Source organism: Microtus oregoni, unplaced genomic scaffold (assembly GCF_018167655.1).
Source record: "Microtus oregoni isolate MIOR12 unplaced genomic scaffold, Mior012 000017F_ref0000208, whole genome shotgun sequence".
NCBI classification, from domain to species: domain Eukaryota; kingdom Metazoa; phylum Chordata; class Mammalia; order Rodentia; family Cricetidae; genus Microtus; species Microtus oregoni.
Window position 1 is genome coordinate 37,903,223 of NW_024543076.1, and position 121,896 is coordinate 38,025,118.

At 37.8% G+C, this 121,896-nt stretch overlaps 1 protein-coding gene across 2 annotated transcripts; it reads left to right on the forward strand.

Annotated features, from left to right (window-relative positions):
* The first annotated feature begins 33,852 nt into the window (after positions 1-33,852).
* On the forward strand, positions 33,853-120,727 carry Pkia (cAMP-dependent protein kinase inhibitor alpha). Of its 2 annotated transcripts, XM_041667585.1 has the most exons (4): positions 33,853-34,003; positions 81,515-81,627; positions 113,649-113,826; positions 116,962-120,727. In XM_041667585.1, exons 3-4 carry the CDS (start codon positions 113,676-113,678, stop codon positions 117,039-117,041), a joined length of 231 nt encoding a protein of 76 aa, XP_041523519.1. In that variant the 5' UTR covers positions 33,853-34,003; positions 81,515-81,627; positions 113,649-113,675; the 3' UTR covers positions 117,042-120,727. The 2 variants fall into 2 exon arrangements, with proteins under 2 accessions (XP_041523519.1, XP_041523520.1); XM_041667586.1 differs by lacking the exon at positions 81,515-81,627 and having other exon boundaries at positions 33,854-34,003.
* The last annotated feature ends 1,169 nt before the right edge of the window (positions 120,728-121,896 follow it).

Genomic DNA, 121,896 nt, shown 5'->3' on the forward strand with positions numbered 1-121,896 from the left:
GCATTCTGAAAAGGCAGATGGACAATTAAAATCCATTAAGGAATAAGGAAACACCTTAATTTACAGAAGACAAAACTCCTTAAAAATCTATAAAAATAAATTACAATAGAGTCAGATGGGCACATCTGGAGCAGATAAGTTGCTAACGGCTAACATTAGTTCACAGTTGTGCTCACTCACATCAGTTAATGTCCTATGGTGTCACGTGTGTGATTCAGTGAGCATCCACTTGGTCATTTCACATTAAACAAAACAATAAATATGTAAGATTGATGGTCATAATGTTCTCCTTATCTCAGTATGGTTAATAATAGCATCTCTACATGAACTCAACACAGAAAAGATAGAGTTGAAATTTTACCATGTCAAGACTTCAAAATTCAAAGAGCATTTTAAAATGATTTTGTAAAGATTTTATATTATTTAGAACACAAATCCTGTCCACTATTTCCATTTTCCTGATCTTTCTATTTCTTCAATAAATTTCAAAGAAAATTTTAATGTGTCAATTTTCATTTGATATTGACCAAAAAATTTCAGATTTTTAAAATGACATCTCAGCAGCAACTAGTTCTAAAAGCACTTTAGTTTGCACAAGCCTGTGATTCCAGGACAATGAGTTCTACCTAGACTTGCAGACTATCCTCTGTAGTGATGAGGCAAGCAGGCCACTTCCTGCCACCCAGCTAGCTTTACTAAAAATAATTACACAGAAACTGTATTCATTTAAAACACTGCCTGGCCCATTATCTTTAGCCTCTTCTTGGCTAACTCTCTCATCTTAATTAACCCCTTTCTAATAAATCGGTGTATCACCACATAACTGTGGCTTACTGGCGAGATTCTAGCCCACCTTTATCTCAGGCCGGAAAGCCATGGCGTCTGTCACACTGCCTTCTACCCAGCATTCTGTTCTGTCTACTCTGCCTACCTAATTTTCTGTCCTATCAAAAGGCCAAGGCAGTTTCTTTATTTAACCAATGAAATCAACACAAAACAGAAGACCCTCCTACATCACTTTTCCTTTTTCTGTTTAAACAAAAAAGAAAGGCTTTCATTTTAAGATAGTAAATTTACATATAATAAAACAGATATCAAGCAAGAATTACAGTTACAATATTTTTATCTATTTTATCTTTATCATGACAATGGAAACAGCAGTCCAGGCAAGAGCAGTTTCTTGCCCAAGTGGCTAACCAACTCCATAAGGAGCCTCTTCGATGCCCATCTTCCTCTTAAAGTAGCTGGTGCTGCCAGGAGCAGATGTGTCATGAAAAGCCCTAAGTTATTAAAACATTTAAAATGTCATATTCTGTAGTCTTTGAAAGATATGAAGAATGTCTGTATAACTGAAATATATCTATAAAATCTAACTAACTTGACTACAAGCTTGACTATTATTGATGATTATCCATTAACAACCTATATTTCGTAATTATACATTACATTTTTAAATGAGCTACACAATCACAATACCTTAATATCAGAAATACATATACATATAACAAGATTCACCTTAAATTTATATCAATAAACCAAGATTTATACCAATGCAAATTATTCATATCTATGTCATCTCCCCTTTTAAATGTAAAAGAACATTTATAAACAATATTTGGGAATATAGGTGCAGTTTTCTCTCTCCAAACTGCTTTCTGCTGTATGAGGGCACTGTTATTTAGGTCTTTCATGGTATAACCTGTGTGCTAGATTCATCTCAGTTGGCAGTTGAATGAAGTAATTTTCTGAAGGTGTTCATAATGACCTTTCAGGAGGTTTATGCAACTGGACTGTTGCATAAACTGAACACAAAGAACCCACAGAGAGAGGACTGCTGAACTTGCCTAAAGGTGAGATGGTCTTTCGGGGTTCCTGACTCATGAAAAAGTCTGCAAGACATTTTGCAGGACACAGCAGATAGTGACTGAACTGTCTTTGAAATTTCCTGCTTCATGGAAAAGTCTCCTGGATACTGTGGGCCTAAAGGCTGAAGATTGATGCCCCAACGGTACAAAAGAACTTTGGGTGACTGTCCAAGCAGCGAGATATCTCTGTCATTTCTAGAGTTTTAGAAGTTGCTTATTTCTTGTTTGCTTAGGTAATATTATATCCTTCTGGAGTCTTTGATGAAGTTGAAGAATGGATAGTTATAGTTTTACTTAGTTATGATAAAAGATAAAATAGATATAAAAATTGTAACTCTAATTCTTGCTTGATAACTGTTTTGTTATATATTAAAGTTAAAGCCTTTCTTTTTTGTTTAAACAGAAAAATGGGAAATGATGGAGGAGGGTCATCTGTCTATGTGTTACTTTCATTGGTTAATAAAGAAACTGCCTTGGCCCTTTGATAGGACAGAAAATTAGGTAGGCAGAGTAAACAGAACAAAATGCTGGGAGGAAAGAAGGTAGTGAGGCAGACACGATGGAGCCAGCCACCAGGTCAGACATGCTGAATCTTTCCCGGTAAACCACCACCTTGTGGTGCTACACAAATTATTAGAAATGGATTAATCAAGATATGAGAATTAGCCAAGAAGAGGCTAGAAACCAGGCAGTGTTTAAAAGAATAAAATTTGTGTGTTGTTATTTCCGGTGTAAAGCTAGCCATGCGGGAGCTGGGATGAAAAGCAGGCCTGCTCACCTCATCACTACAGATATTTGTTCTTATTGTATATAATTTTGTAGTAGATTTAGAACTCTTTTATGTAAACAAAAGGGGGAGGTGCTATGGGAGCTCCTTCAGTCAATAGCTGCTGAGATACCAGCCCACTGGGTCGTGGTCTCTTTCTCTTTAAAAAGCAGCGGCAGCCCTCCACTCATGCTCTTGCTCCAGTGACTAGACTCCTTTCTTGGCTGTTGTGTAGGATGGTGTTGGTAAGTTTTTCCCTCAAATAAATAACCCTTTGAATCCAAACTGGTGTGGGATTGTTTTGCGCATTAATCCTCAGCAGGCTCACAATGGTTCCCTGTTCTCTGCTCACAGGTGCTCTAGTGTGAGGTTTATATGTATGTGTGTGAGTGTGTGTGTGTGTGTGTGTGTGTGTGTGTGTGTGTATGATGCCCTGCAATAAGCCATGGCTAGAAGACTTGGTCCATATCCTGTGTTGTTATTAAAAGATGGACTATCATTAGGAATGTAGGGCCCATGGCAAGGAATTGAGATCACTGGAAAATGATCAGAAACTGAAATAGGACTCACAGTCATTTCTCTCTGTTGCTCTCCAACTGAGGTGAGCGGCTGCCTCTGCCACACATCCAACCTTGGTGCATTGCTTCCTCACAAACCCTGATGCACTAAGGCCAGCAGAAAGTCAACATAAATCTACAAAATATAGAGCCAAAAAAAATCTCCTCTTTTGGAGCTGATTATGCTCAAGTGATATTTTACAATGGTGGAAAGCTAATATGGAAACATTTTCTTTAAAAGTCCCTAATTTGTAACATTCTGGGATTTAATGTAGGCTGGTGGAAGTGACTTTTGGTCAAAACAGCATCATTTCTTTTTACAAATAACAATGTCTTCAAGTTCTGGAGTGGGGAGCCCTTGCCTCTCCCAAACTGAGTAATCTTGTCTCATATATTTGAGACCATTTTTGACAGAACCTTGAATTTGTAGTGGAAGACATTTTTGAAGAAGTGCATTCAACCATCTTTCTAACTTTCTAGTCTCGTGGTAAAGCCCTGGAACAATTTTCAGCATCCTGAGCACGACTGCTCAATGAAATGAGCAGTGCTGCAAGTGCTGGCACAGTGTCCTCTGCTTGAGCGATTAAAATTGGGAATGAACTAAACTCAGTCATCCGTGGAATGTGAGAAGGGCTATATTCTTGCTTCCATTTGCTTTAAACTACTTCACAATTATCTGCTTTTTAACCTTGCTAAAAAATTAATTTTAGGGTTTTTTTTTGTTTTTATTTATTATTATAAATTTATTTATTTTACATCCAAACTGCAGCTTTTTCTCCCTCTATTTCTACCAAAGAAGAAATTGGCACTTTGTCCTTTTGACAGTGTCCTTTGCCTTACAGAAGCTTTTCAGTTTCATGAGGTCCCATTTCTTAATTGTCGATCTTAGTGTCTGTGCTACTGGTGTTCTATTCAGGAAGTTGTCTCCTGTGCCAGTACATTCAAGGCTGCTTCCCACTTTCTTTTCTATTGGGTTCAGTGTAAATGATTTATGTTGAGGTTTTTATCCACATGCACTTGAGTTTTGTGCGGGTTTGTAAATAGGGATCTATTTGCATTCTTCTACATGCCACCCTCCAGTTAGACCAGCACCATTTGTTGAAGATGCTTTCTTTTTACCATTATATAATTTTGGCATCTTTTTCAAATGTCAGGTGTCCCTGGGTATATGGATTAATATGTGTGTCTTCGATTCTAATCCAATCTGCTTGTCTGTTTTATGCCAATATCATGTGGTCTTTTAGTACTATAGTTCTGTAGTTGAGCTTGAATTAAGGAATGATAATATATCTTGAGGTTCTTTTATTATACAAGATTGTTTTGTTTATTTGTTTTTCCATATGAAGTTGGGGATTGTTCTTTGAAGGTTTGTGAAGAACTGTGTTGGGATTTTAATGGAGATTGTATTGAATCTGTAACTTGCTTTTGGTAAAATGGCCATTTTGACTATGTTAATCCTACAGATCCATGAGCATGGGAGAGCTTTCCAATTTCTGATATCTTCTTCAGTTTCTTTCTTCAAAGACTTGAAGTTTCTGTTATACAGATCTTTAACTTGCCTGGTAAGAGTTACCCCAAGATATTTTATATCATTTTTGACTATTGTATAGGATGTTGTTTCACTGATTTCTTTCTCAGCTATTTATCATGTGCATATATCAGGGCTACTGATTTTTTTTTAATTTATTTATTTATTAAAGATTTCTGTCTCTTCCCCGCCACCGCCTCCCATTTCCCTACCCCTCCCCCAATCAAGACCCCTCCCTCGTCAGCCCAAAGAGCAATCAGGGTTCCCTGCCCTGTGGGAAGTCCAAGGACCACCCACATCCATCCAGGTCTAGTAAGGTGGGCATCCAAACTGCCTAGGCTCCCACAAAGCCAGTACGTGCAGTAGGATCAAAAACCCATTGCCATTGATCTTGAGTTCTCAAGGGCTACTGATTTTTTTAAGTTAATCGTGTACTTAGTCACTTCACTAAAGGTGTTAATTAGCTGTAGGACTTCATTGGTAGAATTCTTGGGGTCACTTAAGTATATATCATATCATCTGCAAATAATGATATTTTAACTTCTTCTTTTCTAATTTGTATCCCCTTAATATCGTTTAGTCTTCTTATTGTTCTAGCTAGAATCTCAAGAACTGTCTTGAATAGATAAGGAAAGAGTGGACAGTCTTGTCTTGTGCCTGATTTTAGTGGAATTTCTTTGAATTTCTCTCTGTTAAATTTGATGTTGACTGTTGGCTTGCTGTATATTACTTTTATTATGTTTAGGTTGTTCCTTGAATCCTTGATCTGTCCGAGACTTTTATCATGAAAAGGTGCTGGTTTTGTCAAAGATCTTTTCAACATATAATGAGATGATATTATGTTTTTACTTTCAATTTGTTTATATGGTGGATCACATTGACAGATTTTTATATGTTGAACTTTGGCTGGATCTCCCCAATGAAACCTACTTGATCATGGTAGATAATGATCTTTTTGAAGTGTTCTTTTTTTATTATTTTTTTTGTATTCATTTTGCCAGTATTTTATTGAGTAATTGTGCATCAATGTTCATGAGGAAAATTGTTCGGTAGCTGTTCTAGAATATTCCTTTTCATTGTGTGAAGATGTGTCACTGTGGTTGGTTTAATAAAAAGCTAAATGACCAATATCTAGGCAGGAAATGTAGCATGGACTTCTACACAGAGAAAGCTCTGAGAAGAAGGAAGGAGGATTCTCCAGCCTAGTGGGGAAGCCGGATGGACAATACAGAGTAAAAGCAACCAAGCCATGTAAAAGAATGTAGATTAAAAGATACGGTTTAATTTAAGTTATAGTAATTACCTAAAAACAAGCTTAAGTTAATGCTTAGCTTTCATAATTAATAATAATTTTCCATGTCCTTTTTTTGTAAGCCAGTAGCTCAAAGAAAAATCCATCTACAAGTAGTTCTCTTTCTTTGTTGAGTCTTTTTGTGGTTTGGATATCAGGGTGACTGTGACCTCATAAAAAGAATTTGCAAATTTTCTTTTTGTTTCACTTTTACGGAATGCTTTGTGAAGTATCAGTGTTAGCTCTTTTCTGAAAGTCTGGTAGAATTCTGCCTAAAACCATCTGACCCTGAACTTCTTTTTGGTAGAAGACTTTTAAGAACTCCTTCTGTTTCCTTGGGGGTTGTAGGTCTAATTAAGTTGTTTATCTGATCTTCATTTAATTTTTATAAGTAGCATCTATCAAGAAATTTTTTCATTTCTTTAATATCTTTGAGTTTTGTGGATACAAGTTTTGAAATATGACCTAATGATTCTCAGTATTTCCTCAGAGTCTGTTGTTATGTACCCCTTTCATTTCTAATTTTGTTAATTTGGATGTTCTCTTCCTATCTTTTAGTAGTTTGGAGTTTGTCCATCTTGTTGATTTCTTAAAGAACTAACTCTTTGTTTCATTGATTGTTTTGTTCTCTCTGTTTCTGTTTTATTGATTTCAGCATTTGGTTTGATAATTTCTTTCTATCGGTTGGTGAGCAGTGCACCAGAGCAATTGAATTTCACATGAGTTGGTACTGGTGCTAAAATGGGAGGGGAAGAGCCATGAAACATGCCATGGACATCAGGGTATAAAGAGTGGGGCAACTTGGCTGAGAGGCAAGTCACTCAATTGATCTTCTGTCTGGTGTTCACTATCCTCAGACCAATGGAGTCTACTGGAGTTGTGGGGAAGGACTGGCCACTAGAAAGATGATGGTATGGGGGTGGATGGGGAGTAGAGTGGGTCCAGGGGACCTTGATCTAGTATGACAAAGCAGTCCAGCTGGCAGGTGGGTCACTCACCTGTTCATCAACTGGTCTCACACATATAATTCCCATATATATTGCAGTCAATAGTTGCCATTGTAGTATACTAATCTTTAAACTGTCACTAATAGCAATAGATAAACCTTGGTGGCCTTCCAGAACCCTAAGGTAAGCACCTATTGCCATAGATACTATACACTTCAGACACAGGATTCAGAGAAATAGAACCAGTACTGACCTGGAAGCCTCTTTCCTGAGAACTAGATTTTTCAGTATCATAAGACATTATTCAAGCTCAAGAGTAAAAAGCAATCCATAGTCCTACCTATTTGTATAGCTGTGAACCACAATGCCCAGTATGGCCAAATATACCCAAGGATGCCATAGTGGCACTTATATTTGGGAGGTAACCAACAGCTGTCTAATTGAACCTATAACCTATTCAACAGGAAGGAATTCATGCATGGTACTATAAACCTAAGCAATTACCAGGGCTTGTAAGATCATGAACCCTAAAAGTCAACATGGTACTCTAACTTAAGCATTCTAGATATCTATCCTTATACCCACAGAAAAGTAAAGCTCTTACCATCACCAAAAATGCTTCTTTTTTTTTTTTTTTCAGCAGGCAGATAACATTAAAGAAAGCTGCAGTTGGGCTACCTGACTCCAGTTGAAACATCTACAAGCATAACCCCTACATATAAGGCTCAGGAACATTGTAGAAGAGGGGAGTGAAAGATTGTAAGAGCCAGAAAATCAGGATGGCTGATGTAAGGTACAGACTTCTATATAGAACAGACTGCTACCATGAAGTCTTGACAATATGGCTGCTAAACAAGACCTGAGCAAAGTGAATGTAAACTGGCATTCATATGTGAATAGGGAAAAATCTCACGAGGCCCCACCTCTAGATGAATACTTAAAAGTAACTAATGGCTGCAAAGAAAACAAAAACAGTCTTCTCAAAGGACAAGGCCCTAGATAACCCCAAGTGGTCAGTCATAAATATCTTACATGTACATATACACATATGCATATAAACAATACTGAACAACCTTGGCAGATTGGGGGTGTGTGTGTGTGTGTGTGTGTGTGTGTGTGTGTAAGAGTAGTGATTAATGAAGAATAGGATAAAATGTTATGTGAACCAGGCTTTTTCCTTTGGTCCACCTACCAGCTCCCAAATCATGACATGGAGACTTATTATTAGTTTTGAAAGCTCGGTCTTTCTTAGGCTCATTTCTGCCTAGCTCTTTTAACTTAAACTAACCTATTTCTCCTTATCTACCTTTTGCCAAGGGGCTTTTGACCTGTTCTTTCTGTATATCTTACTTTCTATCTGTCTCTATGGCTGGCTGGCTGGCAGCTGCTTCTAATGCTGCATTAGGTGAGTCACTTGGAAACTGACTCTCAGGATGTCTACTTGATGACACTCTACTCTGCAGCCTTCAGGTTGGGGTGTGTTTAGCATTAGCCGCTGCACTGCCTTGAACATGTTAAATTATATCCCCCACACACTAACTCAGAATGTCTGAGGGTGAGACCAGATAGGGATGCTTTTCAGAGCATTTGAGTTATTTTAGCATAGCTAAAGTGACATAAACCTATTTATAGGAAAACATTGCCTTAGGACAATGAACATGAGGGAAACCAAGATAGAAAGGAACTACACATAAACACAGCATTCCCAGAAAGCTGTGTCATTCTGCAAGTTTCAAGCTTAAAGAAATCAGCTTCCATTTCCTCACCAGCCAAAGTTAACCTATACTTCCTGCCCTTCCTACACACCTTATCTGATCAGGTAGCCTGTAGGTAAGCAGAGCTGATGGCCTGTACATTACTCCATTATGTATAAAAGAATCAAGTCTGACTTCTGCCACTTTTCACAATGTGTTCATCTTCCTCATTTGAATACTTTATTTTACATTTGAAGGATTTTAGAATATTGCCAAATCACACAATAGGGCGCCTTTCAGTCACAATAAACACTAACCTCTCTGTGCTTAAAACACCGGACCAGAATCAATCTCCTGCTGATTCCCACAGGCGCAGGTACCAGGGAGTGTGAGAGGACTCAGCTCCCACCTGCGTATTTCATCCAGAACCATAAGAAAAGTCATCGCTTCTTAAGTCTCAGCTTCTCCTGCTGAAACTTCTTTTTAATGTGTGCGTTCAAACACTTGCAGAGACTGTGAAAAGAGGACAGCAAATCCACTTTAATCTTTATATATTTTTTACTAAAAAGCATGAAATACTGAGGAACCAAGATGGCAGCAGAGTCTCTATTGTTTGTGTCATGGTTCATGAATTTTCCTTCATTTCTTCTCTTTCCCTTGAACCAGTCAAGCAGAAATTCCCTGCCTTGAAATGACTCTCCACTGGGAGTTCCCAGGTAATCATTCCCACACCCCGCTCTTTTCTCCCACTTTCTAGGTACACATTTGAAGAAATGTGACTTTTTATGCTTTAAAACCATCCAGATAAAAAAAAATAAAATAAAAATAAAACCATCCAGATATTTTAGCTTCAATTTTTTGAAATTCACATTCACTCATAACATCTCTCTCACTACAAATTCTGCACCTTAGTCAATAAACAAGTTGACACCCAGGTTTCTTTCAGTCCTGGGTTGCTAATATATTCATAGCTTGATTTCAAAGCACAAAAGTAAATAATATGTGCTCACTTTGGTTTGGGTACCATTGTGCTATTATCCTCCCTCCCCTCCATCTCCAGGGTAGCCCTGCTACAAGGGACTGTGCACTTTTAAAAGACAGACTTCAGAAGCCATCTTTGGGCTGTGTTGCTGAGAATGACTGTAGAGATGGATCTGTTCTTTTCATTTCCTGGCTCCTGATGTATGCACTCTGCCACCCACTCCCACTGTTCTGTGTCAGTCTCCCCAGATCCCACAACAAGACAGACAGCTCATTTTGACTAGAACCTCCAAATACATTAAACTGGATAAATACTTTCTCTTTATAAGTGAATTTTCTTGGGTGTTTAGTTATAGTGTGCAAAACTGATTAATATAGTCACAATTAAGGATCAATCATCTCAATACTATGCTAGCTAGCATTAGTATCCCATGGCTGTTTGTGAGCCTGATTGATGGTATTTACCATTCTGTATCTGCTTTTTCCCACATTTGGGCTTTGTAAATGAAAAACAAATCCAAGTTTGGTCCATCTGGTATCTGGACAGAACCAACTCAAATACTAGTCAAACCCAAGTTGACTTGAACTGTTAATTCAAATAGAATCACTGTCCAAGCTATGGATGTAAGATCATAATGAATGCAGGAATTTTCCTATATTATAAGTGGACAAATTTTTTTAAAAAATTACTTAGAGTTATATAAATAAAATGTTTTTCTAGTGAACATATGGTTTTATTTACAATTATTCTTTCATTCCTGAGTAATTGTACTCAATATTCATTTTGAAGTTGGTATGAAGCCATGACAAAGAGGCCTAAGTACTTGGCAGCACAAAACCACACAATTTATCAATATTTGGTAAAGCACTTATAAAGACCAGATGGTCTTTGCAACATAAAATTTCAAGTAATGGATATCATTTGTGTATGAATTATAGAGCGAGAAATTGGAGTATAATCAACTTTTAGAATATAGCAAGAAAGAAACGTTTTTCTAAATCATCCTTTTGGTCCTGAAGTATAAGACTCGGGTAATTTTTATTTGCCGTTATGTAAATGTGCAACAAAATATACCAGAACAGTTACTATAAAACACAGATAATAGAGTATTAAAAAACATTAAAATATTTGAGCTTCCACTTTTATAGGCTATGAACTTGAAGTTGAGAAAGTTTACATGATTGAATTGCACAGCTACAGGTCTATTGGCCCCAAGACCATGAACTTCTACCTTAAAAAGAATATTAGCTCACATTATCACAATCTCTGTGAGCTCATGTGTTAATAAGTCCTGTTGTGTCTGGAAGACACCATTTCTTTGGTTTCATGAATCACCTCTGACTCTTAAAATCTTTCTGCTTCCACTTTCGCATAGTTCCTTGAGCCCCAAGGAAAAGGTTTGATGAGGACATTACATTTAGAACTGAGTGCTCCAAAGTTTTTCACTCTCTGCATGTTGTCCAGTTGTTTGTATTTTTTCTCATATACTGCAGGAAGAAGCTTCTCTAATAATGGCTGAATAAGACACTGATCTGTGAGTATAGCAGAATGTCATGAGGAATCATTTTGATGCTGTGTTCCTTTGGGAGAACAGTGGTATTTGGTTTTCCCAAAGGTCCTTGCATATCTAGTCTCAGAGTATTAGCCACTTCAGTAATGTTGGTTATGGCTGCAATATCAGAGAGTGGGCCTTGAGTCTAACCAAAACGTGTTTTGTTACTTCCATTACATTTGTGCCACAATTGCATCAGTGGACATATTTTGTAGGCAGGTCACTGTTGTTACTCACAGTTTGCAGCTGGGTGATACTGGTGATTATTTTTCTCTTCTGGTAGCATGCTGATGTGGGATCCCCTCTGTATACTGTGAATAGCATTGGTTAACAAAGAATCTGTCTTGGATTTGGCAGGGCAGAATAGATGTGGCTGGGGAAAACTAAACTGGATGCTGGGAGAAAGACAGCAGAGTCAGGGAGCTAACAGAGGGGAAAGACATGAGTTGCCAGCTGGAACCTTGCCGGTAGGCCATGAGCCTCATGGTAAAATATAAAATAATGGAAATGGGTAGATTCTAGATGTAAGAGCTAGCTATCAATATGCTTAAGCTATTGGCCAAACAGTATTGCAAATAATATAGTTTCTGTGTGATATTTTGGAAGTCTGGGTGGCTAAGAAATAAATAGGTGGCGCCCAGCAAAAGCATGGCAGAGTACCTTCTAGCGTGGTAAATACTACTCAGTAGGGGTAAAGCTTCAAGTTGAGCACCAGCTTAATTTCCTCATGTTTAATGACATTAGCACAAGCTGGCAAGAATTTTGGGAAGGGGAAATACTTATTCTTTGTTGGTAGAGGTATAAACTGGTGCACTCACTATAGAAATATAGAAATCCTCAAAATACTGAAAATTGATACAGCTCAAAATTCATCTATGCTACTCTTATGTGTGGACCCAAAGAACTCCATATCCTACTGAAGAAATACTTGTTCTTGCTCATCCATGTTCATCAATGTTCTATTCACAACAGGCAAAACTAGGAAAATATTTAGATATTTATCAGCTTTTGAATGGATAATTAAATATTGTATATTTATATAATAAAATATTTTTTCAGATATTTAAAGAATGAAATTATAAGCTTTTCAGGTAAATGAATGGAATTGGGAACAATCATCCTAAGTAAGGTAACCTAAACTCTAAATGGTAAATATTACACATTTTTTTTCTTACATGTAGATGTTAGTTTCTAGGCTTTTGATATGTGTGTTTCAATCTTAATAATCACAGATGTTAGGGACCTAGTAAGGGAATCTTCCATGAGAAAGGGAAATAGAATATATTGTTATAAAGGGACAAGGGAAACCGGAAGAGAAAAACTGCATGCAAAGAGGATAGGAGCGCTGGGTAAAGAAAGAAATGCGGGGAATCCATATGGAAACCTAATACTGTAGAAGATTTATAAAATATATAAGTAATTTAAATGGAGTCACCATAAAATGAAGGAGGCAGTGCCTGTACTGAGAATCTTAGGCCAACTCTTATGCCAAGAATCGGTTTCATCTTGCTGAGTCACTTCCCAAAGGGGTTCACAGGACTCCTGCAGACGCCAGCTATTGCCAAGGCTACTGATTCCAACAGCCTGATGGCAAAGCCCTATTGCTAAACACAGTCAAACTTCACAGTATAATGTTTTAAATTTTATGCCATACTTGTATATTGATCTGTATGCTGGAATTATACTGGAAAAATTGTTGTTCAGTTTTCTCTGTGAATTAGCATTGAAATATAGAGATGCTGACACATGGTAATATGCCAACATCCAGGGTGATTACAATGTGTGTTGTAACAATGAATGTCCTGTCTTACAATACACACATTGTCAGAGATTGAGACAAGGTATTGAGCTTCCAAAGCCAATTGTTAACAAGATAAACACGGAGACATATTTTCGCACAATTGTTGAAAATAAAATGGAGCGAACCAGAAGAAGACTGAATGCAGCAGCTGTGTTTCCAAGCTGTGTAGTTATAAACAGCTATTAATAAAATTAACAGAGCCACTGTGTACTTAATAGATCCTTAGTTCTCAATCCCACATAAGGAACAGAGGACCCAGCCTGTTTAAAACAGAAACTCACGTATTGTTTTCAAGAAAAATCTCTTTGCCCATTAAAATCCAGTTCCTGAATATGTAATGGGAGAGGAAATGCACATAAACAATAGCAGCATCTCAGAATGCTTTAAGTAATGCTATCAACAGACATCAGATAAGAGAGATTATTGGAGACAAAAAAGCAAAAAGACAGAGACCTTCACATTGATGTGTAGGATTGCTAGGTTGGAGAAATGAGCTATTTCAAAGGTTCCAGTGTATTTAGGCTGCAGAAAATGCTCACCCAGAGTAATGGGCATAGTCCCTTGATGGACTTTTATTTTATTTGTTCACAGGGTGAAATCTCTGGGAACAGAAAAAAATCATTCTCCAAACACCTCTTTGAAAGAAAACACTTAATCCTCCTCATAGACCTATATCACAGGTTTACAAGATAAACTAAATTAAAATGACTGGCACAAGTGCATTTGTAAGAAGGCCTGGTTTATTAGTAAGTTTAAAGTACATGGAAAAGCAACATGAACATGATTAGGTTTAGCTCTTACACATACTTCTAACACTGGGCCAGATCCAAATATGGCCTTTTTCTGGAAGATTCTCCTTTCAGTTATATCAAACAGTCCCTCTATGTGGCTGTCATTAACTAGCTCAGTAGCTCCATTTTCTAGGCTCTCTTTAATGAAAATATAATCCTGGAACGGTTTTAGATGCAGGTCCCCTCTGGCCAGGCTCTGCTTGTTAAACACAAGTCACCTCCACTCCAGTTGAGATTTGGAGTCATTTCTTCTGACTCATTTCTCTAAAGGAGATATTAGAAGGCATCTAATTCACTTAAAACAATTTCTCAATGAACTCTAACCAAAACACCATTCCTTTGTTATTAAGGTACACACCACTCTCCAGATTGACTTTTAGCCTGGGAAACCATTTCACTGTGTTCCATTGTTACTTCAGTTTCTCTCTTCCAGGACTCAGCTCAACTCTTACCTCTTACGTCATCTTTTAACCTAACATTACTAACTCTGAGATATACCTTCATTCAATGACTTTTAGAGATCTTGTTCTTCCTGATATTACTCTCTACAAACATATTCATTAGAGGAAAGGAAGGCATTCAAGATTCCTATATTCCCCTATGACATAGAGAAGTGACTCAAGCCGGGCGGTGGTGGCGCACGCCTTTAGTCCCAGCACTCGGGAGGCAGAGACAGGCGGAACTCTGTGAGTTCGAGACCAGCCTAGTCTAGAGAGCTAGTTCCAGGACAGGCTCCAAAGCCACAGAGAAACCCTGTCTCGAAAAACCAAAAAAAAAAAAGAAGAAGAAGAAGAAGTAACTCAAGCACATCATTGGAATGTACTCATTCAATCAAGATAAGCATAGTAAAGCATGGTGGTGAAGGCAAAAAGATGGCAATATTGAGATCAAATTGATCTACATGGCAAGACTCTGTCTCAGAAAGGAGAGTGGGCCATGTAAATACATGTTCATAAAGGTGTTATTGCTGTTCCTTTTTCAAAAGCAACTAGATAATCTCATATATGCTGAGATTATTATTATTATTCCATAATTCTAAACACATTTCCTCTGAAACTCCAAACACCATCTTCTGTGGCAGTCCTTTCTGTATCCTTTAGGATTTCAGTGATTTGTTTTAAAACCCATGCATTCTTTGGGTTGCCCCTCGCCTCCAGAGCTAAGTGACTAAGCTACAATCTTCTTTCCTGATGACGAGTGTTGTAGTCATGGAAGGTGCTTTGTAGGTTTGGAGAAGATGTTGTCTTATGCAACTGTATCAACCTGCAAGGCATAATGCATCCACTTGTGCATTAGATGTACTAATGGCAGGTAAGAAAACAACCACTCTCTGAATGAATTTGAGATTTGCTCCATAGGAGGAAATAAAGGAATTTCTAAAATATATGGCATTGAGGACCTTGGCCCTGGTAGAAGGAAACTACTGAGTACTTTCATTTAGCTAAATTGGCCTAGTGTCAAGCCATTTACTAAGTATTTATGCTTATACTCATAAACAACATTCTGGAAATTTTCACTATTGTGTAGTAAATATGTTCATACCTATACTTTGTTTCAATTTTTTTTTATAAAACCAAGATTTTAAAAAGCTTATTTAAATCAAGCTTGTCATGCTTACATGAAGTCTTATTCATTATAATTCTATGTTCATATTAATCTCTCTTTTCAACTGCTTTTAGTTCATTCTAAGTTGAGTGGATAATCATCTCTTTAGGAGGCTTTCCAAATTGTAAAACAACTAACCAGTGCAGTGCCCTGGAGTAAATCTTCCTAGATATTCTGCAGCCTTCCTACTCCCAAAGAAAGGCCCTGCATGGAAGAGTGTCAAGGAGCACCTGGGCCTGAACCCAGTAAATATGACTTTTATTGCAGTATATCAGGCCAGGATCCTTCTACTTCCCACATAGTGAATGCCAAGAGTAGTGAATCAAATAGATTCATAAAATTGAAAACTTCAACCACTTTAAACATCACTGAATTCAACCTTTCCATGCCACAAATAACTGAAGAGGTGCCAAAAAGTTAAGTGATGGAAGGATCCAAATGGACAGCAATTGTAGTATTAGAATTAGACTCTAGACTAGCAACCAGTTCCCATGCAACATACTTTCTACCTTTGGATCCCACTTTTATTATTATATTTATTTGTACTTAAATGTACTTTTTTATAAATTGACAAGAAAGTCATCTTTGGATATCTTTATGGAATTTTCTTTTTAAATTCCTTCTAAATAATTTCCCTAAAATTGTTTGAGAATCATTTTAGTTATTCAGATGTGCCTCCAACCATTCTTGCTTCTAAATTTGATGTTACTGAGGGTCTTCTCTCCACAATTGGTACTCAATGTTCAAAATTAAATATCCATAGAAAATGCATGTACCCCTATGTCTTATATAAATCCCCTCCCCAGTATGACAGAGACAAGAAGATGAGACAATCCCAGGTAAGACCCTGGTTTCAGAAGGACTAGAGAGACTTTATATTTTGCAATTACACAAGACTTCTGACTGGAGGTGAAGCATAGAATTGATGAAAGATGTTCATATTATTTCACAAAGCTGAAGCCAAAATAATGATGGACACTGGAAACTGTTGCCTATAGTAAATTATTATGATCAGAATACTATAGAGACTGTCTACTGTATATCACAGGAAAGTGAGAGTAGCCCAGCAAAAATTTACCAATCAGTGAAACATATCTATTGTGGAATATTATTTTAATTTATAGTACATTAATTTATGCTGAGTAACATTTATTTTAATGATGCAACAATGTTTTGCATTCTTTTATTTTGTATTTGTTTAACTCTGTGAAGCTATAACACTTTGCCTTTCTGAAACACCTGATTGGCATAATAAGGAGCTGAACAACCAAAAATAGCAAGGTAGAAGATAGGATAGGTGGGGCTGGTAGGCAGAGGAATAAAAGAAGAGAAGAAATCTGAAACCAGGAGTAATCAAGGAGCAATTGAAAGGAAGGGGCAAGTCACCCAGTCACAGATCTGGTTGTGGTATAAGAGGGAAAGGACGATTACAGAGGCAAGAAAAGGAAAAAAGCCAGAGGGAAAGGTAGATAGGATAATTTAAGTTAAAGAAAGCTGCTAGAAATAAGCCAAGCTATGACCAGGTATTTATAAGTAATAATAAATCTGATGTGTATTTATTTTGGAGCTGGGTGTCAGCCCACACCCCCAGAGCCAAAAAGCAAAAGAGTTAAAAAATAAAATAAAATAGCTGCGCATACCACATTATCAGAAAGAACAAATACGTGGTTATCTCAAAAGATAAAAAAAAAATCAAAGGCATTGGCAAAGTTTGAAAATATAAAGTCTCATGTTTAAAAATATAAAGATAGCTCAACACTATACAAAAGATAGAGAATCAAGTTCAACATGATAAACTACATTTACATAAAATACGGAGTTACTTCATGGCAAAAGACTGAGAGCATCCACCCTGAGATCAAAACATCAACAAAAATGCTTACATTCACTGTTGCTCTTCAACATACTCCGGACATTCCAATTAAACTACCAACACTATACCCCATGAAAATCAACCCCTAATTGATCAGCAACCTAATATAAGTGCCAAAACTTTTGAAGCATAAACAGAGGCAGTTGCTCTGAATGTTGCTAGAGCAACAGATTCTTAGACCATCAAACACAAAAGCAAGAAAAGAAAAAGCTAAGAATCAACCTAAAGTTCATCAAATTAGAAACTTTTGTTCAGCTGAGGATATTACTAAGAGGATGAAGGAATAACCTGGTAGAAAAGGAGAAAATATTTGCATACCAATATAGTACAAATGTGTAAAATTTTCAAGAACTTAAAATATTAAATAAAAGAATAAAATTGTATTAAAGTTATTATAATACTTCAGTCCTTAAAAAGAAGAGAGAAATTTGCAGCTTCTAGGCTCCTGATCAAACAATTGTGGACAGGATTGCCTGCTGAAACCATATAAATATATATATATATATATATATATATATATATATATATATCCATGTATTACTTTTATGAAATCACAGACATAAAACTGAACACTGAACATGACCTTAAATGAGTGTGTGCTAAACAGCTCAAAGAGCTGCAAATAACCCATGTGGTCCATGTTTCTTCTTATATGATACACAGACTAGTTTTTCCAAGGGGTTTTAATTCATTAGATATGAAGTAGTCATTATAATTGGCTTCACTTAATTCACAAAAAGTGTTTGTTCACAGATTCTTTTTCCCTCTCCATTTTTTCCAGGTAGCAAATAATCTTTATTTGTAAATGGAAGGTATACCCTAGATATTTAATTGTACAGCGTGACTACTTTCTGTCTCCAGGAATCTAAGCATCTTCAGTCTCCCTATGGGATTCTCTGTGTCATGCACCCTTTGGAAGAGGAGCCAATCCTGCTTTCTCTATTCTCTCTCTTCCTCCTCTCATCAACATGGAGCTTCTTTGTCTGTTTTGAATTCAAGGGATAGTTTGTCTCACTTTAGGGACTCTGACTTTGCACTTTAGGAAGTAAACCATTAAAATTAATTTTAACAATGAAAAATAGAGCAACCATACTGAGGTATAAAATGCCAATGCCACACTACATCAGACAGTTTCCCAGGACTTAGATTTCAATGGTTATGTTTCAATAAAAGGCAACACGTAAACACTTTCTCCTGCTGCTGCCATCCTTACTAAAACTTTTAGTTCATAATGGTGAATAAGAAGTGTGGAATGCTTTTCAACACTTCAAGTTAAACCTCATTCAGAAATACTATATTTCTAGATAATATTCAGAAATACTATAACTTATTGGTAGATAAGAAAACAATGCATCTAAAATATAAAGTGGACTTTCATCTTATTTCAATAGAATACCCAAGAACTACGTCTGAAGTAAGGAACCAGTAACGTGAATTCTTCAGCCTATTAATGCTATAGGCTCTGATGGAAAGAAAGGCATTCCTGGACACTTTTCCACAGAGGCAGATGCCTAAAGATCTCTGATGTCATAACCTAGCGGAGAGTAAATTCCAAAGTGGTTTCTGAGCGATGAGAATCACAGAGATGACTGTTTGCTTTGGTAATCCTCCAACTCCTGGTCCTCCTGTCTCAGCCTCCCAAGTATTGCAGTTACATGCATGAGCCATGGCACACAACAGTGCTATAGCATGGAGAGTCTGATCGGTCTTGGCTATTTAGTAAAGATCGGCAGGAGCAGTTCTATGTGGTGAACAAGCATCTGGATCAACAGCTGGTGGACACATCAATCTGAAGTGCAAAGTCACTCGTCTATACCTATGATGTCGTTCGAAGGCAACACTTTTGTCTAGTGTCTGCAAAGCTTTGTGTTAGATCCCAGCACCAGAAGGAATCAAGGAGCAGTGACAGAAGTGATATAATCAGAGTCCGTGCTTTGTCACCCTGTGGTGAACAGAGATTAAGTGTATTAATAAATTAACGAAAATATCTAGCCTCTGAAATAGGATAATTTCTACAGAGTGCTAAAGGTAACATGTGAAGGAGTGTGCACCTTCTCTGTTGCATAATAAAGAGGAGGATATAGCAAAATGCATATGTGTCTGATCGTTTGTACAGAGGACATGCAGAAAGGATAAACCAAAGAGTTGTGAGAATAATTAGCTGCAGAAAGAGATGGAAATGAGTAAACAAAAAAATGATGTTTACATAACAGACTAAAAAAGGAAAACAGAACAGGATTCTAACAAATACAAAATGATTCTTACATAGCAGAATAAAGAAATAGAACAGGATTCTAACATATACAAAATGCATTGCAAACTTTAGCCAGTGAGCTCACCTTTGCTGCAAATAAATCTTAGGATTACACTGAAAGAGGTTGGAAGAAACTGATGAATGACTTTGAGCAGCAACCACAAGAAAGTGATCAATAAACTAAACAGAACCCAAAAATTAAATAATTATCCAACCTTCACACAGAGAGAATAAAATAATTAAATAATAGTGATGAGGCTCGAGAGTTAAATGATAATGAGCAGCTGTGGGAGGCGTGGCAGGGATAATAATGGAGACCTGGGATGAGACACAGCAGCTCCTTGAGGTAGACACTATTGACAGAGCTAAAATTGGTGTGGAGAAAGTGAAGTCAGAAATGGATTACTTGAGCAATCTGAAATTACAAAGTCCTAAAATTCTTACTGCGTGTGAAGATGAATAGTTATTTTGAGCTATCAGAGTTTACATTACTAAATAGAAGGACAGATCTCTCCACTCCCTCACAAAGTGCACAATGAAGAATAAGAGACCACAGTGCTGTTTAACTAATGAATGACGTCAGCTCACAGCGAGAATTCAAAAGCCTGAACCTGAAGGGCTAGCTACACACCCACAAGTTCAATGTCATAAAAGTTGATAAGGGATCCTACACAAGGAAGCATAAAGTGACAATAAAGTTCACTAGAGTAAGTGACCTGGATGTGAGTCAGGAGGCAATTCACAGGGTATGAGCATGATCATAAATAGTCACCTGTAGAAATAGGGGCGGCGGGGCTGCATCCCCAACACCCCAGCCGCCTGCCCGGCTAGCCTATGCCCCGAAATAATTACACGGACACTGTATTCTTTTAAACACTGCTTGGCCCATTCTCTTCTAGGCTAATTCTCACATATTAATTTAGCCCATTTCTAATCATCTGTGTGTAGCACTTCAAGGTGCGCTTACCTGGAAGATTCTAGCCTATGTCCATCCTGGGTCGGACCTTCATGGCGTCTCTGCTGAGGCGTCTGCTCCGGAGAGCAGAGCTGTGGAGTCTCTGAGCTCACTTCCTCTTCCTCCCAGCGTCCTGTTCTGTTTACTCCTCCCACCTATCCTCTAACCAATAAAATGGGCCAAGGCAGTTCCTTTATTAGCCAATGACCTTCCTCCATCAGTCACCAATGCTATGCCGATGTGAATCCTTTGCTGCACGCATTAAACACATTAAAGAGTCTTCAGTTTCCCACATTCCTCATGCTTCTCACATGAAGTACCGAAATGTAGTCAGCTTGAACGCACTGATGACAGACTTAGAGTTCCTGACAGCACATGGGTGTCCCATTAAAACATAAACCAAATCATTTCCCCTTGGTGTCATTTAACCGAGAGCAATGTCAAATAGTTTTGTGTATTTCTCTGTCCTTTGTCCTCTGTTGCATGAATCCATGCCTTCCTAGAGGCTTTACTGTGAATCTTTCCCTGTATATAAGTATATACTAGAGAATCTGTCCCTCTGTATGTGTCTGTGTGTCTGTCTCTAACGAAGGGCTTTTCTCTGTATTTATCAAACAGCACAGAAAGGATTGTAAGCAGGTGGGATTGAGTGATAGTTTTTAGAAATCTTTAACAGAATTTCACAGGGGATTAAGTCCCTGACTCCAACTGACCACAACTGGCCCAGATAACAAACACTATTACAAACATCATTGTTTATCAAGCAGTACACAAATGTTGTGTACAGGGTTTATGGTGAACACTCATTTCTTTTTTTTTTAAATTTTTTTATTGAGAAAAAAAATTTCCGCCTCCTCCCAGCCTCCCACTCCTCCCCCCTCCCCCCACTCCTCTCCCCCTCCCTCTCAAGTCTGAAGAGCAGTCATGGTTCCCTGCCCTGTGGAAAGTCCAAAGTCCTCCCCCCTCCGTCCTGGTCTAGGAAGGTGAACATCCAAACTGCCTAGGCTCCCACAAAGCCAGAACATGAAGTAGGATCAAAACCCAGTGCCATTGTCCTTGGCTTCTCTGCAGCCCTCATTGTCCGCCATATTCAGAGAGTCCGGTTTTATCCCATGCTTTTTCAGTCACAGTCCAGCTGGCCTTGGTGAGCTCCCATTAGATCAGCCCCATTGTCTCAGTGGGTGGGTGCACCCCTCTTGGTCCTGACTTCCTTGCTCATCTTCTCCTTCCTTCTGTTCCTCATTGGGACTTTGGGAGCTCAGTCCAGTGCTCCAGTGTGGGTCTCTGTCTCTATCTCTATCCATCGCCAGATGAAGGTTCTATGGTGATATGCAAAATATTCATCAGTATGGCTATAGGATAGGATCATTTCAGGTTCCCTATCTTCAGCTGCCCCAGCAACTAACTGGGGACCTCGGCTTGGGCACCTGGAAGTCCCTCTAGGTCCAAGTCTCGAGCTGCCATGTGGAGGCTGGGAATTGAACTCATGTCCTCTAGAAGAGTCACCAGTGCTCTTAACCACTGAGCCATCTCTCCAGCTCACTCATTTCTTAAGATCACTTTCAACTTCTGTGTTTGTTGTTTTCAACAAATTATGTGCCCGCATTACTTTCTGAATGGAAGAATACATAACGTAAGGTTACAGCTATGTATCAGTTAGCTTCAGTTGTAAAAGTTGGTTAAATGGCAAATCCAAGGCAAATAAGGTTGGTTGCTACCTTGTTCTCTTAAAGTCAGATTAAACAGACAGAGTACACAGGAGAGTAGCAGTCCTATGTCTCACGTGACCTCGAGTTGTATGCTTAACCCCAAAGTTCCAGTCTCTCAGAAGACAGGAGATATTTTTCGCACCATTGCATTGCCACATTTTGACTTCGATTATTTACAAGGTAAAGTGTTGACATGCAGGGAAAGAGACTGCCTGAGTCTTGTTTGTCATTGTCTAAAATGTTAGGTCATGTTGGTAGTCAGAGTGAAACAGTCTGGAAATTTCAGAGCCTTTTTCACTTCCTCATGAAGGGAAAGCACTTTGCTTAGGAATATTGGGAGTTCAATCTGGAGGATAAAATTTAGGAATGATCGCGTCTCACACTCATAACATGTGGATCTATAAACAATAAAGTCTTGCCACTAATAGCAACATAAAATTTTTAAAAGCTGGATACAAACTGTGAAGCTAGGAAGCAATAGTATCATGGACGGTCCTCACCGAAAAGCCCTAAGAGTGCACCTTCGCAAGTGCATAGACAGTTCCTACATAAAGCATGGGGACACAGGGAAATCACTATGTAAAGATGCAGTCTATCTTACTGTTGAAATGTCTCATTGTCTAAATGTTGATTATTTTATCTGATCTCTATACTCCCATCTGAAGCAACTTCATTCATTATCGCGGAATAAATCCTTTACTATGATCTGTTTATCCTGGTTTTCTCTAGTCTCACCTTGTCTCGTCTCATCTATTCCTACTTCCTTCATTTATTTCCTGGCATTTTAAATTATAAACACATACATTTGGTTTATCTCTTCATCACAGGTCATTAGTCAAATGTTTCTTGTAAAACCTAGAAAGCACAGTTTGCTGTTTTGTATGTCGAAAATGTAAGCAGTATTTCCATCACCTGATATTCATCCAGCATATCTCACCATCCAGCTGCAGCTCCCTTTGATGCATCCTTAGCATTATCCTGTCACATGACAGAATTCTCTATTGGTGCTATCCATGGTGTTTAGTAGTCTACTATGAACAGAGATTAGAATTGTACGAGATCATTTTAAGGGAACTGTTTAATATAATATAGTCTTTTAATACTGAATGTTAGATCATCTTAAGGAACTATTTATTAGGCTTTGTTAGCTACACGTTTCTATGTTTCTTCACCTCTGATTACTTAGGCACATTCGCCAACCTACAAACTACATTATTGGTGACTTTTAAAGGGATTATTATACTAAATCAATATTCAGCTCTTGCCAGGAAATTGAAGCGACCATGACCATGACACTGAAATTCCCAGACAAGCAACAACCTGTTTTAAGATTTTGTTTCCTTACAGGTAAAGTGAGAGCAATTCCAATACTGAATTCATAAAACTGATGGCGGAAAAACGTAGATAAGTGTATTAAAAGTTTCTTGCTCACATAACAATAAGTATCACGGATGCACAAATTCTAACAATTGCCCCTAATAACAATATGTGAACTTGTCACAGGATTGCTCCTCTGAACTTTTAGCATTCTGTGCCGAAATACCTTTGCTGCCCCCGCACACACACAGCAGCTCCCACACCTCTTCTCTGTAAACATAAAGAAAGTCCAGGTGTTTCCTTCTATGAGAGAGCTTAAAGTGCACACCCTGAACCCATACCGTGAGCAAACCTGCAGCTCTACCGCAACGACTGCCTCCACCTCAGAGCAAACCTGCAGCTCTATTGCAATGCCTGTCTACACACAAGAGCAAACTTGCAGCTCTATTGCAATGACTGCCTCCACACCAGAGCAAACCTGCAGCTCTACTGCAGTGACTGCCTCCACACCAGAGCAAACCTGCAGCTCAGAGCACAAGTCTTTTATCAAAGAAAATGAATGTCACCCCCCACACCTAAAATAGTGTCAAACACATGGGAGATGCTCGAGAGCCTTTTTGAAATAAATGAATTAGTGGATACAGAAGGAAAGATGGTTGTGGTGTTTTTAATATATGATGTCTAGAAACAAAATCATGAAGGCTTAGGTAAGCACAAGAAGGCTTTTTTTCCCCCTAAACTGGTACAGAAATTTATTAATGCCAGGCCAGGTGTTGATGTCTTCACAATGGACTTTCCATAATCTACATGCATCCTTAACAAGTAAAACTTCCCTTTACTTTAATGTTTAAGTAATGACGAGACAAACTGTCTTCTGAAATGCTACCTTCTCATATGTGAATTAATGTCAGCGGCGAAGCATTTGTTTAGTGTGTATGAAGTTCCAAGTTACACACAATGAGAATAGGATATATCAGATTAAAATAGGATAGGACAGAACAAGGTGGGCCTGGAAGTGACGAGTTGGGACAACAAAGAACATGGAAGATCAAAATAGAAAAATGAAAACTAAATAAAATGAATGGCTCTGAATGTCATCTTTCACATTTGGACTGAGCACGTTTGCACTTCTGGAGCTTTGTTCTTTGACTACATAACAAAAACAACAAAAAAGAAAAACATCCGGGGTGGGGCGTGGGGGGAGGGGGAAGAGGAACAAAAAAAAAAAAAATCATGTCGACAGTTCCACAATGAGCCACCAGAGGGCAGAATTGTATCATGCATAGAATGGAGAGGCCCCGAAATAATAAAACCAGATTCATGTGAAAGAGCAAAAATGGAGTCAGTAACAACATTGAATCTGTTTTAGAGAGTAGCGTTTCTTTAACTTTATTATATGTCTTTATTCCCAGAGCCAGAGAAAAATCACATAAATTTGTCATCAAGCACAAAAAAGTCATGGATAGAATTACAGAAGAGCAACAAGTTAGAAAACACTGCAAGTTCTGCAATCCTTATTTCTATGTGGGCAACTTCAATTTGAAATTGGTTTTAATTGTGCATAGTTATGGGTATACTGAAATAGTCTGATATTTTGATGCATATGTTCAATCATCATCAAGTTGGGATATTGGAATATCTGTCACTAAAAGTTATTTCATAAAACACATCTCAAAAAGATTTTACTAAAACCTCATCCTTCACCTAATAAACATCATTGGCTTAAGATTCAAGAAATCACTGTGGGGAATCTGTGGGTGCAGGGTTCTCTGGTTTCCTCTTGGTTGTTGTGATAGATTACACAAAGACAAAAAAGTAACTTATGGAGGAAAAGGCCCTAAAGAGGGCAAAGGCAGGTTACATTCAATTGCTGGGGAAATTGGGGCAGAAATGTTGCAAAAAACCTGAAGCAAAACCTACTCACTTAAGTGTGCATGTTTAACTTGCTTATGTATCCAGAAGCACCTGCCCAGAGAATGGCCCCACCCACTGAGAGCAGGGACCCTGCAACAAGTAGCAATCAACACCTTCAGTCTGCCACAGAAACACCCATAGGCCATCCTGACTCAAGGCTGTGTCAAGTGGACAGTTAAGGTCAGCTAGAACACAGGGTGAGCTCTTTGTTCTTGCTATGTCATTGGGAGCCAAAACTTCAACTTCTGTGATCCTACATAAAGTCAAAATCAAAGAAAAGAAAGACCAGTGAAAGACTCTGAAATGACTTAACTCCTGGATGAGAGTTTGTGGATACTTTGGAACAAATTTGTAATTCTGACCCTAATACAATGGCCACCAACCTCAGCTGGACTGGCCAAGCAAAAGCCTAAGACCCGCTAAGGCAACTCAGCACCTGCACCAAACAGACAAGCAGGGCTGGAGAAACCCTAGCACCTTTGCCATTGATCATGTTTAAATTCTGATCATGTTTAAATTCTGAGCAAACTCAGAGCTCAGGGGGATCTGACTGCAAACCAATTCCTTCTCCCCGCCCTGCAGGAACATGACAGAACTTCACTTTTCTCACAAATCCCAACATTTTCTCCCTCTAAAGTTTCAGCCGCTTCTTGTTATCTTTTTATCACTGGGAGCATACATATCACCAGCTCAGTTTCCAAGTTTTACAAACAACAGGTCCACTGTTGTGTCTGGGTCCAACGGATGCTGTGTACTCCATGTCCTTCCTTCTTTACTGAAATAAATGTTTGTCTCTGATCCAAAACCAAACCCTGCTGTCTTCGCTGGATACACACACACACACACATACACACACACACACACACACACACACACACACACACACAGCTTTTTCATAGAGTGTCCTCTTCCCTGTCATGTCAGTGTTTCCCTCTGCCATAGATGTTCTCTAAAAACATAAACAAAAACATAAAAAATGTCCATCTCCAAACAAACAAGCAAAAGCCTTTTCCTGTTCCTACATCTAATTTAATTATGACTCCATTGCTCTGGTCCTTCTTGCAGTGAAGTTAGGGGAGAGTTACTAAAGTTCTGGGTAACATTTTGTGAGACATTTGACGTCATTGAAGCAGCCAAAGTCACTGAAGAGTTACACATATGGGCCTCCAATCCAGACACATGCTGCACTCAGCTGGAATCTGAGTGCAGATTCCACTCCCCTTGGAATGAGTGGTAGTAGACACAGAGACCTACGGCTGCTCCAGGTGGTGAGAAGGATGGTGCAGTGCTCAGCCCATCATTTATACCTCCCCATCTAAGGCTCAGGCAACATCATGGATGGGAGAGCAGAAGGAACGAAAGAGCACGTACATCGAGAGAGCTAGTAGATGCTACCTTCCGAACTTGACACAGCCACTGCGACCCTTATCCACAGCATCTGAGATCACCTCCTGCAACTTGTTAGAAAGATCCACGAATGGGGAGGGACTCACAGGGCCTCATCCTTCTCACAGATTCTGGGGGAGCAATCATTGTCTTCTGCTCCACACCAATGGGTGAGCCTACAGCAGCCAATGGACAGTTCCAAACCTATGTTCACCCAGGCAGCCCTGGGCAGACTCAATGGGTCACAAAGCAAAACAAAAATATGATTCTGAGAAAAGGACTTGTGTGGAGGAAAGGTGTTAGGGGAGGAGGGAGGTCGGGGGCTTGGTAGAGTAATCAGAATGCATTATGAACAGATATAAAATAAAATATATTAAAAATAAAATTCAGATAGAGGTAAGGGAAATATTATTTTTGGCAGATGGGAACCATTTCACAAGTTCCTGAGGAATCCTGCTGTTTATTGAACCACTAGAAATAATTCTCCCATAGTCCAGATTGAGCTCATTCCTGGATATTTGGGCAGTAAGCACTTCACTTAAGGAAATATTCATCTCACTTTGGAACAGAGATTCCAATTTCCACCTTATACCGTACTGTGTAGGGGTTACATGGCAACTCCTAACCAGGATAAAGGAACCAATAAGAAGACAGGAGGTGGGAGTGGGAGCTAAGGATGCAGCTTTCTTTGTGCTCCTTTCCATCACTATCCTCTCAATGAATTATTTCTGTTGCATCTGCTCAAATCCGTTGACGCTCTAGTACCTAATATCAACCTTCACATAAGTTAGTGTTCTTATAACTTGTATCATAGGGAATTTTTATCTCTCTGGCAATATATTATTGGGTATAACTAAACCGTAAATGTTAAAGTAGCTTAGATTACATTATTTCTTTAGTATAACTATGACAGAGTATGTCCCTTAGCTTTAGTATGCTCAAATTATCCTGCCTACACCTTATATAATATTGTTTTTAACATATTTTAAGAAGCAAGATTCTTAACATAAAATTAGATGTCTGTAGAATGAATCAGAGTTCAAGCTTAGCCACTCTCGCAAAGATAAAGAGAGGATAAATAGAAGCGTTCCTGTGAGCCCAACCCCCTCTGCCACTCTTTGTTACCGACAACAATATTGGGACTGCTCTGCACCAAGCACTGAAGTCTTTCCCAGTAGGTGGAGTCCCAGCTCTCCAAAGCCCCCTATGGAGTGTGAAGGGTTGGAGACCTGGCTGTCAATGGGGTGACAGATGCTGGGAGGAAGTCCCTCTCAATTATAAATCTGAAACGCTAATCTCTGCTAAATTGTTAATGTCTGCTAATGAAATCCTCAGTTACCCTTTTGATAAAACATTTACATATAAATGAATGCTCTGGAAGGGCTCCTTTAACGAAGGAGATGTTCTCCTGCCGGCTGGGCTCTAGCTCTCTGCCTGCACTGTCCCTTGCTGGTATCAATGGACCGCTTGATCTCTAATTGAGGACATCAGGAAGGCAGCAAAGGCCCTTGACCACTAGATTCCGTTTCTAATACACGACGTTCACTGAAAACTCGGAGAGCAAAAACAAATGAAAATAACTCTTCCACCTGGCTCATGAGATGAAACCTCCTAGCTGGAGTGAGCGGAAGGTCCCACCGTGCCTGAGCTAAACTTCTGCATGGCTGATTAGCTGACCCGCACTTCAGGGATTGCCAATGCTGCACGTCCAGAACCAGACGATCCTGGCCATCTTTCGCCTCCTAAAAAGCCATGGGTTGCCCCTCACCCATGTTTCCTCCTAATAGCGATGGGTCGCCCCTCCCCCATGTCTGATCATGAGGCAAATCCCTTGACTGTATAGGCAACACCTACCTTCCCCAATCAAAAGAACACCTTCAGACAGCCTCTGAGGCCCACAGCTGAGGTTTCCCTACAGTGCCTAAAGCAGTGGGTCCGAATTGCTTTGCTGTTTCAGTAACAAACACCGTGACCAAAATCAGCCTGGGGAGGAAAGGACTATGTCTGTTTACACTGCCAGTTAACAGTCCTTGCAGGAGGAGCTCCACTAGCAGGAGCCTGGAAGACCATGGAAGACACTGCTTACTAACTTGCTCAGTATGCTTTTCTTTCTTTCTCCTACCACCCCCCTTTGGTTTTTTGGAGATAGGTTTTCTCTTTGTAGTCCTTGCTGGCCTGGAACTGGTCCCATAGACCAGACTGGCCTCAAACTCAGAGATCCCCCTGTCTCTGCCACCTGAGTACTGGGGTTAAAGGTGTGTGTCTGTGTCACCACCACTTGGCTCAGTTTGCTTTCTTATACAGCCTAAGGCTTACCTGTCCAGGGATGGTACCCATCTACAGTTGAGAGAGGCCCTCCACCATCAATCAGTTATCCAGAAAAGATCCACAGAGCATTCTGATGGAGACAATACTTCAAAGGACATCCCTGCTTCCCAGGAACACCATGTCAAGCTGACAAAGCAGGCCATCATACTCATCTACCCTATGTTTCTACTAATGTATTGAAAAAGTACCTTAATTTATGACTCTTTGTTTTGTTACTAGAATAACTTTATCAGATCATTACCATGTTTGAATGGAGTTTTGAGTAACCTAAATCTGAGTTCCCAGTCATTCATATTTGGCCCAAAAGTAAATGTCTCTTGTTCTTTTGAGGTGAAGGCTCTTTATTGTTTGTTAGTTTGTTCACATGGTCTCTAGCAAGTGCCTGCTTCTAAGAACACAGACATTAACACTGTGTATTGAAACAAAACATTCCCTTTCATTTTTCCTTTTTTTTAATCCATTTCCCTTTGCCTCTCATCATGTTGTTATCATGAAGGATTAAATCCTACCATTCAATGCCTACATTTGCCATCTCCCTGGCAGCATCCACACCCTGATTCTATTCCTTGAAACAAACAAATAAATAAATAGCAACACCCAGGGCTCTGGAGATAGTTTGCCCTTGTCTTTAAAAGGTAAGTATCAGAGAACAGATTCCCAGAAGTCAAGTAAAGAGGTGCTTGATAGTAGATCTGACCCCGGCTCCCCAAAGATGGGAAGTGGAGACGGGAGGAGCCCTGAAGCTCCATTACGGTCTAGCTAACCTAGTATTCCCCACCTCAGAAAAAGGTGTAGGGCGAAGACTAACACCAGAAATTGCTCCCTTCTCTGAACTTCAACAGGTACACCACATAGATACCTACACTCACATATATAAACACATGTGGGTGGGGGAACAGTCAGGCTGAGTGACAAGCCAATTATGAAGCCTTGCTTCATAGTTAGGTTTTCTCGATACCTTTACCCACCCCCACTTCCCTTCAACTTTATGTGGCACTTTATATCTAACAAAGTTATCTTCTCAGTTATAAATTGTTATGGCTGCCCAGGTTCTGAAGCATCTACAACTTTCGAGTGGGAAGTTTATGCAAACAGTCAAGGAAAGGAAAAGAGGTGGTACCAAAATGCAGGTGGTACCAAAAACACGGCATTGTAGAATTACAGGGAAAGCTACTAATTCTAAGTGCAGTAATCAAAGTATTCAAGAAACAGTATCATGATACAGAGATGAACAGACAATGAAACTCTTTAAGCAACTTTTAGTAGAACCAGATATGGTACTTCAATCCCAGCAGAAGGGAGGCAGAGGCTTGCAGATCGCTGAGAGTCAAGATTAGCATGGTCTACATAAAGGGTTCCTGGATAGTCAAAGCTACGTAGAGAGACCCTGCCTAAAAACAAACAAATGTCATATATAGTCATAACTTTATTTATTTACATACCTAAAATATGATTATTAGAAAGATGGATTAATAATAATAAGGCTGATGTGCCTGTATAAGACACTGGAATTCAGCAATTGAGTAAATAAGAGTAGGTGGTAGAGTCTCATCTCTTGCTGTTGTAGTTAGCATTCACAGATTAGTGAGGGAGATGGGCTAGAGGGATCTTTGTGATAATAGAGTAAGCTGAGGCCCCTATAGCTCTCAGTTGGTTTACAGATGTTTAGAGGCACACATGGTACATACAGAAACACTTATTGGTGTGTGTATACACATAGTTAGTACACATACACAGAACTCAGCTCTCTTGTATTGAAGGCCTAATCAACATTGCATTACCTAGAAACAAACTTGGAGTCCATACCTTAGTTTTTGTTATTATTCCTCAATAAGAGGAAATGGGCCTCTTTGAAGAAAGGTCTCTTTGCAGTTCTAGGCAGTTCAGAACCCAAGACATCTTGAAAACTCATGGAATTGTTATACATATTTAAGATGATTAAGAGCAAAAAATTACTAAGCAGTTACAAACCAACAGAGCTCTCTATAACTGAAACTGAAATATTTGAACAAATAAATAAGGGAACATCGGATCATTACCAAATGTATAGAACCCCTATCTATATTAACCAATTGAACTAAATTTTAAATGGGTATAGGGCCCATGGGTCTACCCGTGCTCCTGGGGTTCATTTTGAGGACAGTTTCTGGCCAGCCAGCATTTGTTCCTGTGCTCCCTCTGCCCTACCTGGTGATTAGCTGTAGGACATTGTTTAGTCCATCTTGGGTGTAGCAATTTCCCACCTGCCTGGGGCAAATTCCTTGTGCAGCAGCTAGGTATATAAGGATTTTCCTAAGCTTGAATAAAAGGCATTGGGCTGAACTCCTTTCGAATGACCCAGGTCTCTTGTGTGTTCTTTCAATCTCCAGGCCCTTTCCTTGCTCACATAGGATACAGCGGTGTGTGAACTGTACCGAGAGTAACACAGGCACAGGCCTTACAGTTGGAGGACCCACAGGCATATCAGGAGTTACACATGGGGAGTACAGACAAAGCTACTATGTGGAAGAATCCCACTTATTTCACATCCTGCACACAATCTTCACACTGCTGAACATAGCTCCCCATAGGTGCTGACGTCACATGGTGGCTGTTTTCCAACAGCCCAGGAGTGATGTCTCCACAGCTTTACAGCAAAAAGCCCCAGCTGCCTGTCAGCTGACCAAGGCCAGCATCAACAATGTCACTGTGGTGGTCTGTAATCTTAGATGCTGCGCTGAAAGGGCCATTCACCTCTGTGGTCCTCATTTCCGTAGCCTAGAACCCTAGTCTTATCACAAGAAACACATCAGCCACCTTGTATTACTGTGACATTCCACAAAATGACTGACTACTACCGGACAGCTGTCAAGGTCATCAAAACAAGGAACCTGAGAAGCTGTCACAGCCTGCATGAATCTTAAGGGATCTAACAATTAAATATAGTGAGGTATCTTGGACAGAAGTATAGAAAAGAGCTGAAGGCACTAGAGAATCTAGAGAAATCGGTATTAGCCTTTAGTTAATGCATGAGTGCCAGTTATTAAAGTATAAGGAAGCTGCTGTATTTCTGTGTGTTTCATGGTAGAAGAGAGGGAGTGTGACATGTGGGAAACTGTACTAAGTCTCCGGTTAACCTATACATCAACCTCATGCTAAAATGACACCTACTAAACTCTGAGAAAAACCTAATATGGTCATCTAGCTCCAAACAGTGCTTTGAGGGATCATCTACCATTTCTACTAGTGATGACCTTGCAACATGCTCACTACTGTTGAGGGTTCTACCCACATTTACCTCTAAAGTACATATTTAAGGCTAATTTAAGCTTGATAATAGTGAAATTAAGATGTTGTTTCTCAACCTTATTCGACAATTATGAGATTTATGCACATAGGCCTATGATGCCAGTTGAGAATTCCGCATTCCTACGATAGGATGGAGGGCTTTATCTATGGAAAATGAGTCATAGGGACGGACTAAGCTGTCCCAAATTTCAAATGCACACACCCCACACCAAGTTCTGAGTTATTATTTTCATTTTGTTTGTTTTGTATCTCTGCTGGCTACACTACCTCCTTTGCTCTGGAACTGATAGAGGAGTAGGAATTTTTCATTTAGTGTCTTCTGTGACCTTATACAACTTCAGTGTAAGATGCTGGGCAGATTTCCAGGGTAATACCAACAAGACATAATGAATCTTACAGAGGAAGCCAAGATAAGTCAAATGAGGAACCGCCACCCGGCAGAATGCTGGTGTAAGGAAAATCCCTCCTTAGAAATGACTTGATTGAGAAAGAAACCCTGGCCAAACAACAAAGATTGAAAATCTCAGCTGCCTTTCCCCCTTAAGACTACCAAGCCCCTCAATGGTTGGTTTGGGCACTAACTGGAGGAAACAAAAGCGAGAACATTTAAAGAGGCAAAAACAAGAGAGGCTTGTGTGCCCCCGGCGTTTATTTTTTCTCCAACGGAAATTCTGAGAAACCCGGTGGGAGTTACACTCATCTCTATATATGAATTCTGACTCTTGGTTTTCAAATATTATGGCTTTCACCCAGGCAGTTTCCCAAAAATGCAGGGACTGGAGAAAGAGCAGGAGAGAGCAGGGTGTTGGGAGGAACAGCTGTCCACAAGGGAACAGCACTAAAATCCTGGGATGACCCTTCTCTGTGTCCTTGAGTAATTTCTCTGTTCTGCCCCTCTTCACTGAGTTGGGAGATCCTCATTCTATCACAATAGGAAGAAATTCAAAGGTCCAAAGCTTTCAGCTTTCATAACTGTTTTGAGTGAGTGAGTGAGTGTGTGTGTGTGTGTGTGTGTGTGTGTGTGTGTGTGTAAAACAAATGAATCGTCCTGTGCGGGATTTAAGAAGACCGATTGCCCACTTAAATTTTTTTCCGAAGTATTTGACTGCTTATCTCAATAGACAATCAGCCCTCAAATTCAGCGAAATGAACAGTACTGATAAGGAAGATGGAGAGGGTGGGAAACCCACACAGTCAGATGGAGCTGTCCAAACAGCCTCGGTGACAGGGGAGCGCAGAGAGCAAGGACTCCCTGCAGACCAAGTCTAACTGTCTCTTCTCTTTTGTTGCTCAATCCGGCAATGCCGCCTGTGTGTAAAATCGTCCACAGACGATCAGCCTTCTCACGGGGGGCACCGTGTGTCGGTTGAAGCCGGCAGATGCGGTGGCCTGCGACCCAGAGGGGAGCGTCTCCCCCCGCGGCTCGCACGGAGTGCGCTGCTCCGGCGGGGGATGACTTCATTCGGCCCGCCAGGAGTAGCCAGCGGCAGCAGCAGCTGCAGGTGGGGCGGGGGCCGTAGGAGCCCGTAGATCCCAGCACGCGCGGACGGTCGGCGGGACTGCAGCCCAGGGCAGCGAGACGCGCCTCTTCATCCCGAAGGTAAGCCGCGGGCCCGCGCTAGCCGCCCTGAGCCGGGCTTTCCGCCAGATTGATGACTAGGGCTTTGTAGGAGCCGGGGAAGAAGGTATAGCCCTGCTGCATTCTGCATTGGGAAAAGGAGTAAGTGAGTGAAAGCTTGGTCAGCCTTGCATTGGACAAGCACGGGAGGAGAGAGGTGTTCCAGAGCAAACAAAGGGGCTTTCAGCCTCCAGCTCTTAAAGGTGATCAACCATTTCCGTAGCCTGTTGGTAGACACTGAGGAGTATTCCGAAACGTAAAACAGTCTGAGCTCCTGTTTCACCTTTGTGTCTTCAACCTTCACGCCATTGCTCCCTGGCTTGGGGCACCATATCCTTGGAAGCAGTTGGGGAGGTCATCAATAATCTCGCCTTTCTGTTGTCCTCTTTGGTTCTCTGTCATCCCTGGTATCAGGGTGTTCCTTCACTCATCTCAATGTCATAACACCTGCTTGCTTAGATGCTTTGCTCTGGGAGTCCCTCTGGGTGGAAGAAAAACTTCGCTGCCCTCCTGAGTTCTGCTTGGTGTGAGCTGCACTTAGCAGCTTCTTTCATTTCCATCTTCTCTGTCAGTCAGTTCATTGATCTCCAGAGATGCTCTATCTACTCACAGGTCAACTCATCGTCTCTTATCCTCCTTCAGTTCCGTGAGTGACTTCATCAAGGACCCAAAAAGGGCATTGCTCTCACAGGGTTCCTTATTGGGAATATCATTAACACACCGTCACCGGTGTACTTTCTCCATTTCCCAGACATAGAATAAAATGCCCCGCTTTCAACTCAGGACCAGCATGGTTTTCTCTAACTGCCTTTCATACCTTTCTTGCAGTCACTCTGTTTAGCTAGTCACAAAGGCTTGAATGGGAAAATAGACTGTTGGGCTGTGCAGACAGTTCTCTCTGTGCAGGCATAGGCAAAGGAAAGCTGGGAACAGCAGTCTTTCCAGTTCTCTTTAAAATTTCTAGTTCACTGGGGTGTAAGAAAATTAGCTGAGTTTAGGGCAACCATTCCAAACAACAAGTAGTGTTCTTGCCCCAGGATTCCTCAGTAACCTCCAACTGGGGCATTCCCATTGGCAGACAGACAGCCAGGGGTCTGCCCAATCCTAGGCTTGGATTATTTGTTCATCCCAGGTTTGTCTCCTCACATAGGCTCCCTCTCCCCACCCCTGCCCCAGCTCGATTCTTATTCTTGTTGTCACCTAGTGACATACCTCTGAATAAGATGGGAGCAGTTAAGATGGCTGGTGTGAGTCCTGCAAATGTGTACTTCACCATCAGAGAGCAGTTGCAGGAAGGCAGACTGTGGGGAGTCTGAGCTGATATTCTGTTTCATTTAAATGATCTGCCATCCGACACTTGAAATTGGAAAGACAGTTTGACTCAACAGCCTTGCCATTTTATTCAGTATAATAGGTAAAGCAATGAAAAAGAAGACATACAATGGCACCTTTGCTTGTTTCCCCTTTCCAGTGTTGCCGATTCTCTGAAGCCAGGCTAATTCTAGGGTGCATTGGTACCACTTTTCTAATTACAAATTCGCTTTTGAGAAATCCTCTCTATGAAGATTGAGTCTGTTCCTTTGTCTGCACCTTCAGTCTCTGGGCAGAGGGAGGGATGCCCACCACAAAATGGCCCACTCCACACACCGTCTTGGGGATTTTCAGGAACTGAGGGCCATTTCTGTTTGCTTACTGAGGTTGTTGTGTTTTGAATATGGTTTGTATTTCAGGTATTAAACACTTGCGATGCTAAAATTTTGACTCAATAGCATCTTCTAGTAAAAGAAACAAAGACTAAGATGGGGGTGGGAGTCCTCACTTCCATGACCTTTACTGATTTAAAAATACTTAATGACTCAATCATTTTTTTCTGAAAAATAACTGATAAATATAAATAATTCTCTCTTTAAAACTTAGCTCGATATATTGTAAATTGAAGTTCAATTATATAATGATCATTTGACTCTACAGGAACAAAAACAATCTCTATACTGTTGAGAGCTATATGTTTTGGTTAAGAGAGAGATGCCCAAGAACATTCCAATGGTGATTAAAATTCTAAGGCTCCGTTATTTGGTTTCCGAGGAAAAGGAATTGTCTGGCAAGAAATCGGTTCAGGATCAAGGGGCTGGTGCGTGGTGAACTGGTAGGATGCCTGCCAATGTTTGCACAGGAAACTGATTCACTAAGTGAAGGACTGGAGTTAAGGGCACCTTGTAGGGAAAAAAGCAACTTAAAGATATAATTTTCATTCTGGTATGAATGAGGAGGACAGGACACATGCGGAACTCCAGATTTGGACCTTGTTACGTTTAAACAATTTTGAGAAATAGTTATAAATTTAGAACTCTCAGTAGAAACACACACATACACAAACTTACTCACACACTCGTGCATGCACACACACAGAAATGCACACACCCATTCACATACGCACACACTTAACACGCACAGCACACTCACATGTACTCACACACATGCATGGCACACACACACACACACACACACACACACATAAATGGTGCTGTGACTAGGATTGATTTATCACTGTATTCTCTTTACTTTGCAAGTTTCTCAGAAGAAAAAAGGAGTTAATTTGCTGATGTTCAGAAATGAGGTGGAGAATAGACTCCTTCACAGAATCAGTGTTACTGGAGTGTTTCTGTATGTTTGACAAGATAGAACTGAAGTCAATCAATTGCTCTCCAACCTCTTGAAGACTGTCTAGCAAGCAGTGATAGCAGAGCCTACACAGGGGCAAACAAAGAGGTCGGAGTTGACTTCTCATGACAAAAGAAGAGCTGCAGTCTTGTCTTGCTGCTCTTAACTACATCTAAAATAGCCTTAAGTTGAAATATTGAAAAGTGGAAAGATGAAGGAAGAAATGTCAATTTTGTTTATCCAGTTCCTCCAGTGAGAATCAGTAGGGATAATGGTATTATATTGGAGGTCTGGGCTAGATATGAGACTCTGGCTCAAACACAAAAGCTACTTTGAATATTACCAGTGGTGCTTTAATGGATAGAGTTCCACAATACTCTTTTCAGTATTTATAATAACTGATATACACGATGCAGAGTGATAGCTCGTCATCCAGCTCAGTAACCATCTCAAAGTATCCCACACAACAGCTGTAGCAGCTTAAATGAAGGCAGACAGAAATTGTAATAATATATACAGCTTTAACTGGGAAAGAGACTTCAAGAACCAGAGGTTCCAGCAGAGAACAGGAAAGCAGAGGTGGGGGGGGACAGCACACCAGCAATATTTATTAGTAAAAAATATCCTCAGGTGACCCCGCCCTACAAGCAAGGTGATTGGCTGGGGCTGCCCCTACACACAGCCAAACATAAATTCATACCTATGCTTGTCTCCTCTTGCAGGCCTGGTTAGCCGTCCTGCCATGTCTTGAAATGTGTTCACCACTGACTCTGACTCTTCCATGAAGCTTCCTCTGATGAGATAAACTTTCTTCCTCATGTTTAAATTTCTATAGATTTTATGTCTTGCACCCTTTTGTGTGAACTTGCACTGTGTCCTTATCAAACACAGACATCTAAAACAAATTCTGGGAGTCAATTAGCATATTACCTGTGGCCTTTTTCACAGTGCCCAGGTATGTGTCCAGGGACATAGTCACGAATTAGTTAGGACAAAAGGACTGTGCGACAAGCGTCTAGACAAGCGTGGCCAGAAGTTGACTGCAGTAGTCCACTTTTAGACACACCCACTCATCATCGGAAAAATGGATATCACCTTCACTTGTAATTTATTCTTAATATTGCTATATGAGGTAATTTATTTGTCATAGTCAAGTGAAGGAAACAATGATAAATTATGTTCATCTGCCAGACAGGCTAAGGAGATACACAGCGCCTTGAATAAATAAAAGTGCATTAAAAGTCTAAGCTGGAATGTAAGGAGGCTGGAGCTATCTGACATAGCTGCTGGTGATTTGTGAAATAAATTAACATTTTATAGTATGTTTTATTTATAATTTTTAAAGTGTGACGAGTGTACACACATTAGGAAAATAGACCACAATAGTGTATAGATTGTATGTATCTTAAAACTAATGTAGTAATTTAACTATATAAAATTTGAAGTCATGTAACACATCAATTTACCATTTTAACTCATTTAGTTACCTGTATTTGCAATGGTCTACAAGCACCATGCTATCCATTTTCGGAACTTTTTCATTACCCTGACAGACTCTCCATCATTCTCTGTGCCCCTAAGGCCGCAGGCCACTCTCTATTTGTGACCATAGAATTTCCTATTTTGTGTCACAAAAATTGGAAATATTATATCCGTTGTCTGATTTTATTTGGCTTTTTCCATTTAGCACGATGCCTTCAGAATTTATCCATTCCACTCTGTACCAGGATTTTATTTCAATTTAAAGCTATTTTATTCTAGGCTTATACTAGATTTTGTAATTTTTGGTAGCAGAACACTTTCAGTACTTTATATTTTATACTGCTTTTTAGAAAGCAAGTGATATTTACCGGTTTTCTATGTGTATGTCCTAATTTATCCAGCCAAAATCAGTGGATAATTATATATTAAGTTCAAAATTTTGTGGTGATTTCAAGTCATGCTTAAATTATTATAGATAAGCAGTTTATATGTATATAACATGGAGTTATACATACTGTTTACATATAACATAAAAGTTAATGCCTTTTACATTTGGTGGGAGACTGCCTAAATATTTACACTTGAATATGTAAGCTAATTTAAAAAATTGTGATCTTGTTCAGCAGATAGTATTTATGTTTCTGCTGAACCAGTTCCAGCAATCTTGTAAATGAACCCAGTAATAAAAGGGAATCCATCTCGCGTGATCTGAGTAAGGAGACAGTCTCACATTTTGTCATTTGTAGTTTGTGAAGGAAAACACTCTGCATAAATATTGGAAGATTTCAAGGCTCACATATTTTGTCATTTCAGAATGGTGCCAGTGCATCACAGATGTCAAATCTTGTAAGAACGATGAATTAATGTAAAATGATCTGAAGCAATTTTTCTTTGTCTTAAGTCCCAGAAATGAATACTTGTATTTAGCCTAATCTAAAACATGTTCTGTTTCTAGGTTTAAATTTATGGACCAGCTTTATGTAAATCTAACTTGTCGTACTGGTGTAGCCTTTTAATCTATCTTTCTGTTTGTTTGTTTGTTTGTTTGTTTGTTTGTTTTATTCTTCTTCCATATATTACATCTTGGCCAAAGTTCCTCTTCTTGCTCCTTCCCCGTCTCTCTCCCCTTCCCTCCCCCCCAAATCCACCTCCCCTCAGAAAAGAGCAGATCTAATAAGGCATACCAAGCTACAATAAGACCTGGTGTATACCATCACATCAAGCCTGGATACAGCAACCCAACAGGAGAAAAAGCGTTCCACAAGCAGGCAAACAAGGCAGAAATGGCTCCCACTGTTAGGAATACCACAGGACCACCAAACTATTCAGCCATAACATATACACAGAGGACCTGGGTCAGACACCTACAGGATCTCTGACCTCTGTAGCCCTCATGAGTCCCAGTCAATTGATTCTGTGGGCTATGTTCTTGGAGTGTCCCTAACCCCTCTGATTCCTCAGATGCTTCCTCCTGCTGTTCCTGGGGATTCCCAAGCTCTGCCTGATGTGTGGCTGTGGCTCTCTGCACTTGCTCCCATCAGTTGCTGGATGAAGTCTCTCTGATCTTGTTCATGCGGATTCTGCTAGGCTCAGTTCCAGAACCTTCCAATAACAACACAAACTGTAGGTCAGATGTTATGTGGTTGGTTGTTGTCCCAATTCCTCCCCTTGAAGAAGCCTAGCCTGGTTACAGAGATGGCCTGTTCAAGCTCTGTATCCCCCATTTGCTAGGGTTACTCTCCTAGATTCTGTGGAGTTTCCATTGTGCTAGGTTTCCACCTTTCCCCTAAAATGCAGCCCAATTCCAGGAATTTTCCAGGAAAAATTCTAGTAATTTTTCCCTCCTTGTCCAAACTGGATTCCTCCTATTACCAACCCCACTCATCCCCATACACTCTTCTATTTCCTCTTTCCAGGGATCCTTGCAACCCCCACACACACACCAAACCCCTCACCCTGCTTAAGTCCTGGTTACTTAGCCTCTCTGGGTTTGTGAGCTGTCCCACGGTTATCCTTTGCTTTACACTACTAAGTGAATACCCACGATCTTTGTCTTTCTGGGTCTGGGTTACCTCACTCAATATTTTTTTTCTACTTCCATCCATTTGCCTGAAAATTTAATTATATTACTTTTTTTTTTTTTTTGGTTTGTTTTTTGAGACGGGGTTTTTTGGTGTAACCCTGGCTGTCCTAGAACTCGCTCTGAGCTTGTTCTACAAAGTGAGTTCCAAGACAGCCAGGGTTTTTCTGTGTAGCTTTAGCTGTTGCTCTGCAGTCCACGCTGGCCTTAAACTCAGAGATCCACCTGCCTCTGCCTCCTGAGTGCTGGGATTAAAGGCCTGAGCCACCAAAGACTGGCTGTTGTTTTTTGTTTGTTTGTTTTGGCATGTGTATGTTTTGCTTATTTTCATTTTTGTTTTGTTTTTAAACAGCTGAGTGATGTTCCATTGTGACAATGCACCACATTTTCTCACCCGTTCTTCAACTGAGTGATAGCGAGGTTGCTTTTAGCTTCTGGCTATTCCAGATAAAGCTGCTATGAGGATAGTTGAGCAACTGTCATCAGAGTGCGATGGAGCATCCTTTGGGTTTCTGTCCAGGAGTGCTATAGCTGAGTCTTGAGGTGGATTGATTCCAAATTTTCTCAGGAATCTCTGTATTAATTTCCAAAGTGGCTGTACAATTTGCATTCCCACCAGCAGTAGAGGAGTGGTCCCCTGGGTCCACATCATCTTTAGCATGAACTGTGACTTGCGCTTTTGATCTTGGCCATTCTGACAGGCATAAAATGGAATCGCAACGTTGTTTTGATTTGCATTTCCCTGATGGCCAAGGATGTTGAACATTGCATTAAGTGTTTCTCAGCCATTTGAGATTCTTCTATGGAAAGTTATCGGTTTATATTTGTACCACTTTTTTTTTGGTTTGCATTATTTAATTTTATGATATCAAGTTTCTTGAGTTTTTGTTCTTTTTGTTGTTTTACTTATTTTGGATATTAGCCCTTTATCAGGTGTGAGGTTGGTAAAGATCTTTTCCCACTCTATATATTGTCATTTTGTCTAGTTGATAGTGTCCTTTGCCATACAGAAGGCTTTCAATTTTATGTGGTCCTCTTTATTAATAGTTGATCTTAGTGCCTGCATTAATGGTGTTCTGTTCAGGGAGTTATCCCCTATGCCAATGTGATTAAAGCTCTTCCCCAATTTCTCTTCTTGAAACACAATTTTAAAGAAATCTGTCAGTTAGTACTTGAGCTGAATAACCCAGTGTTTGGAACATGGAAAGCATAGCTGGAACTAGGGATGTGCCTACTCACTGTCCAAGTGTATCTTAGCTGTCTTGTGCAGGGGAGGGGAAATACTCTGATATAAAGTTGAAAGAATAGATGTTGTGATGTATATTTAAGGGACATTTAAAACTAATTGGTTGTAAGAATTTGTGTTTAATGAACAAAATCATTCCACAAAGTAGGCCCTAGACAGGTAGTGATGGTATTTTTTATGGATGTTTTTGTTATTGCTGAACAGTTCTCCTTTTACTTGCCACTGTCCTTATTTCTCAGAAAAGCAAACTTAGAATACCCATTCTGACCTTTTCCTATATGAACAGCATAGGCACTTCTTCCACAATACATGGCAGTAGCTATGAGAATAAAGGTACAAGCATTAAGCTTTTCATTGTGATCATAGTACAGTGCACACAATCTCCTGAATTCCTTTTTCTGTATAACCTTTAATTCAACTGAATAAACAGAAAAGTCAGCAAATATTTTATTGCCTCTTCTTATATTTTCATCCCTGTCCTTTTGTGCTCAGCTTCTCTTGATAACTGTAATACAGGAAGGGAACAGCCAGATCTCAAAACTTCTATGCAATTGCAAACTCATCCTGCTAGATATCACTGAAGTGCCCCTAAGAGTTGGTGGGTGTCAGAAAGAAACACTGGTAATAATCTTCCCTAGTCCTCAAGCCTGAGCTTAGATTTAAAGACTAGCAGATTTTAACTACTAACTGGTAGTATGTCAGTAAAATACCAACTTTTTCAGAAAAAAATACACATTTATATTTCCTTTTTAAATTGATTTTTATTGAGCTCTACGTTTTTCTCTGCTCCCCTCCCTGCCTCCTTCCTCCCCCAAGGTCCTTATGCTCCCAATTTTCTCATGAGATCTTGTCTTTTTCTACTTCCTATGTAGATTACATCTATGTATATCTCTCTTAGGGTCTTCATTGTTGTCTAGGTTTTCTGGAATTGTGATTTGTGGGCTGGTTTTCTTTGCTTTATGTTTAAAAACCACTTTATGAGTACATGTGATAATTGTCTTTCTGTGTCTAGGTTACCTCACTCAAAATGACGTTTTTTAGCTCCATTCATTTGCCTACAAAATTCAAGATGTTGTTATTTTTTCTGCTTATATTTCTAATTATAAAGTACACTTGCTGATTTTTGAGAAGATTTATTCTGAAGAGACTATGCTAGTCTCCTCAAAAGTGAATTTTGACAGATCCTTGACACCAAATGTCTTGGCTCTCAATAGAGTTAAAAACTAAGGCTGGAAAGATGGCTAGGCCATTAAGAAGAGCACTGGCTGCTTTTCCAGAGAATCTGGGTTAAATTCCCAGCACTCACACATGGCTCACAATTGTCTGTATCTTCTTCTTTGGTCTTAGGGGATCTGACAATCAATACCCTCCCTTTCTGTCTCCCCCCCACCCCTTCCTTCCTCCCTCTCTCTCTCTGAGAAACAAAAACCTAGTCATTTGAATTCAATTTCACTTACATGATGGTTTGAGCCAGTAACTCAAATACCACCATGCAGCATTGTGAAGTCACCATTCACCCCCAATGAATCCTTATTCAAAATGATCTGACAGAAGACAAGCTCATTGAACAGGGAGATGGGACTTGATGTCTTGGTTATCTTAGACATCAAAGGCAATAACCTGTCACACAAAATGTTTGCAGTGTTTAAATTCTCCCTCCTAGTGGGCAGCATGGGAAACGAGATGAGAAGGCAATATGATGTCATGAAAAAAAGAAAAAAAACTGAGTTGATTTTCAGAATGTTTGAGTATAAGGGTACTGTGAATTTCTTTGTTTTATTATTCTTTTCTTCCAGAACACTGACAGTAATTTTACACAGCATCCTAATGCAGCTCTTTGATTGTATCTGAGATTAGTTAAAACATGTACACTGTCCACTCGGCTCTCTAGTTCCCTTTCTGTTTCTTTTTGTTAGTTTGTTTGTTTGAGTAGTTTGGGCTACCACTTAGGTTCTCAGTGTATCAAATAAAACTGATTTGTAATTCATTTGCTACCCAGGTGAGTTATGGTAAGTTGCTTTTAGCTCTGAACTTCTTTTCCTAAAATTAAAAACAGGGACAACAGGGTAGTCATGATAATTAAAGAAAATATCATAATAAGCCAGGTAAGGTAGTATATGCCTGTAATCCACACACTCAGGAGACTGGGGCAAGAAGACTACGGTTGCCTGGATGCAACTGCTGCTAAGTCTAGTTTCCAAGGCAGAAACAATGCAAAACACAACTCACAGTATTCTGATAGATGCAGTAGTGAGTAGCCTTCCCCATTTTTAGTATTTTTTTTTTCTTGTGAAAAGTTCATAATGAGACCTCATTACCAGGTCTTTGCCCAGCAGCCCCCGACGTCAGCCAAGCCGAGCATTGAACATGCCTGAGCCTCCCTGGATGCTATTTCAAAGCAATGGGCTCTGATCCTGAAGTCCTGTGGGAATTAGACTTAGCTTCTATTTTTTGCCATTCAAGCAGCTGATTGAATAATCTGACGCAAGTGGCTGGCATCCTCTTTCCTCCCTGAATTATGTGGGGTGTCTGCTCGCACTTCTCACTGTCAGAAATGGCAGTGTGGATGTTATGTGAGGGTGTTTGTTTCAAGAGCCAAGTGCCACGAAGAAACGGAGCTGCCTCTTCCCTGGAGAAACACAGTTGCTGTTTCTTTCCCCAGTGACAGTACTGACTCCCTGAGGGAAGGCCAGTTTTAATCCATAAACACTCCTAATACCCACCTCCTCCTCGAAGAAGAGCCTAGGTGCCTGCTGCTCACCATCTGGGGAAAGGACATAACTTTTTGATAACAAATTTTTATTTAATTTTTTGAGAATTTACTACAACACATTTTGTGCATTCCCTTTTAATGTGTAAAAATGGGTGAAATTATATATAGCTAATCAAAATAGTTAACTTATCAAACAGGAAAATTAATCTGTAACGATATGGTGCTTGACATGGAGCTGGTTTTGGCTTGTTACATATTTTTATGTTTGAAGCTCACAAAATTTGCTTTGTTACTAGGTACAACTAATTACATTTAATTAACAACTACTTTAAACTGATATTTAGAACTGCAATGCCTGAAACACACATTCTCTGCTATAATGACAATTAAGGGAATTATTAAAAAGCAGATTTCAATTTTGCTGTCATTGGATGAGTTTTCTCTTAATTACATGGATCATTTATTTGTGCTCAATGAAACTACTACAAATCCAGCAAAGGCCCTATGAATTATACAGCATGCAAATCATAGTTCAAAATTAATATATCGTAGCTGGAGAGAAGTCTCAGCCGTTAAGTGTGCATGTTGCTCTTCCAGAGGATCCAGGTTTGTTTCCCAGCACTCACATCCAGAGACTTACAACTACCTGTAACTCCAACTTCGGGGTATTCAGTGCTCCCCTCTGGCCCCTGTACTCACATACACATACCCACAAACAGACCCACATACATATATTCTGTTAAAAATCATTGAGATGTCTGTGGTGATTGGCAGCTCTAGCTACTTTTGCACAAGTTCACTGTTTTGGGTGATCTCTTCATATTTATCTGGGCATAGAGTATCATCATTACCTCAGGTAAAAAGCGTTAAGTCATTACTGAATAATCTGTTCAATCCAAAGCCAACACATGGGCACAGTAGATTAATTAGGTGTTCATCAAAGGTTTGATGTGGGGCCTACTCTCATTCTAAAATATTGTATTGAGAACAAGGAAAATACCTCTATGAATGATACATATTTCTGCATTTGTCCATTTATTACAGGTGAATAGAAGTGTTTTATGTGTGCTCTAAACTCTTTTTCCTTAGCTAGTTATAAGTGAATAAATATTTATAGATTATGGATATGTATGTGTTCAAGACCTTTCTATTTCAAATATTTGATCACTACGAAGTGAAATTTCACTTAAAATTTGAATAATACATTTTTTCAGAACAAATTTTTACAAAGAAAACTTACTTTCATCTTAATATCTGCACATATACTATGTCAAATATTAATTATAGATATTTATTTAAATGTTTAATGAATGTGTATTACTGGCTTATTACTACTACTCAAATATGGGTGAATAGAAGCATGAACACCGTGGTCTTTTAGCTTGAACAGCATACTAAATTTGACTGGCTTTTCCTCCCTATGTTCTTCAGCCATTATTTATTTTCTCCTTTGAGTAATATGTTTTCCAATGCAAAGGAGTTTTTCTCATATGTCTGTGTTTCAGGCCATGTGTCACAGTGTCCCTCAAGTCCTAATATTGGAGCAGACGTGGCCACAACAGCTACATGTCATCGGGTGAATTTGTTATGGATCCCTTACTTTATATGCTAGAGAATTTGGAGAGAAAGGGGAGAGGTCAGCTGTGTCCTGCGATGTTCACTCTTTTCTGGTCTAGACAGAGTGCCCTCATCCTAAAACTAGAATCTAAGAATGGAAATTGCTGAGCTCAAACTAGGACATGGACCAAATGAGCTGTGATTTTTTTTTTTTTTTAAAGTCAGAAAACCAAATCTGGACTGGCATTTATTCATCTGTCTTCACAGTCATAACTCAAGGATAATATTAGCCAGAATTTTACAAGTAGCTAATTGCTGGTTTCAAATATATATATATATATATATATATATATATATATATATATACACATATATGTATATATGTATTTATGTCCAGCTTAATCATAACATTTCCATGTAAAGACTTAATTTAACAAATACCACGAGTTACAAAGTTACACTGATGTTCTTCTGCATTACCTCGAAGTAAGATGATACTAACAAGAAAATGCTTGAGGGCCAGACCTAACAAATAGAAAGGGACAAAAAACTCTGTCTGAAAACTCTTCTCCATAATACATTTCTTTTAGTATTATCGATGTATGAACTAATAGATGTATGTATACTTGATAATTTATAAAGTAAGTAGTCATGTATCATAATCTTTTGCCCAGTAGCTGACTGCATTCACTCCTAGTCATGTAGGACTATGTCAGCTACTGATGTAGGCATCCTCATACAATACCCTTGGTGGTTGTCCCACAGTGACAGAACTACGCTATGACACACTTTTCAGAGTGCACTATAATGAAATGGCATGCTTATAGTGTATTTAATCATGTACTAAATTGTATAAACAGAAATTACTTTAGAGCACAAATATTTTTTATATTATTCAATGTTTACACTTTATTAATCTGTGAAGTATTTTTTATATATATTGCCCAATTTAGGATTGTTCAACTTAGATTTTTCAACACTACAGGACTTAAAAAGCAACTGAAGTTTACATTAACAGCAAAAATCCCTAGAATCATGCTTTTTCTATCTTTAAATACAGTTCCTCATAATCACACTGTAATTCAGCAGTTTACCATAAAATAGGTTTGTTTTCAACCACTGTCGGCTAGTGTATATATTCTCAGTATATGTACACAGGTGGCAGTGGGTTATGTTGATTCCCGGGTTAGCTTTGGATGTTGTCTATTCATGGCAGGTTGATTACATCATGACTCTGTATGTGTGGTTTGTACTTCTTGTCCTTGTAAACTCTTTATTAATAGCAACGATAGTTTATGAATTTTAGTACAGCTATAAAATTAATAACAAAAAGTGAAAGTGCTTCATCTTCAGGGTCAAACAACTTTGAAGGTTACTGATGTTACTGTTATGATTTCTCAGAATTGCTATTTTAAATTTCATATCATTAAAATTTCTTAGAATGTTCGTCCAGTAACTGATGGAAGCAGATGTAGCGATCCACAGCTAAGCACTGGTCTGAACTCCTGGAGTGCAGTCATAGAGAGGGAGGAGCAACATTATGAGCAAAGCGGCCAAGACTATGATGGGGAAACCCACCGAAACAGCTGACCTGAGCTAATGGAAGCTCACTGACCCTGGGATAATAGCAGAGGAACCTGTATAAGACCTAACTAGGTCCTCTGAATGTTGGTGACAATTGCGTGGCATGGGCAGTTTGTGGGTCACTAGCAGTGGAACCAGTATTAATTTATTTACCCCTAGTGGATGTACTAGCTCTTTGGAATCAATTCTTGCTCATCCTAGATACAGGGATGAGGGCCTTCGTCCTGCCTCAAGTGACATGACAGACTTTCTTGACTCAAGATAGGAGGCGTCACTCTCTTTGAGGAGTGGATGGGGGTGGGGTGGGGAGAATTTGGGGGAAGCTGGAAGAAAAGAGGAAGAGAAACTGGGAGTATGTAAAATAAGATTGTTTTTTAAAAAATTTTAAAGAGAGAATGAACTGGAATAAAAATTTTTTAAATGAAAAAAAAAATCTCTCATTTGACTTTATGTTCCCTTGGGCAGGCAGTGGTAGCACACACCTTTAATCCCAGTACTTGGGAATCAGAGGCAGGTGGATCTCTGAGTTCCAGACCAGCCTGGTATACAAAGAGAATTCCAGGGCAGCCAAATTTACAAAAATCCTGTCTCAAAAATAAATAATAATGATGATCATAATAGTGATATATAGATAATAGTAAAATTATGTAAGGTTTGGGAATATAGCTTATACAATGCTTTTATAAACTGATAGGTAACTATTGTTGATAAAATGTTTTTGATACTAAATGTTTTCAAATTATCATAGTATATAATTGTGACCTTAATAATTTCAGTGCATATTCTGTCTTAGATTATGACTCTCACTAATTGTTAGCAGAATATCTGTTAAGTAACCATTCTATAAAGTCCATTTAGAATTTTAAAATCTCTAGTTCTGTTGCTTTTAAATCTAATATATAAATTCATTAAAAGGAAAAAATCTTGAATTTTATATAAGCTTTCCAATGAGTCAGTCACTTTAACATCATATTAAAATATATTTCAAAATCTGTATAGGGTCTTTATTTAAATACAAATATTGGCGTCATCCTTGAAACATCAGGTAATATTATATGTACAGGAATGTGATATTCTTTAAGACGTATGGATTTCTAATGTATTTCTTTGGGTTATTTGCACTAAGTTATTTTATTCATTAAAATAATAGCTCATAGATACTTCTTTAATTATAAGATGCTTGGAATAGAAAATAGCACACATATGAATAACCAAAATTTCATTTTGATAAAGTACCAAGCAAAAATATTACAATGCTATGCAACTAGCAGTCTTTATTCACAAAATGTTTTGAATGCCATATAAATGAAGAAAAAGGTCCAAAAAGATTGAAAATGGAAAAATCAGTTGTCAGTGCTTTAGTCTCTGTTAAGAAACAGAGTCAGTGCGCTCTCATCTGTTGTACTAAGTACACTTAACATCTCTACACTGCTTCCAGCACTTGGGGGATTTACTCCTGCAGATGCATTAATGGCTGAATATTGTTAAAAGCGAGACAAAGATCCTAAAAAGGTAAATGTTTTCATACGTTTCTTGAATCGCCATGTTGAAACTATGAATATAGCAGGGGAAGATGAATTATTCTTCATCCCTGAATAAATACAATCAGTCATGTTTTAGAAGCATCACATAATCCTCAGAACACTCAGTGTCCATGCTTTCCGGGACCATCCCAACTCTGCAACAGAAAGGACAAGAAGCGCGCTCATGCTTCAGACAGAGAACTTGAAGTCCATGGAGGTAATAAGCCAGTTTAGGAGCATCCATCCACAATAAAGAGCAGAGCCAAATCCAAGCTCATTTTGAGGCATGGCCCATTCAGTACCTTTCTCTCTGCTGTAGTAAGATTTGATCACAGAAGTGAGAACTGGGCTTCCATCTGCTACTGAGAACCAACTCCTAGGCAGTCCTCACTGTAAATCCCACCAGGAAGACCTCTGGCAGGTGATTTGCAAGTGTGGTTCGCTCTTCTGCACCACCCCCAACCATATCCTAATTTGTGTACCTTTTATTATCAATTACTTCTGAATATACCACACATACTACTTAAAGTTTGCAGTGTGCGTAAGCAAACACAGGCAGTGCTAGCGGTGAACTTGACTTAAACAAATTCCAATCTAGTTTGTACTTGTATAATTCGACCATTACTGAGAGCTTATTACTTGATTTAAGTATATACATATTCACTAGGTCCAATTTAAGATTAATTTTCCGTATTATATCATTATTTTTGTAAATTGAACCCAACTGCAACATATAACTTTATAATCTCCCATTTAAAAAGATATCCAAAGTGCACAGAAAATTCTCTCCTATAACTGCATTATACAAATTTAATTCATTTCAAACATTGTTCAAATATGCAATAGTTAAATAACTCATTTATGAGATTTGTATTATTTAGTGCTTCTGAATTGTCACCACTATAGCCCGCTTTTTCAAATAGTCTGACCTCTGTAGGGCATTCTTTCAGCTCCTGCAAGAAAGCAAGAAGAGGAATAAATTTGTATCTTTAAATTTAGTCAAGAGGTTTTCATTTAAGAATTAGTCACTTGCTGTTATTGAAACACCAAATGTGTTTTTAGTACTTGAAGTTTCTTTTCTGTATGAATTTTCTGAAGCGTTATTGTATGTGGCATCACTAAATAGCGAAGCAAAACTTCGTCTCTGTTATTTCTTATTGTCTTTAATGTTTGATAGTGAGAACCCTTTTCAAAGACTTACATTTTCAGTGTGCACATTGGTTGCTAAAGCTTCAGAGATTAGCAGTTTAGTTCTTTCAGTTGTGAAAAGCAATACGCTAAAAGCTTGGAGCAGGAGAAATGGCTCAGCCATTAAGAATATGTGCTACTTTAAGGAAGATCTGAGTCCTGGTCTCAGCAGCCCTTTGGAGCTGCTTTCAAATGCCTATTACTCCATGAAAGATCCAACACTCTTTTAGCCTATGTGGGCATTTGTGCGCGCGTGCGCACACACACACACACACACACACACACCTAAAATAAATCTTTAAAGAAAAAACTAAAGGGATAATTGCAATAATTGCATTTAGCCAATCAGCTGCTCATGTTGAGGGCCTTGTTTCCATGTATAATGCGCTAGACAGCAGCAAAGTGAGAAGTAACAGTGTGAACTCTGCTGAGGCTGGTTTAAAGCCAAGTGAATTTCTGCTCACAGCAATCCTAGTGGCACACGTTATTATTCCTCTTCACAGAAGGGCCAGCGAGGCATGGAGTAATTGAGCACATTACCCATGACTGCACAGAAATTCAAGGATTAATACCAGATGATCTGTTGTGAGAGTCCACATTGTCAAGCCCGATCATGAACACCAACGTTTCCACCTCTTCCCTTTGTTCTATCAACATTTACCAAACTGGAATGAAGAAGGAGGGATACCAAAAACCTACTTGCTTATTTATGCTCTATCCTAGGGTGAAGTTCAGTTGAAGGGCTTACAGAGATTTCAATAGAATAAATACTTCTGCCTTTATTATCATTATGTCTCTATTAACAGATGGAGACAACACATGAATTTTGAATTATCACAAGTAAAACCCTTTGTAGACTCATATTGTAATATGAATAATTACAGTAATTTTTGCAGCAATAATTCTACCTTTCTTAAAATTATTATCAGATATAGTTCCACCTTTAGCTCTCAATTTAGTTCTTGTTGTACATACTTTTTGTAAGAAAAAAAGCATATATTTTAGTAAGCTTTTTCTTTATTGTTTTTAAGGTGTGTCTTGATATCATAACCTGCCTTAAAGTTTAGATTGCTGTGATGAAACGCCATAAAGGCCACATAGAAACGAAAAGGTTTATTTGGCTTACACAACCAGAATCACAATCCATTAGGAGAAACCAAGGCAGGAGGCAAACTAAGTGAGAACATGGAGGCAGGAGTTGATCAGAGGCCATGGAGGGATGCGACTTGCTGGCTTTCTCCTCAGGGCTTGCTCAGCCCCATTTCTATTGAACCCATCAGTCAAGGAGTAGTTCCACCCACAGTGGTCTGTACCCTCCCACATCAATCACTAATTAAGAAAATGTCTTGTGGAACAGTGGTGCCCAAACCTTTAATCCCAGTACTGGGGAGGCAGAAGCAGGTGGATCTCTAATTTCAGGGCCAGTCTAGTCGACAGAGTGTTTTCAAGGACAGCTGGGGCTACACAAAGAAACACTGTCTCAAAAAAAAAAAAAGAAAAGAAAAGAAAAGAAAAAAAGGAAGGGAGGGAGGAAGGGAGGAAGGAAAGAAAAAAGGAGGGAGAGAGGGAAGAGGGGGGAGAGAAAATGTCCTACAGGTTTGCTTATAGTCCAATCTTATGCAGCCATTTTCTCAATTACCTCCTCTCAGATAACGTTAGCTTGTGTCCTGTTGGCATAAAACTGGCCAACACATAGCCCAAGACTGGTCTTGAACTTTCTGTGAAATCTAAGATGATGTTAACCTGTCTTCCCATCTCATCTTTTCAAGTATTAGGATTATAGATTTAGGTTGCCATGGTCAGATACCAAATAAGGTTTTAAATTAGGTTTACATCATTGGGGAGATTAAAGAAAATGTACAATTTTTATCAGGAGGAAGTCAGTTTTGTCCAGTGCAAAAACCTACTTCTGTCTGACTCATCTCGTAGCTGCAACTCCATTAAAGGATGCAATAGGCCGAATTAGCACATTCACTATTACGTAGGGTTGCTGTGTGTGTGAAGGTCCCCAGCAATGATACCCATGTTCTTTCTTAGGTTGAAGAGCAAGTGTAGCAAATGATCATGGATAGCAGACATTTGTCTGTTCTGTGTCCACTCCATGTAGCAGGGTTGGCTTCATAGAATAGACCAATACTTGTTTATCTTTTAGCTGCTGATTCCATGGAAATGAGTCAAGCTCCATTTGAAGCACAGTAAACCTCACAGGCTCTCAACTCAACATCTAACTTTATACACATACTCAGAAAATGATAACATGTCTATAATAAGCCACTTACAATCTCTCTAAATCAGAGTTATCTATATCTTTGATAGGAAGTAATTGCAGTTATGTTAACATTTACTCTGGATTAGTCAAATGTTATTTGCAGTTTGTGCGCGTTTCTGTTTCCCTGTACTGCAGCCTAAAACTGGGAAGAAAGCTTAAGACTTCTGTTAAGTTAGGTATCAGGAACTCAGTGTTCTAGGAGCTCACAATAAAGTATTAATAGAGTAAACATGCTGTACTTCAGTTTCCAAGCAAGATTTTTAGGGAAGTATTCTTGAATCAAGAATCAAACAGGAAAAAGGTAGAGACATATGTACAAATGAAATCTCAGTTGAATGTGTATGTTTGGGTTTTAATTTTTTGTTATTTTATGTGTATATTCGAGTAGTTTTTCTACATGTGTGTATGTGTACCACATGCATGCTTGGTGCCTGTGAAGTCAGCAGAGGACATCTGAGGACTTGGAACTGGGATTATAGATGGTCTAAGCCACTGTGCAGTGCTAGGGAACAGACATAGGTCCTGTTTCTTTCAGTGGTCCTGAAACATTAGTGGTGTGCTATCTGCAATTACATGGTCAAGTTGCTGTCAGCAATATAAGAATTTCTTGTTTTTCAAACTATCTATTCTCCTGCTCCATAACAAATTGCATCCTACCTGACATGTGTCTTGGTTTCCTTATGCACCAAACATTCACAAAGAGAAGCATGTGGGAGAAACCATGATCAGAATATATTGTATGATTTTTTTTCTAATTAAAAATAAAATAAAAGGAAGTGGTTACTAATCATATTTTCTGTGAAGGGTATGGGTACTTAGATTCAGAAAATTAGAACTTTGAGCCTCCAGTGGGTTTCCAGTGTGTGACTTTTTTATTTCTTTTCAAGTGGAATAAATCTTGTATAAACAGAAATGATAAGGAATTCATCCATATTACAGAAACATAACTAAACATGATCAGGCCCAAGAAAGCATTCTTTGGGATTTGTCTTATTGAACATCGTTTATCTAGCCTTGAATGGTAACAGTAGTCATCAGAGAATAGCTCATCACACATATTGCTAAAAGAATGATGATTTCTCTCCAGCCATTGATTTTCTATAACCATAGCCAAGGCAAGCAAATTTCTGTCAAAAGATCATCAGCGTACATTTGTGACCATGACCATGTGCTATTTAGTGTTAGAGGGAGAGAGAGAGAATGAGCTTCATTGAGATTGCTTCGCAAGAATTTGATACTTTAGGGAGAAAAGGCTTTTTGAAATGATGAGCACTTTGTGTTATTAGTTGTTCTTAGGAGGCATGATCCACCAACTGCAGAAACTGTGCAAGAACTACCAAGACATCAGACTGCTTTCTGCTAAAGAGACTTTATGGTCACTCTGTGCTTTAAATTTTGGTTAAGTCCTTTGTAAAAATACCCACAGCAAATATTAACTTACACGACTTTTCATATAGTATACATAAAATTGGGAGTATTTCCTTTCCTATATATTGATATGTAATAAGTATAACTGACAAATGGCATCCTCCTGCTGGTAAGCATCTGTGTTTTAGTTAAAATAAAAAAGGAATTTAAAGGAACCACTGCACCCAGTATGTGATAAAAATAATTTGTGAAGGAAGTTCATTTTCCATCAGGAGCATTATGGGCCATTAAAATGATATAGAAAAGTCTTGCTGTCTGATTGAGGACACTGGAGATGATGAAATGAGTTGCTTTGAAAGAGCTACACATGCTTACGATTCTGAAATGGAAAAGTCCAAAGAACATAATAGAAGAAGCTGAATGCAAACTATTACTCACTCAATTATCCTCAAAAATCTATATTTAATTGTTTTGAACTTTAAAAGAAAAATTCTAAGTGGTTTCTATTGACTCAAACAGTAGTTTTACACACCCAGAAATATTTATATAGTGTACTGGTAGATGATTACAAAACATAGTGCAACTCTAAAGTAGAACAAAATCACCTTGTTATTTGACCTGTCACATTTGAGTATCTAGAAAACACACACATGCATACACACACAAACATATAAACACACACAAACTCACATATGAACACACTTGCACACACACACACACTCAGTCAAGCCCAACCTTGAGATCCCATCAAGCCCCACAAATCAGTTCTTTCTGACAATACTTCAGGGTTCTACAATTGCCTCTTCTTCTGTACACCAGTGCCCAAGTACATGGTGAAAGGGACTTACTGTACAGAACTCAACCGTGCTCATCATTGGGAAGACTGGTCTTGCAATCCTTGGGACCCCATCATGTCTCACCATGAGCACAGTGCTAGCTCCTTTCTTCTTCAAATCACCCAGAATATGAGCTCAGTTTCCTTTACTCTCCTTAGCCAGCCTCATCTTCTATGTCATTCCCTGGTGGTGGTTCTCTAAGTGTAAAATCCTCTGCATTCACCCCTTGTTACTTTGATGGAGTTAAAAAACAATAGCTACAGAACTTCAGTGAAATTTCTCTTCATGAAGATTTTAGGCTTAAAGATTAGTCTTTGAACAAAATCATCAAATATCTGATGTCTCATACAGGAAGTTCAATAGATCCTTGACTCTTCAAAGTAGTTGAAGAGTCCCACAAAGGGACGGAAATGTCCAGCCTCATAGCACATCCATCCCCTCTGGTGCTGATGCCTGTCTAATCTTACCCCCAACTCTGCTTACGTTCTCCCAAACCCCAGGCACCTGCTCTTTTCCAAATGAGCAGTAATCTCCCTTCCTTGTGCTCACTGTTTCGCTGCTGCAAACTTCCTAGTAATCTAAGTGCACAAATAAAGAGAATATTGTGATAGTGAGTATGATAAGAAGACTAGACTGATCTCAATATTCTTCTGGTCAAATAGTACCATATAAAAAGGCTTCGATGACCTTATACAATAAAATCTCAGTACATGCACATGCAGGGAAGCATATTAATTTTTGCTTGTGTTAGGGAACATGATGTATCTTATCATGCTGTGTTTTATCTCTGATATACTTTTCTTTATATAATTGACCTCACTAAACAAATGATATATTTTGAAATGGGTTTTTCTCTTCTTCACAAATGGCATGCAAATTCCATGCAGGCAAAGTATCCATTTTTCATTACTAGTTTTTAAATGCAGTACCTGTTCCCAATTGTTGGTCTATAGAAACTATTGACACTGAAAAAAAAAACACTTTGAGAGGATGTGGGAAATCAAGAGTGAAGTAGAACAAGGAGAAGGAGAAAAAGGATGATGAAGGAAATGAGGAAGAGAAGACAGGAGAGAAGTATGGGGAGAAATGGTGAAATATTCTTATTATATTATAAAGTTTAGTTGCCACCCAACATGTGTCTTCTGTGTTCCCCTCAAGGTCATGTATTAGGCTGTGTCCATACTTCCCATTACCATATCTTCCAACCACTGTTGCTCTTAGTGCTTTTTTGCTGAAGTCTCTGCCTTGGGAGTTTCTCTTCTAAAATAATGTATTGTCTTTTATCCTCTTATGCTTTTCTTAAAACATAAATCAGAAACCCTGTTCTAAAGAATTTCAGGATAAAATTGTTCTTTCTCTGTGTACCTTTCCCGCCCTCATTGTCATGTTTCCAAGGAACCCACACTGTATATTTTTGTTTCAAGTTCATACATAACTTGTAACCAAAGCTTTACTATGGAGCCCTCAAAGTCAAAGACTATTTTCTACTTCTAGCATCAAATGATTTGCATGTTACAGCTATTCACAAATATTGAATCAATGAACAACCATCTACTCCCTTCTCAGACAAGGTGTAGTGATATTTTGTTTGTAATCTAACAAATAAAACTTGCCTGAAGATCAGACTATATAGCTAAGTAACTAGTTTGCCATAGATGCCAGGCAGTAGTGGCAAACAACTTTAATCCCATCACTTGGGAGACAGGCAGATGGATCTCTGGTGAGTTCAAGGACAGCCTGGGCTACACAAGACTGAATCTTGCCTAAAAGAGAAACATAGCTCACATAAACGTGATCCCACCACTTGGGAAAACACGCCTTTAATACCAACTCTGTGGAGGTAGAGACAGGAGGGATATGGCTGGGCAGAAAGAGGAATATACGGTGGGAGGAGAGGAGGCAGGAGTTCAGATGCATTACAATGCAGTTTGAGGATCCAGTCTAAAGTTTCATAGAGACAGCAGTCAGTCTGGAGGATTCATGGAGACAGGATCGCTCTTTTGGTTTGAGCATTGGTAGAGGTTAAGAACTTTCTAGTGGTTGATCTTTCCTCAGCTGTAGCTGACTCTGGGTTTTCATTATTAAGAACAATTAGAATTCATGCTACAACAAAGTATTCTGTGTAGAAATAAGAGCGGCGGGGCTGCGTCCCCACCACCTGGCGGCCTGCACGGCTAGCTTTATACCCGAAATAATTACACAGAAACTTTATTCTTTTAAACACTGCCTGGCCCATTTGTTCCAGCCTCTTATTGGCTAGCTCTTACATATTGATCTAACCCATTTCTAATAATCTGTGTAGCCCACGAGGTGGCTTACCAGGAAAGATCTTAACCTGCATCTGTCTGGAGTGGGAGAATCATGGCAACTCACTGACTCAGCTTTCTTTCTCCCAAGTTCTGCTCTGTTTACTCCACCCACCTAAGGGTTGGCCTATCAAATGGGCCTAGGCAGTTTCTTTATTAATTAACCAATGAAAGCAACAGATCAGAAAGAAATCACTCCCACATCAATTCTGAATTTCTTTAAAATCTACAATACTAGGAGATATGTGAAAAATGAATGTTCTTGAAGGTCAAAAGCAAGGGGACCTTGCTAGCCAAAATATTACTGCAGTCTGGCTCAGCCATTCACAGGCTTGTGCATGCTGTTACAGCTGTCAGGCAGCTGCACTGCCATGTCCAGAGGACACTGTTTTCCCTGAGTCTTCCATTGTCTCTGGCTATTATACTGACTGCACTTTCCCTTCCCAAGTGATCCTTGAGCCTAGGAAACAAGATATTAATATAAATGTACCATTTAGGAATGAGAATTCTCAGTCTCTTATTCTCTCTACCATGACCACTTGTGTGTCTCTGTGTTAGTCACCATCTACTACAAATAGGAGCTTCTGGAATTATGGCTAGAGATGCATAAATCTATGGGTGTAACAACAAAACATTAGGAGTTGATTTAGTAATGTTTAGCAGAATAATGGCAGTAGGTTTTCCCCTAGGCCATATGACTTTTCTAGCCACGGGATCATGGTCAGTCATGGCCATCAAGGCAATGATGCCAAATATGGGTTTTGTCTTCTGGGGCAGTGTAGGGTAAGCCCAGCCCAATGGGGGGGCATGTTTGCCTCGGGCTAATGTTTACATATAAATCTGGCTGGCGTGAGCCCCACCGGTCCTTTATGTATTTCCTGCCCATTGCTGGATCCCTGGTGTTGTAAGCTATCCCTTCATTAAAATTTGCTGTTTCATATTAAGCTAGCCTGGTTATTGCGCCGCATACAGGGCAGGGCTTAAATCCATTCAGAAAGTGGTTTGTTATTCCCATGATATTTATGCCACTGTTGCACCAGTGGGCATGTCTTGCCAGACCAGTGCTCATCGTAGCTTGCAGGTTCTACAAGGTAAGACTGATAATGATTACCTTCTCCTCGAAAAGCATGCATAGCAATTTCCAGCACTCTGCAAAGTAGCCAGTACAGTCTTCCAGGCCAGTACCTGTCTCATAGCTCAATGCTCTACTATTCAAGTATATGGCATCTCCATCACATTCACCCTCTGCTACCACTCCTGTATCAACTCCAGCACTTCATCTTCTCTGTTTGCTGCTTTTCCTTAATTATATTGTTACCTGTATACATACATATAAATATATAAATACAACCTGCTGAGTTTATTTATTGTTTGTTGTTCAGCTCATATGGTTATGTTTTGGGGAAGGCTTGCCTTTAGAGATGATTGATTATTCCCCCTATTAGTAGCTATTAATTGCCTATTTCTTTTCACTTATGATTAGAGTCCTGTGAGATTTCTTCTATTCAAGTTGTCTTGTCAACTGGTATTGCCATCATTTTTGTCTTGCTTTGGTTACAGTACTGTTAAGATTTTGAGGTTGTAGCTTTCCTGCTCAACATAGAAGTTATAATTTTACAGACAAGTCCTGAACCTCTGGCTTTTAAAGTATTTCTATCTCTTCTTCTGGATGTGTAGAAGTTGGCATGTAGTGACAGCAAAATTTAAAACCAGAGAACTTCTTTACCATGACATTCCTTTACCATCAACCAAGAGGTAGTTTTCTGCTGTGAAAATTGATATGAATTGTATCTTAATTAAGAAAATTGGTTTTGTGTTTCATTGTGTCTTTTTTTCTACAAAAATTAGTGTTATTTTATTGTCTATTAAATTAACATGGAACAAACTCCAAGTCCTGGCAGTCCAGGCATTTTTACTGTTCCAAACTTGACACAGTTCCAACACCTCTCTGTCTCTGTCTCTCTCTCTCTCTCTCTCTCTCTCTCTCTGTCTCTCTCTCTCTCTCTCTCTCTCTCTCTCTCTCACACACACACACACACACACACACTCATTGTCCTATGCTAATCAACGCACAAACCTCAAGAGCTGGTAAGTGTTCTGAATTCTATGATACCTTTCAGGTCATCTACTCTACCAAGCATTTGATTACCCCAAGCAGAATGCACATGAAACCAATTTTATTATAATATGCCTTTGCAGCTAATAAATAAATATTAAATGATCCTAATCAAATATGTGGATTAAAAAGAAGGGACATGGATACTACATTCTTCTCTCATAGAGTAAACTCAGTGTCTTCATGATATTTAAGATTTCTTGAATGAAATTAGCTCTGAATTTTCAAGGTCGTTGCATACAAGTGATACTTTAATTTTGAATTATCTCTTCCTACTCTTCATATTGTCTCTACCCCTACCCCAAGTAATTCCTACATTGGAAAATTAATAATTTATGCCTTACGTGGTTTTGCCATGATTGATAGAACAGAACACTGATTTGTATGTGCCTGATTATTGCCTAGCATCCAACATGAACAGACTACTCAAATGGATGAATGTCACTGACATTTAAAAGAAAATTGGCCTTGAAAAGTTTCATGGGGATGGTTATTGGAAATTTATTAGAATATTTATATTTTTAACATACTAACTCAGAAATCAAACCTTCCAATGAACTCAGGGATTGCACAAGCAAATGAATATGTATTGTGGTAATAGGGATGACATCAAGTAGTACACACTATGACCTTCATTCTCATATATTTTTTCTCATTAACCCTGACTACATGAAACAACCTATAATTAATCTTATTAAACATTGTCACTAAACTATTAAGAATAAGAAAGGAGATTTTCATTTAAGGATGACTTGTGAATTTATCTACAATAAGGAAAAATAAATTTAAATTAAGTTGTTAATAATAGGGATCTGATTAAGTTAAATTGTATCTACTGTACATCAGTTTAATGTTAAGCTCTAAAATCATAACGTGTGGAAAATGTTTTCCCAATTGTACACAGTAAAGAAACAGTAGGACTCTCCACAGCTGCCGTTACATGAAAACATGCATCATGGGGAAAGAGAAAGAAAGACAGGAATGAGGAAGGCAATGACAGAAGCAGCAAAAGGAGAGAGGGATAGGGGAGGAAAGGTACCTTCATATGTCTATGAAATGAAAATAGTCAGATGGGCCCTCTAGTATGATTTTTGTTCTTACTCAGCACTGAGAAATCCTATTGTTTTCGCCATCACTGTAGAAATTTTGGAAAACTTTCTGACACCCTTATAAGACAATACCTAATGAGCAAAACTGTGTTACTCTGGTGAATTAGTGTAGAATGTCAGTTGTGGCCTATGATAGAAATATTATTGTCATAACAACCACCAAAGACTTTATGAGAAGGAATGGCTTACTCTTTTGTCTTTTTTTTCTTTTTTATTGGAGATGATTAACGAGATCCCAGTTGAAATAGCTCTTCCGCAATGTAAGCTGATATACAGTTTGAAAAATGCTAATTCACAAGTTGATAAGCCTTTTAATTGAGTCAGCTCCATTACTTTCGTTTGTTCAGCTGGATTGTCATCTGATGTGGCAATTGTCTTCATGTCCAAACTTCCCACAAGGACTTCTGTGTTCAGTCCTGCTTTGTTAGCGTGAAGGACAAGAACGCAGATTATTTCAAGAGCCCAGATTTGGTATGTTTTATAAAATTAGTACCAGTAACTAGCCCCAGGATGGTTCTTATACAGCTCATGTATCTTCAATAGTGGAAACTTACTTTGTCATCTGCTTTAGTAACCAATAAACTAAAACTGCTAATTTTAAGATTATGCTAAAACCACAATTGGTTTCCTTGGAAACCACTTTCAAAAGCTGCATTGTCTTAGAAAATGTGCTTCTTTGCCAATACATTCAAAGGGGGACACTTTGTTATCGTGTACAAATTAGTATCCTAGAAATCATGTCGTATAGTCGAAGAATAGATTGTCACTAATTACATTTAAGGAGAAAATTCTACCTGACATTGTTTTTACCTTGAGGTCAACTTTTATAGATGTGGATTTTTCATAAGTAGCAATATATCTAAGATAGAGTATTTCCTGATGTTCTTCACAAACTTTCAATGTAGTGAGGAAAGCAAAGGAATGAAACAGCAAAATCCTAGTACCTTAAAATAAGGAGTTGTATACTTCTATCAGGATTGTGGAAATAACAACTCTCTTGTGTTTCCCTAACTTTAAAGTGTTATGTTTTTCATTATTTTATGATATGACACATCTGACATGAATTGGCAATTTTTTTTTTCTGGTGAGAAAAAGCCAATAGCAACTGTGTACAGTAAAAGCCAAAATCTGGCCACAAACTTCATAATGAAAAATGTTTGCAGAAAAACTTTTTTTTAAATTTAAGAATCAATTTTATTCTTTAGCTTAACTTCATAAAAAGGTTTCACAATGCTGTCTTTCTTGATGGTGGTTTAATTTTAGGTACTGACTTAATAATTGTTATCATTTTGCAACTTAAATTTTTGTATGAATACATCAACTATAAAACATCCTCTCTGTTTAGACTATCATGAATTCTGGTGTTTGAACTGATCCTAAAATCTCTCAGCGATTTCAGCCATGAGTGACCATATTAAGTAACACATACAAGATTAACATGGTGCATTACTCCCAACTTTCTTCATATTTATGAATAATTAAAATCACTGAAATACAGGAGAAAAGTCAAAACAACTAGCGTGAGCATTCCCTGTGGCTTCTTCACAGTCATCTTGAAGACAGGCATAGAAAGGAAGAGTGAAGAATACAATTTTCAAAATAATTCTGCATAAAAGAGAATATTATGGACTTTGAGGGTTCACTTATTTATATTAAAAGAGTAGTTGATCAGCTGCAGAAATAGCTCAGTTGGTAGAGGGCTTGCCTAGTATAAAGGAAGTTTTACTTTGGATCTCCAGCAGTACATAAAACAGGGCATAGTGGTACATCTATGTAATGAAGGCTGACCTGGCATTTATAATATCCTGTTTCTAAATAAAGAGGATAGAACTAAATAAAGGGGTATTTTGGGTCATTGTAAAGTCTTTACTCTCAATCCTCACTAGCAAAAGCTGATGTTAACTAGCAGTTACAAAGGTTGACAAAGACAGTACTTAGCATGAGAGTGGACTATTTGGTAAAAACCAGTTTTGTTTTGTTTTGTTTTCTGGAGTAAACCTGGCTGTGGGTCTAAGGCAAATATAGAAGACAGATGAGTTCATAGAGATTGTTCCCATAGGGAGACTGTTCAGACTCAAACTATGGAACTGACCGAACAGTTTTGACAGGCGACCTGGCAGTCAAGTGCTGGAAGACACCAGCTGGAAAGAGAGAGACTCTATGTAACCAAGCACCTTTGCTAATTGGCACAATCTAAATTAGGTTTCTTCTGTCCCATAGAGATATGGAAATTGGACACCATGTCAATCTTTTATAAGTTAGCTAATATAGACCCTCCTGGATAACATTTCTTTGAAGTTCTTAGGATCAACTCAGGTTATATACATTTAGGGCCCTCGAAAGAAATCATAATTTAAATTTTTTCTAAGTGCTACAGAAACTGGGAAATCAGAGCAAACAGTCTGGGAAGGAAGACATTTGACTAGTTAATCTTCAAGTCACTTTTGGTCAATCAAATCTCAACCACAAATGATTGCTAAGTACCCAGAGAAGCTTGAGAAGATGAAGAGCCCCCCTTCTCATCCCAAGCAGTATGTTTTGTATTTTGATTTGTATATATTTGACTTATTGCTCACCATGGTGGCACAGATACAGCTACTATGCTGGATAATTTTTATCAACTTGACACAACATAAGTCATTTCAAGCAAGGGAGCCTTAATTAAGAAAATCCCTTCATAAGATCCAGCCTTAGGTAAGCCTGTAAGGCATTTTCTTAATTGGCTAATGATGGAGGAGAGACCAGGTCATTGTGGGTGGTGCCGTCCCTAGGCTGCTGCTTCTGGCTTCTTTAAGAAAACAGATTGAGCAAACAAGGAGATCAAGTCAGTAAGCAGTACTTCTCCATGGCCTCCGCATCAGCTCTTGCTTTCAGTTTTCTCGCTCTGTTTGAGTTCCTCTCCTAGGTTACATCAATGACATAATGTGGAAGTGTACTACAAATAAACCACCGCCCCCCAACCCGCCACCTGCTTTTTGTTCATGGTGTTTCGCCTTCATCACAGCAATAGAAACCCTAACTAAGACAACTACCATGCCAGGCAGTGGTGGCGCCGGCCTTTAATCCCAGGACTCAGGAGGCAGAGGCAGGTGGATCTCTGTGAGTTCGAGGCCAGCCTAGTCTACAAGAGCTAGTTCCAGGACAGGAACCAAAAGCTACGGAGAAACCCTGTCTCGAAAATCAAAAAAAGAAAAAAGACAACTACCATGAGATTTACCATGATGAATCACCTATTTTTAAATATTTACTTACTTGTTAAAATAAGCTTTACTATAGAGCTCAAGCTTTGCTGGAATTCAGCATCTAGTGTCTCAGAATTCCTACTGGTGTGAACCACCACACCTGGATGGTTCTTTATTCAGGCCATTGAACTATGAATTTCATTAGATTGTAGGGATAAGCCCAGCCCCTTAGGGGGCGTGTTCGCCTCGGACAAACGTTTACTTATAAATTGGGCAAGTGGGAGCCTGCTTGCTCTCTCTGCTTCCCTGTTATCCGCTGAACCGGTGGTTCTGTAAGTCTATTTCCCCATTAAAACTGTATATATTATTACAATCTGTCTGAATTCATTTACGCCGCTACAATTAGATTAGCAATCCAGTTCAAATTTGTAACCTCATGGTTGAGAGTAATGATCCCTACCATTTAGTAAATTAACTAGTGCTGAACTAAATAGAACTGTAAGAAATCAGAGAATATGGTAGGCACTGACTGTTAGTATAGCAATAGCAACATGGAAATTAGAAAATAACTTAAAACTATTTAGAACAACAGATCCTTTAAGGAATATGACCAGAGGCTATATATTCTTGAAAGACGAATTTTCTTAGAAAACTAAAGGTAGACCACACTTAAAAATAGAAGATTTGTGTTTAATTTATGTCATGAGGTAAAAGCTATGTTAGCATATATGATTTAATCCTTGATTTGTGAGGAAAGCACGGGAAATTCTATCTTCATATGTTTGGAGACATTTGGAGAAGCCACAGGGCAAAACACTCTTTCACTTTTATGAGATCAATGAATAAATGAATAAATCTATCTAATATGGCTATCTTAAACTTAAATTGCAACAAAATTTTTAGAAAATGGGGGGAAAACAATCAGAATTTTAGCTTTAAATATTAATTGATGCTCTAAAGGAAGAGACACCCTCCAGTATGAGTAGAATCAGGAAGTCTCTACACATACCTCTAAAGGCTGGGGAAGGCAGAGAAGAGAGAGTTGTTCTAAAGTTTTCAAAGTGATGCCAAAATTATGAGACTCTGTGTCTGAACAGATCATTATTACAGTGACTCTGGCTGGACAGACATTGAAAAGAAATTGGGGGATGCTCTTATACTCACTACATTCTCTGTTATTGCTCAGCAACAAAATGTATCTGAGATTTTCAATTTGTTCTCAATTGTTGCATAGTGAGGACCTGCTTGTTCGTCCCAGCCGCCCAGCTAGCTGAGCCCTGAAATAACCACACAGAAATTGTATTAATTAAAGCACTGTTTGATACATTAGCTCTAGCCTCTTATTGGCTAACTCTCACATTTTGATTTAACCCATTTCTAGTAATCTGTATATCGCCACATGGCAGTGCTTACTGAGAAAGATTCAGCATGTCTCTCTCTGGTTGCTCCATAGTGTTCCTCTCCTACTCTGCCTTTCTTTTCCCCAGCATTCAGTTCTGTTTTCTCCACCTATGTTCTGCCCTATCAACTAAGTCAAGGCAGTTTCTTTATTCATTAACCAATGAAAGCAACACACAAACAGAAGGCACTCCTACACCACTCAGTGGCTAAGATTATGTTTTTTTCTGATATATATTGAGAAGTCTGTTGACTCCTGTAGTGGTAGAGATGATTTGTGTATATCAGAACAGGGAATGTTAAGGAATATTAATAGTCCTATTCAGGTAAACACATATTTAAAGGATGCTATTCATGAACTAAGGAGGGACAACCAGGAAATAAGCAAGCAGACAGAATTCTGCATACATTTTAGTTTTGTGATCTGATAGCTCGTAAGTGTTGTACACCAATTTATGCCTTCAGTGACTTTTTTTTAGAAAGTAATATGGATTAATTTTTTTTTCTTCAAGAGTTTGGCTAGGAGAAGGAAAGTTCAATAAGAAATACCTGTTTGTCTCATACTTCCTTCAAATTCTAGACTTTCCATATGACTACTTCGACCTTTTTCCAGAAACAAATTTATGAACAAAGAACTACCAGCAGGATAAATGACTTGGCTCTTAGCATTCTTTTCGCTGCTCTGAACACCAGTGAGTCAGTCATGTTCATACACAACTGGAGTTGACACAAAAATGTCTGTACTGACTTCAGACAAAAGTTTCAGGACATTCTAAAAGGAACAATATCTGATCAGGCTAATTAAAATAATTATTAATTCATGTTATGCTTGAAAAGACCATACTGTTGCCTAGCAACAGAATCAGGCACCCAAAACAGAAACATGCTTGGGACCAGTGATGGAAAATCTCTAAAATCCTAAAAGGAAAATTCTTTCACTAAATCTTAGAGAAAAGAAGGTAGTATGTCCTGAAGGAATGGTGTGTTTTGAGTTAAGAATTGTTCTCTGAGCATTGTTGCAAGCCAAACAAAAATAACCTGATACTTTCAGTCTTTCATGATTTAGCACTTGCAAGAAAGAGTATTTAGCAAGGTTCGGTTAAAAGGTGCATAATATCTTCACTGTACCCCAATCATAATCTTGAAAGATATTGAGATACATAAAGAAACAATGTTTTAAAAAAATAATTAGGAATGGGGAATTAGTTTTCCCTATGGAAGAGCACATCAATTGATTATCAAAAATCAGCTGGTTACCCTTTAAATCATAAGGTTACATTATACAGACAAAGTAGGTTACATTTAAGAATATGTATGTAAATAGTGTGTAAATACGTATATATATATACATGTGTATAGATGCATGTAACAATGTTTAATGAAAAAAGGCCATGAATTTGAAAGAGAACAAGGTAGTTTTGGAGGGAAGAAAGAAAAGGGAGAAATAATATAATTATATTATAATCATAAAAATAAAGGAAATAGAAAAAACAGTTGATAATACGAAAGTTTTGATTAGCTGTCAGATGTCTGTTTTCACATTATATAATTTAGACTATCAGAAATCTCTTACATTGGATTCTTTTGTTTTTAATTAAAATATCATGTTAATATCCATACACAAATATAGATACATAAGCACACATCTCTTGAAATCATTTCAAAATGTGAAAAAAGCATAGGGAACAAAATCTAAGCATGTTTTCTATTTGAGAGCATTAGATGTATGTATTTTTATTATTTTAACAGAATGAGCTAACTTTGTATTCATATTCTCTTAACAGAATGTCCCTTTTCTCAAGCATGCATCAAGACTCAAGCATGTGGATGGCTTTTTTTCATTTCTGTTTTTTCATTAAATAAAAAAAGAAAACTTGAAAATAAGTAAAAACATCAAACACCAAAATTAGCCAGATAAATTAATTAACCTTGATACAAAATCGGCATTCGTATAATAGCTATGATGTTCACAATCAGTTTTACACTTTCCATGAAATATATTTTATACCTTTATCTACCACTATAAACAAAAAGAAATCCCATGTTGGGACTGTCTTGATGTTATATTAAACATTTAAGAGTTCAGGAAGGAATAAGGTTAGGATCCTGGATAGAGTACAGTGATTCTTTGCAAATCTAATTCCTCTAAGTCAATATCCATTAGCTCCTGGTGGTATCAGTCTGCCCTTAAGTACTACTGGTTCCACTGAATTGTTTACTGGTTTCTGTCTTTATGTAATATTAAGTGGGCTAGGCATGTTCACCAATGGTGTTTAAGTATCTGCCACAGGGTGGGGGAAATACATTATTGCTGGTTTCTTGATGCTAACTGTGTGTCTGTTTATATGATTCAGAGCTGAATTTTAGCCTCTGAAAGCTGGAAACATGAATGAGAACATTAATATGCCACAGTTCTTCACACAAAGTCATTCCGTTTCAACACAACTGGAATCTTCTTGCATAGTCTAAAAAGGAGGCTTAGATAAGCACGTCTGTCTTTCTTTCTGAAGAAGTTCTATGAAGTCAGCAAAAGGTCATCCTTAAACATGCAGACAAGATAACAGCAGGATCTTGGACACTGACCAATGCAGTAGCCAAATAAATCCAAAAACTGTTTATAAATATTTAGTTTGGCATCAGAATCCAAGACAAGAAAGAAAGGAGAATGCTTTTCAGACATTAAAAAGGAATAGTATTAGGAGACCTCAGAACATTGAACTATTTCATAAACTTTTTCGAAATTAAACATCTAGCAAAACATGCTGGAATCAAAGATCATGAGTTATAGAAGCAAACCTAGAGGCCACCCACCCTCACCTTCTAGTCTACACTTTATGTATTCAATTATTTATTTATTTATCCTACAGTACTTGAGATGCTACACACGTGTTCTGTGACTTAGATAGATTTCCAATCTTTTTTTAAACCTTTGATATGCTTTGCGACAAGGACTTACCAAGTTATCCAGGTTTGACCTTAGCTTCTTCTGCAGTCCAGGCCAGTCTTAAATTTGTGAGCTTTCTGCTTCAGCCTCTCAAGGAACTGAGATTATAGGTAGGCCTGAGATTATAGACCAGCTATGGTTTAATAAGTCTGTCTCTGTGTTCTCTCTCTTTCTCTGCAAAAATCTTTCTGTGTAGACCAGGCAGATTTAGAACTCATAGTGATCCACCTGCCTTTGCCTTGTGTGTTCTGGGATTAAGGGCATGTGCCACCATACCCAGTTTTTAAATTCTATTTTTAATACATGAACAAAAAAATGTTAAGGAGTGTCTACAAAGCATCCATTAACTAAATAGGGTAGAAGACATGTTTAGATACCGGAACATCTCTGTTTACCAGTTATAAATCTAGTCTTATGAAATCATGCAGCTGAAAAGAGAAAATTAACTCTATAAAAAAACAAGATGAAATCATTTTAAGGTCATAATTAGAAACTATGTTTACTAAAGAGCACAATGTAGCTACTCCTTTTTCAAAACATGGGCAGGGAAAAGAAATTGGAGAAAGTAGCCTCCATTGTACTAGAAAGGAAGACTAAAATAGGTTTCAAAATTAACATAAATACCAGGATAGCATGTGTAAGTTCATATTTGTACAGAAGTCACTTATATCCACCCAGCAGGGCTTATAAGTTTACTGATATTATTAATACATTGAGAAGAACCAGTAACTCCCATGAGATTCATTTGCCAAATGAGTGATATTTGATTCAATAGAAATTACTCCATTAAACTATTGTCTAGGTCTAAACATTTCATTTTATGGCACTGGTGTGGAAGGAATTTCGTGCTTCAAACAACCTGTAGGTAATAATACCTGTCCAGAACATTGGCAATGCTTGAACAAAAAATAAAAAGTTAATATGAAAAAATTCAGTTTCAATATTTGCTTTATAAATTTAAACAAACAGATTGATACTCATTCATAATACAAATAATAATATGAAAATGGAATCTGAGTGCAGATGGCTTTTCCTTCAGTACAACCACATAATGAATTGTTTTCTGTTAGTTACATGAACACTAATTTCATAGTTTTTGGTCATTTTACAATAAAAATAAAAGTTATTTTTCAATGTTTACTCTCTTATAAGAAGATATTTAAAAAATTGATTGGGTTTTTTTTCACCTCATTGGGTATTGTGTAATTTATTTGAAGGGAAAACAGCGCTTCCTGGTACATGCCGGCTCCTTGCCTCTCCTGGTGGTCATGAATATGAGTACAACCTTCTTATAGAAGTCTCTCCTAACCACTAACAGGATGTCGCTAGAAATTCTGCAAGGAAAGCAAAACAATGAGACACATCTTTCAACTCTTTATAATCAATCAAACTTCAAATGTACTTGACACAAATTTTAAATTCCTTCCAAACAACTTAAAGGTGAAATTGATTATTCTGTAAGAGTGTATGGAGTTACTATAATAGGACTCATCTATTTCGATATCTTATGCTGATAACATTTAATCACAAGCAATGAATTTTAATTGTTTTATAAGTTAGAAGACAGTCACTCTAATGAAAAGACCCTGGCGGGAACAAAGGATTTACCACCAGTGGCTTTCTGTTAGTTGTGAGAATCGTGACTCTGGTTGGTTCATTACTGGCAATACATTACAACATTTTCCCAACTACTGGCTGACTCCAGCTCACTGGTTCTGTTACTGCCAATTTGACTACTTTTATATATTTTTCCATTCCAATTTATCTCCTACCAATCACACCCTTATCTCTTACTTTAAATCAGATACTGCTTTCATTATAATAAGGAGAGAGTGGAGAAGGAGAGACCGATAGTGAATAGTAGTGTTGTAGCTAATTAGAAGCCACACTCTGGGATAATAAGCCAGACAGATGGCATCAGAATGCTGCACATTAATCAACCTGAGAGGACCCCACACCTGACTTTCCAGGTATTTAATTTAACATATGATACACATCCAGCAGGTGAACATTGATAGGAGCTAATTAAGTAAGTAGCTAATAACAGAGAGGATTCAGTTACACTTCGGCACAAGTCAAGTTGTCCATATAAAAATATCTGTTTATAGGCTGTTCTTTTCTTCATTCGCTATGCTAGCAGTTACGTGATTGTCTATGTTTAGAAAGAAAACATTGCTAGTAAATTGATATTAAATAAATGAGAACTCAGGATGGGAGGAAATAAAGGAGTTAAGGAAGAGGAATGGGCTTAGTTATAATGTGAGGTAGGGTAATTAGCTTTACAGTGTCATGTCAGGATATTAACATTCCCATCTTGTAGAGAATTCAGTCCCTGCAAATGCTGGTTTCTCTGCCAGATCCAGAGAGCTTGACATCAGGAATTTCAATTGTAGTGAGAGTGGAACAGATAAAGTCTTCACTGTTGAAGTAAATAAGAGTTTTATTCACTGTATTTGGTTTCTGCCCGTAGCATGCATGTATAAGATGCATTCCAAGCACAATCATCCAGCTCCCCGATCTCTTCCACTCTGTCACTGCTGCCCTCCACACCTTCAGATACCTTGCCCACATTTATGTCTTTTCAAACACATATTTTGATGACATTAAATAGTCACATATATTTTTTACAGAATAGTAGTTCAAATTTGGGGAGGAATTTCATTTTTTGTCCATAAATTTTTTTGAGTTATTTATACCAATTATAGGTTTTGGCTGATTTTATATCAGCAAAGAGACCAAAAATTACAGGTAAGCACTATGTACAGTTTGTGGTCAAGTGAGAGATTAAAGAGTTCTGTCAGGTACTCAGAGCAAGATCAGTTTTGAAGTATTTTACACTGACTCAGGAAATAAATGCATCCTTTTCTACCCAATATTATTTTAACTTTTCAAAATTTCTACAGTTGTCTTCAGTCAGCAGCAAGGAAAGTGAGAGCTGTGTAGCTCTAAGCAATGATGGGAGGGAGAGAAGCACTCACACCAAAGCCAGTGTCAGTATCGGATCCCCTAACTGCGTTCCTTGGACTGCCTCCCACTATGAAGAATCAAAAGTTCATTGATTCCCTTTACTTCATGTAATCTACGTAACTGATTCTCACACACCATGATTTCTCTCTTAGCTGCACCATCCCTGGCTGTGTGTGCAAACCTTTCACTAACATAACTGGCACATGAAATATTTTCCGGTTGCTGCTTCTGGAACATGGGTTGTCTTTACAGTTCAGGATTACTAGCCCTTAAACCTGTAACAGAAATCAGGTGCCTGATGAACAACCTTTCTACTATCACATTTATAAAAATAAATGCTGATCTACAATACTCTTTAAGAAAAACCAACTTATTATCACTTCCTTTCAAAGCAATTGTTAAATATAAATTTTGCAAATATAAACTCTCCTGTTAATACAACTAGTAACAATAACATTGAGTACAAAATGAAAGATTCAGTGATGTTGAATCACTATTTTTATTCTCCTTGAAATATAATCGAGATATGTTTTTGTCTCCTTGAATCTTTGACAAAGCCACCTCAGCTGTTCATTTGAGTAGTGATTAAGCTAACAATAAATGATTTTAAATGTGTGAACTGTGATAGCTGAAGTGATGGATTATTTATTAACATGGAACTCAGTTCATCAAAGACAAGACCCTGAAAACCAGGTCAACAATGAAAGAACAAGAGTAATTTTTAAGTAACTATGAACTTGATATCTAGAACAACCTCTAAGGAAAAACATGAAGAAGGGAAAAATAAGCTTCATCCTTATCAAGGAAGCAGAGAACTTGGAGATGATGTAATGTTTATGAATTGTGTTTTAATAATCTGGAAGTACATCTAGGGTTTTGTATGTGTTGTTTGATCACATCTTTTGATCATAGGATTGCCCCTATTGTGGGTAGCAAACTGCCTTGGTAAAAGGATGAATGTTACCTAGTTACAATAAGTAGCAAGACTTAAGCAACTTAATTCCTAAGAAAGCTGTTTTCTGCCTTATGAGTGTGTCTTTATCTCATTGAGAACTGGTAGGTTATCTGAGCCAGAAAATGCATGAAGTCCGTTAGAAGTATAGTCTCACTACAAATCTCTCAAGATGTGGCAGTTGTTGGACTTGCATCGGCTGGAGAATCTTCTGAAAAACTGCTTTCCTCTTAGAGGCTGGGCTTTAAATTATTTTCTCTGTTGGTGTTTCTAAGTTGTATATATCAAAACTATTTTTGTTTAAGACCAAAATAAATAAAAATATGATTTAGTATATCTTAGTGCCAGTGTGATCGTATATATTCTACATAGGTCAAGGCAAGTTAAGACATGCCATACTCTCTCCATTATAACAAGAGCATTTTTTAGGAGTTGATGTAGAAAGTTTAATAATCACATGGCAAAAAAAAAAAAACGAGGAAAAGAAACACTGAATACTACTTTACAGCCTCATACTGTTTTATTTGCCTATCCCACAGCCCTTGGCCACAAGATTTAAGCCCCTTTAACTGTGGGCTTACCCAATGGAGGGAACACATAACAAATTTAGGAGCTTTAAAAATGAACAACACTTAAAAATGAATTCAAAATCAAAGCTTCAATGAATCCCAAATGTTTTTGGCAGTACTTTCCTGTGTTTCACCTTAGGGAACCACTGCAGGCTTGGCTCTGAACACTCATGTGCAAAAGGCATGCACCATGAATGATGTCACACTGCACAATATCAAGAAGCACTGCCTGAGCACCTTAGATTCAAGACTACCGTATACGTGGTCTTTACTGTACAGAGGAACTTTTCTGATCTCTTAGAAACATAATGGTCTGATTCCAAAAAACAGACAGCGCTTTTTTTTCTACAGTCATTTTTCTACAGGGACGCACCATGTAGAATAGAAATATCTCGAATTATATTGTGTTAAAATGCTCAGTTTTGTGAATTGTGTGAATTACTGTCTAGACGCTCAAAAAACAAATCTTTAAGTGAACTTTGTCTTGGGATTAAGTTAGAATTTCCAACAATTTCTCATAAGGTCCCAAACATACTTTTGCTGCCCTGTACCTCATGTTTATATGAAGTAAATAGAATTCTCGGGACTAATAAGAAAAATTAGTCAAAAGTATCACAAACTTTGAAAGACATTGTGTGTGCTCTAAGTCTCTCAGGACCTAGTATTTGCTAAGGTTTAATTCTCTATATAAGAGTAATCCAGTACCAACTGGTTTCTGTCTGAGTTCCCTTTGCCGTGCTGAAACACCATGAGCAACATCATCTTTGGGGAGAACAGGGTACATGTCATCTTACAACTTGCAGTTTGTGGTCTAGTCAGCTCAGGACAGGAACTGGAGGAAGGAACCAATGAGCTGATGGAGGAGTGCCACCTACTAGATTGCTAGGTTTGCTGAGTCTGCTTTCTTTTTACATCCAGGACCACCATCCCATGGGTAACATTACCCTCACATATCAAAAGATGTGGCTCTTTCCATTGGTGTGGCTCCTTCCAGACCGAGAGTATTTCACATGAACTCAGCCGTCACCATGCACTCTGCCTGGGCTAGGTGACCTTGTCCCTTGAACCTATTTACATACAATTTTCAACTCCATAAGTAGGCTTCTTCTTGAGATCATAAGACATAACCAGATGGAGCATGTGATCAAACTGGACTCTCTGAATGTGGCTGACAATGATGGCTGACTGAAAAGCCAAGGATAATGGCACTGGGTTTTGATTCTGCTGCATGGACTGGCCTTGTGGGAGCCTAGTCTGTTTGGATGCTCACCTTCCTAGACCTGGATGGAGGGGGAAGGACCTTGGACTTCCCACAGGGCAGGGAACCCTGACTGCTCTTAGGACTGGAGGGGGAGGGGTAATGGGAGGGAAATGAGAGGAGGTGGAAATTTTTAATAAATAAATAAATAAATAAAATTTTAAAAAGGCCTGTCTCTTTTAGTTGAACTTGTGAGTCAGAATGCTTCCTACAGTCCTGATTTCTTGTCTGGCCAAAGGGAAATCACTTAAACCCTTTTAAAGTGTCTTTATCTGTAAAATGGGATAACAAGAATTTATTTCTCATAGGTTACTGAATAGTTAATATAAAATAAGATAATAAATGATTCCCTTTATCACAATTCCTGGCTCTTCCGAGAAGAGTTGTCCTTATCATTGTTTTCTCTGTGCCCTGTTCTCAGCTCTGGCAAACATACAGTACTTTTTCATAAAATATTTACTGCACTGGCTAATTTTACTCCCTTAAAACATACTTTTTCTTATCATTTCAAAGATCCAGCATTAATGCTGTCGAGAGAGAACAGCAATTACTAGTCATGTGACCTTTGATAAATTATACTTAAGTTTTTAAAGCCTTAGTTTCCTCATCTGTGATGTGAAAATCACAAGACGGAATTATGAGAAGAATAAACACCTTATGGAACATGAAGCTCTTATATTAGTGTCTGGTGCTTGACAAATATTACAAACTTACTGCCTCTAGCATTACTGTGGTGGGAATTAAATATTAAGAATACTCTTTCTCAGCGCTCAGGAGGCAGAGACAGGTAGATCTCAGTGCATCTGAGGCCAGCTCTACAAAGTGAGTTGCAGGACAGCCAGAGATGTTACACAGAGAAACACTGTCTCAAAAAAGCAAAACAAACAACAACAACAACAAAAGAATAATCTTTCACAGAGTCATACATTCCATTGAAAGTAAATTAAGCTAGGGGAATATTTAGAACTCAGATTAAGGGAAATTAAGCAAAAAAAATGCTGAGGTAGGTAATAGAGAAGGTATAAAAACATAATAACATTTTTGAATTTTTATTGCTTTCTTTTTTAAAGAAATAAGCCCAGTATGTGAGCATAAACGTTTTTACTGACTGGGGTCACACAAGATCCCAGTGACCTTCGCAAATGGAATTTCAGAGCACTGTAGAGATGCCTGGGGTGGGGAAGCAGACGGAAGCGCACTGAGGAGTAAATGGATGTGAGGACTGGGAGGCAATGCATGCAGAGTGTCTGGAGAGGCACAGCTGTGAAAAGCAAAGGCTGCTCCAGGCGGAGGAGGAGAAAGCTTCATGTTGCTTGAGTCATTTTTAATACATAGAGAGGAGTTATTCATTTAGAAGAAATGAATTTTGCTGAGACTAATTCACAAGGCAAGGTAAGGTGCAGAAAGAACTGTGTCATGCTCAGGAAGGTGAAAGAAATGGAAAGCACATTGTGCTCATTGGAGAGAACCTTTAATGTCAGCTCTGACAGTGGAGGAGAGTCCAAAGGCCAGGGCAGGTGTTGAGAAGTTTTAACAGTGGGTCATTTACTGGGTTCTGTTTTCTCTTTCTCCTTTGCTTTCCTGGATGAGAGCTGAGGTCGCTCATTATCTGAGAGAGGAAAAGTAACAAGGACAAAGGAAATGTGAAGACAGTGTGAAAGCTTTATTTTTTATAAACTTTGAAAGCAATAAAAGAAAGCTAAGCAGCGAATCAGAACAGAAGTTGTTGGCTTGAAAGCCTATCTGAGGCAGAAAATTATTTATTCATTGAATGATCAATTCGCCATTAGTTTCTCTGCAGATACCAGGGAAGACCTCACAAAGAGATGGGGTAAAAAGTGAGAAAAGACAATTTTCCAAATGGAAATACAGTTAGTATTTTGAATAAGTGTTTATATGATGTTTAATCTCTATAGTTATTAAAAATTCAAAATAAATAGAATATGAAGTTCTAGTTTATGAATTTATCGAAATCAAAAATCATAGTATCTCATCTTTGTAAGCCAGTTTGAGATGAGTACTTCCAAAGCAGTTTGGTAATGTCTAAAACAATGAAAATTTACACAACATTTCACAAAGTAATCCTAATTCTGGAAATCTAGTCTAATGAATAGATTAAGTTGAAAAAATATTAAATCATTAAAGGCATCCATTGTCATATGACTCAAAACAAAATTTTAAACATGTTTTTCATCAACAAGAAAGTGATTTAGTAAATTTTTATCTACTTAGTAGGAAATTACATAGCTGTTGCTAGAATAACAAGACGACAAGTTTACAGCCACATGTCAATGCTATCATCTGTGGGTGTTGCTTCATCCATTAGAGCATTGTGCGGCACTCATCCTCATGGCTCCCCAGTCTCCTATTAGTTGTTGCATTTTCTTAGACTTACCCTGTTTAAAGACTGAAAACTTTGGAGAGTGATGATTGGATATTTCAGGACAGAAGTTAGTAGAAGACTATACATGCTACCTCACTCCTGGAATTGTTGGGTAGTTTCCTTATGATAAGATGGGATGCTATGTGACAGTTTGAGATGTGCTCCATAAGACTTGGACATTTGCTGCTTGGTTCCTATTTGGTGTCTGTTTGGGGAAGATTAAAAGGTGTGACCTTGCTGGAGGAAGTGTTTTCCCTGGGGCAAACTGAAGTTTGAAAAGACTCTAGCCATTTCCAGTTGGCTGTCTTTGCTTCCTGTTTGTGACAGAGATATTAGATCTCAGCTGCTAGTCCATGAGAAGTCTTAATGCCTGTTGCCATGCACCCCACCCTGATGGTGATTAGCTCTTGTCCCTTTGGAACAATTAGCCCCAAATAAATTTCTCATCCTGTGAATTGCCTTGGCCATGGTGTTTTATTAAAATGATAGAAGAGTAACTAATAAACTATAGTTTTAAGGGGAAAGACTGCTGAGATAAAGGAAGATTGTCACAGAAAGCCAAGGATACATACTACCATCACAGTGTAACTGCTGGGGGTGCATGACTTTGATCGCTGAGCTGAAGCAGTTATTGCCAAGTTTCTCCATAATGGTTATATTGGTTTTTTTCTATGAAACACATTAGGAAGTAAGTCACTGTGCTAACTCTTTGACTAATGGAACAGTAAGCAGTGGGGAGTTATGTTTTCTATATGGAGAGTTAAGTAGCTTTGGACTTCTTCAGCATTATTGATTTGTGTGTTTTCCCACTTACTATTTTTATTTAATCAATTTAATCACCTGTTCACACAGATGAGACCTGGTGGTAGGTTTTTTTGTAGTTTTAGCTATAATCTAAAATTATTGTATTTCTTTTGCTAATTTGATCAGGCTTGGCAGTAGTAACCTCTTTCAATTCAATTGACTCACGCTATAAATGCATCAGTGTGTGTTTGTTCGTGTGTGAGTGTAGATATATGCACACCACAGAGCATGTAGAAAGGTCAGAGGAAAACTGAGAATCGGACTTATCTTCCACACTGTCTAAGATAATCTTTTGTTTCTTCTGGGTTCCATGGGTTCAGTGGCCAGTGAGCTTCTGGAAATTCTGTCTCTGCCTGGCATCTCAGGACAGAAGTTAAAAGACAAAATACACATGTACTGAGTTGGGTTTACATGAGTTCTAGAGATTGAAAATTGGGTCTTCATGTTTGTATGGCAAATGCTTTACCTCTGAGCAATCACCCAGTTAGTTACATTTTTTAAATCACTTTTTAAATTTTTTACATTGCAAAATGCCAACATCATCTCTTATATTTCTTGTCATAGTCTGTCTATTGTAGAATTGACCATTTCTTCAAGAATCTCAAGTTCCTCCTTGCAAAGAGAATTAGATGCACCAAGATATCTGCACTAATTACATTGTACTCATTGCCATTGAAGTGTTGATGCTTCTAAAGATCCATTGACTAAGCAGAAAGATAACCACACAGACTGTCCTAGTGTATCTTTACATTTGAGCTTCAACAGAACATTTAATCATATCTAGCACAGTAATTCCTAGAGAACACATTGTATATTACTGAACTTCAACTTATGACTAAAAAGCAGAACTTCTTTACATAAGTAGAACTCTAGATTTGTGGTTTGAACCAAACAAAGAAACCACATTTTCTAGGTATTTCTCACTAAATCCCAAACTTATTAAATAAGTAAAGAGACACTGCAAGGTGCAGATTACTCAGGACCTTGAGACTTGCAGAGTGATATGGCATTAAATTGTTCATATTTTCTTATTGTTTTCTCTATATCCCAGAAAGGGTTATATAGGTTCTTCTGATCTGTTGATCACAAACAAAAGAAAGGCTTAAGACAAATGTCTTCCTCATAGCTAAAGTATACAAGCTGGGGTTGTTAACACCTGTAACTGTTTGACAATGCTGTTACCATTCCAATAAAATACTAAGGCAAAACTGTCCCCCATTTTCTGTGCTTCTACTTCAGTGACATCAACTAAGTAGATGATTCTGAATTCCAGGATACCTCTCTCCTACCTAAACAGCCAACGCAGTCCAAATCAGGGTTATTTCAGTACAGTCCACTGCCTAGCGAACCTTCTGCTCTCCAGCATTCAGCAGAATGGAAAGGCATTAAAGAAGTAGAGCCAGATGTGGCCATTTAACTCTGGACAAACCACACATAGTCATACAGTTGAACAAGAAGCTTAGCATCTTGTCTGCTTTGTGTCCAAGGCATGATATTCCGAGTTAAATATTATGCAACATTATTACCCCATACATGTTGTGAGTGGGATCCTATGTGAGACTGAACCTCCACACACAGGTAGACTCCAAATGTAACAAACTGTTGTGGAAAAGCATAGCTAATACTTCATGTCTCTCTTCTTTATTGGGAGTCCTATTAAGAATTTTAACTTTTACTTCCACTTGAATACAAAACAAGTTTGCATGTGGCTCCACCACATTTAAAGAGATGGCATCAAAACCAAAGGGCAAGCTGAACTTCTCTTCTATGTAGACAGTTAATGTGATTAATTGCTCAACTTTCTTTGGGTTGGTGTCAATGGAACCCTTTAAAAATCTTTATATTCTTTCCCAGTCAGCCAGGACACGATTACCCAATATAGAGTAATGTCTGGATAAAAAAAAAAAAAAAAACAAAGCAAAAAAGTGGGAAGAAGATAAAGCAGAATGCAGGATTGTGTAGTACTCAGAATTTCTTCAAAATACAAATAAAAATCACTCATCATACCTCCAACCAGGAAATCATGAAAATCTGGATGTACAATCATTGCCAAGTAAAGTGAGGTTGGACTTATAATATGTAGGCTAAATAAATTATCTGGTAGACATTTAAATATGCATTTCTTAATTACACATTATCAATATGTCGTACTTGAGGAAAAAATATAATTGACTACAACTGAAACCAAGGAGGAAAAATAGGCCAGGGTCTCATAATCTCAGAGGCCATTGGAACAGTGTGAAAGTGCTATTATTTGTGTCATCAAATTCTTAGTTTGAAAAGGGAGCAAGCAAGATGCAAAAAGCTTGAAGAAATAGTGAACAAAGTGTGCAGATTGCCAGAAGAAATAAATCTAGAGACTCAGGAACCCGAGTGAACCCCAAATAGCCCAAGTACAATAATGGCTATCAGACATAACTGTTAAAATTTCTAGGTAGAAAAGACAAGGTAAAATGTAGAAAACAGACAGAAATCACACATTTTATCAATTCAAATAACAACGAATCACAAATCCGAAACTCCATAGGCCTGAGGTGTTTATGTCATGAATTTGAAGCACTGAAATGGAAAAAAAAAATGGTAGGGATGCAGCTTCCTAGACAGAGCACCTAGCACAAAGCACATAAAAGCAGAAGTAGTGGCTCATGCCCCTAATCCCAGCACTTTGAAGGTAGAAGCAGATACTGTCATCCCTGGGTACCTAAAATATTTGTAACCATCTTGGGTTTGCCCTGCTACAGAAGCAAATGGAGAAAGAAAGGAAAGAGGGAAGGAAGAGAGAACTGGAGGGAGAGAAAAGAAGCAAGAAAGAAAGAGGAGGAAGGGAAGGGAGAAAGATGAATGAAGGGAATTTCAATTATAACTTTATTTCTAATTTGACCTTGTTTGACTTTTAGTAATGTGCTAATAGGTTCTTTTCCTAGGTACAAGATTGCAACCACATTTTTAAAACAATTCCACTGTAAAATTAATTTTCAAATTAACAGTAATTTTTCTAAATTGCACACAGATCTTTGATGCACAGTGGTCCATATAAAAATCAACATTTATCTAGTGTAACTTTATAGTTCCAGTTAAAACTTTATCAATGGATGAATACAGTCTTGAGAATTCAATCTCAACATTCTTGTGCCACAGGCATAAGTCATTCATTATCCTATGGTATCTTTGCATTGTGCCCTTTTCACACCCTTCTGGACACTCATTATACCTTAGGAATAGCATTCCTTTCTGCCCTGGACCAGGTATTTTTATTTCTCCTGTCATTATACATTTCGCTTTCCTTGGCTTCAGAAACCCATTCTTCCTTCCTAATTCACACGTTATACAAGACTGCATTGTACGAGAAGATCTGTTAACTTTCCTTATATTCTACAGATTTATAGCAAATTCATGAATTAAAATTCGAGCTGTTCAATGCACTTCATGATAATTTGTGTCATAATTATGGATTTACATTGGGTCTTCAATAGATGAAATTAAAATACTGACTATGAAAACACCTTGAAACTAAAGATCTGGCAGATATATCAGGGAGAGGGTTAGCAAATGCAGACTGAACATGAATGGTCAAATTAAAATTGTATTTCAATTTCCTCACAATGATTCTGTCACTAATAACTTTTTAAAACATTAGGGTATTGAGATTCTACACTTGATTCAAAAGAGAAAATTTTTACTGATATCAGTATTGGAATACCTCAGAAGAAAAGCATTGATTTGGGATGTAAAGTTATCCATTCTGCACAAGAGTCCATCCCAAGGCATTTTGATGCCATTGATGTCGCTCCCACATCTCCTAGTATGTGCCCTTTCGATATATACCCATTGCATCATAATGCTACACGTAATTGCCTTTTGAGATAAGTCCAGAAAGCTTAGCAGTTAATGTTTCCTAATGGGGTTTTAAACCAATTAGAGAGGCGATTTGGAATATATGCATATCAGCTTTCTCACCCTTTTATGGGGATAACAATGAGCTGTATTCTGCAGAGTCTCAGAACACCTTTGAAGGACTAACAGGTATCTTCAGGAATAACTCATCCAGAACTCATTCAGAAACATGACTCTCTTTGCTTTCTTCCAGGCCCTATCTCCAGTTCCCTACTCTGCTCTTTACGTTGGCTGGATAACCTCCTCCATAGACAGTTTGTATCTGATGTCTCATCTCAGTTTCAGCTCCTGGATGGGCTCACACTAAGAAATCCCAGACTCTTTTTGGCCTAGTAGTCCAGTGCCTCTTATAGGTCTATAAATTATAGTATTGCAAAGGATGGCATAAGATACGTCATTCTTTGTAAACCAACATGAATTTACAAAATAACAATTGTCATGGGAATGACATGTGGGTAGAACAAAGGAGAATAATATCACTTGTTTTCTACTCATGGAGGTTTGAAATTTCTGGGCAGATGGTAGCTAACAGGTGTGGCTCTAATTTAAGAAACCTACTCCATTACTCATCAGGAAATTGCTATTATTACTTTACAATGTTGACCTCAAGACCTTAACGTTCCACTTGTTTTTACTCACCCTAATATCCACTGACCTTGATTACTAATAATTGATGGATTTATTTTGTCTCTACCATCCTATTTCAAAAATCTCTAGACCTGCACACACATACTTTTATGTGTGAAAAACCTTGAAAAAGTATTAAAGGTGTCTGTGAAAAATGTTTATTTTGTAAAAAATTAAATTTAGTAAAAGTAATTTATAAAAATCTAAATGAAGATTGTTGAGAGAAAATCTAGAGGAAGATGGAAATAAATAAAATAAAACTTAAAAAATAATTAGAAAACTTGAATCTTTGTCCTCATTTTGTTTGTTTGGCTTGAAGTCTCAAACTGTAACCTGTGTTCTTATTATAGTGTATTTACTTGAAATTATAACCTTTTTTATAAATTAGAAGATATGGGGGGTATTTATTTAAAATGGTGAGACAGTGGAATCTATAGGTACAGATTATTAATATTTCACCTAACATCTTCCTTTCAGCTTCCTGAATATCAAAGTCTGATGGTCCCAAGAAGCAATTTCTGGTAGAAATCTGAAGATTATCTTTAAGGAAAAGCAGTAAATGAATTAAAGACAAGAAGGTTTCCAATCAGGTAGGGACGGCAAAGGAAAATCACAGATTCAATCATCCTGAGTGTACAGGTTTCTCAATAGCACGTTGAAAAAGATGAGAGTCTAGCTAAGAGGAGTTTGCTTTAAATTAATTCCCTTGGAGGTGGCAGTGTTTACCAGAGAGTTCCTTGGAGGGAAGCAAATGCAATAACAACATGGTACTTTTTCTATTTTTAGCCCATTGTCACTATGTGCACTTAGTAATCTCAGGACTTCAGTCTCAGGAGGCTGCAAGTGCAGCCTAGTAGATTAGCCCACTGCATCTTGTCTCTGAAGACAAATCTTTTTCATGTGTTGTTTCCATGACACTTCAGTTGTTTATCAAAATTAGGGGCCCTGAGAACATCAAGTGAGGAATAATTTCAGTTGGCCGCATAAGCAAATTGTGTTGGTTCTTCCCTGGGCCCATCCACGCTTAGTTTTGTTGCGAAGTGGAGTTGGAAGAGGGGAGAATTGGACATGTCGAAGAAAGACTGTGGTTTTGTGTAGTTACATTTGTCAGAATCTTATTCACAATTTTCTTTTTCACTTACAATTTGACATGGAAATTTAAGGTAGAGAGCCTTCATATTTTATGAGACAAAAAAAAAAACAGCGACTTCAAAATCAAAGACTAGTTTTCTCATGTGAAATTAAGTACTCAGAATTTAGCTTCATACATAACCTCTAGTCTGCGTTCCAAACAAAGACACATGATGAATGAGATAGCTTAACGAGTGAACGAAACAAGTTAGAAGGAATAAAAGGTGTCCGCCCTGTTGGTGCATTGTGTGTTGGCTTCTGAAGTCTTAGGACCCATCACTGTAACTGAAACATGGAATATGCAGAGCAAATCTACTGAATGAATGGATTACTCCTCATGATACTAAGTCAAATTGTACGAGAAGCCCAGACTCCATGTTTGCCAAGGTCTGTTGTAGAATTAGCTGTGATATAAAAGCTTTAATCTACATAACTGATGTAATTGACAGTTTATCTCAGTTTCAGATTAATTTTATAATAATGTCACATAATATCCTGTTCATGTAAACATAGCACCCACATAGACTTACACCAGATGATTGAAATATGAGCAGAATATTCCTGTAATAACCTCCTAAGCCATGTTACTTTAAGAAACTTACTTTTTAAAGGATTTTATAATGGTCCTCTTAAGGATAATTTTAAAATAACTATCAGCTAAATTCTGCTTTACATTCTTTTCGGTGGCTAGAACAGCCATAGTTCCGCAGCCATGATGTTTATGTAGGCTGTTGTTATCTTCTGTGGTCCCAGGAGAGAGTGGGAAAAAAAAAAAACTGCTTAATCAATGAAAGAAATGTAAATTTCATAGGTTACAGCTAACAAAAAAACTAAAACATGAATGGTCTAAAAGAGCATACTGAAACTCATTCCAAAATGTGTGGAAATATATTCCCCTGGAGTTTATTCCTTGACAGCTGGGTGGTGCTCAAGTGTATTTACTAATAGTACGTCTGATTCGCTGGCTCGGGCATTAACTGTGCTGGAGTTGTGCTCAGTATGCATTTGTAAGCAATCTCAAGTATACCTCCCACACATTTCCACATTTTTCTTTCTTATATTCTCTTGGTAACAGAAGTTGTACTTCTCTGATGTTTTAAAACTTCCTGAATAGCCAAATGAATCATGCCACTTTAAGTTGATACATGTTGAAAAGTATAATGTTTCATCATGAAACTAAGACCCTCCTATGGAAGAATTTCAGTGTAGAAAGTTCTACAAACTTAGATTTCTAAGTGGATGTGTGTGGTCTTTGGAGCAGAGATGGTTATCTCCAGGAATTAAGGCGTAAAGAGATTTTTTTGTAACAGTCTTGTATAATATTTAATTTTGGAAATGTAATTTTTGAAATGTAAGAAGAATACAAACTTCTCCAAAGTGAAAAACTAGGACTAAGACCACAAGATTTACCTTAAATGTATGACATTGCTTTAAGCTTCTTCCATCACCATGGAAATAATGCTGTTCTTGTTTTATATAAACATCCATGAATTTATTTTATGGGTGATATTTTTAGTTTTATAGAATTACCATTATATTTAAATAATATTCTGTACTTATTAAGTCAATATTATATTTCAAAGTCATACATTTTTTTCTACCACTATTATAGTATTTTCTTGTGTAGAGATGAGCACATGTTTATCATCATGGTGATAATTATTTTTAAAAGACTTAATGATTATTTATGTCAATATCCCCTTGTAAGCATGTGAAGTGTGTGTGTGTGTGTGTGTGTGTGTGTGTGTGTGTGTGTGTAGTGTCTTCTCCTCTGTACTTTCATTCAGGGTTTCTCAAACTAGGTGATAGTTTCAAATTGCAATACTTGACTAGTATTGCTTCAACCAACTTTACAAACGTTTTAACTTAAATAAAAGTTTTTTTTTTCATAGTATAGTTCTAGAAACAAAGCAATCTGAGAGCTGTTTCTGTGTCCCGTAGATATCTGTGGCTTTGACTCTTTTATGGGAATATCATCCCTTGAAAGCTACTCAGGGTAGATTATGCCTTGCCATTACAACCTTATCTAACCTGAGGTACCTCTTCAAAGACAGAGCTCTCATGTTACATATTGGAGCAGCAGGAATATCTTCTACTGATATTTAGATTTTTATTTTATTCATTTACTTCTTATTGTTTTCAAATATAGGTAAATTAATAACCTATGATACAATAGCTTTACCCAGGCCAGTCTTGAGTAGGAAAATGGTGTGTAGAGATAGCCACTCTTAAGGTTAATGAAGCCAAATTGTTCTTTTCAGATTGTAACTTTTTACATTAAAATGCTCTTTTCTGGTATTATGATATAGATTTTTTTCAAGACAGTAATCTATGTAATATGATTGCACAACCATATCTGATAGGAATGGCAGAAATCATAAAGCCAGCACAGGCATTTGACAAAGATCCAGCAAAGCTGAGCCACATGATGGCCACCATGCCTCCTTTGGTTTTCATCCCCATCTGTTGCATACTTGGGAGACTTTAAAATTTATACAATTTGGAAATTCTAGATTGATGGAAAATTTCTTATGAATCATTTGTGCCTTCTTTCTGGAATGCTATTTCTAAGTTTCCCCAGGATAGTCCTGAGTATACTATTCCCCCTGCTTTAGAGAGATATCCTTATCTACTTGATGGTCTTCCTTATGCCTTGGAGGTTGTGACACACTCCTTTGAGACATTTTTGAAACATCTGCCCTTGTACCTACTCAAGAGCAAGATAATCAAAGTAAAGTAAACTTTAAAAGGTCAACAAGATTTGGTGGGCTTGAGGAGTCGACCACGGTTCAGATTACAAGTCTCGTTCAACTATACACCCAGGCAATCCGTGGCACATACAGCAACGAAGTTAGATTAGCTAAAATTACCTCTGTGCTACATAGAGACTTATACTGATGGGCAAAGAATGATCTAGAAGGATGAAACATATTTTATAACGGTATAAAATATAAATATTGTATTATGCCAGAATTTGAATAATAACTGCAACAACTTTGATCTGAGAATATTTCTTGGGCACTCTGACCATTAAGAGTTAATAATGCGCTGCTTGGGACATGGCTGTATGCCCGGCACAGCATGAAGTTTATTTTGGTCCAATATTATTATAGCCACAAAAGTACTTAGCCTGAGAGGAGCTTGTCATACACCTCTTGATTCTTAAAAATTGGGTTATGGGGTTGATGAGTAAAAATGATCATGAAAGATAACTTTGTATCAATGATGTCAAAACTTGAGGGAAAATGATTGAAAATGATAACTCTGTTCTGTCATAGTTTATTAATAATGACTAAAAGATGAGCCAAAGGAAGTGAAACACAGGTCCAAAAACAAAAATGATATAATCTATGCTTGGAACAACATGAATGTATCCCTGCTTACTAAATTCTTTATAAATAAAGAAGCACTCTGGCTGCCAGTCAGTCAGGCTGCAAGACTCTCCCAACCATCATGGCTTAGCTGACTCCCTCATCAACTACTTACATTTTCTGTTGGGACCGGCCAGCCATCAGGGATGGCTCCTGGCAATGTAATTCACATTTGATGCATTTTTATGAATCATCAAACATTTCAAGACCAATTCATTCACATTCTAGTAACGTTTAAGTTTGTTTTAATTGTGTTTGTATGTGTGCAAGTGGGTTTATGAGTGTCATGCCTGTTAAGGCCAGTAGAAGGTGTTGGATATCCTGAATCTGAAGTTGTAGGTGGTTCTGAGTCTGCTGACAGGAATTGGGACTCAAATCTGGCCATCTGCAAGAGAAGCACAGGCTCTTCTTTATCACGCTTCTCTCTACAGCCTCATAACTGTAAAGAATTCTCTGTGACTTAGCTGATTCCATATAAGTTACAATCAGTTTCTGGACTCTCTACTCTGTTCAATGTGTTTATTTCACTGTCCTCAAGTGCCACATCACATAATGCTTAATATAGAGCTATACGTGTGTTTGTAGTAAGCTAAAATCCTGCCACATTAAAGCCCTTTAGGAAGATCTAGGCTATTCTTGGCCACTTAATCTTTCTTGTAAATCTCATAATTAGCAGCTCCACAAAAGATCTGTCAATTATTTGTATTTAAATTGTACTAAATATGATAAAGGTTGATAAACCCTCCACTATTACAGATAACATTTCCATCAGAAACTGGACCTATCTTTACACATAATTTTCAATCAGGTTTTTTTTTCTGAATAATGTCTTGCACATCTTTGTGCAACCTTATTCCAAAATAAGTTTGCTTTCCAACAATTGGAAGTGATTTTCAGTCTCTTTCCTTATAATTTCTTTGTAAAAGCATGATAACACTTTATATCTTGATTTTATTTTCAGCCCTTTTGATAATATCAATTCTTCTTTTATAATAACAGTTTGACTTCCCTAATAACAATAGACTTTCTCATAGTACAGGAATAAATATGAAAAAAGTTGTTTAAAGGTGAAGGTGAGTTCTGCTCAGAGTTTCTGTAATGGAAATGTCCTCCATAATATCTGAAATTGTAGCCTCGCTGTGTGTGTGTGACTGTGTTTGTGTGTGTGTGTGAGAGAGAGAGTACATAATAAATATGTGCATATGTATATTTGGGCTACATTGCTAATGTATAAATATTATAAACATATGTTAATTTGAATATAAATTCAGCAAAATTCAATCTCTTAGTAAACCTAACCACATTTAAAATATTTAGTCTAGTGTCATGCATTGTTAAGCTACTGAGCCATGGAATTTCAGGAGTTTTTTCTTGACATAGTGATATCTTTTTGGTAAAAGTTATCCTTTTAGGATGACCTTAACAAAGATTTCTAGCAATAGTGGAGAGAGTGCCTGAACTGGCCTTCCTCTGTAATCAGATTGGTGAATACTCCAGCTGTCATCATAGATCCTTCATCCAGTAACTGATGGAACCAGATGCAGAGACCCACAACCAAGCTCTAGGTCAAGCCCCAGGAATCCAGCTGAAGAGAGGGAATCGGGAATATCTGAGCAGGGAGGTCAAGATCTTGTTGGGGAAATCTACAGAGACAGCTGAACCAAGCTTGTGGGAATGCATCAACTTTAGACTAACAGTCATGGAGCCTCCACAGGACTAAACTAGGCCCTCTGCATATAGGAGACATTTATGCAACTTGATCTATCTGAGGGGCCCCTGGCAATGAGAGCAAGATCTATCCCTGATGCATGAGCTAGCTTTCTGGACCCCATCCCCTGTGGTGAGATGACATGTTCAACCTTAATGCAGGAGGCGGGGCGTGGTCCTGACTCAATTTATGGTGCCAGGCTTAGTTGACTTCCCATGGGAGACCTTAGCCTTTGGGAGGAGTGGATGGGGGTGGGCTGAAAGGAGACAAGGTGTACTCATAGAATGCTCTTTCATTTCCCGACTGCCCAGAACCAAATAATCACACAGAAACTATATTAATTACAACACAGCTTGACCAATGGCTTTGGCATATTACTGGCTAACTCTTATATCTTGAATTAACCAATTTCTATTAATCTGTGTATCACTGTGAGGTGGTGGCCTACCAGTAAGGTTCTGGCATTCTGGTGTCTTCCTCTTTCAGCAGCTACAGGGCATCTCTCTGGCTCTACCCACTCTCACTCTGTATCTCCTCCAGCCTGGCTAAATACTGCCCTGCTATAGGCCAAAGCAGCTTCTTCTTATCCAATGTCAATAAAAACATATTCATAGCATATAGAGGGAAATCCTACATCAGCAAGGGGTAATGGAAGGAGGGGTGGAGGGAGAACCTTGGTTGGAATGTAAAATGAAATTTAAAAAGTAAATAATTTGGGGCTGGAGAGATGGCTAAGATACTGGCTGCTCTATATGAGGTCCTGAGTTCAATTCCCAGCGACCACATAATGGCTAACAACCATCTGTAATAAAGCCTGGCACTCTTCTTCTGGCATTCGGGCATGCATGCAGGCTGAACACTGTATACATAATAAATGAATCTTTAAAAAAGTTAAAAAGAAGTCACTGTATTAAAAAAGTAAATAACTAAAAAATATTAGTAAAAACGTTATCTTTTTATTTAATAGAAATTCACAATTCATTCTTAAGTTTTATAAATAATCCAAAATATATTTTGTCATTAATGATTTTCTTTAACAATGTCTGCATTTCTACTGAATGACTTAAAACACCAATCTTTGTAATAAGGCTGCTATGTCAATACTCTACAGTCTTTGGCAAGTCTTGTGTTGTCCCCATTTTGAGAGAATAAGAAACATAGGATACTTAGCTAATTCACCACCTAATAGCTTTCGAGTCTGCAGCCAGAAAGGTATAATTTTCAACACTGTAAGATCATTGATACAGCTATATCCGAGATTTAGAACATAAGATTTATAATGACATATAACTGAAAATCAAAACAAGAACAAGTGCTCAATAAAGCATTTGAGTGGGTAAGAAGGAAATGATATGTATCAGAACATTCAAGTTGTGTTCTTTTGTCATGAAATGTGAGATATATGAATTCAAGTTAGCAACATGAATTCATTAGCCATATGAATTCAATTTAACTTAAGTGATTCTAAAATGGGTACGATGACTTAGAAATTCTGATTGAAATGTTATGTTTTAAGCCCATGAATATTTGAGATCTATGAAAAATCTGTTAAAAAACAGGTATTTTCTCTTTTCTTTTATGTTAATATTGAACATCTGCCTTTATCTTCAACTGCAACAAGCATGCTGCAGCTGCAATAAACACACAGAATATTATGTCTAAGCATGAGGTATCTATTTCTTAAATGGACATTGTACTCAAAATGGTGTTTTTCACCAATTGGCATGCTAACATTGAAGGGTAAATTCTTGTAAGACCCCATTCATAAACAAAAAGCTGCAGGCAACCGAAGAATACTGAGAGAGGGAGAAACAGTTTTCTGCAGAGTTGCACCACTTAATTCGTTATCCAATGCCAAATAGTCAGTCCTGAAATCATATACATACAAGTAATATGTACTAATCAGTTTGTTTAAATATAGTTGTAATTCTCTCTCTCCTTCCTTCCCCCCCCCTCTCTCTCTCTCTCTCTCTCTCTCTCTCTCTCTCTCTCTCTCTCTGTGTGTGTAACAATATCAATTAAAGTAAGAAGCCATGAGTTAAAGAGGTAGAAGAGTCCGAGGTAGGCAATGAAGGGAGAGAAAGGAAGGGGTAAAATGATATAATTATTTATTACTTTCAAAGAAAATTTTAAAAAACAGAATGAAAATAGAATTTTGTTTCTGTCCTAATTGTTAACTCTCTTTTTGCAAGGTGTACAAATCCCATGCCTCAGAAGAAAGGAAGGGAGGGAAGGAGGGAGGGAGGGAGGGAGGGAGGGAGGGAGGGAGGGAGGGAGGGAGAATTACACTTTCCTGAATAATGGAAGAAAGTAGACAGGGCCCACAGTGCTTTGTGAGAAAGGTCTGGAAGCCTCCACCCGGAGGGAGGGGCTTTTCAAAGGATGGATACATTTTTCATTAAGGAGCTAATTAGTTCTTAGCTTGTCTTCTGGTGAGTATTTCTTGGGGTTAACTCCTGGCCAATTTAACAGGCTCCACAGGATTAACTCTTAAAAGGAAAAGAAAATGATATGTTCTATTTTTAGAAATTTAGATTGTAAACTCTTCACCTAGGGCCAGAGATAAAATTTAGATCCTCTTCTTTTGACCAGGAGGAATTTTAGCTTTGACCAATGGACCTCAACAAAGCACAGATATCACCAATTAATCACACAGAAACTTAAATCTGAAAGAGGAACATTTTTTTTAGTGTTATCTGGGAAATGGAAGGTAGGGATCCTTCCTCAATTGTCTAGGCTTCTAATATAAGCAACATCATCCTTTTAAGAGTTGAGACCATAAACTCATTGAGGAACAATAGGAGGGACTAAACCCTCAAATACTTACGGTAATTCTAATATCTAGTTAGGACAACTCCAAGTACATTTCCTACCTGTGGCCAAGGACACTGATCAAGAACTCAGATCACAAGCTGCCTTCTGGTTTTCTATCTGTTGTCATCATCAATCATCTTCTGAAGATGCAACCTTGAGTGTCCTTAGGGAATTTGGATGAGGACTAATTTGGCTTATTCCTGCTGAGTGGGGTCATTGGATATGGTGGTTGCTACAATTCTCTAGTAGGCTTATGTAAAAGACCTTAAAAGGGTATAGATATATGATTTAATTTGTGCAACAAATAAGTGTAATTAGGAAAGGGGCAAGCTAGGGAGCCCACATAGGTGGGATTAGGTTACATAGCACTGTCTGACAATGGACTGACTGTAAACAGAAAGATGGAAAGTTAAAACAGCAAGTAAGTACATAAGATGCAATGTTTAATAGATTACCACTGGGGTTATAATTTATATAAACCATTTACATTCAGATAAATAGTGGTAGCACACACCTTTAATCCCAGCACTTGGGAGACAGACAGGCAGATCTCTATGAGCTTGAGGTCAGCCTGGTCTACAAGACGAGTTCAAGGACAGCTAGGGATACACAGAGAAACCCTGTCTTAAAAAAAAAAAAAAGAAAAGAAAAAATACAATTTACTTCAATATGATCCATTTCCATTCAACACCAACCATATGGTTCATTGTAGGTTATTTTTCCTTTTCGTATTTTACTCCTCAGGCAGTGAGAAACACTGATTACCACAAGTCTAGATATCCTTCTTTAATGAATAGGTAAATATTTTATCTAATTCTTTCCGCTGCCACCCTCCCTTCTTTACAAACTTTTCCTCTTTCAGTCAAAAGCTATGACTATCTATCAAGTGTTACTTATTGTAGAGACTTCCCCACCAGATGCTTTTATATCTCTAAAATGTTCTTACCATTTCCCCTTGATATTCACCTAAATATTTAATACCCAATAAGTTAAAAAATGCATAAGGTCATCTGACTGTTATCCATGAATATCTGCATAATTACTAGTCAAAATGCTTGGAGTGGTACCTGGACCCATCTTTGCTTTATCCTCTTACCTTTTAGCCACACTATGAACCATCTGTTAGTCTTCAATGAATCTCACTGGTCAGTGGTAGCAGCCAGATAATATATATATATATATATATATATATATATATATATATATATATATGTGTGTGTGTGTGTGTGTGTGTGTGTGTGTGTGTGTATGTATATATATGTGTATATATATGTATGTATATGTATATATATGTGTATGTATATGTATATACATATACATATATACAAAGTTCATTGTTTAAAACACATGGATTTTACCATTTGCAGCTCTTGCTTGAGACCTGTCTTCACATTTCTTATTTATCCAAGAGACAAATTGCTAGAAGTGTGAATAATATCTTTAGTTTCCCAAAATTTCCTATCCCAAATGTCCACAAAATAAAAGGCAAAATGTCTTATCCCAAATGTCTGCACAAAATAAAATGCAAATGCTTTGAAATCTAGTTTCTTGGAACTTATAGATATTTTAAGCTTCAACCAAAACAAGTGAAAAGATCATAATGTTAAAAAAAACTTTCTGAGAAGAAAAATATTAGGTTTAAGGAAGCAATGGCAAGTGCATTTGGAAAATGAGATATAACATTGAATGAGGACTTGTACATTGAAAAAAAAGCTGTAAAATTTGTATTTTAACTCTAATAAGAGACAGATGTTTGAACTATCATATCGCCTGTCTCCATGTTTCTTTAGATTGTTGTGGATCTTATATTGGTTACAGAGTTCAATGGGAGATAATGACTGATACTGCATATTGCTCTAGGAGAGCAATAATGGCATGGAGTTCAGTGAAGTTAGTGAGAAGCAGATGGCTTCAGGCTAGATGTTGAATTTAGAGTCTTTACAAACTGCTGATGAATCAGAGGTATGAACTTTGGAATAGTAATATGTTAAGGATAAAAATCAAGGTTTTCATCTCAGTTGGATTAGTGGCAGAGATGGGAAAAACAAGAATAAAAGCGATAGGCAGATATGGTGGTATAGGAAGAGAACAACTTAGATAACCAAGTAGGACCTACTTCATCACATTAAATCAGTGGTTCTCAAACTTCCTGATGATGCAACCCTATGTTACTTATGTTGTGGAGAACCTCAACCATAAAATTATTTTCATTAATACTTCCTAACTGTAATTTCGCTACTGTTATGAATTGTAATGCAAATATATGTGTTTTCTAGTGGTCTTTGATGACCCTTTTGAAAAGGTCATCTGATTGCACAAAGGGGTCATGAACCACAAGTTGAGAACTGCTGCATTAGAAGCAAAAAAAGAAAAAATAAAGTGCTTTTATAGTGTATTTGTTCACATTGATATAAGAGATTCGCAGAGCAGCTTCAGTGGGAAACTAGTTAGGAGTCTGAGATAAGGATGAGCAGACCAACCAGGAAGGATGAATTCCAGATCCATAATCATCTTCATTTTAATGTGCTTACATTACAGCAAAATAAAACTTACAGTGAGTGTAGATAGAGAACTGTGGTCCATGAGTAGGCATTAGAGAAGTTAACCTCTAAACTAAAGAATAATGTTCTTTACAGGGACAATCCCTGATGGGAGACAAGAGTTTGAGATCTGGGGTCCTGTTCCAATGGACCCAAACATGAAAGAGTGAGATACCTGAAAGGACAAACAGCTGTACCGAGTGATTTGTTGTTCCTTCATTTGAAAGATAAACTCTCCTACATGAAAAATACCATGGCCAGAAACACTGAATTATCCCAACAGATAAGACAACTGGTAATATTAAAAAATAGGATCTTTCCCTCTTGGGGCTCTGGGGCCGAATCCCGAGGGCAACCTAGCAGGCAGGAGCTCCTTTGTTTCAATAGCCTGCCAGCAACAAGCAATGTAGGCGCTTTGTTTACTAGCTACCCCACCAGCACAGAGATCTGACCTCGGCACCAGGTGAGCCATCATTGGGCACAGAGATCTGATCTCAGCACCAGGAGAGACATCACTCGAGCACCAGGAGAACCATCACTGGGGAGTGCCATCACTGGGAAGGTACATCAGTAGGCAAGGAGACCTGATCCTGTAAAAGAAGAAACATAGGGAAGCATTCAGAGGAAGAGATGGGCAGGTGCCAATGCAGGAATTCACCCAACAATCTGAAGAACAACATGAAACCACCAGAACCCAGCGACCTCACAACAGGAGGACAGGAACACCTTAATCAAGAAGAAGTAGAAAAAAATGACTTTATGAAAGTGATTAATGCCCTTAAACAGCATGTAAAAAATGCTCTTAGAGAAATGGATGAGAAGTATAACAGAAAGTTTGAAGAATTGAAAAAATCAGTGAATGATACCCTAGGAAACTAAGGAAAAGCAATCAAACAGATAATGGAAACAGTTCAAGACTTGAAAACTGAAATGGAGGCAAAGAAGAAAACACAAACAGAGGGCCGGCTGGACATGGAAAATCTAGGTAAACAAATAGAGACTACAGAAACAAGCATAACCAGCAGAATACAAGAAATAGAAGAAAGAATCTCAGATTCTGAAGATAACATAGAGAAAATAAACACACTGATCAAAGAAAACAGCAAGTCCAACAAACTCTCATCACAAAACATTCAGGAAATATGGGACACAATAAAAAGACCAAACCTAAGAATAATTGGAGTAGAAGAAGAAGGGCTGCTCAACGGTCCAAAAAAATATATTTAATAAAATTATAGAAGAAAACTTTCCCAACATAAAGAAAGATGTACCTATGAAGGTTCAAGAAGCATACAGAACTCCGAGTAGGCTGGATCAAAAAAAAAAAAAACCATTCCCTTGCCATATAATAATCAAAACACAAAGCATACAGAATAAAGAAAGAATATAAAGAGCCGCAAAGAAAAAAGGCCAAGTTACTTATAAAGGTAAACCTATGAGACTTACACCTGACTTCTCTATGGAAACCATGAAAGCCAGAAGGTCCTGGATATATGTACCACAAAAACTAAGAGACCATTGATGCACGCCCAGACTACTATACCCAGCCAAGCTTTCATTCACTATAAATGGAGAAAATAAAATTTTCCAGGATAAAAACAAATTTAAAAAATACGCAGCCACAAATCCAGCCTTACAAAAAGTAATAGAAGGAAAATCACTAACCAAGGAGTCCAACAATGACCACAATAACTCAGACATCTAGAGACACTTCACCAGCACAACTCAAAGAAGGGAAACACACAAACTCTACTACTAAAAAAATGACCAGAGTTAACAACCACTGGTCATTAATATCACTTAATGTCAATGGGCTCAACTAACCTATAAAAAGGCACAGGCTAAGAGATTGGATACGAAAACGGGATCCAACATTCTGCTGTTTACAAGAAACACACCTCAACCACAAAGACAGGCACCTACTCAGAGTAAAGGGCTGGGAAAAGGCTTATCAAGCAAATGGACCTAAGAAACAAGCAGGTGTGGCCATTCTAATTTCTAACAAAATTGACTTCAAACTCAAATCAATCAGAAGAGATAGAGAGGGACATTTTATACTCATAACAGGAACAATTCGTCAGGATGAAGTCTCAATCCTGAATATCTATGCCCCTAATATAAAAGCACCCATGTACGTAAAAGAAACATTACTAAAACTCCAGGCCGCCATCAAACCGCACACACTAATAGTAGGAGACTTCAACACTCCTCTCTCACCAATGGACAGGTCAATCAAACAGAAACCTAACAGAGATATGAGAATTAATGGAGGTAATCAATCAATTGGACTTAACAGACATCTATAGAATATTCCACCCAAATAGGAAAGAATATACCTTCTTCTCTGCAGCTCAGGGAACCTTCTAGAAAATTGAACACATAGTCGATAACAAAGCAAACTTCCACAGTTACAAAAAAATATTAGTAACCACCTGTGTCTTATCAGATCACCATGGATTAAAGTTAGAATTCAACAACAATGCTACCCCCAGAAAGCCTACAAACTCATGGAAACTGAACAGTCAACTACTGAACCATAACTGGATTAAGAAAGAAAAAAAGAAAGAAATTAAAGTCTTCCTTGAATTCAATGAAAATAAAGAAACAACATACTCAAACTTATGGGATACTATGAAAGCAGTCCTAAGAGGAAGTTCATAGCACTAAATGCCCACTTATAGAAAACAGAGAAAGCACATATTGGAGACTTAACAGCCTACCTGAAAGCTCTAGAAAAAAAAAAAAGAAGCAGACTCACCTAGGAGGAGTAGAAGACTGGAAATAATCAAACTGAGGGCTGAAATCAACAAAATAGAAACACAGAAAACAATCTGAAGAATCAATGAAACAAAAACCTGGTTCCTGGAGAAAATCAACAAGATTGATAAACCCCGATCATACGACAAAAGCATTTGTTCAACTATGTTCATAGCAGTATTATTTGTAAAAGCCAGATCCTGGAAACAACCTAGATGCCCTTCAATGGAAGAATGGATGAAGAAAGTGTGGAATATATACACATTAGAGTACTACGCAGCAGTAAAAAACAATGACTTCTCGAATTTTGCATGCAAATGGATGGAAATAGAAAACACTATCCTGAGTGAGGTAACCCAGACCCAAAAAGATGAACATGGCATGTACTCACTCATCATTGGTTTCTAGCCATAAATAAAGGTCACGGAATCTATAATTGGTGAGCCTAAAGAAGTTAAATAAGAATGTGAAGCCAAGGAAAAACATATAGTTATCCTCTTGGCTATGGGATGTAGACAAAATTGCCGGGGAGAAAATCGGGATCTTGGGGGTGGGGTGGAATAGGGGTAAGGGGAGATGGGGAGAGAAAAGGGAGGAGGAGAGGATGGGGGGAACTTGGGGAAACGGGATGATTGGGATAAAGGAAAGTTGGATACGGGAGCAGGGAAGCACAATTCTTAGTCAAGTCTCTTAGGGTTGGCAAGAGACTTGAACCTGGAGTGGCTCCCTGGAGCCCAAGGCGATGTCCCCATTTAGTTCCTTGGGCAGCTGAGGATAGGGAACCTGAAATGACCCTATCCTATAGCAATACTGACGAATATCTTGCATATCACCATAGAACCTTCATCTGGTGATGGATGGAGGTAGAGACAGAGACCCACACTGGAGCACTGGACTGAGCTCCCAAGGTCCCAATGAGGAGCGGAAGGAGGGAGAAGATGAGCAAGGAAGTCAGGACCACGAGGGGTGCACCCACCCACTGAGACAGTGGGGCTGATCTTTTGGGAGCCCACCAAGGCCAGCTGGACTGTGACTGAAAAAGCATGGGATAAAACAGGACTCTCTGAACATGGCGAACAATGAGGGCTGATGAGAAGCCAAGGACAATGGCAGGGGGTGTTGTTCCTACTTCATTTTCTGGCTTTGTGGGAGCCTAGCCAGTTTGGATGTTCACCTTCCTAGACATGGATGGAGGGGGGAGGACCTTGGACTTTCCACAGGGCAGGGAACCCTGACTGCTCTTTGTACTGGAGAGGGAGGGGGAGAGGAGTGGGGGGAGGGGGGAAAGGGTGGGAGGAGGGGGAGGGAAATGGGAGACTGGGAGTAGGCGGAAACTTTTTTTTTCCTTTTCTCAATAAAAAAAAATTAAAAAAAATAAAAACCAATTATGAACAACAAAAAAAAAATAGGATCTTTGCATTTTATCAGGTAAATGGTTTATATTTTTCTATGTAAATTGATAAGAAACAAACAGACATAAAATATATGAGACCATGCATATGTGTTTTCATAGCATGTATATACATAATCTCAAAGATCTGTCTGTTAAGAGAGTCTTAAAGCTTCTTCCCCACAGCAATGACCACATGTAATACCCCAATCTTGGTTTCTAAATACAACCCTCCATTTAGGAGAAGCAGGGAACTTTAAGGAAATGGCTGATTCAAGGCAGATAAAGGAAAATATAAAATGATCCTAAAGACCCATAGGCTATGTTAAAGTAACTTGAAAATATCAAAGCCTATAAAACATATTGACCACACTGAACTATGTTCACCAAATAAGACATGATCAAGACAGACCTCAAAATAAGTAATGGAAAATTCTAATCAACTTCCATTGAAAGTCTACACTGAGATAAGTAATGGAGTTAATTGTAATATTGATATTTATATAAAAACATGGGGATGTTCTATCGGGAACTCACCAAGGCCAGCTGGACTGGGTCTGAAAAAGCATGAGATAAAACTGGACTCCCTGAACATAGCAGACAATGAGGACTGCTGAGAAGTCAAGAACAATGGCACTGGGTTTTGATCCTACTGCATGTACTGGCTTTGTGGGAGCCTAGGCTGTTTGGGTGCTCACCTTACTAGACCTGGAAGGAGGTGGGAGGTCCTTGGACTCCCCACAGGGCAGGGAACCCTGATTGCTCTTCCTGCTGATGAGGGAGGGGCAGTTGAGTGGGGGAAGGAAGTGGGAGGCGGTGGCGGGGAGGAGACAGAAATCTTTAATAAATAAATAAATAATAAAACATAAATAAAAAAAATATAAACACTCGTTGCTCTTAAAAAAATTATTAATGATGAAGAAACAATAATTTTGTTTCTTCAAACAAAAGTGAGAAAGGCAGGTGAATTTACTAATGTTAATATGCAAATAAGGTAAACTCAAAGGTTTGCCAATATCATATGCTAAAGATTTCATGGTATAAATGCAGTTTCACACTGCGACATTTTCTGTATCCACGCATTGATAAATTCAAACTGTGATTTACAAACATCACTGACCTGTGATCTTGAAAGGTTTCAGGATCAAGCTACCCAAAAGAAGCCAAAAAAGGTTTCCATATTAAAGAGAATTTGCAAAAAGATGTTAAATGCTGCATCTGCATCTTGAGATGATCCTTTTGATGGGCATGGGTGCCATTGGATTAAATGATAACCCTTAACGAAGGATGCTTGGATCACATCATGATACTACCAATGAGTCCTGTGAGCATTCTGAATTCCATGATTTTATTTTGTTGTATATTCATAGGAAACAATAAAGTATTTAGAATAGACAGGGATTAATATTGCTAATTTACTGTTAACTGTTTGGGAAACAAGTTACTTTTTACTTTTAATTAATTTTTTTATTTATTTGATGGTTTTTGAAAAACTGTCAGCAACAATAAATCCCTAAGTTTGGCTAAAGTTCCTCTGGACCCTGGGAATGCTAAACACTATTGACAGTGACTTCAGGTTCTGGTGTAGCCCTGCGTGTGTCCTGTTGACACTCGATCATCCTGGCATTGTTTCATCTCAGCATTTACATGTATTTTCTTCTAATGGTATTTTATTTTGCTTTGCTTTTGTTTTGTTGACTATCTACAAAATGATGTAGTTGTCTCTACTGCAAGAAAACCAACTAGATTCATAAGAAGAAAAGTAAATATCTGTAGAATTTGTAAATATTTATTGACATTTGGATAAGAATTAGTGGAGAGGCTGGGCAGTGGTGGCGCACACCTTTAATCCCAACACTTGGGAGGCAGAAGCAGGTGGATCTCTGTGAGTTCGAGACCAGCCTGGTCTACAAGAGCTAGTTCCAGGACAGGCTCCAAAACAACAGAGAAACCCTGTCTCGAAAAACCAAAAAAAAAAAAAAAAAAAAAGAGGAGTAGAAGAGTTAATGGAGATAAAATTAAGAAGGAAAACAAATCATAAGGAATTCGCTCAGTAACCCAGAATAATCGAACATGTCTGTCAATTGATAAAGTATCCAATGTCCCTACAGAAATATGAGTTTTTGAATTGTGTTTGGCACCAGGTCAAGAAACTACTGAGAAATCAGCAAGTATTCAATGTGTGTGTGAGAGAGATCATGCATGTATATATACACACATATATGCATAAACTATAAACATGCACATATATATGTATGTATACTATTGAAAAATAAGAAACTATTTGATGTCTGTGTACATGTATGCATGATACACATATATTACACAATACATGCATATGTATGTATAATATTGAGAAATCAGCAAATATTTAATCTTTGTGTGCGTGGATACATACATATACACATAAATACATATACTACACACACGGGTGTGTCTAGCTTTTAATCCATTCTTAAATCAAGGCATAAAATAAGTGAGAAAAACTTTTCAATTCTCTGAAACCTGGACAACTATTAGTTAAAACAAATCTGCTGTCCTACTAGCCTACAGCTGGTTATAAATAGCAGTGAGACCTGAGAAACCCTGGCGTGCCAAATGGGCCTTCTAAATATAACTACCCTTCCTCCAAAGGCTTTGAAAAGAATGCTATCTTTTGTGAAAACATGGCCTTTATAAAGGGCATATGGAGGCAAAGGTCAGAGTCTGTGAGACCTAGAAAATATTTGAAATATTTGCTTTGTCTGGGAACCCGTATTTTGGAGGCATAAAAACTAAAGACAGATTAAATTAATTTTTGTTACTCAGTATCAAATGATACATAAGCAATAATGACACCTAAGCCCATGTTTTGTAATCCATGGAACTCGGCATAACATAGACAGCAAAGACAACTCATTTCCAGTATTCACCAGCAAGAAGGGTCCCACATCTGTGCTTGTTCTTCTTGCCACATTCAGAGGAATGATTTCATCTGACAACCTTCTCCATAACCAGTTTTCTAAATGGTACTTCCTTGTACAATTCACTTCTGAAATTCTAAATACATTTTTAAAATATATGAGAGCTTTTCCTTTCTCTAAATGATTCTGTCTGGAGTTTGACTGTTGGAACTCCTATGCAGCACAAGCACAGGAACACATTACAGTGAAGGAACCAAGAGTGGAGGATAGTAAGTTGGGCAGCATTGATGCCTGCCTTAGGAGAGCAGAGAGAGGGAAGAAAACAGAAACTTAATGTGCTAAAAAAAAAAAATCCAATTAGATGTTCATCAGTACAATATAACCTATCTTAAGTTAAATTGCAGAGAGATTTCTGCTGTTGGTATTGACACAGAGTAGAGAGGAAACACAGAGTCGAGACTTATGTACATTCCTATTTCACGTTACTATTCTAAAACTTTCTACAAGGCCCACTTTTCATAAAAAAGGTCCATTTTTAACTGTTTCCATTTGTCTGTACATTAATAAATGGATAAATAAGAAGATAAACTAAAAGTCATGTTTATACTTCTCCACAACACTTGAAAACACTGAAGATTATGTTCATGCATACATGCGTGTTTGTGTGTAGGTGTTCGTGTATCTACCCTTGTCATAAAATTGTGGAAAATGTTATTCTGCCTTTGCAGTCAGTGAAATACAGCTCTCATTTAAAAATTATCCTAATTCTGTCAGAGACACCAGATTTGATAGTGACTTCTGCCATTGGTAAATGGATAAGCGTCCTGGGTGATTTCTGTGCCGTCCATATGAACACTTTCCCTTACACACTTAGATGGAAGCACAGCAAAGCATGCAGGATTCTAATATTAACTTGAAACATGTTTTGCTGTGAGTTATTCTTCAGGTGTTTATTCCATGTGCCTGTAGAGTCCGTGTTATGGAAAATATTAATGTTGGTGTGAATTAAAAATGCTGTGAGACTCGCTATATAACACTGTAAGCCTGGAAGGTATGACAAGCACCAGGCCTTCTGGTTATCAGTTAAATGCATTTTGACAAAACATTGTATAAATCAGATGAGACAATCTCAAATTATGATGGGGAAGTAAAAAATCATCACTTAGAATATGTGTCAAAGAAGTTTATACTACAATATAAAAGATTAGGAACTTTTAGATTTTGGTATTTATTTTGTATCTATCGTCAGTTTAACAAAGTAAATATTATAATTTGTCTCTCAATATAAATCTTTTTATATTACTGATATAATGGTTTTATGCTTATGTTTTATATTTTGTTTAGTGAAATAGCTCATTTGAAAGTATCATTTGAACTGGGCACACGTCCATAATCCCAGTACTTGGGAGGTAGAGGTAGGAACACTGGTTCTTTGTTGCTTTCTGCTATGCTGTGTGTCACAGTAAAGCTGGGCTGGACTACTGATGATCTTGTAGTGATAAGGGAAGGAGAAAGAGAGATACCAAGATAGACACATAGAAAGACAGAGCATCTGCTGATTTACATATCAGTATCTGATCTAATGGACACATTTCCCAAGGCCACATTAATATTTTTAAATTTTTTATTTACTTTAATATTTTCTTAATTTAAAAGTAGTTTAGTTAATTCTGCTGTTCTTCAGCAAACCCTCTTCCCTCCATTCCTTTCACACTAACTTAGACAATGTATTAGCATTCAGAAAGTCTAGTATATAAAAAAAAGCCTTGAAATAACACATAGCAAATGTGTATCGATATTGTGTGTATATGTCATTAAAAGGACTTTAGAAATATAGCAGTAGTCGGTGAAGTGAACCAGTTCATCATACTCTTGAGTAACAAATGGAGATCATAACACTGTATAGAAAGTAGCATCTGCGAGGCAGATAATTGGCAGGGATCATACACATATTTAAAATATGCTAAGTACAGTCACAGCAAGTGTTATTTTGAGCTGAAAAGAGGTTCATTGGGTTGTATAAACACAATTTCAATTGGAATTTTCAGATATCATCCAAAAAGAACTTGCCTGCAGAAGGAGCTCATATTGGTGTGTGTGAAATGTGTGTGGTTTAGTTAATGCATTTCCACTCATTCAGAAAGATGTAGCATTGTGACATCATGAAGAGCCATTCTTAGACTTTTCAGACTGCTGTTTCTTTTCCATTTACCAAATAATGCCATCTGCTTATTTATCCCAGTTAGAGCTCTAGACACACTCCAAGATTTTCATCCCAGATCCCTCGAATTTCAACCATCCCACTCTGGCAGGCACTAATCATTCCTTCTGTGCAGATGCCTCGTCGGTGTGCCTCTGCTCCCTCATCCTCAGTGCCTAGCGGCTCTGCCTCAGGCAGATTGAAGGAAACTGCTCTAGTGGGGAGCCGGGATCTGCTGAAGCATTTTCCCCAAAAATGGACTAAAGCTCATTATCATCATCATCATTATTATGAACACAAACAATACATATTTAGTTGTTATGATAATCCAAAACAGGTAAATATCACCAGCTTCATATTAGAATAAATTGATCAACATAACCAGGTCCTTTCTGTCTTTAGTTCTCTTTCGGTTATATTACCTACAAACACATCTTTAATATCTGACTCCAATCACCCTTCATTTTCTCTTTTTCTGTTTTTCTTTTTTTAAGCCTTTCTTAGTCACAGACAATTTTACTTTTGTAAACTATATAACATATGTTATTAACATTTACCAAATTAAAAGCTAATATTATTTGTAAGTAACTGTGGTGCCTACTTTTATGTCAACTTGATTCAAACTAGAATTTCATCAGTAGGGAAAATGCCTCTACAATATTGTATTGTAGTCAAGCCTGTAGGGCATTTTCTTAATTTGTGCCTAATGAAAGTGGGCTCAGCTTATTGTGGGTGAAGCCACCCCTGGGTTGGAGGTCCCTGGTTCTATAAGGAAGTGGATATAAGTAGCCCTTATCCATGATTCTGCATCAGCTCCTACTTCCAGGTTCCTGCCCTGTGGAGTTCTCAAAGGTGGACTATCTTATAGAAATATAAGCCAAATCAATCTTTTCCTCTCCGACTTGATTTTCAGTTATGGTATTTTATCACAGCAATAGTAATCTAAGGGAGTAACCAACATGGCATGGGAAGCAACTGGCATCCCATTTGATGAACTGCATTAATATCAGTTTTGAAACTGTAAATATTTTCTCACTTTTGCAAGTTTATAATTTTGGAATTATTTTCTCAGATATTACTCAGAACTTTTTATAGATCCTACTCAAAATCATTGTATAGTCATTGTTAGTTGTGTTTTAATTCCCTTAAAGCTAAACAACCTTCACAGTGAGGCATCTTGAATATAAAGAGCATCCTCAAATGATTAGATATGTGGGGTTGGGCTAAGAAGATTTTGTAGACCAAACATAGAAATCAAAAAGAACATAGTGGCTCCAATTAGCATGTGTAATCAAATGATATGATTGAAAAGTCATTTTCTATAGCCATTTTATTTTACTTATTTGTTATGTATACAATAGTCTATCTGTGTGTATGCCTGCAGGCCAGAAGAGGGCACCAGACATTATTACAGATGGTTGTGAGCCACCATATGGTTGCTGGGAGTTGAACTCAGGACCTTTGGAAGAGCAGGCAAAGCTCTTAACCACTGAGCCATTTCTCCAGCCCCGAAAAAGCCATTTTAATTTAAGCACATTTTTTCCATACCACAAGAGGGTGCAGGACCTCAGGACAGACAGCCGAGAGCCACCCTGTCTCCACTGGGAATCAAACCCTTGCAGGCAGTGCTCTTAACCGCTGAGCCATCTCTCCACTCTCTATAGCCATTTAAAAGACAATCAATTGTGAAATAATGTCTGTCCCAGTAAAGTATGGAAATAGCTACATATTTATAAAGAAATACTAAAGCAGATGCTAAATATAAAATTGAATAAGCTTTGCTTCATATGTCCCAAAAGCATTATTGGAAAATGATCACTACTGACTGTGTGGCTTAAGAATTCCAATCTGTTATTTCAGCATAAGAATACCATGTTGATAGCATTGTTAAGGAGTGTGGATTACCATTGTGCACTTTCCAGCGTACCTGCTATTCCTTTTGAGTTTTCTGTATTCCTCAGTACTCACTTTCATAAACTTCACAGCTATTTTGTTGTTCTTTGTTTGTTTGTTTTTTTGAGACAGGGTGTCTCGGTGTAACAGCCCTAGCTGTCCTGGAACTAGCTCTTATAGATAAGGTTGGCCTTGAACTCAGAGAGATCCACCTGCCTCTGACTCCTGACTACTGGGATTAAAGGTATGTGCCACCACCGTCTGGATAACTATTTTGTTATTCTTGTGTTCATTATTATAAATTGGATCAGATAAATAAACATTTGACTCCTCTTGTGAGCTTAAAACTGAAAAAGTAAATAATTCATTTTTAAAAATGTGTCAGTGTTATAATCTATTTTTCATTTTTTCTTCTTCTTTATTTATTTATTAAAAATTTCCAAATCCTCCAATTCTTCCCCCCCTCCCCTTCCCTCTCCAGTCCTAAGAGAAGTCTGGGTACCCTGCCCTGTGGGAAGTCCTGCTCTATCCAGGTCTAGGAAGGTGTGCATCCAAACAGACTAGGCTCCCAAAAAGTCAGTACATGCAGTAGAATCAAATCCCAGTGCCATTATCATTGGCTTCTCAGTCAGCCCCCATTGTCCGCCACATTCAGAGAGTTTGGTTTGATCACATGCTCATTCAGTCCCAGTCCAACTGGCTTTGGTGAGCTCCCATTAGATCAGGCACACCATCTCTGTTGGTGGACGCACCCCTGGCAGTCCTGACTTCCTTCCTCATGTTCTTCCTCCTTCTGCTCCTTATTTGGAAATTAGAAGCTCAGTCCAGTGCTCCAATGTGGGTCTCTGTCTCTATCTTCTCCATCCATCGCCGGATGGAGGTTCATATTCATCTTTTTGGGTCTGGGTTATCTCACTCAGTAAAGTGTTTTCTATTTCTATCCATTTGCATGCAAAATTCAAGATGTCATTGTTTTTTACCGCTGAGTAGAACTCTAAAGTGTATATGTGCCACATCTTCTTTATCCATTCTTCCATTGAGAGGTACCTAGGTTGTTTCCAGGTTCTGGCTATTACAAATAGTGCTGCTATGAACTTAGTTGAACAAATGCTTTTGTAGTATGATTGGGCATCTCTTGGGTATATTCCCAAGAGTGGAATTGCTGGATCCTGAAGTAGGTTGACTCCCAGTTTTCCAAGAAACCGCCATACTGATTTCCAAAGTGGTTGCACAAGTTTGCATTCTCACCAACAATGGATGAGTGTTCCCCTTACTCCACATCCTCTCCAGCATAGGTTATCATTGGTGTTTTTGATTTTCACCATTCTGACAGGTGTAAGATGGTATCTCAAAGTTGTTTTGACTTGCTTTTCCCTGATTGTTAAGGAAGTTGAACATGATTTTAAGTATCTTTTGGCCATTTGAACTTCTTCTGAGGAGAATTCTCTGTTCAGTTCAATACCCCATTTTTTAATTGGGTTATTCAGAATTTTAATGTCTAGTCTCTTGAGTTCTTTATATATTTTGTGGATTTTTTATTTATTGTGCGTGTGTGTGTGTGCGTGTGTGTGTGTGTGTGTGTGTGTGTGTGTGTGTGTGTGTGTGAGTGTCAGAGGACAGCTTGTGGACTAGTTTCTCTCCTTCCACCACATGGATCCAGGAGTAGAGTTCAGGTAAAACTTAGGCTTGGTGGCAAGATACATTGAGCCATCTGGATGGCCCCTGTTTTTTCAAGAGCTAAACATTTATCTGAAATACATAGGGGGGGAAATATCTTAGTTTTATGAGAAAAGTATCTATTTTAAAAGTATCTTTAGTCCTCAAAATAATACAGAGCCGGTGAAGGAAGTACAAGGCCTTAAGAGAGATTTACATAAGGAGTAGCATTACTAGCCCATGGCTCTGAAAGCTGTTAGGATTTTGAAGTGGGTAAATCCTGGTTTTCATTCTTATGCCTGTATTTCCTCTGCGTTTGTAAGATATTAGAGAAATTAATTAATCTGTCTGATTTAGTTTCTTCATTCATAATGTACATTGAATATTACTTATATAAAAGCCATCAGTATTTCAGACTCTACCATTTCAGCAGTGATATCACAGAGATTCTATGATAGTCTTTACAATACTCAGTGGATGATGTAGAAATTCCCAAAATAAGGACAAAATAAATCATTGGAAGTCGCCAGCTCTATTTTACAAAAGACTAGCCATTTGCAAGATGACTTCTCTCCCATGGTGCAACTGGGACAATTACTGTTTATCATGCTGGAAGATGCACACTTGTAGTGTGGTCTTGCTTTGCAGTTCTCCCTTTACCTACCAGGTACTTTCTGATGTGTGAACCTGTAATCATATATTTTCCCTTACAACATTAGTTGAAAAAATATTTGATAAAAAATAAAAATCTTAAAAACATAACCATGAATACAATGAACTAAATTCAGTTTGCTAGGGATTGGTCAGTGCTTTCTGGTGCCGAGATTATTGTTTAAATTCTCTGTTGTAAGGGGACCATACAAAGAGAGCTACTCATGGATAGCTGTTCATGTGTTCTAGAGAAAATGGAATTGAAGAAACTAATATGGGAGGACCTCTTAAAGCTTTCTGACTTAAGAAACATTTAAACAACAGAAATTGTCGTTAGTAGTAATGGCAAAGGGGGAGTATTAACTGAGTGAATGTATTTATGAGTAGTCTTGAAGCCACTGGATCCCTAAATAGAGGGAAAGTAGTTCCCAAAATAGATAGGGCCCTGGTTTTATTAAGAGTTGTAGGCAATACTCTTATTTAAACTTTTGATTGGCAAAACATTATGAAGTTAGTCTTGATAAAAAATAATTAAGAAGTTATTAAATAGAAATAAAATCAACCAGCTTAAGAATCTATAAAAAAAACAGCATAAGATATAGTCACAGAAGCAAAACCTAAGTTGATGGTTATACTCATGTTGACAAGGTAAAATGGGAAAAGTACTTGTGGCTTTGAATTAATCAAACGAGTGACATGAACTTGCCTGGGACCCATGTTTTACCACACTTCAGTTAATATTTTTTAAATGTATTTGACAAATAATAAAGTATTAATTTTATTGAGTCTCTGTTTTAGCATTCACTACTTTTCAGTATTTCATATGCTAAAACTGGGAGTCTCATGAAGCACTTTTGTCCTGTACCAAAATGCTTGCTTATCTCCTGTAAATTTGTAACTGTTCAGTAAAAAACCTAAACCGGCCCATTGTGTAATTGGTCACCATTCCTGGGAGCATCTATATGAAGCCAGCTCTGGTTATTTGAGTTTCAATATTTTACAAAGGTTTCCTTGAAAATGAATAATGGTGATGGAAGAGGGTCAGATGTCTATTGGTTAATAAAGAAACTGCCTTGGCCCTTTTGATAGGACAGCAGCTTAGATAGGCGGAGTAGACAGAACAGAATGCTGGGAAGAAGGCAGTGAAGTTAGTCGCCATGATTCTCCTCTCCAAGGCAGACACAGGTTAAGAATCTTCTAATAATCTGGTGCTACACAGATTATTAGAAATGGGTTAATCAAGATGTGAGAATTAGCCAATAAGATGCTAGAATTAATGGGCCAAGCAGTGTTTAAAAGAATACAGTTTCTGTATAGTTATTTCAGTAAAGCTAGTCATGCAGGAGCTGGGCAGTGGGAAGCAGCCCGCAGCTCCTTACTGCATAATGGGACTTGTGACTGCAATATCTAAGCTTTCAAATGAAAATGATAATTTTTGGAAAATGTAGTCTCTGGTCCCATGAAGCTCTAAGTTTTCATTTCTGAAATCTTTATGATGATACAGGTGGCATCAATAACAATTTTATATTGCATAATTGAAAATCATTTGGAAAATTTGCCTGACTCAATACCCAGTGAACCAATATATGTCAAGTGAGTGATTCCTGGCATTGTGTGTGTGCATGCACACATGTGCTTGCAAGGACAGAAGAGCCATTCATGCCGCAGACAGAGAACACACATTAGTCGACAAGGTGGAAAGCATTTTGATCGTTTTATAGTCTACAGTATAAAAAATTCTACAATTATCTGAAAAGGCTATTAAAACTCTCTTCACTTTCCAGCCTACATAAAAGTCTCAATGAGGGCCAGATTTTCTTCAAGTAATCCAACATATTGCAGCAGATGTAATGCAGAAGCAGCTGTCTCCTATTAAGCCAGACATTTAGAAAAGTCAGAGTTACAAATGTAAAACTATAAAGAATTCCTGTCATCAATTTCTTTTGCTTTCAAAAACATATTTCCTTTCCAATACAAATGTTTATGTAAATATGTAATAAGGTTATTGATATCTCTCAGTGAACTAGAAAATACTTAAATTTGGCCACTCCTTTCATTTTGCACATGGCAAATGTTGGTAGATTTGTTCCACATAAATGTTAGGTCATCGGCATTCTTGGTCGCTTTTCATAATGCATGGAAATCTTAGACAACAAACACTGATGTGTATCAAGCTCTGAACACACTGGAAATTGCTCAGGGTTTTTGCAACTGCACATGATTTCATTATTTTAACACAAATATTTTGCCATTGCATTTAAAGAGTGGAGCAAGAAGAATTTTTTTGTTTCTTACATTTTAACTTTTGTAAAATAAATAAATAAATAAATCCTATTGTTCACATTAGAGAGAAGTCTTCAGTGTTTGCTGGAGGCAGTCTCTCCATTCTTCCTCCAAGTCTGTGAGTCTCATTTCATGTGTCCCATTTAGAGAAGTAAAATTAGCATGCTCTCCAGTCACCATTTGGCTCATGACTCAATGTCACTATAAAAATCATCTTAGCAGCTTCATAGGCTCTGGTTCTTCTCCACTTGAAGAGAGGAGGCGTAAGTACATGTCATTATGGGACGCTTGAGCTTTGCCTAAGTCTGTAAGTGCTGCTGGAGTAAAGCCTGGCTGATTTCCATAAATAATATATTAGAAGAATAATGGGCATATCATAGGAAAGGGCCCAAACCTATCAGGTATGTTAGTTCAGAACTTTGTCTTACTATTTAGCATTTCCTAATCATTTGCTTTGTAGTGAGGGAGGGGCTTGCTCAAGCTGTGGGGAGCATGTTTATTCATTATTGTAAATTTTGATTGAATCGCCTTAAGTGTCATTTTCTTGAATTTAAACTTTAAAATTTAATCTAACATTGGATAGCTCAAGATTTAATAAATAAGGTATCTTCCCCCAACTAAAGACTTAATTATTAATTTATGTTTGTATAACTGGGTACAAAAACCCACCATATCCCTTGTCTATGTCTAATAAATTATCATTAGTTAATTTTAGAAAATTCTAAATATAGCAACACAAATAGGGACTAAAGCCTATTATAACTATATTTTCAACAGTTTTTCTTTATTTTATGCAGTCAGAACATATTCAAATTACTCCTCTGCTAAACCTCTGTCAGCTGCTGGTGTTTATTGATGATGTTTTCACGCCTTCCTTCCTCCCTCCCTCCCTCTCTCTCCCTCCCTCCCTTCCTTCTTACTTTTCTTTTCTGGGTATCTGTTATTTACAATTTTTTGATGACAATTCTCTGGAATTTCATAAGAAAAGTTTGTTTTCCTTGATATAATATGCTTGTTGTTTCTCTGAATATTTTGTAGCTGAATAAATAAATAGACATATACCTAGATACTTGCTTTAGAGGAAAAGCCATTGTATATGTGAAATCAAACACATTTAAGAACCTAAGAGTAGTACTAAAAGTTATATTAATGGAAAGACATACATAGAATTCAAGGCAACAATGAATTTTGTTCAAAAATATTATTGCATTCCTTTTACATTGCATGTATTTATCTTATCATAAATCTATTGTTGATCTAAATAAAGTATTTTAAAAGCATTAATTTCCTATTAATAGTTAATATAATAATTAAGAAGGCAACGGTAATTAAATACTTAATATTTAGTTTACAACTTTAGATGTGTAGAGTGTGTGCATATAAATAATATCAGAAATGTTTAAGAGGAGGGTCTTGTACTGGAATTTTGTTTACCTTGAGTGTTCTCACTTTGGTAATTCAATCCAAATGCAATCTGTATGCGACCATTTGAAGACAAGCACAATACCCCCTTATAATGCCCATGCCCATTTGTCTCAGAATATGCTAAGAGTGCACTAAATGAAAGGGTCACAGTTGTCAGTTCTGCTCACATGGTAGGCTAGTTCAGCTTCTTTTAAATTATACCCTCCCATGGAAAACATAACCTCTATTCTCTGCTTCATCTTTGATACTTCAGATCTCTATTAAATCAGCAGGAGAGTGAGATAAACCAACCCCACATGTGTCATTATGCAGAGAAAACCAGTTATGTGAAAAAGCCTTGGACATGTTTAATACTGACTTTCAAGCCATCGTTCTGTATATGATTTAGGGGTCACTTAAAATATGAGGTATTTTTAACTAAAAATAAGCTATTGTTTTTACCTCTTATTTTCTTTTGCCAGATGATAAAGCCGTTGTGTTCTTTCTTTTAAGTCCATGTTTTGAAATCTATTTTAAAAGGCAATCATTAAGAATAGAAATAACTGTGGCAGATGCTTATTTCTCTAATTTTATTTCTTCTTTAATACTTACAGGTATGTTCACTGGGTTGATATGTTTGTTCAGCTCTATAATCTGAGGTTAATGTAGAAATTTTACATAATGTAGAAATTTTACATCATGTTGCTAATGTTACTCTGTTAATCACAATATATTTGTAGCTAATAGGATTGAATTACTGCAAGGTCAAAACATTATTACTGACTCAGAAGCTGCCTCATAAAATAAAGGGAATGTGCTGGGACATAGGAGCCTATGTTCCAAAAACTTAAGTAACAACGTAAAGATGGGCAGAAGGTTGACTTATATGGTCCTCGGACTCTGTGTATAGGATCGTACAGGTTGGAGTGGGTAGGCATTTAGGATTTGTTAATTTGCCAACATCAGGAAGCAGGGGTATTTTCTGTGGCTGCAATAGAAGCCACAGAAATAAAAGACATCATTTCTAGTCATATCTTTATTTAAAACTAACTATATGCAAGTCATTATGATAGAAATTGCATATTTAAAAGTAATAACAAAATGTGTATCCTTTTAAATTAGTGTTTTTGTTAACTGGCAAATAAAATAATGGGATTCATACTGACATTTTTATGCATACAGCTTTTTGTTTTTCTCACATTCACTACCCTTCCCATTCCCCCCAACCCCTTTCTTTCTGCCCCTTTTCTCTCCGAAGGATTCTACTTCTGTTATCTCTAATTTTCATTCCACAGCTGAGAGAGTATATGCAATGTTTCTTCCACTCCATTAATAAGTTATTGACTTGTTATAGCTTTTCATATGTCTAGAAAGAGAGGTGACCATAAAGCTGTCACTGTCTGAATAGACAAAATCCAGGCTCATGAAGTGCTCTCTGAAGACAGGGAGGGTGGCAAAAAAGAAGATGAATTTGGCCTTGAATTTTGAGGACTCAGTCTGTTTCACCAGGCAAATTTAATTGGGAACCGCCTTCCAGGTGGAGCAACAGATTTGAACAAATGCACTATCACTGATCTCTGAAAAACAGTGTGCTGTATTTTGTGATATATGAAGCATGTACGTGAGTGGTGAAGTAAAATCTGCTAAAGGAGGAGCCATTCAGATAATGGAAAGTCTTAAATGGAATTCTAACCTTCAGAATTTGGAGACTGTGGGTGAGGCTTTAGAAGGTTTTGAGGATGGCTTGAGATTACTCTGGAAGCAGCATTTTAAATAGAGTGAAAATGTAAATGACATAAAAATCAATATTTATTGAGAAATGATTAGATATTGATTTCAAAGGTGAGAGATAAACAAAAACGTGCTATATGGTATATGATGTTACACCAAGTGAATGATGGTATTGGAAATGGAATAAAATAAAACCCATAGCATGTATCAAAAAGGAAGGAAGGAAGGAAGGAAGGAACGGAGGGAAGGAGGAAGAGAAGAAGGGAGGAAAGGAAGGAAGGAAGGAAGGAAGAAAGAAAGAAAGAAAGAAAGAAAGGAAACAATTCACCAGTAAAGACAATACAGAAAGACACTGTTTAGGAGACAAACTTTGATAAAACTTACACCCAAAGCCCTGCATCCTGATGGAGCCATCACTGAAAACAGACTGTGTCTGATATTTAGACTGGAAAGGGCTGGGAATAATTCCCTTAGATCAGACCACAAGGAAAAGTCACCTAGAGGTGAATAAGAGGATCTGTGCAGCTCTGCCTACGGACTAATAATAGTCAGAAATGTCTAGTTGAGCCAATTGGCACAATTTTGTACTTTTCCTGGTAACAGCCATCTGGTAGTGAGTTCAAAGAAAGTGTGCCGGGCTGTTTTCTCAGCATGAAACATAGGTAGGAAGGCAACGATCACAACAGACCAAAAGAACTTCCTCATGCTTAGATGAAGAGACATGAACTGTGGGTAACTGATTCACAAGGCACTGCACCTAGTGAGACTAAAGTTAAAGGTATTGAAGGAATTAAATGGCTACATGGGAAGAATTGAGAGGAAAGGCCAGGGAAATGTGGTAATAGTCAAAGAAGGGAATTTCCAAATCCAGGATTTCAGAAATGAGGAAGTGTTGAGTACCGTTGTAACCATCCTCTTACATGAAGCACATTAATTATCACATTATCTACTGCACTTCTTTACTAATTAATAATTAAGAGCAATATGGTTAAAGGCTTCTCTGTGATTCACTCCATGATTGAACAGTAGAACAACAGCCACAGCCTAGTTACTTTGCTGGGAGAAAATCTGTGGCATAGACAACTGATAAAGTTGGCCCATGCGTTCATTGTTTTCCAATTATAGGTTCTGATGCTTTGAAGATGTAGCAAAGCATCAAAGTCATTCCATATTACGTAAGAAGGCATACATCTTGTAGCTGGAAAAGTAAAAAAAGAGGAAAAGGAGGACCCAGGGCCCTAAGACTTCCTTCAAGGCTATGCTTTCTATGATCTTACTGTATTTTATTAGACCTCACATTCGAGAGATTCCACCACCTCCAACAGTAACATGGCCAGTGACTTAAGTGTCTGTAAGAGATATGTATATTGGTTAACTGTTATGAGCTACTTAAACTTGCTGAAACAGCTTTCTGGGAATGAGAATAGCTCCATTTTCCCAGACACAAAGTGTCTAGAACTCCCTATCATAGAACAGGCTGGTCTCCTACCTCTTTGATATGGAGAAAGGAAGACAGCAAACAGCTAATTATAGTTAAATATGTTGCATGTGTATGTTTTTAGGGATGACCAATTGGTATTAGAAATTCAGGGGCTTTGCTTTTTCATTGGCTTTGGTTTTCTGTAATTGTATCCATTCCTTGCAAAAGGAAGTTTCCCTGATGAGATGGGAGAACTACATTTATACATCTGTGAGTATAAGTGTAAACATTTATAATGTAGTTAAGGATTATTCTGGTTTAATAACGTGGCAGTCAGAGAGATGTCAGTTTACTGCCAAAGCATATGCCAATATTGCACCCTTAAGGTGTTTCTGTCATGCTGGTCTTTCCTGTGGTTTTATGGAAATGTTTCAAAAAAGAATCAAAACCTAAACAATTGTTTCTCATTCATTTTATAAGCCATTCATTTAATAGTAATGTTTTTCTGTTAAATGCTCACCACTGATTGAGCTGGAGAGATGGCTGAGAGGTTAAGAGCATTGCCTGCTCTTCCAAAGGTCCTGAGTTCAATTCCCAGCAACCACATGGTGGCTCACAACCATCTGTAATGGGGGTCTGGTACCCTCTTCTGGCCTGCAGGCATACACACAGAAAGAATATTGTATATATAATATTAAAAAATACTCACCACTGATTATCATTACATTCACCTATTAATTTTTCCTTTTTCCTTTGTAGTCCCTGATATGTGGATATTTGTTAGCAATGACTGATGTGGAAACTACATATGCAGATTTTATTGCTTCAGGAAGAACAGGTAGAAGAAATGCAATACATGATATCCTGGTTTCCTCTGCAAGTGGCAACAGCAATGAATTAGCCTTGAAATTAGCAGGTCTTGATATCAACAAGACAGGTGAGTCACTCAATATATACCTCTTTAGGAACATGGAATGATCTGGCATTTCCCTACATGAGATAAGAACACACACACAATAGTGATGATGATGACGATGACGATGATGATGATGATGATGAAATAATGATGATGATGGTGGTAGTGATGATGATGATGGTGGTGGTGATGATGATGATGGTGATGATGGTGATGATGATGATGGTGGTGTGGTGATGATGATGGTGGTGGTGGTGGTGGTGATAGTAATAATAAAATAAAACCATAAGTAAAAGCAAAAAAATCTTCTTTTGAAATCAGATGGCACAGTTCAGACAAGATGAAGTGCCTGATCAGCTCCTTAATCCTTCCTTTCTTCAGTGACTTCTCTTGGAAGGATTCCCTACACACATTCAAAAATTAAAACACTTCATTGAAAAAAAGTCACTATCTACAAAAGCTTTGAAATTCCTCATGGAGAAACTTAAATGGCTATGACTCCTGCCATGGATAACACTGGTGATCTCCTACATTTCAAACATACTTAAAAAGATTCTCATTGTGGGTGTGTATTATGCACTCCAAAGGGAGTATAGGATCTGACTCCAATCCCCCCTGCCTCTCTCCTCCTTGATTCACGCTATGAGCAGATTTCTCCCACCATGTACTCCCTACCATTGCTGCCCAAAGCACTAAGATCAATAAATGATGAATCCAGAATCCCCCCCACCAAAAGAAGATTCTCAATGGAGTCAGACAGACCTTAATTCAAAGATGTATTATAAGGAATTGGCTCCTGTGACTATGAAGACTTGAATCTTATTCCCTTAAAGACTAGGATGTTAAAGCCTTGATATCTAAAGTAACATTATTGTTAGACTTTTAAGAGTATAATTTTCTGGAAGGCCCTTGGGTCATTGAAGGGATGCACTCCAAAGGGAGTATAGGATCTGACTCCAATCCCCCCTGCCTCTCTCCTCCTTGATTCACGCTATGAGCAGATTTCTCCCACCATGTACTCCCTACCATTGCTGCCCAAAGCACTAAGATCAATAAATGATGAATCCAGAATCCCCCCCACCAAAAGAAGATTCTCAATGGAGTCAGACAGACCTTAATTCAAAGAACCATTCCGAAAGAGGTGCCCTAGAACCATTTTTATTGAGAATGGAAATAAAATGTTTGTTATGTTAGTGTTTCTTGGATAAAAACGATTTTTAAATTTTCATGATTGAATGGTTTTGAGAAAAACTGTGGTTTAGTATTTATCCAAGTCACTTGATTTTATTGGTGAAAATGAAAAAATATTTTAGTGCAAGGAAATATTTAATAGCCTTAATTCTAAGTATTAAAGTAAGTTCTTTAATATCTCCTCCATCCATAGTTTCTTTAAATTCATAAAAAAGACTTGCACAAAATAATCATTAAATATGAAAGTAATTCAAAATCAAAGAACCACAGTGTTCTATACATAAAAATAACCTGCAATTTCTGATTCTGTAACATTCAGTAAGCCTTCACTCTAAGAATATATGTGTGAAAACTTTCAGATTGTTGGAAAATGTGTGAGGTTATGGTGTGATTTGAAAAAGGAAGAATGTCATGTGATTACTAAAGGTCAGTATATCATAGACACCCCTTCAATTTTTGATTAATGACAAACGTTGACATCATGACTTTGGCTGCGAGAACATGCATATTCTAGGGCTCATTGCTTCCTTGGCATTATTGTATGTACTTAACTCTCAAAGCAATTTGGAATTAGACTATAGGGCATTATTTCATTTTACTGTTATAAGATGAGTAAATATATATTTTTTGTGGTTTAGAATTTTGCCAATTTCTTTTCATAGATTTGTATTTTAGTTTTTACATAAACATTCAATTTTAAATGACTGCATGAATTTCAAGAAGCCTTAATATTGGGACTTTTGATCCAAGGAGTATTTTCTTATGTTTTGCTTGTCATTGAGAATTACTAGCTTCAAGACTTTTTTTATGCAGGAGAACATATTAAATAATATAAGTAAGTTTAATAGTAGTGAGATTTATGTTCATAAATACAAAAAGTAATATGTAAGTCTACACTAAATACATTATAATTATATAATTTGAAAAATATTCAAATATATTGCTGGTCATAGCATATCTTCTTTTCTAAACAACTCTGCACTCTATTTCTAATTATCTAAGCCCTTGCAAATATTTTAGTTTCTCTTCAAATCATTAAGTCTCAAAAGAGGCAAGCTGTTAACAGCCCTGACTTTACCATTCTCCATGCAAAAAAGAAATGTGAATTATCAACATGAAATTCGAAGCTACAGAACATGCCATTCATAACAGTAACTTTAATACCTCTGAGGATTTGGAGGGACATCCTTCATCAGTTTTGTCTCTGTTTTCTTATAATATATATTTAGCAATATCATTGCTCCTGATAAGTTAACAAGAACCATTTCACAATGTCTGTTTGCAGTGTAATGTTAAATGCCAACCAATTTCTTCAAACATAGAATCCCCACCCACCCTCATAGGAGTAGGGGTCCTCATTGTAATAATGCGGTCACTTTCATCTTTCAACATTCTCCTCTCTGTCATCTGTCTGGGTCTGACTCCCTTCCTTTGATTAGGACAGATCAGAGACCAGTAAACTCTTGGACAAAAGACAAACCAAAAAAAAAAAAAAAAAAAAAAAAAAAAAAACCTTCTATCTTCTATTGTTACTATAAATTTTCAGTTAATAAAACTTTTGAGAAATTAGGTGGGTAATCCTAAAGCTTCATAAATAATAGCAAAGGTAAATTTTAAATATTTCTTCAAATTAGAGGGTCAGGACACAATCCCTGGTCTGGTTTCTATAGACTGTAAAAGCACATTTAATAGTGATCAGCTTGGCCTTGAGATTTCCTTTATCAAAAGCACAGCCAATCATTGACAATTGAATATTTCACAAGTTATTTTTTTCTGACTATTGTGCCAGTGTCACAGAAAGTACCAGGCTCTGAACACTCACACTATTTTCTTGATCATGCACTACCAAGAAAACACACTTGTCTCTATAACCTGTTCAGACTTCCTGGATAGGTCTGACCTCTGCAACATGAGACGCTAAGAGTCAATAAACACAAGCTTCCCGGCTTTCTTTATCTTTTACAGAAGGTGAAGACAATGGACAGAGAAGCTCCACAGAACAAAGTGGGGAAGCCCAAGGAGAAGCCGCCAAATCTGAAAGCTAACAACACTCTGTTCTGACCTTCAACAACACGTGACAATGTGGCGAATCTCCTGGCATTGCTCGGATGTATTTGCTGTCATGAGTGAAAGAGAGGAGAAGAAAATGGCTGCGCTGTGTGGCCAGAAGCAGTTCGCTGCCATGTTAAAAGTGGGGGCGGAGCCTGTGTCTGCAGACAGCCGTTTCCCTACCTCTGTCATTAGCAATGGTTGAAATCACCTGGCCTGTGCTTGGATCTCGTTTTCTGTATGGGTCTTTTCACTTGACCATATAATGAAATGCTTGTAGAGAGTAGCACCGACCTCGCTGATGATTCCTGTAGCATCTGGCCCCTCATGATGTCAGAGGATTTAATTGTGTCTAATTGAAAACGGTTGGCTGAACCCCAGAGTTTAACTATCTCTGGTTGGAGTATTCACCCAGTAAAAGAACCATCCAGAGAGCACTGTTAGCATTGTGTCCCTGTGTGTTAGTGCTGTGTTATTCACACCGTTTTGTATCGTACAGTATACCTGCTCAGCACTGCCCTTTGACTGCTTGTGTAAAACAAATGATGTACATTACTGTGAATTTTTATACCACTCATTTTTTAAAGGGCTGCCTTTTTCATTTCCCATAGTGTTGTGGCATGCACGGGGAAGAACATACTTTTGTAAACACTACTCTCCCATGATAACTGTGTGCTGACGACTAAGTCCACCAGACTCACCAAGACCCCTTTGCTAATTATACAGGCATTTGGAAATATCCATTAATGTGAATATTGCCTGAGTTCAGTCTTCTCGGTCTCTGCACAGACAAGAATTTTATCAATATTGATTTTATTTCTAAATAAGATGTTCTTTCAGCTAATATTTTGAGTTTTCATAAGAATTTTAGAAATTGAGGAAGTAGAAAAAGAAAGCCAGATAATACTAAGAACTGGAATGACCATGCTCTGTGGGTCAGTTTTCTTATGCTGATGTGTGCCACTGTTTAAATCCGGAGGCTGGCTTATGAGGAACGTTCTCTCCACCCAACCCTTGAGGATCAGGCCTAGACGTGGAGCCCTTGTGCTGTGTCCCACCATGTCCTTTTTCAGCCCTTTCATATCCAGATGTTATTATGCACTTTTTAATGTTTGTAAACTTTTACTAATAATTAGTGTGAATTGCATTCTGATACAGAAATTATCACCTAACCACACTTTTACTGATGCTGTTGGTGGCCTATGGTGTGTTTTGACATCGTGACTCTTGTACGGAAAATTTCTGTGACCTGTGTAACCCTTCTGGTCAGTATTATGAAGCCAACTGTCTATGATAATAAATAAGGATTCAGTAAGATGCCCAGGGCTCATGAATTGTGGGATAAATAACAGGAAGCCTTTGCAACAAACAATCCCCTAAGTGCGCTGGAGGGCATAGCCACAGTTCCGGATTAAGTAGAGAGCAGTGCTTCAACAGGCAGTCTGTGGGGCTGACAGGACCTCCGCCTGTCTGTAATCACTCACAAAATGGAAGATCATAGCCTGCTCACATCTTCCTGTACAGTGCATTTTTACAGACTGGGAGTACATGAGTATCTTTAGTTCCCAACTGAATATTTTCCAGAAAAACAAGAAATGTCAAGTATGTCTTTCTGGATATAGAACAGCAAATAGATTAAGTGTGGGAGTCCTTGTTTTGGTCTAACTCGTTGGAGGCTAGTTAGGAGTGAAATAAACCTACTTAGTGATAGACTCAAACATGTGAGCAGAAGCTTCCAGGCCTGTTTAGACAATCTTTGATTATCTAAAACATTCAATAGTTTTCAACGTCCTTGTTTAATTATCCTTATAGCTTTCTTGTGAATATGAAGTTCATTCTTAACGTTGTGGAATTCCAAACTGATTTCACGTGCGTTTTGTAAAATTTAAAAGCAGTGCTGAGTCTACGTGGAAGGTTTATATACCTGTGTGATATATTACTATTAATGCATGTGGTGCCATGCTTGTCTTCAAATATATAAGAAGTGCTAAATGGAAAAGTCATATGGAGCCTTTGATTTTGTTTGGCCTCTTACTACTACTTTGTAATACTGTATTTAAACCCAGAGGTATTCTCAATCTGGGAAGGAAAAAAAAAAAAACATTCTCAAGCTCCCAAACTGTATCAATTTTTTTGGCAAAAGTGCATAAAATCTTCAAATTTTTATTTAATATCTGTTACTTGCAAGTAAGTAATAATACATAGGGAATGAGTCTGTAACGACAGATGGAAGAGTGGGCAACCCAAACAAGTGATTGTTAACTACCCCAACTGAGTCACTTCGAAACCCTTTCTTTCAACAATTCGAATGCACCATTTAGAGTTCAATCTTTCTCCCTGTTCACACACTGGGAAGTGAACATGAATAAGGACTAATTTTTGCAAGATTAGAAAGCTATTTTGATCCCGTGTTTATCAACAGAACTTTGGTTCCACATGTCACAAAATTAAAGCTAATTACACAATATATTTCTCTGTGTGGAAAGGGTCAGTGATGCCCTCATTCAGCTGTGTTTTACGGAAAAGCACAGTGAGTTCCAGAAGGGACTTGTCTCTCTTGTGAATGGCAGATGGGTCAATGGCACATGTGGCTAAGCCCACCTTTTCTTTTGTTTTAGGTTTTCTTTAAATATTCAATTAAAGCTTATTTTGAGAGTTTACTTCTGGCATATGAGTCAAAAATTTGCATAGGTTTATGTTATGAATGTGTATCAACATTCTATGGTTTTTTATTGAATTACCAAGAAACATAAAGATTTTGGTTTTGATACATTAACGATGAGTGAGAAGTTGTTTAATTTACCTGTTCTCAACTGAGAGCATCCTATGTCAATGCTTGCTCATCCCGAGTTCACAGAAGTGCTCTCTGTGCTGTAAAAAGAATCATGACATTCATTTTTCTGGAAATCCTAACACAGTACTCCACTGTTGCCCTACCACTGAGCCTTCCTTGGACGTGGCAGCAAGGCACCATTTTAGAAAATAAATAGCATTTCTATTTCTTCACAGAGAAATAACACAGGAAAAAAGATGTAACTGATGGGCAGCAGGTTTCTGAGTTAAACCTGCAGTAGTAAGGAGAAAATGTGTTAAATGAAAAAGAATAAAGGATACATAATTGACGATGTCTTAGAAACCCGGCATTGTTCTTTGACTGAAGAATGACAGCCTTGGAAGTCATTTGTGAGCTTCTATGACTTTTGTATTTAGCAATGTTGCATGCTCACACAATTGATATTAAAATCAGCACTTGTTTTCTGAAATGTAGTCTATCAAGAGTGTTTATTTACTATCTACTATACACATGGTGCTAGAGAAAGGTTGTAAAAGAGAAACTCAAGCCTAAGGCATCTGTGGTGCATGGCCCCAGCCTCTTAGTTTCGATTCCCTGTCCTTTACTGTAGAAAATTCTATTCCATTCTACTGTAGAAGCTCAGCACCTTCAATGTTCCCTCTACCATAACCATCCCTCTCTCAGATCCGAAATGCCATCATACCTCTGCTTCTTACTTGGTTATTGGAAGGATTTTGAACATGCTGAAAGATGTTAAAACATTCTACAGTAAGTACTCTCTCTCTCTCTCTCTCTCACACACACACACACACACACACACACACACACAGAGAGAGAGAGAGAGAGAGAGAGAGAGAGAGAGAGAGAGAGGATCCGTTAGTTATACTCCCTTTCCCTAAATTAAATTTTACATGATTTTTGGTAACTTTCTTCTCTCCCACCCACACTCTGATCATGTGAGAAGTAGAAGTTCAAGGCCTGAGACATCATCCACATTGCCCTTCTACAATAAGGATTTCCGATGAGTCAGCAATGACAAACATTATTACAGACACCTCTTGTCACTGTGTTGTCGATGGCATTTGGTGTTAGAAGCTATTTGAATAGACCTTCCTTTATCTGTATACTATTTCCTTTTAGTTACAATACTTTCATCACATGCAGGTAGAAAAGACCAAGAAGAAAACAACATGAGACTCAAATAAAATTAGCCACCCATCAGGCAGGATCTGGTCTCCAGCACAAAGGGACTTGTAAATATTCAAATTTGTCTTCCTCAAGCTACTAAAACAGAACACATATGAAACATGCCCCTTGTACTTCTTATGCCTGTCTAATTTATGATATTAGGAGTGGGTATCCTGGCTACTTCCTGGTATAAAATAAAATTACCGCGGTGACCTCACAGTAACTCACTAACTCTGTTTGCACCCTATCTTGTCTCTTTCCGCAAGAAGATGAACATTTCTTCAACAACTTATTCTAGGCAGGATTGCATCATTACTTTTCCTCTTCAGTACCCGCAAATTATTTGTTGTCTTTCTTGCAAATCTGCTCAATTTAATAACCAAAACTTTCCCACCCTTGTCTTTGTTCACCTTTTAGATTATGCTAAAAATTGTCTAGTAATGTGTACTCATTAGCAGTGGCCATCTTGACTCGAGTACAGTATAGGTCTCTGATACCGGAAGGAATGGAAAAGTTTTCTGCTTCCTGTCTAAGATTTATCCCTTCATTTGAGACCATTAATTTTCTCACAGCCTTTATTGAAGACAACCTAATTGTCTTTTTGTTTTTTACTAACTTTATCTTTCCATAAATGTGCTCAAGTTTTCATTCCCCCCCTTTAGATTCACTCTTTATATTTCTCAAAGCTATGACTTCTCTTCCATGCTTTCTTGCATCTCCTTCTCATCCCTTATCCATCTGCTATCTGCAGCATTTCTCACCACCAATAACTCCCAGATAATCAGTTGTCATGAAGTCAGAAATTTCTGAAATGTAGAAATTAAGGAAGTAATATTAAGTCCAAGAACAATCATAAAAAGTGTATTTAT

Excerpts from the sequence above, each read along its gene's own strand:
- Pkia (XM_041667585.1), top strand. The coding sequence starts at position 113,676 with ATGACTGATGTGGAAACTACATATGCAGATTTTATTGCTTCAGGAAGA. Across the intron at positions 113,827-116,961 it reads TCTTGATATCAACAAGACAG|AAGGTGAAGACAATGGACAG; the intron begins GTGAGTCACTCA and ends TATCTTTTACAG.